Below are 141,589 nucleotides of genomic sequence, written 5' to 3' on the forward strand. Positions count from 1 at the left end.
AGCCATGACAATCCCTCCTCACCCTAGACGCTCTGGTAGACCTCTTTTCTCCTTTGTTCCGAAATAGGGCAATAAAATTAACTTGCACGAGCATTGCAGTGTCGTTTAATAGCTGTGCGTTCCTCTGCCTTAAACTCCTGCCTCTCCGTGAAGCAGCCAATTTGTATATATGGAAAACCTGGAGAAATGCCCTCTTCATCACACCAATTAAAGCTGCAGGAGCTGTACTAGAGTGACCAGATTTAAAAGAGGGCAGCTTTAACAGTTGTGATGAAGAGGGGATTTCACCAGGTTCTCCATATATACAAATGACACCTGCTGAAATTCCGATTTCAATACAACTGTTAAAGATACAGGAGCTCTGTCCTCCTTTTCATAGGGTCACCCTAACCCCAGGCATAACTTTGTACACATGAGTGCAACAGCACGCACGTACACACACACACGTTCCCCAGCGACTGGTGCATATCAGATTATTGCCTTGGATACTGGAGGTAGCACATGGCCTAGAAGTTATTTTAATTGTGAGACTAGCGCTCAAAAAAGCCTAAGTGAACGCCACTCTTTAAGGTGACCATATGAAAAGGAGGACCGGGCTCCTGCATCTTTAACAGTTGCATAGAAAAGGGAATTTCAGCAGGTGTCATTTGTGTATATGGAGAACATTGGTGAAATCCCCTCTTCATCACAACAGTTAAAGTGCAGGAGCAATACTGGAGTGACCAGATTTAAAAGAGGGCAGGGCTCCTGCAGCTTTAACTGTTGTGATGAAGGGGGAATTTCACCAAGTACCAATGACACCTGCTGAAATTCCCTTTTCAATACAACTGAACAGGAGCCCGGTCCTCCTTTTCATAGGGTCACCCTACCACTCTTGCCTACCCCAAACCATCCTGGGACAGCTGCCGGCATAGCCCAGAAATGCCAAGCCCAACGGAAAGGAAGGAGAATTGTTCTGTATGGGCTTTATTGAGGGATGGGGGAAATAGCCCCCCATTTTTAGCCCATCACCAGGGCATCAGATGACCCACAAACCAAGCCTTGACCATGGATGGAGATTTCTGGAGGGAGGTGGCATGGACCGTTGCCAGTGACAGACATGGAAGCCTTTGCGGAACTCCAGTGGTGTAACAATACTTAGGGAAGTGAGGGCACCCCATGGCCCCTGAGAAGGGCCCCAAACTGCGGTGTCGATCCATACCAGCAAACCAGTTTTAGCAGTTTTCATCTCCACCAGGAGCAGATCTGTGTTGGGCCTCTGCAAACCCTGGGGGAATCTCCCATACCTTTATTTGAAGCGTTTTTTTAATGCCGCTCCTCGGAATCTAAAAAGACATGACACGTAAGGAAAAAGGAATGGGGAGGGAAGGGGGGGGAATGGATTCTTTTAGCAGAGCTGGTGGAAGAACCCTCATCTATAAGGCGTGGTGATGGCCACCAATTTGGATGGCTTTTAAAGTTGGTTAGACCAGTTCCTGGAGGAGAAGGCTATCCATGGCTACTAGCCCTGATGGCTATGGGCTACCTCCAGTCTCAGAGGCAGTAAGCCTGTATGCACCAGTTGCTGGGGAACATGGTTAGGAGGGTGCTGTTGCACCATGTCCTGCTTGTTGGTCCCTGGCCGACAGCTGGTTGTCCATTGTGTGAACAGAATGATGGACTAGATCAGCCTTTCTCAACCTGGGGCGCTCCAGATGTGTTGGACTACAACTCCCAGAATGCCCCAGCTGGCTGGGGCATTCTGGGAGATGCAGTCCAACACATCTGGAGTGCCCCAGGTTGAGAACCACTGGACTAGATGGACCCTCGGTCTGATCCAGCAGGGCTCTGCTTATGTTCTCATCTCCTTCATCTCAGCCTGCTGGAATGGCTACTGGTGGTGAAACCTTTCTCTTAGGAATGGATAGTGTCATTTTCATAGAATCATAGAATAGTGGAGTTGGAAGGGACCTCTGAGGCCACTGAGTCCAAACCCCTGCTCAATGCAGGAATCCGCCTTAAAGCATCCCTGACAGATGGTTGTCCAGCTGCCTCTTGAAGGCGTCTAGTGTGGGAGAGCCTAGAACTGATTCCATTGTTGTACTGCTCTAACAGTCAGGAAGTTTTGGCTCCAGAAGAATCGGCACTTGGAGAATGAGTTCTCTATTAGTGTGTGATGGGATTTCTTTTAAAATGGAGGTTTAAAAGAAATCAGGGGCGCTTGGCCAGTGCCTATGCAAGCCACAACCATAGTCCGTGGACGGTCCCATGGCTACTGTCAAAAACGCAATCAACGTAACATCTTATATAGAGCTGAGCGCAAGTGGAGACTCAAAATTCTCCACCCGATTTGTGGGTGGACAAACGGGGGGAGGGCAATTTCACCAAATTTCTCCAAGGGGGAGGAGAAATTCTCCAACCATTTCTCACAGGTAGGGCGTCACCATCGGCAAAGGTTGTAGAACGGCTTCTCTTTCTTTCTTTCTTTCTTTCTTTCTTCCCCCCCCCCCCCAAAGAGTTTTTGTTTTGCTTTTTGTACGGCCTTGCAAATGGCAACTGCATCCACTGTGCTGCCATTTTGCAACCTCCACAATGCCCTCCTGTGTGTGCCCGCCATCATCCCTCCAGGGCATCGATGGGAGGGAATGCAGCAACTGCCGAAAATAACAGCGAAGAAAATGTGTCGAAAATTCTTAGAAGTGTCCTTTAATTTCTAGGAGGTCAGGAAAGAAAAACCTCAGGAGTTTCCTGAAACTTTTCTTTCCCCGTGAAAGGGGCTTCCATTTTTCTGCCTCATTCTCAGGGCAGTTGATAATTTATTTTGAATGTGTGTTGATGGCGTTTTTATTTATTTATTTACAATATTTTATTTATTTATTTATTACATTTTTATACCGTTCAATAGCCGAAGCTCTCTGGGCGGTTCACAAAAATTAAAACCATGAGGAACATAATAAAACAACCAACAATCGAAAAACCCACATACAAAATACAATATAAAAAGCACAACCACACAGCAGAAATTGATATAGGATTAAAATACAGAATTAAAACAGCAAACTTTAAATTTAAGTTAAATTAGGTGTTAAAATACTGAGAAAATAAAAAGGTCTTCAACTGGCGACGAAAAGAATACAGTGTAGGCACCAGACGGACCTCTCTGGGTAGCTTGTTCCACAGCAGGGGTGCCACAGCGGAGAAAGCCCTGCTCCTGGTAGCCACCTGCCTCACTTCCTTTGGTAGGGGCTCACGGAGAAGGACCCCTGTGGATGATCTTAAGGTCCGGGCAGGTATATTCCTATACATTCAAAATTTCGGAGCGGTGTACAAGGTAAAATAAAATAAAAACAGAATAAAACACTTTAAAATAGATTTTAAAAGAAGCAAAATGTACAGTGAACCGTGGCTGGTCATTAAGGAAAGTCTTCCTGGAATAATGACCTTTTCAGGAGGTGCCGAAAGGAATACAAAGTTGGCACCTGCCTGACCTCCAGAGGCAGGGAGTTCCACAGGACGGGGGCTACCACACTGAAGGCTCTTCCCTGGTGGACTCCAATCAGAGGATGGGTCTATGTGGAACCACCAGGAGCAGGCCCTCGGATGACCTCAGTGACAGGGCAGGTTGGTAGGGGAGAAGTCTCTCTCTCTCTCTCTCTCTCTCTCTCTCTCAGGTATCCTGGTCCCAAGTTGTTTAGGGCTCTGTACACAAGTACAAGAACCTTCAACCTGGCCCGGTAGCGAATAGGCAGCCAGTGCAGTTCCTTCAGCAGAGGAGTTACATGCTGGAAAGGGGCAGCTCCAGACAACAGCCGAGCTGCAGCATTCTGCACTAGCTCCAGCTTCCGGAGCAGCTTCAAGGGCAGCCCCACAAAGAACACATTGCAGTAATCCAGCCTTGAGGTTACCAATGCCTGTACCACCGTGGCCAAGCTATCCCTGTCCAGGAGAGGCCGTAGTTGGCGAACCAACCGAAGATGGTCAAAGGCACTCCGAGCCGTGGCAGCTACTTGAGCCTCCAACGACAGAGATGGGTCTAAGAGTACCCCCAAACGACAAACCTGTTCTTTCAGAGGCAGGGCAACCCCATCCAGAACAGGCCATGAGCCTGTCTCCCGGACTTTTTGACTTTACCTAATCCCTGTGAGGTGGCTGAGGGGACTGTCTGTGTCTTTCTTTCGATTCTACACCTCACCATTGCTCTGAGGCCTCCCAGGCTGCCTACACTACCAGATCTGAAAAGGCCCGATGGAAGGAATAAAACTATCCCCTTCCTATCAAATTGAGTGAAGAAAAAGCTGATTTTAAATTGGAGCGAAGAAAGCGGCTTGATACAACAGGCTTCATCCCACGTTCCTGTTTCCCTCGAATTCTCCCCTACAGTGTAAAGCTGTCGTCATCGTTGTTGCTAGCTGAATCACACCCCGGGCGGCAGCGCTCCTAAGATCCTTTGCATACCAGGAAAAGGGTTTAAGGGGAGAAATGTAAAAAATCAATGGATGACCCAATCTGATTCAAATTTGGTATGCTTAAAGTTCTCCTTAATATCTATTATTGTGCCAATTTTGATGTCTTTATCTTTAAAACTTACGCAGATGTAAGCATTTGTTTGATTTTTCTTTAAACATCTCAAATCCTGCTCCTTGCGCCCCCAGTGGCCGCTCGGAAAACAACAAATGGTTCGCTCCTAAACAGGTAGCAAAATAGGTCGGGTCTTTTGGCTTTATAGCACAATTAAAGCAGGATGCCTGGGAGTGCTTCACGGTCAAAGCAGATTCTAAGCTGGAAAACGTCAGAGTCCTTTGCACGCGATTCGCAGTGATTGCACAGTATAACCCTGGTGTGATGAAGTTACAAGTCCCTACCCTGACTGGTGGCAGTCCTCAAATGCTGCAAGCCTTTGCCCATGACCTGCTTTTTCAGCTGGAGATCCTGCCAGAGATTTCCACAGGTTATACATGTCCTTCACCCGCTGAGCTCCAGCCCAGGTTCGTAGCTTGGGGGTTCTCCTAGAACAGTGGTTCCCAAACTTTTTCAGGTCACCGCCCCCTTGGTTCCACAAACTCACGCCCAGTGCCCCCTACCCTTAGACTATAAAAATTATTATTCAGAACAGCGGTTTTCAACGACCCTCTAAGGAAGATAATAACAATAAAATTCAAAACAGTAACAATTTATTGAATATTCATTCAAAATCCAAAGCACCTGCTGCAGGCTTGCCGAGGGAGGGAAAAGAGAGCGAACGCCTCTGTTTTGCAGCCGGCGTGGCGGGGCACACCACGCAGGGTATGTCTCTTCATTAGCGTTTTGGTGCTTTTGAAACATTTCAATTCACCATTAAAAGGACTCTTCTTAAACGGTATTAATAAATGTGTGGATTCTTCCCCTATATGGCTTGGGACCAAACTATCTTCTCCCATGAAAATGTCCCTGGGTTTTAAGACCTTCTGGAGAGGCGCTTCTCAGAAAAGACCACCTCAAACGCTCCCCTGCCGCCCCCCTATGTAATCCCACCGCCCCCAAGGGGGCAGTATCACCCACTTTGGGAACCACTGGCCTAAAACCATCTCTGTCGCTTGAGTAGGGTGACCATATTTGGGAAACCAAAAAAGAGGACCCCTAGTGTGTGTGTGGGGAAGCAGCCTTCTGAGTCCTGCAGAAAGTACGTTATTCCCCCGCCACCTTAAAGAACCCGATTGGAGTGGAGGAGGTGAAAGGATTTCATTCTGCACCACCACCATCCACGCCAATTGGGGCCTTTTCTATAACGTCCACGAATGACCCACTTTCCCCTTTAAGACCTCAATTGGAGCTCAGGGTGGGGGAATGACGTGCCTCAAGAAAGCATGTCATTCCCTCCTGCCATGCTAATGGCAGCCTTAAAGGGGAAGGTGTGTCATTCCAGGACATTATTGAAAATTATAGAAAATCCCCCCTGACACCATGGAAAGAACAAAAACCAGGACAAATCCGGGGAAATCCTGACAGTTGGTCACCCTACACTTGAGGCTCAGGTGGCCTCGGTGGCAAAAAGTGCCTTCTACCAACTTCGGTTGGTGGCCCAGCTACGCCCCTACCTGGACAGGGATAACCTGGCTTCAGTTGTCTACGCCAGATTACTGCAGTGCACTCTACGTGGGGCTGCCTTTGAAGACGGTTCAGAAACTGCAGCTTGTGCAAAATGCAGCGGCCAGAAGGTTCGAACATATAAGTTCCACTCTGGTCCGCTTGCATTGGCTGCCTGTATGTTTCCGAGGCCAATTCAAGGTGCTGGTTTTAAGCTATAAAGCCCTACACGGCTTGGGACCACAATACCTGTCGGAACGCCTCTCCCGACATGAACCTACCTGTACACTGCGCTCATCAACATTCAAGGTCCTCTTCCGGGTGCCTACTCCGAGGGAAGCTCGGAGGACGGCAACAAGAGAGAGGGCCTTCTCTGTGGTGGCCCCCCAATTGTGGAATAATCTCCCTGACGAGGCCTGCCTGGTGCCAACATTGTTATCTTTTCGGCGCCAGGTTAAGACTTTTCTCTTCTCCCAGGCATTTAGCAATATGCAATGAGCCTGAGTTTGTTTTTGTATGTTTTTGTGATCTTAAATTTTTGTATATTGTTTTTAAGTGGTTTTATCCTATGTAAACTGCCCAGAGGGCCTTGACTATGGGGCAGTATACAGATAATAATAATAATAATAATAATAATAATAATAATAATAATAATAATTCCATGTAGTCTGGGGTGAGTACCCTGTGGCTAATTCCATCCAGATGTTGCTGGACTTCAGCTTCTATCCTCTTTGACTATCAGCCATGCTGTCCGGGGCTGATGGGAGTTGGAATCCAACCCCATGTGGAAGGCTGTGGGTCGCCACCTACCCTATTGCACTGTTACAGTCACAACTAAGGAAACCTGATTAACTACGTTAAGGAGGCAGTGACCTTTACAACGCCCCTGTCAAATGTCAGAGCGGTGGACGCAACAGGGTTATTGTAGCGTAAACCACAGCTGTCTTCCCATTAGAATCACCTGAGGTTTTCCTTGGCCTTGGAGATGTTTGTACATCAGGTACCATCGGGCCCCTCGGAAAATGCCCCGTTCCCAAGGCCTGGCCAACAAAAACTTCAGCCAGTTGCCCCTATCAGAACGGCCGGCTTCCTGTGAATTGCTCAAAAGGATCTTGAAACAATGTGTTGACTGTCGACGTGACAAACAGCTTTCTGATGGTGTTATATGTCCTGGGTTATTATTATTATTACTTTTAACAGCGCTTGATATCCCTTGTGCTTTAATCTCCTTTATCTTGATTGCCTTCAAAATGTGCTGGGCTGTGTGATAACACAGGGTGCGTGTGTTTGGCAGGAATGGGGACCTGGCAGAAGGGCCCGGGTGCTGGTTGGCACGCAGTACCAGCTCTAGGTTTCAGTGGGCCTTTGGGCAGGACACCCACGATGGGCCCTAGAATCATAAAATTATAGAATAGTAGAGCTGGAAGGGGCCTACAAGGCCATCCAGTCCAGCCCCCTGCTCAATGCAGGAATCCACCCTAAAGCATCCCTGACAGACGGTTGTCCAGCTGCCTCTTGAAGGCCTCTAGTGTGGCAGAGCCCACAACCTCCCTAGGTCATGGATTCCATACTGCTCTAACAGTCAGGAAGTTTTTCCTGATGTCCAGCTGGAATCTGGCTTCCTATAACTTGATTAGTTCATGTAGGGTGACCCTATGGAAAGGAGGACAGGGCTCCTGTATCTTTAACAGTTGCATAGAAAAGGGAATTTCAGCAGGCGTCATTTGTACATATGGGGAACCTGGTGAAATTCCCTCTTCACCACAACAGTTAAAGTGCAGGAGCTATACTAGAGTGGCCAGATTCAAAAGAAGGCAGGGCACCTGCAGCTTTAACTGTTGTGATGAAGAGGAAATTTCACCAGGTTCCCCATATATACAAATGACACCTGCTGAAATTCCCTTTTCGATACAAATGTTAAAGATACAGGAGCCCTGTCCTCCTTCCTATATGGTCACCCTAGTTCATGACCTGCACTCTGGGAGGATCGAGAAGAGATCCTGGCCCTCCTCTGTGTAACAACCTTTTAAGTCTTTGAAGAGTGCTATCATGTCTCCCCTCAATCTTCTCTTCTCTAGGCTCAACATGTCCAGTTCTTTCAGTCTCTCTTCATAGGGCTTTATTTCCAGACCCCTGATCATCCTGGTTGCCCTCCTCTGAACACGCTCCAGCTTGTCTGCGTCCTTCTTGAATTGTGGAGCCCAGAACTGGATGCAATACTCTAGATGAGGCCTAACCAGGGCCGAATAGAGAGGAACCGGTACCTCACATGAATTGGAAGCTATTAGTGCTGCCCAAAATAGCATTTGCCTTCCTTGCAGCCATATCGCACTGTTGGCTCATATTCAGCTTGTGATCTACAACAATTCCAAGATCCTTCTCATTTGTAGTATTGCTGAGCCAAGTATCCCCCATCTTGTAACTGTGCCTTTGGTTTCTATTTCCTAGATGTAGAACTTGGCATTTATCCCTTTTAAATTCCATCCTGTTGTTTTCAGCCCAGCGCTCCAGCCTATCAAGACCACTTTGAAGTTTGTTTCTGTCTTCCAGGGTATTAGCTATCCCACCCAATTTTGTGTCATCTGCAAATTTGATCAGCGTTCCCTGCATATCCTTGTCCAAATCATTAGAAAAACGTTGAAGCGCCCTGTCCTTTCTCTCACCACCACGGTCCACAGCTGCTCTTGCTCCTCCTCCTCTTCCTCATCATGGCCGCTACTTGCTTGCTTGAGAGGCAGAGAGCCAGGGATCAAGGAGGCCATGGCGTCTCCTGCTCCTTCTTCTCACCACCACCATTGTCTGGGCCAGAGCGAGCGGCAGGCGAGAAACAGGAGAACAGAAAGAGCAGGGGCTTCTTGTGTGTGGCCCCCTGTTGAACAGTGGCCCCGCGGCAGGGGCCTGGCTGTGATGCCTGCCTTGCAGACTTGGAGGAGGGCCCTGAAATGGGTGTCTGAAGTGACGGGGCAGAGGAGGCTCCAGCTGCTCCACCCACTGCCCGAATGGAGGAGAAACAGCAGATGCGGAGGCACCCCACCCCAAAAAAGAGACCTGGTGTTAATGAATTTATAGGGTTGGGGTGGGGGAAATCGTTCTTCTATTGGCATGAAGTGTTACAGCACAGGCCTGGAGAGTTACGTTGACAGAAGACTGCCCGGGCGAAGCAGGGCTTTGCTGTTATCTTCCTCCCCGTTAATTGACCATTGTTCAACCCTAGACATGCCCTGATGGACTTCCAGTGACTAACACGGAACCAACAACCAAGGTAGACTAACTCAGCAAACAGAGGGGATTAAAGATGTGGATTCAGGGTACAAGCAGGGTGATCAAAGGAGTTTCAGCTGAGAGGGAGGGGGGAAGAAGGAGGAGAGATTTTCCTACTTAAACTCTGTGTATGCTCAATAAACTCACTCAAGTGGCTCCGGTCGCTTCGAGTCACTTCAACTCTCAACCCTCAGATGTGTGCGTGAGTATTCACTACATTGGCAGCAACAAAATAGCTCACCTTTCCCCAACCCAGCACCCCACCAGATGTGTTTGACTACATGTCCCATCATCCACAGCCAGCCCTGGTGGGGATGGTGGGAGTTGTAGTCTGACACATCCAAGAGGGGGGCTCCATGTTGGGGAAACCTGCTTTAGAGCAGGGGTGGGCAGAGAGGAGAACTCCAGATGGTTGGGCACGTCCGTTGTACTGGACTACAATGCCCAGCGTCCCCCAGCCAGCATCGCTCTTATTACATGTGCGCCACGCTTGAGTCCAGGGGCTGAGCGTTGTTTTCCAAGCGAAGCCTGAACTCAGATGTACACCTTCGGCCTTCCTTGGGGGGGGGGGTTCTGGAAGGACTCGTGACCCCTGGCCGTGGTTTGGCACTCCTTGCCAGCAAGTGGGGGACCGACACCAAAGAGAGGAGCCATCCAGGGGGAATGTGAGAAACCGCAGGAACGAAAGATGTCGGAGAACCATTTAAGAGCAGGAAGGGTTGCCCAAACGTTGACCCTGAAGTGGCCAATCTCTCCTGCATGGTCAGACTTGACTGAGTGTCTCCCTCCTGATCTCGCTGCCCTGTATGCAGGTCTTGAAGGAGGTGGGATCCTTCTGGCAGGTGGGTGGAGCCACATGGGGAGGCGGGGCTTCTCCGTACCTATATCAGCAGGTGTTCCACCTCCAGATGGGCAGTCTCTGCCTTCCAGCATCTCCTTGCCATGATGATGGGATCCCGGGTGTGTTGGCAACTGCTCCTTGTGTGGGCACTGCTCCTGGGGCAGCCGGTGCGTGGGATGGAGGAGGGACAGGAGGCTTCTTCGGAAGAAGCTCCTTCGGAAGAAGCTCCTTTGGGTGAGCTTCCTTTGGACCCAAGCCCTATGGGCGATTCGGAACAACCAGTCAACGAGACGTCATCGTCAGAAGAAGACCTAGAGGCAATGGCCAGTTCAGAGCGAAGAATGTTGGAGGAGAACGGGCATCATTATTCCATGTTGGGTCACCTCAAGTCCACGGCCATGGAATATTACAATAAGCAGAGCCATGGCCCTTTCTACAAACATTTGGAAGATGCTGACATGACAATTCAGGTAAGGTGAAGCAGATACCTAGAGAGTCCTGGGGAGTGAGGACATATCACATTTGAGGCCGTGTGTCTTTCCTTTAAAACAACAACAATACCTCTGACCCATTTCCTTTACAATCAAAATATGAGCAAGCCTCTGCGGGGTGGTTTTTAAAGATTTTCTAATCTTTAAAAATCCTTCCTAATCTTTAAAAATCTCTTTTGATAACTCTTGAAAAGGGAGCAGGCAAGAGCACTTTCATAAATAATCCCTGCTGCACCAATTAAATCAAAAGAGGTCCCTTAAACGGCACCGCGCACGGGTATTGTCCCTGTCTGCTGATGTGGCCGTGTCACACCCACTGGCGTGGACAGAATTTCAAGATGGACATCAGGTTTCCTGATCCTTCCAGCCCACGCGCCCCGGCAATTTGTCACGGGGCCTAAATCCGTGGGACATCTTTATTGCAGGCAATCCCACGGCAAAAGCTTAATGGTTACACGCTTCAGAAATCATAAAATATTTATTTATTTATTTACTACATATTTATACTGCCCAACAGCCAAGGCTCTCTGCTCAGTTCACAATTAAATTTATTTATTTATTTATTTTATTTATTTATTTATTTATTTATTGCACTTATATACCGCTCCCATAGCCAGGGCTCTCTGGGCGGTTTACAGAAATTCTAAAATTAAGATAAAAACGAGTATACAAAATTTAAAATTCTAAAACACAGAACATACACACAGAAAGCATTAAAAACAGTTAAAAACAATCAAAAAACTAAACATGTGGGTGATTAAAACCTTGGTATGCCAAAAATAATAATCAAGTTTTAAACTTTAAAACTTTAAAAATGTCATGGAAAACTAAAAAAATAAATAAAAAAAAGAGAGAGTAAAAGTTATAATCCAGGGAAAGCCTGTGTGAAAAGATGTGTTTTCAGGAGGTGTTTGAAAGATGCTATATTTTCCGCCTTCCGAACTGCCCGAGGGCGGGTTTTCCAGAGGGTGGGTGCCACCACGGAGAAGGCTCTGCTTCCGAGATTCAACATGGCGGCAGTCTCTTCGTCTTGGAATGAAGAGCCTCGATGGCGGCCTTCTCTGTAGCGGCACCCACCCTCTGGAAAACCCTCCCTCTGGGACTCAAATTAAGCCCCGGCTTCATGCGTATTCCCCCACGTGCCTCCACCCCAGGCAATCAGCCCCGGGTCCGGAACAGGTAGGGAGGCACAAGCGGAGGCACAAGCGCCCCCTGCTGGAAATACCTCTTCTTCTTTGCTTCTAGAAAGCGCCTGGGAGTATATTAACCATCTCGCTGTTTGTGGCGTCCACCAACTGCACGAAACAGGAAGGCATGCCACTGTACGGTCCTATGAGGCACTTCTATGACACGGAGACTCGTACAGAATTGGAAGGGATACGCTGCCACGTGTCGCCTGACCTCAACGAAGACTTGGTGAGATGATGACCGATTTGGTTTTGTTTGTCCGCAGGTTTCATGTAGGAGTCAAGCGCCTTGGTCAGCCGTGGAAGTGGTACGGCCCTCTCACAGTCCTAATGTACTTGTAGGATTTCACAACCAGCTTCATGCAGGGCTCGTTCCTTGATGGGGATTGAACCAGAGATAGGTTGTTGTTTGGGGCAAATTTAAGAGATTAAACAAACAGAAAGTGTTCTTCAACAACCCAAGAGATGGTCTTCTCTGAAAGCTGTTTCAAGTGTCTAGTATCCAACTGTCTCTACATTAAGGGGAAATCCTAGAATCCTAGAACAGCGGAGTTGGAAGGGGCCTCTAAGGCCATTGAGTCCAACTCCCTGCTCAATGCAGGAATCCACCCTAAAGCATCCCTGACAGATGGTTGTCCAGCTGCCTCTTGAAGGCCTCTAGTGTAGGAGAGCCCACCACCTCCCTAGGTCATTGGTTCCATTGTCGTACTGCTCTAACAGTCAGGAAGTTTTTCCTGCTGTCCAGCCGGAATCTGGCTTCCTGTCACTTGAGTACATTATTCCATGTCCTGCATTCTGGGAGGATTGAGACGAGATCCTGGCCCCCCTCTGTATGGACAACGTTTCAAGGACTTGAAGAGGGCTATTATGTCTCCCCTCAGTCTTCTCTTTCCAAGGCTAAACATGCCCAGTTCTTTCAGTCTCTCTTCACAGGGCTTTGTTTTCGGACCCCTGATCATCCTGGTTGCCCTCCTCTGAACCCCCTCCAGCTTGTCTGCATCCTTCTTGAAATATGGAGCCCAGAACAGGACGCAATACTCTAGATGAGGCCTAACCAGGGCTGAATAGAGAGGAACCAGTACCTCACGTGATTTGGAAGCTATACTTCTATTCATGTAGCCCAAAATAGCATTTGCTTTTTTTTGCATCATATTGTTGGCTCATATTCAGCTTGTGATCTACAACAATTCCAAGATCCTTCTCGTTTGTAGTATTGCTGAGCCAAGTATCTCCCATCTTGTAACTGTTCATTTGGTTTCTTTTTCCTAGATGTAGAACTTGGCATTTATCCCTATTAAATTTCATTCTGTTCTTCTCAGCCCTATCAGGATCACTTTGAAGTTTGTTTCTGTCTTCCAGGGTATTAGCTATCCCACCCAATTTTGCGTCATCTGCAAATTCAATGAGCGTTCCCTGCACCTCCTTGTCCAAATCATTAATAAAAATGTTGAAGAGCATTGGGCCCAGGACTGAGCCCTCTGGTACCCCACTCATTGCCTCTCCCCAGTTTGAGAAGGTTCCATTGATAAGTACTCTTTGAGTCCGATTCTGTGAATCCACCTAATAGTTGTTCCATCTAGCCCAATTTTAGCTAGTTTGTTAATCAGAATATCATGGGACTCTTTGTCAAAAGCTTTGCTGAAGCCAAGATATATGATGTCCACAGCATTCCCACGGTCCACAAGGGAGGTTACCCGATCAAAAAATGAGATCAGATTAGTCAGGCAGGTTTTGTTCCTGACAAATCCATGTTGACTTCTAGTAATCACTGCATTATTTTCAAGGTGCTTAGAGATTGACTTTTTTATAATCTGCTCCAAAAATTTCCCAGGGATGGATGTCAGACTGACTGGTCTGTAGTTCCCAGGTTCCTCCTTTTTGCCCTTTTTGAAGGTAGAGACGTTAGCCCTCCTCCAGTCCATCCTCATTAAATAGTTGAAATGCCATTTCTTTATCTTTTACTATTCATGTATCTGAAGAAAGCCTTTTTATTGCTTTTAGCATCCCTTGCTAGTCTCAGCTCATTCTCAGCTTTAGCCTTCGTAACTCCATTTCGGCACTTCTGTGCTACCTGTCTGTAACTCTTCTTTTGTAGCCTGGCCTTCCTTCCACTTCCTATATGTATCCTTTTTTATTTTCAGTTCATCTCTAAGCTTTTTGTGGAGTCACGTTGGTTTCATAGAATCATAGAATAGCAGAGTTGGAAGGGGCCTACAAGGCCATCGAGTCCAACCCCTGCTCAGTGCAGGAATCCACCCTAAAGCATCCCTGACAGATGGTTGTCCAGCTGCCTCTTGAAGACGTCTAGTGTGGGAGAGCCCACCACCTCCCTAGGCAACTGATTCCATTGCCGTACTGCTCTAACAGTCAGGAAGTTTTTCCTGATGTCCAGCTGGAATCTGGCTTCTTTTAACTTGAGCCCGTTATTCCGTGTCCTGCACTCTGGGAGGATCGAGAAGAGACCCCGGCCCTCCTCTGTGTGACAACCTTTTAAGTATTTGAAGAGTGCTGTCATGTCTCCCCTCAATCTTCTCTTCTCCAGGCTAAACATGCCCAGTTCTTTCAGTCCCTCCTCCTAGGGCTTTGTTTCCAGACCCCTGATCATCCTGGTTGCCCTCCTCTGAACACGCTCCAGCTTGTTTGCGTCCTTCTTGAATTGTGGAGCCCAGAACGTGTTTCTTTTCATAGCAGGATTTACAGGGGACTCCACAGGAGATGTCCTGGTCATTGAAGACGTCATGTAATGGACCTAAAAACTTCATGAGCCTGCAATAAATCTCTCATTTCGAGGAGTCCTCTGTCTCTCCGCATACTTAGTGCCGTCATGAAATCCAAGACAGCCCTTTTTCGGGGTCTACTCTTCAAAGGACCCCGATAAAAATACAGGAAGTTTGATATTTGTAAAACAAGGCACCCTAAGGCTTTCTAACTTGTTTGTTTCTTTGGTCTTTCAGATAGAGAAATGTACGTTTACAATATATGAGGGACCGGGGTACGGAGACACGGCCGTGGTTGACCATTACTGCAATCCGGTGCAATTTATTGAAGCACAACCACAGCCCCTTGAGGAACAGTGAAGACGCTGCCTTATCTGTCGAAACTGATGGTCACGTGAGGGGTGGGGTTGGAGAAAGAACCCCCCTGCTTTCGGTTTGCCTTCCTTCCTTCCACAGCTGCAATATAATCATTTAGACCCAAGCTTGCAAACTTTCCCCCTAAAAGGGGTTGCCTGAACCCACGCACGGCAATCCCTTCTCATCCTAGACTCTATTTTCCTTTGTTCTGAAATAGGATAATAAAATTAACCTGCACAAGCATGGCTGTGTGGTTTAACAGCGGTGCGTCCCCCCTTTCAAACTTTGGTGTGTCCCTCCCCCCGTGGTCGATGTGAGATGGGCTGGACCTAAAGTACATCTCCTGGTACATCCCTTGTAGGACTGGACCCATTCAGGCTGAAGGTAGACAGTTAGCATATTTGAATATTTTCCACTATTTAAAAATCAAAACAGCAAGGCAAGGCGGAATGTGTGGATAAAGTCGGCTAGGATTCATCTCTCCTGGCTACCTTTATAAGAGCAAAGAGATTTTGACATGCGGGAATATTGGAAAATGCTTTCGGCCACTTGCAGACTAAAGTTAGGATGACACTATGAAAAGGAGGGCAGGGCTCCTGTGTCTTTAACAGCTGCATAACAAATGGAATTGCAGCAGGTGTGCTTGGTATGCTGGAGCGTGTTCAGAGGAGGGCAACCAGGATGATCAGGGGTCTGGAAACAAAGCCCTATGAAGAGAGACTGGAAGAACTGGGCCTGTTTAGCATGGGGAAGAGAAGATTGAGGGGAGACATGATAGCAGTCTTCAAATACTTAAAAGGTTGTCACACAGAGGAGGGCCAGGATCTCTTCTCGATCCTCCCAGAGTGCAGGACACGGAATAATGGGCTCAAGTTACAGGAAGCCAGATTCCAGCTGGACATCAGGAAAAACTTCCTGACGGTTAGAGCAGTATGACAATAGAACCCATGACCTAGGAGGTTGTGGGCTCTCCCACACTAGAGGCCTTCAAGAGGCAGCTGAACAGCCATCTATCAGGGATACTTTAAGGTGTATTCCTGCATTGAACAGGGGGTTGGACTGGATGGCCTTAGAGGCCCCCTCCAACTCTACTACTCTATTTATTTATTAAACTTATATACCGCTTCCATAGCCAGGGCTCTCTGGGCGGTTTACAGAAATGGTGTAAACCATTTCTATGGTGAAATTCTTTCATCACAATAGTTAAATCTGCAGGAGCCCTGCCCTCTTATGTATCTGGTCAAGAGGGCAGGGCTCCTGCAACTTTAACTATTGTGATGAAGAGGGAATTTCACCAGATGCTGCAAGCATACAAAGGACACCTGCTGGAATTCCCTTTTCTGTACAACTGTTAAAGATACAGGAGCCCGGTCCTCCTTTCCATAGGGTCACCCTACTAAAATGGCACAGTCCCTTGAGCAAGGCAGAGTGAGGCAGTCGCTTCAGGCAGCACAGTCTGGGGGCGGGGGCAGCAGCAAGGTCTTGAAGGAGAGAGGTGTGTACCAAGCAGCCTACTTCATGGCCCATAAACTAGCCCGGTGTGTCGGAGTTGAAGAAACAGTCCAGTTGGTTTTTGAACATGGAGAGGGCACCATTTTGTTTTTCGCCTTGGGCAGCAAAATGTCTTGGGCCGGCCATGCCCATGAGTAGAACGTCGCTATGCAGATAGGCGGTGAGGCGTTATCACCTGTATCGAATCACTTCAAGACAGCAATCCCATGTACCCTTAGCAGGGAGCAAGACTGAAAGAACTGGGCATGTTTAGCCTAGAGAAGAGAAGATTGAGGGGAGACATGAGAGCACTCTTCAAATACTTAACAGGTTGTCACACAGAGGAGGGCCAGGATCTCTTCTCGATCCTCCCAGAGTGCAGGACACGGAATAATGGGCTCGAGTTACAGGAAGCTGGATTCCGGCTGGGAAAAGCTTCCTGACGGTTCGAGCAGTACAACAAAATGTCAGGAAAAACATCCTGACTGTTAGAGCAGTATGACAATGGAACCCATGACCTACGGAGGTGGTGGGCTCTCCCACACTACAGGCCTTCAAGAGGCAGCTGGACAACCATGTGTCAGGGATGCTTTAGGGTGGATTCCTGCATTGATCAGGGGGTTGGACTTGATGGCCTTTCAGCCCCCTTCCAACTCTACTGTTCTCTGATTCTATGAATTAAATGGGACTGACTTCTGCGTACGACTGCATAGGGCCAGTATCCACCAGTGTCATTCCGGAAACTCAAACGCCAATAGCGGAACTGAATCTTTTCCTTTGCCAATGGCTGCCTGTTATATTTGTGCAACGGGTCGCCCAATGGTCGCTTAAGAATGATGCACAGGGTGCCGGACCATGGGTTGCGAAAGCATAATTTACAGCTGCTCATGAAATGGTAACTTTTATTGGGATTCTTCTCTCTCATGCATAGTTCAGAGCCCTGTTTCTGCCAGAGCAACATCATTTGCATTAACAGAACAACACAGCTAGATACTGCCCTGGGATTTTTATTATTAAGGGGCTGGGGCATCTCCCCTATGAGGGAAGGTTACGTCAACTGGGATTGTTTAGTGTGGAAAAAAGGAGGCTAAGAGGAGACATGATAGAGGTGGACAGAATTATGCATGGTATGGAGAATGTGGACAGGGAGACATTTTTCTCCCTCTGTCAAAATACTAGAACCCAAAGGGGTCATTCCGATGAAGCTGGTGGGTGGGAGATCCAGGACAAATAAAAGGAAGGACTTCTTCACACAGCACAGAGTTAAACTATGGAACTCTCTACCACATGATGTAGTGATGTCCAGCAATTTGGATGGCATTAAAAAGGGGTTGGATAAATTCCTGGAGGAGGAGAAGGTTATCCATGGCTACTAGCCCTGATGGTTGTGTGCTATCTCCAGTATTCAAGGCAATAAGCCTGTGTGCACCAGTTGCTGGGGAACATGGGTAGGAGGGTGCTATTACAACATGTCCTGAACTAGCCACTACTGCCCCCAGGACTTACCTTTGCGATGCATCCTCCTCCCTTAGAACCGTGATTTAAAGGTAAGAAGTGGGCTCACTCTTTTTTATAGATCTATGGTGCCAAACTAGGAAAACGGCCCTTTACATGAGGCAGGCAAGCAAGGAGTTCAATGACTTCTGGTCAGCCTTGCGCCCGGCTTTCCTGAGTGCCTGCCATGTGGAAACCTAGAAACCTGCAAAAGCTGCCCTGCTTCAGGGCCCCCGAATCTCGCTTCAGCTTCAGTACCGAAGTGAGGCAGCGAAGCCCCGAAGCACCCCTGAATTGAATCGGGGTTGTTTTTGAGGCTCTGAAACAGCCTCTGAGGTAGCAACAACCACATTTTGCCAATTTTGACTTAATGGCAAACCACGGTTTGCCAAATACTTGGAATTCACTCAGCACACCAAGTGTATGTGTCCAGAAAGGAGACCCATACCGCAGGGTTTATTTCTGATCTTTCAACGAGCTTTCCCCAACCTGGTGAATTTCAGAAATGTTGGACTTCAAATCCCATCAGCCAGCATAGGCGATGACCACTTGGGCTGGGAAGATGGGAGTTGTAGTCCAACGCATCTGGAGGGCATCAGGTTGGGAAAGACTGCTTCAAACCATGGTTTGGAGAGTCCGAAATGTGGTCTTCCAATCCTCACACTTATCAAACGTCAAAGAAGGATGCAGACAAGCTGGAGCGTGTTCAGAGGAGGGCAACCAGGATGATCAGGGGTCTGGAAACAAAGCCCTATGAGGAGAGACTGAAAGAAGTGGGCATCTTTAGCCTGGAGAGGAGAAGATTGAGGGGAGACATGAGAGCACTCTTCAAATACTTGAAAGGTTGTCACACAGAGGAGGGCCAGGATCTCTTCTCGATCCTCCCAGAGTGCAGGACACAGAATAATGGGCTCAAGTGACAGGAAGCCAGATTCCGGCTGGACATCAGGAAAAACTTCCTGACTGTTAGAGCAGTAAGACAATGGAACCCATGACCTAGGGAGGTGGTGGGCTCTGCCACACTAGAGGCCTTCAAGAGGCAGCTGGACAGCCATCTGTCAGGGATGCTTAAAAGTGGATTCCTGTACTGAGCAGGGGGTTGGACTTGATGGCCTTTTAGGACCCTTCCAACTCTACTGTTCTATGATTTTATGAAGGATTTCTGCAGGAATGATTTCTGCAATGGGAAGCAAGAATTCTAATTAACTCAAGTGCCCCAGGTAAAATCTTTACATTTTTGACTATTAGTATGTGGGGGGAAGGTTAAGGGAAATGAATTTGGATGTACCCATAGTGAGATGAAACAGGGAGACTGATGAAAGGTGAGGTGTAGGTTACAGGTTTGTTGTCTTCTCAGTACCGAAAAAGACCCCCTGAAAAAGAATTAAAGCTTGATGCTCAAGCAGGAAGCTCCCCAAGTTCTCACATCAAACCCACGGGCTTGTCAGCCCACGGGAGCATAAAGCAAAGCTGGCCTGTCTTTTGTGATCACCTGAACTTTTCTTGCCGGTTGGGTGGTTTGCAAATCGGGAACCTCTGGAATAACGTTCCGTGCCAGGTCACTCCCAACACAAGCCCTGGTGAATTGCCGGAGCAATCCTCGCTATGGTGACTGGGATGGGGAGACCGAGGGAATGGGGAGCACGGATCCCCAACTCCGAGGTCAGAGCGCTGTACCCAACCTCAGAGCTGGGAAATGCAAGCCATGCGACTGCTCCCCGCAACTGCAGTCTTATGAATGTTTAGACAGAAGTAAGCCCTACAGCTCCGGGCATGCTGTTTGTGTGTGGGGGGGGGGGGTTGCTGGAAATTGTTGGACTTATGTCTGCTTAAATATGAACAGGGTTGCACCCTACAAAAGACATTTTGTCAGAGTAGACACCTGATAAAAGGCGCATGATGTCCAAGCAGTGATATTTACAAGCGCTCACATCAAAGTGAAAAGTTGGCAGGGGATACCAGCCCATTGGAGCGTAAAGCAAAGCGGGCCCTCCTTGCACGACCACATGGAGTTGTACTTGGCTGTTGGGTTATTTGCAAAGCAGGTACCTCTAATGTGCTGGATAAACGCCCCGTGCTGTAGAACCCAAGCCCCGGTGAATCGCCCTTTCAAAATAATTAAAAGCAATACTGTTATCGCTTAATGTCATTGCGTCTGGATGAGCTGCATTTGAGGTCCTCCGTTGTCCTGGGTCGTTTTTTAATAGCGCTTGATTTCTTCTGTGATTTATGCTCCTTTATCTTGTTTGCCTTCAATGCACCCTCGGCGGTGGGGTCACGCAAGACCTGAGGGCATCTGTGTGCTGTCAGCAGGGATGGCGACCACGTGGGTGGGTACCACGTGGGCCAGGAAAGCCCAGATGTGGGGGACTGAAGTGAGTAAGCAGAGAGTGCCTGGATGACGGATATATAGGCCCTGTTCAGACAACCCGCTAAGCCAGCCTTCCTCAACCTGGGGCGCTCCAGATGTGTTGGACTACAACTCTCAGAATGCCCCAGCCAGCTGGCTGGGGCATTCTGGGAGATGCAGTCCAACACATCTGGAGCACCCCAGGTTGAGGAAGGCTGCGCTAAGCCATCATGGTTAAGCATTTTGAGCTCATTACATGGCTTACCGTGTAGGGCAAATGGAATTTTTCCTAACCGTGCTTGATACATTATTATTGTTATTGTTGTTTTATTATTATTATTGCATTTCTATCCTGCCTTTTTTCCTCTTAAGAAACCCAAGGTGGTGTACCTAAATCCTCCTCCTCTCCATTTTATCCTCACAACAACCCTGTGAGGTGGGTTGGGCTGAGAGCCCGTGACTGGCCCAAAGTCACCCAGTGGGTTTCCATGGCCGAGTGGGGACTCGAACCCGGATCTCCCAACTCCCAGTCCAACACTCTAACCACTACACCACACTGGCTACATAAGGACAGGTTAGTGGCCCTAACCATGGTTTAGCGTATTGTCTAAACAGGCCCAAAGAGCATTTTGGAGGTTCAGGGCATCCTCAGAAGTAGAATATTGTTCCGTTTTGAATCCAGGCACTCAGCATAACTGGGCCCCATTGCCACATCCCTAAGACAAGTCAATGAGATGTCAAGTCTGGGGGGTGTTTTTATAGCGGCAGGTTGCCACCACGATGATCCAAAACCCCGCTCTTTCGCTGCTGTGGGACGGCGGCGGCTAATCTTGACGCCACAGCGAAAGTGCGGAGTTTCCAGCGCCGGTCACAGGCAGATGGTGACCAATCCGGGGTCACCATCCTCCTGGCCACACCTCCGCTGTGACTCCGGAGTGAGACTTAGACAAAGGATGCGGCCAAAGGTAAGCCCCCAACTTTTTCCTCCCCCAGCGTCGGCAGAAAGCCCCAGGGTAGGTGCACGATTGTTGCTGCTTTGTATAATCGACGCCACACCACCACACATCCACTAAATGCTTTGCGTGCATTTAGACAGACTCTGGGACTACATCTCCCTCCGGGAGGCATTCACTACCTCCAACGAGGTAGTGCTCAAGCAGTGACATTTACAAGCGTTCACATCAAAGTGGAAGTTGGCAGCCTATCGGGGCGTAAAGCAAAGCGGGCCCTCCTTGCACGACCACGTGGAGTTGTACTTGGCCGTGGGGTTGTTTGCAAAGCAGGTACCTCTAATGTGCTGGATAAATGCCCCGTGCCGTACAACCCAAGCCCTGGTGAATCGCCCTTTCGGAACTTTAATGCCTTGTTCATTGTTTCAAAATAATTAAAAGCAATACTGTTATCGCTTAATGTCATTGCGTCTGGATGAGCTGCATTTGAGGTCCTCCGTTGTCCTGGGTCGTGTTTTAATAGCGCTTGATTTGTTCTGGGCTTTATGGTCTTTTATCTTGTTTGCCTTCAATGTATTTTGGGCTGCATTAATAGAAGTATAGCTTCCAAATCAAGTGAGGTACTGGTTCCTCTCTATTCGGCCCTGGTTAGGCCTCTTCTAGTATTGTGTCCAGTTCTGGGCTCCACAATTCAAGGACGCAGACAAGCTGGAACGTGTTCAGAGGAGGGCAACCAGGAAGATCAGGGAACTGGAAACAAAGCCCTATGAAGAGAGACTGAAAGAACTGGGCCTGTTTAGCCTGGAGAAGAGAAGATTGAGGGGAGACATGAGAGCACTCTTCAAAGACTTAAAAGGTTGTCACACAGAGGAGGGCTAGGATCTCTTCTCGATCCTCCCAGAGTGCAGGACATGGAATAACGGGCTCAAGTTGAAGGAAGCCAGACTCCGGATGGACATCAGGAAAAACTTCCTGACTGTTAGAGCAGTACGACAATGGAACCAGTGACCTAGGGAGGTTGTGGGCTCTCCCACCCTAGAGGCCTTCAAGAGGCAGCTGGACAGCCATCTGTCGGGGATGCTTTAGGGTGGATTCCTGCATTGAGCAGGGGGTTGGACTCAATGGCCTTATAGGCCCCTTCCAACTCTACTATTCTATGATTCTATGATTCTACCCTCAGCAGTAGGGCATTCGCTAGAAGAAAATCCTTAATGAGAAGATATGTAAAGACCTGGGGAAATGCCCTTCTAATAACTGTGATGGGCAGGACCCAGATAACAGGTGGTGGGCTTTGAACTTCCAAATGGTTTGTCCACGTCCTCAGCTTGTACAAGCTGACAACATGATTAGATGGTGTAGGGAAAGGTTATTCCAGATGTTTGCTCCAGGCCAGTGAACATCTGCTCCGATCACCCCTATTTACCAGGGACAGTCCTGATTTTTTAGTCCTCACCCCTGGACATTTGCTGCCTTTTGGGGGAAGAAAGAACAGAAGATTGAAGAATTGGGTACGTTTAGCTTAGAGAAGACAAGACCACGGCCTGCAAATACTTGAAGGATTGCCACAGCGAAGAAGGCGAAAACATGTTCTCTGTTGCTTGTCCAGAGGGCAAGTCGAGATCTAACAGGTTTAGGTTACAGGAGAGCAGATTTCGGTTGAACGCTAGGATAAAATTCTTAAGGAGAAGAGAAGGTATGTAAAGACCTGGGGAAATGGGAATTATTTCCACCCATTTTTTGTTAAAAAAACAAAACGGAAAATGTGGGACGCATTCCCCCCCCCCCAAGACATTTTGTTTTCCAAAAAAAAAAAAAAGTGTGGGGGAGGAACTTGAACAATTTTGGATTATGAAACATCTTTCTTTTAGAATGATTAGTAAAATGTTTCAGACAAGGCATTTTTATATTGCTACGTTCCCTTTATTCCCACAAAATGATCTCCAAAAAAATCCATAACAGTAAGACTTCTATATAAGACTAGAGATGTGAAATTATTATTTCTTATTCCTTTCTGTAAGATAGGTATTCCTTCAATTTCTTGTTCAGATTCAGTCATGTATCATTTACAAATAGACATTTAGGCATCTTTGAAGTCATGTTCAGTTTTCTAGTCACTCTATCATAATATGTGAAGAAAACGTGCATTCCTGACAGTTTGAGTTTTCTTCTATAGAGTCCTGTGTTTCTGGGTTCGTTCGGCTAAGATGCTGTCGGTGTCTAGTGTAACTCTAAAACCCACATGTGAGAGAAACTCTAGGTTATCTCTGTAGGTTAACCGGCCTATGTGGGTCATTACACTGTAGATTAGACTGTTTTTAATAAAGTTCCCAGTCAGACTTTGGCTGCATTCACAAAACACAATACCCAATGGTGGATTAATCATCAACTCCACAACATGAAGAGGACCAGGATCTCACAGAGAGGAGGGCCAGGATCTCTTCTCGATCCTCCCAGAGTGCAGGACACAGAATAACGGGCTCAAGTAACAGGAAGCCAGATTCCGGCTGGACATCAGGAAAAATATCCTGACTGTTAGAGCAGTACGACAATGGAACCAGTGACCTAGGGAGGTGGTATGCTCTCCCACCCTAGAGGCCTTCAAGAGGCAGCTGGACAACCCTCTGTCAGGGATGCTTTAGGGTGGATTCCTGCACTGAGCAGGGGGGTGGACTTGATGGCCTTAGAGGACCCTTTCAACTCTACTCTTCTATGATTATAATCAACTGTAGTGTGGATTCAGGTCAGCGTCAATTTGACTCTTAGTCAACTGTGTGTTTGATTGACACATCCCCCGCCCTCTATCCCCTCCCTCAGTCCTCCTGCTGGTATCCCATCAGCCTTTGCGACTTTAGTCACTCTTGCCAGGGGACTCTGTAGTTGCCCAAAATAACCAACTCTGTGTGATTGACAGACAGTTGTTCAAATAATCAACTCTGCACAGCGTTGCTTGTTTCCGCTACGATTTCAGCCGAATGACCAACCGTGGGGTGAAAAAGTCCCGACAGATGACACCATAACCAACCCTTGACTATTCAACTAGGGTGACCCTATGGAAAGGAGGACCGGGCTCCTGTATCTTTAACAGTTGCCTAGAAAGGGAATTTCAGCAGGTGTCATTTGTATATATGGAGAACCTGCTGAAATTCCCTCTTCATCACAACAGTTAAAGCTGCAGGAGCTATACTAGAGTGACCAGATTTAAAAGAGGGCAGCTTTAACTGTTGTGATGAAGAGGGAATTTCACCAAGTTCTCCATATACACAAATGACACCTGCTGAAATTCCCCTTTCAATACAACTGTTAAAGATACAGGAGCCCTGTCCTTTTCATAGGGTCACCCTAATTCAACCCACTGTTGGTTATGGTGTCGTCTGAACCCAGCATGTCCTCTGCACTTCCATGGAAGCCAAAACTGAGCCATGAACTACTAAACGCTTTCGCTAGGCTGCTATTCTCAAAGCATGCCTTTCCCACATACCCCATCTGGAAAATGGGGATAACTGCCCGGGCCTACCTTACAGGATTATTTTGCAAGGACTGCAGGGATTAAGGTAAATCAATCACTTGGAACACTCTTAAAGTCTTATCTAATGGCCCAGATTTAAAGTCCGCCTTTTGAGATTGTAATTCTTTCGTTGCTTTATTATCACTCTTATCCAGCTACGGGCTCCATGACGAATGCAGCGTTCTCGATAGCTTGGACAACGATCGTCAGGTGTTTGCGGACGACGTCCCACACGCCCAGCTCTTTGGCGCTTTCAAACGCATCGGCAAGGCCTGGGAAGGTAGCAACAGAGGACGTCTTGGAGGCCAGGAGGACATGGCTGCAAGAGGAGAGACACACCAAGGTGAGAAAGAGAAATAGCAACAACTGGGCCAGACGGCTCACAATTTATATACCGCAAAGACCCCTTTATTTCAGGGGAGGGGGGGGGCGGTTTGAGTGCTAGTTTAATATTTCTTTCCTGTAATTGTTATGTTTTTCTTGCATTTTGATGCATACGAACATCAGAAGAGCCCTGAGGCTGCATCAGACCAAGGGTCCATCTAGTCCAGCACTCTGTTCACACAGCGGCCAACCAGCCATTGGCCAGGGACGAACAAGCAGGACATGGTGCAACAGCACCCTCCCGCCCATGTTCCCCAGCAGCTGGTGCACACAGGCTTACTGCCACTGATACTGGAAGTAGCACAGAACCATCAGGGCTAGTAGCTATGGATAGCCTTCTCCTCCAGGAATTTTTCAAGCCATCCAAATTGGGGGCCATCACTACATCTTGGGGTAGTGAGTTCCGTAATTTAACTCTGCACTGTGTGAAGAAGTCCATCCTTTTATTTACCCTGAATCTCTTTGCATCGCTTTGTCATTTTAATCAATTTTAATCGGTTCTGTAATCTGCCTTGCGTGCCGTTTTCTTGTGGGGTGGGGCGTAGAAAGACAGGGTATAAACATAAATAAATGACTAAAATATCGTGTTTTGCCTATTTAGCAGCAGAGGCTGGTGGCTCCGATGTCTGTGGGGCAGTGAATCCGCTCCGGGTTTCAGTCAAAACCGGTCAGAATTCTAAAGGAGTGTTCCAAGGTGCTTCCCTGGCTGGGGCTGATAGGAGTTGGAGTCCAATGACACAAGGAGAGCCATCTGCTCCATCTGCCCCACCCACTTTAATCACGACCTTACCTACGCACCTTGGAGAACTCTTTTGCGTTCTGACGGGTTCTCACTGAAACCCAGAGTGGATCTTCTGCCCCACTGTCACCGGAGTCACCAGCCTCCACTGTCCCCCACATTCATCACTGGGAGTGTTTTTCTCCTGGGGCCCATCTAAACGACTCCGCTTTGCCGACTCAGTCTCCCCAAACCCAGCAGCATCACGGCTGCGAAGCAGCAGCGATAGGGTGATACAGCAGGAGTGAGCAGGGAAAATCAGGGTGCCGTTGTCAGACGGCGATAATGAGCAGCAAATATCGGGGATCAAAACTGAAAACTTGTCCCTTTTGGGGGGTTGTTTTCTGGCAACACTGCGCAACTTTGAAATCCTGCAGCAGAGCAGTTGCGCCTCTATTGTTCATTGAATTAAGGCGATATTATTCATCATAACTGCCCTTATGATGAGGGCCAGGATCTCTTCTCAATCCTCCCAGAGTGCAGGACAAGGAATAACAGGCTGAAGTTACAGGAAGCCAGATTCCAGCTGGACATCAGGAAAAACATCCTGACTGTTAGAGCAGTACGACAATGGAACCAGTTACCTAGGGAGGTTGTGGGCTCTCCCACACTAGAGGCCTTCAAGAGGCAGCTGGACAGCCATCTGTCAGGGATGCTTTAGGGTGGATTCCTGCACTGAGCAGGGGGTTGGACTCGATGGCCTTGTAGGCCCCTTCCAACTCTACTATTCTATGATTCCCCAGACTTCAATATTGCCATGGTGGCCATTCCTAGGCTTGTTGGTCCTGCCCCCAGCCCTGCATTCCCGCACCTACGCTGCACTGGGATCCGCCCTTAACTACGTTCATTCTCTTAATCTGAATTGAAACCAGCACTGACAGACAAAAAACAACCGTGGTGACGTCAGAGCAATGTAAAAAATCGCAGTAAAAGGAAACATAGAAAAAGCGCAGTTTTGCAGGGAACAGAACAATGTCGCTGCGATTTGGCGGCTGCGTCGTATAAACAAGGGGGCGCAACTGCGCAGCCGCGATGAGGTATGTACAGCATATAGACGAGTCCTTCTTTCAGAGGCAAACCGGAAGTGTCTGAAGGCGTCCGAAGCAGGAGAACGAGGCGAAGCAGCTGTCTTTGAGCAAACTCCCCTGTCGATGTTAAAATTACAGCAACACATCGGAGAAAAGCATTGCTTACCTGTAGTAATACTTCTCGGGGAAAGCCCTGGGGTTCAAGAACGCCCTTTCGAGCAGCATCAGCTGGTCGTTCACAGCCCGCACATGGAGGGGGCTTTCAAGGAGCAGGGAGAGAGAGAGAAAGAAGGTTGGTTCTGAACAACGGCAGGGAACGTTCTTCAACCCGTGGGCCGAATTCCATCTCAGCTGAGGGGGTGCCGGGTTCGAGTGGTGATGGCGGGCCGATGACAAAAGGGGTAAAAACCCCAAATACAAAAACGTAGCTTAAAAATAGTAGCTTAAAGCAATTAATGCCGCCAATTAAGCCTTAGGAGAAACATTTCAACTTTTGAGAATGGGGAAAGGAATGGGGAACAGCACGATAACTGGGAAATTGCCAATCGATGGCGGTTGGGGGGGGAAAAGAAAGTGTCACTCCTGGGAACTAAAAGGCTGGATTAAAGGAAGCCAGATTCCGGCTGGACATCTGGAAAAACTTCCTGACTGTTAGAGCAGTACGACAATGGAATCAGTTGCTTGATGAGGTTGTGGGCTCTCCCACATTAGAGGCCTTCAAGGGGCAGTTGGACAACCATCTGTCAGGGATGCTTTAGGGTGGATTCCTGCATTGAGCAGGGGGTTGGACTCGATGGCCTTGTAGGCCCCTTCCAACTCTGCTATTCTAGGATTTGGAAGCCAGGAGGGGCTGATGTTCCAGACCCCTGGTTCAGAAGACTTTTATGTAGCATTTTAGAGGGTTCAGGTCACATCTCAGAGTGCAGGACATGGAATAACAGGCTCAAGTTACAGGAAGCCAGATTCCGGCTGGAAATCAGGAAAAACGTCCTGACTGCTAGAGCAGTACGACAACGGAATCAGTTACCTAGGGAGGTTGTGGGCTCTCCCACACTAGAGGCCTTCAAGAGGCAGCTGGACAACCGTCTGTCAGGGATGCTTTAGGGTGGATTCCTGCATTGAGCAGGGGGTTGGACTCGATGGCCTTGTAGGCCCCTTCCAACTCTGCTATTCTATGATTCTATGAATCCTAGTCATGCTTACTAACAACCCTGTAAGGTAGGCCGGAATAGTCGTCCACAACTAATTACCAACGGGAGAAAAGTGTGCCAGATGGCTGACAGATAGTGGGAGATCGGTCTATCAACAGACCACAAGGCCTTACACCATGTAACATAGGGTTTCCTTCTATGGAAAGGAGGACCGGGCTCCTGTATCTTTAACAGTTGTATAGAAAAGGCAATTTCAGCAGGTTTTGTAGGCATGCAGTCCCTGTTGAAATGCCCCCTTCATCACCACAGTTAAAGCTGCAGGAGCCCTGCCCTCTTTTGTATCTGCTCAAGAGGGCAGGGCTCCTGCAGCCTTAACTGTGGTGATGAAGAGGGGATTTCACCAGGGGCTGCATGCCTACAAAGGACACCTGCTGAAGTGCCCTTTTCTGTGCAACTGTTAGAGATGCAGGAGCCCTGTCCTCCTTTCCGTAGGGCCACCCAATATAAAATAATGTTATGAAGTGTGTTGGAAGGTTCACCTGGGAGATTCTTCTTTCTGCAGGCTTTTGACGCGTTGGTTAAGACTGGCAGCAGCCAACTGGAAGTGTGCAATTGCATTCGAGAGTGGGACTGGAATTGTGGAGGAAGCAAAATAGATCAGGTTCATAAGAATATAAGAGGAGCCCTGATCCTGAATCAGACCAAGGGTCCATCTACTCCAGCACTCTGTTCACACAGTGGCCGACCAGCTGATGACCAGGGACTCACAAGCAGGACATGGCACAACAGCACCCCACCCCGCCCATGTTCCCCACCAACTGGTGCACACAGGCTTACTGCCTCTACTACTGGAGGTAGCACACAAACATTAGTTATTATTATTATTATTTATTACATTTGTATACTGCCCCATAGCCGAGGCTCTCTGGGCGGTTTACATCAGGCCTAGTAAGCCATTGATAGCCTTTGCCTCCAAGAATTTATCCAACCCCCTTCTCAAGCCATCCAAATGGGTGGCCATCACTACATCTTGTGGTAGTGAGTTCCGTAATTTAACTCTACGCTGTGTGAAGAAGTCCTTCCTTTTATTTGTCCTGGATCTCCCACCCATCAGCTTCATGGGATGACTCCTTTGGGTTCTAGTATTTTGAGAGAGGGAGAAAAATGTCTCCCTGTCCACATTCTCCACACCAGGCATGATTTTGTACACCTCTATCCTGTCCTCCCTGGGGGAAAAAAGTCCAAAGTATGCTCCTTGATTCCTTTCAGAATCCATGGTTCAAACAGCTAAGTTAGACCAGACACAATTCACAGGGTTAGGAGTTGTGTAAATGGATGTGTGCGTGTTGCGGAGTAAATAGCAGTGCGCTGGTAGGGATGTTTGAATCAACTGTTCCTGAGTCAAAGGATTGTGTGGGGCGGGGTGGGGGGACCTGTGATTTACGCTTTTTTAAAAAATCACATTCATGCGATTGCTAATGATTTGAATGGTGTCTTGTGTACTATATTCTTGACCTGTCAACTCTTGGCACAGTAAAGGTGTAAATCTGTGCATGTTTAGACAGAAAAAAAGTTCCTACAACTCCCAGCATGCGCCATGCTGTAGCTGTAGAACTTTTTTCTGTCTAAACAAGCATAGGATTGTGCCCTAAGTCTTGCCTAAGGTAAGGTGTCTATATGGAAAGGAGGACGGGGCTCCCGTAACTTTAACAGTGGTATTGAAAAGGGAATTTCAGCAGGGGTCATTTGTAGGCATGCAGCACCTGGTGAAATCCCTTCTTCGTTACCACATTTAAAATTGCAGGAGCCCTGCCCTGAGTGACCAGATACAAAATAGGGCAGGGCTCCTGCAACTTTAACGGTTGTGATGAAGAGGGAATTTCACCAAGTGCTGCATGCCTACAAATGACACCTGCTGAAATTCCCTTTTCAATACCACTGTTAAAGATACGGGAGCCCCGTCCTCGTTTCCATAGGATCACCCTCTAATGTAGTCCTTCATTACAGATGGGGAGAAGCCCGATGGTACAAAGCTAGGTCTGGAAAACCAAACCCACCTTCTTTACTTGGAAGCTGCATCTGTTTCAAAGATATTCGGGATGGGGAAAACCCCAGAAGAATTTATGAAACAAAGCATTAAGTTGTTGGAAATATTTGCCAGGTATAAGTGAAGCAATCCCACGCATAACGTAAAGAATTTGAGGTATAAGGTTCATCTTTAGTGTGTTGACTTTACCCCACAGACTCAATTTTAACTAGGAATGATGAAGAAACGGACACACCCATGAACTCAGCTCCACATCCCTTCGGATCACTTGACAACAAACTGTGTCATATGTTATTAATCATGACATTGAGAGTTAAACAACCCAGAGATTCAACCCAACAACAAACCACGGGTTCAAACTCTGGGTTGTTCAGCCCTCGACCAACCCAGAGGGCCGGGTTTGGACATCACAATGAACAACCCAGGAATGTTCCTGGGTTGTTTATCAAAGCGGATGTAAACCAGAAGGGGTGAATACATGGGAGCGGGGCAGCCACCCAAGATCCCAGCCCTGCAGAGCAGTCCAGGTCGCCCTCCCTCCAGGCCCACTGTCTCACCAAGCGAGATGCTTTGATTGGTCAGGGTTGCCTGGAACGCCTGCTCGGCAGTGCGGTACATTTCTTGCAGCAGTTCTCCGTAGTCGCTGACGTTGAGCGGGAGAATTAAGGAATCTGCCAAGCGCAGCAAGACGTTGCCAGCGGTCCGTGCCACAGCCTGGTGGCTGGTGAAACCTGGGGAGACACCTGGGAGTCAGAGGGTGGCCAGGTGCCCTCTTTTACAGAAAGGCTGGCCTCTATTTTGAAGCATCCTCTGTTGATGGGCTACCAAAGCAGTGGAGGCTGGTGGCTCCGATATCAGTGGGGTGGCGAATCTGCTCCGGGTTCCAGCCAGAACCAGTCAGAACTCAAATTCTGACTGGTTCTGGCTGAAACCCGGAGCGGATTCACCGCCCCACTGACTTTGGAGCCACCAGCCTCCACTGTATGAAAGGACCATCCTATGTTTGAAAGGCTGTTTGGTTCAAAGATAAAGAGAGAGCTCAGGGGCTTTGAAGTTGCCCGCGGGGGGCTTTGAAGTAATCCGGTCACTGTTGCATCAGAGAGAGAGAGAGAAAAGCAGTCGGGTACTCCTTCACCGTGTCTGGATACAGCTCCAGCTGAGAAAACACACACACACATACACACACACACACACACACACACACACACACACTCCTCCTGTCAACTGTCGCTGTTGAGGGTGTCCGAGGGAGGGGAAACAGCAATGAATAACTGAATTTTCCAATTAAGAATCTAGTGCCTGAATTTGCTTTTTTTCCTCCTCCCTTCCAGTACTCTTTCCTTTTGTGTCATGATTTTGTGATTTTTAAGCCGGGCGACAGGGACTGTCTCATTTCTGATTTGTGTAAGCTGCCTTGGGAACCTATTTGGCTAAAGTGCGGGATAAAAAAAATATATGCTGTCAATAAATAAATAATCCTACAGAGATATTTATTTATTTATTTATTTATTTATTTATTTATTTCACTTCTATACTGCCCAAAGCTGAAGCTCTTTGGGCAGTTCTGAAAAATGACAGGTATAAAATTTAAATATTTAGAGCTTTTCTACATTTTTTTTTTTAAAAAAAACAACCCACTGCCTTACCAGGGCTTTCTGCTTCCGCTTTCTTTCTGGGATTGCAATTGCCTTGATTACATGGGTGACCATGTGGTTTGAACTGCATACTTCTTCTCCCTGTGTGCTCCATTTACTTCCATTGAGACAATGCCATCTAGTGGCAGAATTATTGTGCAACGTCGAGTTTGCACACTGGGAGAACCCGCTTTTCCCACATATTACCACATTATCTCTGGGTCTTTTAAAAGCGGGATTTCCAGGGGATAGCGTGGAAGACATCCTGGCCATTGACAATGTCATGTAATGGACCTGCAAACTTCACGAGCACACAATAAATCGCTCCTTTAGAGGAGCCCTTAATCTGGAGATGTATTTGCAAAACCAGCAGCTAACTCTGGATGGCGTCAGCTTTCCAGCCTTACCTGGATCAATGAATTTATCCGCATAGTCGAAAGTATCAAAGGCTGTGTGGTAGGCAGGATAGATGCGTGCAGAAGTCTTGCTCTAGGTGAAGGAACGAAGGGCGGGAAAAACATATTGTTATGAGCTCAGCCATCACTGTGCAAAATGGCTACGTATAATATATCTTCAACTTCTACTCACCCAGTGGAGGCTGGTGGCTCTAATGTTAGTGGAGCAGTGTATTATTATTATTATTATTATTATTATTATTATTATTATTACTACTACTACTACTACTATTATTGTTGTTGCATTTATATCCCACCTTATTTTCCTTCAAGGAACCCAAAGGGGCGTACCTAATCCTTCTCTCTATTTTATCCTCACAACAACAACCCTGTGAGGTAGGTTGGGCTGAGAGTTTGTGACTGGCCCAAAGTCACCCTGTGGGTTTCCATGGCCGAGTGGGGACTCAAACCCGGATCTCCTGACTCCCAGTCCAACACTCTAACCACTAGGCCACACTGGCTCTGGGTTTCAGTCAGAAGTAGTTAATCTAAAGAAGCTATCCAAGGTGCTGAATACATTTTGGAGATATTTATTAAATTTATATACCGCCCCATAACCGAAGCTCTCTGGGCGGTTTACAAAAGTTAAAAACAGTGAACATTCAAAAAAAGTATACAAAATTTAAAACCATCAAAAATATAAAAACAACAGTATCCGTTTAAACAACAACAGTTCTCCCAGGTAGAGTTCAACATGTTGGATAACTCTTTCAGAGTTCTGATGGTTCTGACTGAAATGAGAGCGGATTCATCGCCCCACTGATATCAGAGCCACCAGCCTCTACTGACCATTTGATATCCTAAAATCTCTAAGCAGTTTATATCGAATACCGTATAAAAACCAGTGGAAAAACAAGATAAAATTAAAAAAAACTGCATCAAAAACATTACAACCAAAACAGTAGAACAGAGTGGTGTTGTGGTCAATGAAAAGTCAGGGAAAGCCTGCATGAACCGATATGTCTTCAACAGGTGTTAAAAGATTGCCACAGTTCCCACCTCTTGAACTATATTTGGAGGAATATTCTGGAAAGTCGGGGCCACTACTGAGAAGGCCTGCTTAACTGCCATTACATCGCAACACACGGTTGGTCTTGGGACGACCGTCAAAGCCTCCTTGGAAGATATCAGGGGTCAATTGGGTTGTGTATAGAGCGGGAGCAGGGAACTTCTTTCAGGCTGAGAACTAGTCTTCTGGGGGAATCCTGGAAGGCCAGATTTGGCACCCAGGGGTGAGATTCTGCACCCCTAAGAGCGTCTCTAAGGGGAAAAAAACCTCTCATCCTTACCATTTTTTTTCTGGGGTCATCCTATGTTGACTACGGCTCCTTTAGATGGTGACCAATGGTGACCACGTGACTTGTAATTGGAAATTTCCCCTCTGGGTAATGCTCCATAAAGTGGAATGAAACATCGCCCTCTAGTGGCCCACGATACCCCGCAATAATTTTAAATAGCGCATTATCTCCGATCTTTTTTTAAAGCGAGAAGGGGGAAAGCACAGGAGATGTCCTGGGGGTTGGCAGCGTCATGTACAGGACCCGCAAACTTCCAGGAGTGGCCAGTCGTGAGTGTGCAATAAACTGTTCACATCAAAAAGCTCTTACCCGATCGTAGGTGTAAGCAATGTCCATGGACGTGATGCCCAAGTAATGAATAAATGGGGCGAAATCGCTGCCAGCACCCAGAGCCCCTAAACTGAACGAGGGAGAAAGACAGGAAGTTGAGAAGTATCTCTCCATGATGGGACTAGAACATGCAGCCTTCAGGGCTTCTGCCCTGGCACAGGCTGGGTTGTTGCTAATCACCCCTAGGAATGGGGTATAAAAATTCTATGGAAAATGTGGATAGGGAGACATTTCTCTCTCTCTCTCTCTCTCAGAATACTAGAACTCAACGAGGTCATCCCATGAAGCTGATGGGTGGAAGATTCAGGACAGATAAAAGGAAGGACTTCTTCACACCATGCAGGGTTAAACTATGGAACTCACTGCCACAAGATGTAGTGATGGCCACCAATCTGGATGGCTTTAAAAGGCAATTGGATGAACTCCTGGAGAAGAAGGGTAGCCATGGCTACTAGTCCCCATGGCAATATGCTTCCCTCCAGGATCAGGGTCAGTAATTTTGTATACTTATTTATTTATTTATTTCATTTATATACCGCCCCATAGCTGAAGGTCTCTAGGCGGTTTACAAAAAAACTGGTATACACCAGTTGTTGGGGAACATGGGAGAGTGGGTGTTGTTGCACTCATGTCCTGCTTGTGGGTCCCTGGTTGACAGCTGCTTGGCCCCTGTGTGAACAGAGCGTTGGACTAGATGGACCCTTGGTCTGATCCAGCTTCAGGACACTTCTTGTGTTCTGATGTTCAAGGGAATTGAGAGGAGATAGGGGAAGAAGAGCCTCAATGGTTTGCCCCCAAACCTTTTACCTGGGGATGCTTCCATAGTTCGGGCTGCTTCGGTTGAAGTGGCGTTTCCAGTTTTCATAGACGGACACGGACGTATCTGCTGGCGTCTTGACCTAGGGAGGAAAAGCAGGTGGGTAATTCAAGACATCCCCTTTCAGCAAGGTTGAGGCCACACTGGAAACCCTAACCCTAGCCCTAAGGCATCATCCCATTGAGCCGGAACGTGGGGGATTCAGGGCAGAGAAAAGGAAGGGCTTCTTCACACAGCACAGAGTTAAATGATGGAACTCACTGCCACAAGATGTAGTGATGCCCCCCCCCCAATTTGGATGGCTTGAAAAGGGGGTTGGATAAATCCCTGGAGAAGGAGGCTATTAATAGCTACTAGCTCTGATGGCTATGTGCTACCTCCAGTATTCGAGGCAGTAAGCCTGTGTGCACCAGCTGCTCAAGTTATAGGAAGCCAGATTCCGGCTGGACATCAGGAAAAGCTTCCTGATTGTCAGAGCAGTACGACAATGGAACCAGTTACCTAGGGAGGTGGTGGGCTCTCCCACACTCGAAGCCTTCAAGAGGCAGCTGGAGAGCCATCTGTCAGGGATGCTTGAAGGTGGATTCCTGCACTGAGCAGGGGTTGGACTCAATGGCCTTTTAGGCCCCTTCCAACTCTGCTATTCTATGGTTCTATGAGTGCCCTGGTGTGAAAGCGGCCTGGTCCTCTTGTGTCCTTCATAGTTGCATGGAAGGGGGAATTTCAGCAGGTGTAGTTTGCCACACAGGTGACGCTACGCCGATTTTGCTAAATCCAGATGCCTCTGGAGCCCTGTCCTCTTTTGCACAGAACGCAGGGATTCCAGACCAGGGAGAGACACAGCTTTTCTCACCCTCATCATATAGGATATTTCTGTCTTTCTTTCCCCTTTTACCAGCCTGTACTACAAGATCCTTGCTCCAACTGCCACGTTGGAACGTCCTTGGGAAACCGGACCGATATTAACCTTTTCCAACATTCTATTTCCAGCAAGACCCAGTTTCTGGAAACTCAAAAGCTTCTGTTATTTCTCAGAAGCTGGGATTTAGAGATCTAGTATTTCTGGCTTAGCGTAACCACCATTTAAACATGCTCACTAACCATTTGCTGCAAAAGGGTTAATGGCCTAACCATGGCTTAGCATGTTGTCTTAGGGTGACCCTATGGAAAGGAGGACAGGGCTCCTGTATCTTTGACAGTTGTATAGGAAAAGGGGATTTCAGCGAGTGTCCTTTGTACGCATGCAGCCCCTGGTGAAATTCCCTCTTCATCACAACAGTTAAAGCTGCAGGAGCCCTGCCCTCTCTTGTATCTGGTCATGCTAGGCAGGGCTCCTACATGCATACAAAGGACACCTGCTGAAATTCCCTTTTCTATACAGCTGTTAAAGATACAGGAGCCCAGTCCTCCTTTTCATAGGGTCACCCTATGTTGCCTAAGACATAAATGTTAAGTGTTTTGAGCTAACCATGATGGCTGATAGTGTTGTGTGAATGCCGTTTTTCCTAACTGTGGTGACTACATAAGCACAGGTTAACTATGCCAGTGTGGTGTAGTGGCTAAGGTGTTGGACTGGGAGTCAGGAGATCCGGGTTCGAGTCCCCACTCAGCCGTGAAAACCCACTGGGTCACTTTGGGCCAGTCACAAATTCTCAGCCCAACCTACCTCACAGGGTTGTTGTGAGGATAGAAATGTAGAGGAGGAGGGTTATGTACACCACCTTGGGTTCCTTAAGGAAAAAAGGTGGGATATTATTAATAATAATAATAATAATAATAATAATAATAATAATAATAATATAAATAAACAAATGCTCATGGTTAGTGGCCTAACCATGGCTTAGCATGTCAAACAAAGCCCTATGAAGAGAGGCTGAAAGAACTGGGCCTGTTTAGCCTGGAGAAGAGAAGATTGAGGGGAGACATGAGAGCACTCTTCAAAGACTGGAAAGGTTGTCATGCAGAGGAGGGGCAGGATCTCTTCTCGATCCTCCCAGAGTGCAGGACACGGAATAATGGGTTCAAGTTAAAGGAAGCCAGATTCCGGCTGCACATCAGGAAAAACTTCCTGACTGTTAAAGCAGTATGACAATGGAACCAGCGACCTAGGGAGGTGTTGGGCTCTCCCACACTAGAGTCATTCAGGAGGCAGCTGGACAACCATCTGTCAGGGATGCTTTAGGGTGGATTCCTGCATTGAGCAGGGGGTTGGACCCGATGGCCTTGTAGGCCCCTTCCAGCTCTGCTATTCTATGATTCTATGATTCTATGATCTGAACAGGCCCATTATTTTGCTGGAAATAATTATTCTAGCATTGGATGTGCATTTGCACTCTGCACATCCATAGCTTTTGGTATTTTAGCCTGATTTACTGTTCTCATTGCTCTGATTATTCCTTTATTTCTGTTTTGTGTAACCCCTTCCCCCCTTCATATGTTTTAATGTGATTTTAGACTGTGAGCCTCTAGGCAGGGTATCGCTGTTTTATTTGTATATTCTGTACAGCACCAAGGACATTGTTGGTGCTAAATAAATAAATAAATAAATAATGGTCCTGAGAGCATTTAACCCCCACCCTCGTCACCTGTCCAGCGTTACCTGCTGAGTAGCTGCAAAAATAACACTTTGAGCAGGCGGTGTGGCTTGCGCCCTCAAGGTAGCATTGGCTGTCAAAGGAGAAAAAGGTGCGTTAGAAGAAACTCTCCCACCAAAAAGGGGTATTGAGCAAAGGTTGCCAGCTTCTGTTTATGGCGGCAGCTCAGTTTTGCTTTTACCCTATTTCTTCGATTCTAAGACGCACTTCCCCCCCCCCATATAAACATCTCTAAAAATGGGGTGCGTCTTAGAATCGTGGGTGTGTCTTGGGGGGGGGGTTCTGTTAGTGGTACTGAAATTAGTGTGCGTCTTACAATCGAAGAAATACGGTAATAGCTGTGCGTCAGGCACAGTTCAACAGGAGCAGTTTTCTCCCAGCATGCACTGTAGACAGGGATGGGAGGAAAGGCAGCTGAAAAAAGAGACACGGACTCCTTTCAAAAGACGAGAGCCGGGCCGTTTGAAAAATCAGCAGCAGAGATCTTGAGGACTTGGGACCTTTTTCGCCTTACTCACACTTTTTTGCGAAGGGAAAAGAAAGGCAGGAAAAAGAAGAGGAAACACTGTATCTCTGTTTACTTGTTCACAAATCTCCACCGAATTTGAAAGGCTTCACCCTGTCCTACGGGGGTCAACTTTATTTTTATTTTTAACCAGACCCTACTGTTATGCTTTGATTTGCAGATAGCGACAAACAATATTGATTTGCAGATAGCGGCTAACAAACTGGGACTCAATCCAGACAAGACGGAGGTACTGTTAGCGGGTGGTTCATCTGTCCGGCGAGGTGATGTTTGCCCTGTCCTGGATGGGGTTGCACTCTCCCTAAAGGATCGGGTCCGTAGTTTGGGGGTGCTCTTGGATCCAGAACTGTCACAGGTGAACTCAGTGGCAAAGAGCACCTTTTATCAGCTTTATACCAACTACACCCTTATCTGGACAGAGATAGCCTAGCTACAGTGATCCATGCTCTGATAACCTCTCGTTTGGATTACTGCAATGCGTTATACGTGGGGCTGCCTTTGAAAACGGTCCGGAAGCTTCAGCTGGTACAAAACAGGGCAGCCCGTTTACTAACAGGGACTGGCCGGCAAGACCACATCACGCCAGTCCTTTTACAACTTCATTGGCTGCCAGTCCAGGTCCGGGCCCGATTCAAAGTGCTGGTATTGACATTTAAAGCCCTAAATGGTTTGGGGCCAGGTTATTTGAAGGAATGCCTCCTCCCATATGTGCCTGCCCGGACCTTAAGATCATCCACAGGGGTCTTTCTCCGTGAACCCCTGCCAAAGGAAGTGAGGCAGGTGGCTACTAGGAGGAGGGCCTTCTCTGCTGTGGCACCCCGGTTGCGGAATGAGCTCCCCAGAGAGGTCCGCCTGGCGCCTACACTGCACTCCTTTCGTCGCCAGCTGAAGACCTTTTTATTCTCTCAGTATTTTAACACTTAATTTTAACTTAAATTTAAATTTTACTGTTTTAACTCTGTATTTTAATTTTATATCAATTTTGCTGCATGGTTTTTTTATCCTGGTTGTGCTTTTTATACTGTATTTTGTATTGGTGCTTTTAACCTGTTGGTTGTTTTATTATGGTTTTAATTTTTGTGAACCGCCCAGAGAGCTTCGGCTATTGGGCGGTATAACAATGAAATAAATAAATAAATAAATAAATATTGCTAATTCCAGCCTTACCAACTCGCTGTTACAGCAGAGGCGAGGCGCCTTTTTCCTATGAAGGGCTGTTGATCCGTGAGTAGAGTTCATCAGAGTTGTAGGACTTTTTTTCCTGTCTAAACCCGCTGTTGAGGAAATCAAGACGGGTGGTCTTTTTTTACCTAGGCCCACAGGTCTAAGAAAATAAACTGCTTTGGCTTTTTCATTACAAATCAGAAGATCCATGCTTTCAGCGTAACTGACATATATTAAGACTGCAACCATTTTCACAACTAACGGTCTACGTCGAAATACATGTCACAGGACGGTGTCTCAGCAGAAACAGAGGATGGAATGAGATACTTTCAAAGCAAGCTAAAGCGCAAAAAGGAAACAGACGGATATATGGTTGCTTAAATGATTGCAATACCCATCTACGTATTGTTTTTCTAGTCTTAGAATTATTTGCACTCTGCACATGCATACATGCCTTGTCTATCATTGGTTACTGTATTGCAAAACTGTATTATGATTGGCGGGAAGGTTCTGCCGTTGTTTCTAAGGGGAAACTGAGCCTATAAATACGTTAGCCTTTCCTGAAATTAGTGGGCAGTTCCTCAGGTCCTCTGAGGGCTACCGCCTTGCAGCGCTGCTTGTATTAAACTTTCTAAAGAGAGAGAAATTGTGTCTTGAGAGGCTTTGACCACCACTCATCGAACAAAGGGGACCCACCCTTTGGGGTCCCTCCACAACGTGCAGGATTACTTCTTCAATGATCATTGCAACAGTGTAGTAAGTTCATCCTTGCAGCTTAAACGTGTGCAAACAGTGTGCAAGTACTTTCTCCTCAAGGTATCATCTAGGGCTGTGCTCCGCTTCTCTTTGGGCTGGAGAAGCAATAGTGAGGCAGCCTGATTCGCCTCCGGAAAAGGTGGAGGAGAAGCGAGTCGGGGGGCTGCAGATCGAGGCGAAGAGGATCGCCTCAATCTGGAGCTCCGGATGCAGGTAAGTGGGGGGGGGGGGGTCATCTGGCGACGGTGACAGTGATGGAGCCAGGTAATGGGGCAGGGAGGAGAGAGGCTTACCTGTGTCCATCACGGGTTTCAATTGAGGCCCCGGCTTCAAGCGGAAGAGAAGGCCGCAGCCTCAATTGAAGCCCACGATGGACCACAATGGACGCATGTAAGGGGGTGGGGGATTGGCCTACCTGGCACCGCTGTCCATGAGGTGGCAGCGGAGCCAGGTAAGGGAGGAGGGAGGCTTACCTGAGTCTGTCGCGGGCTTCAATTGAGGCCCCGGTTGACACCAGAAGTGAAGGCCGAGGCCTCTTCTGGCTTCAAGCCGGAGCCTCAATTGAAGCCCATGACGGACCGTGACAGATGCAGGTAAGAAGGCAGGGGGGTTGGTCTACCTGGCGCCGCTGTCCATGCAGCAGCAGCGGAGCCAGGTAAGGGGGCAGGGAGAAGGGAGGCTTACCTGCGTCTGTCATGGGCTTCAATTGAGGCTCCAGTTGAAGCCGGAAGTGAAGGCCGAGGCCTCTTCCAGCTTCAAGCTGGGGCCTCAATTGAAGCCCGCGACGGTGGACACAGGTAAGGGGGGGTTGGCTTACCTGGCGGTGGCACCATCCATGCAGCGACGGCGGTGGAGCTGCGGCCCAAAGCAGATCAGGCCCGATCCAGAAGTTCCAGATCAGGCCACGAAGCGGATCGGGGGTGTCCATTCACAGCCCTAGTATCATCCACCCCTTGTGCGTTTCAGAATCTTTACAATCTTTTCAATACCAGGTTAAAACCTTTTTGTTCACCTGGGAATTTTCAGCAGGTTAATTTGTCCATTTATATTTTAATGCCTTTTACATTGTTTTATGGCCATTTGGGCTTTTTTAATTGCATTTTTAGGATTCTTTGACCATTTGTGAGTATTAATTTGTACAATGACCTGATATCTTTGGATACCATTTCAATAATAATAATAATAATAATAATAATAATAATAATAATAATGGTGTTGCTTACCAAAGACTGCAATGTCCACATTGATGTAAGCCACGCTGCGCTCTTGTAGTTTGCTGTAAAATTCCTGTGGGGGGGAGAGCGAGAATTCTCAAAGTTCCTTTTCTTAAGGACATTGATGCTAGAACTGGCCCGTTTATTATTCCTCTTGATTCTTATCTTCCCTTGTTCTGGTCAGCAACCAGTCAGAATCATCTCAAGTTCTGCAAATTGTGGGAAAGTCTGACTGCAGCAGGGTTGCCTTATATACAGAAAGCGTGGTAACGCCTCCTTTAGTATTAGAGGGAATAAATGCAGGCTAGAGCCAGTTTTGAAGAAGTTCAAATTAACTTACATTATGAGTGGTTTTACGCACAAGGCTATCTAATAGGGCTGTGCACGCCCTCCCCGAACGGCTTTGGATCCTGATCCGGACCTCCCCCCTCCCCCACTTACCTGGCTCTGTCGTCCAGCCAGGTAAGTGGCCTATTTCTGGCCTTAGGTGTGGGCGACAGTTGAAGCCACCGCACGGACCGCGGTGGATGATGGAGCCAGGTAAGCCCCCCTCCCCCACTTACCTGGCTCTGCCACGGTTGCCGCACGGACCATGGCGGCAGCAGGCAGGGGAGCCAGGTAAGCTCCCCTCCCCACTTACCTGGCTCCAAAGCTTTGGAACGGTCTGAATCGCTTCAGAACGATCCAAACCGCTTCAGAACGGTCCGAACCGCTTCGTGTCAATCCGGGCCTCCCCCGATCCGCTCCAGAACCAGGCTTAAGAGGTCCGGATCGGCCCGCTTTGCTTCGGATTCGGGGATCCATAACAGAGTGGAGCACACCCCCTACTATCTAACACTGTTTAACTACCAGCATCCCCTAACGCTGGATATGTGAGCGTCCGTCAGCAAAGGCCTGAGATATGGTCACTTGCTTCCTTTCTGGAAAGAACACACGGAGCTTGTTGCAGAGGCAGGAGCGGGGAAAGGAAGAGGGAGCAGGAAAAAGGAAATGATAAAGCTATAGCACAACATGGGGCACAAACAAGAAAAATGGTTGTTGCTGCAACACATTCTCTATTGCCCCCTAGTGTCCGGAAGCATGCGGAGTTATTTATTATCCAAGGGCATTAAAGCTCAGCCCTGTGGGCTAAATCCTGCCCACTTGGGATCCTAATCCAGATTTCTGAAGTTCATTTGGGAGTTTCCTAGCTGTAAGTTAAACTATGCTGGTATATCAGCCTCCCCATTTTTGTTCCGAACTCCGCCCCTTCCCTGTTGGCCCCGCCCACCCCTGGAGCGTCTCCTAAGATTGAATCCAGACCCTCAGGCTAAAAGGAGTTCAACATCCCTGATTTAGATCCCTGAGAATTGGGATAAAGAAACTCTTCTTTTTTTCCCGCACGCGCTCTCTCTCTCTCTCTCACACACACACACAAACACTTCTGGTTCTTTTACCTCTGTGTACTCGGTAGAACCGATGAGACCGAATTCCTCAGCGCCCCAGCTGCCGAAAATAATGGACCTTCGTGGGCGCCACTTCCCTGAAAGGAAAAGGAAAAACAAAAGCCAGGGTGGTTCTTAGCCCAGGATAACAACCCTGAGGAAACAACTGTTGTTTTCTCAGGGTTGTTAAGAGACAGGGCCTTCTCAGTGGTGCCCCCCCAATTATGGAATGATCTCCCCAATGAGGCTCGTCTGGTGCCAACTTTGTCACCTTTTCAGCACCAGGTTAAAACTGCCCTCTTCTTTCAGGCATTGAGTTTTAATTAGGGCCTGGGGTCGTCCTTGGCTGATAGTTCACAAATTGCTTTTAGGTATGGGCTGTCTGTCTGTGTTTCTATGATTTTATGTACATACTTTTTTGTACTTCATATAATGTGCTTTAACGGGTTTTCATTTTTGTGAACTGCCCAGAGAGTTCAGCTATGGGGCGGAATAGAAATATAATGAATGAATGGATGAAATGTTGAACTTGACTGTGAACAGAGACCCAAGACCAGCCATCCACAAGCCACTGCCTTCCAGAGATGTAGGACTACAACTCCCATCCTGAGTTGCAGTCCACCTCTGGAGAGCACCAGACTGGAGAAGGTTTCCTCGGTAGTTGAGATCCTAGATATCCCTGGTCTGATCTGAGAATACGACTTATAGCTACATTCCTGAAGCTAAGCTGGCTGGATGGGAGAGCGCCACCCCACCCACGCCTGCCCCAAATACATAAACGTGAATTCTATGATGGAAGAAAGGTGGGATGTCAATGTTGCTCGTCTGCCTCTTCCCTGCCAGAAATAAAACCTATGAGAACAGGTGTGTGAGGTTGTTGTTTTTTCCTCCTCCCTCCTCACTCCTTTTCCTTTTATGTTGTGTCTTTCAGATTTAAAACCTGAGAGCAGGCCCTCTGTTATTATTAATCTGTATAATCCACTCTGGGAGCCTTTTTTAGCAGAAGGACGGGGTAAACATGCTGTAAATAAGCAAATAAATAAACCTATCAAGGGTTTTTAGGGCCCAGAGCATAAAGAGAAATTCTACCACTCACCTTCCCTCACCATCTTGCCCAAAACCCGAGTGACCTCCAGCATGACAGCCGTCCCGCTGCTGGGATCAATAGCTCCATGGACCCAGCTGTCCCGGTGGTTACCATATAGGACGTACCGGTCTAGGGGAGGAGAGAGAAGAAACTTCACCAAAATGGAATGCAGGTGAGCGTTGGCGCTGGACTGCAGCGTGAAAAGAGATAAACTCATCAGAAGAGAAAAATGCCCAGCCTTCACGATATATTTTATTGTACTCCATTAAATTTGACACACTGCAGCCCCTTTAACCAGAGTCTTCCTCGTACCAGAGTTCATGTAAGAAATAGCTCTCCCTAAAATCCCGATGCATGGCAATACACTTCAGTGCTGTTCAGTCAATTCCAGTGCATTTTGAAGGAAACAAAGGAAAGAGAAGGGATTAGTAGTACAATTGGTTGTGCTTTCTGTTAATATCTAGCCCATCTCATCCCCTGGCCTTGGGGCAGGTAATGACAAAGGTGCTATCCAAGGTGGTGAACCCTATTGGCAAAAAATAAATAAATTAGATTCAGCACTTTGGACAGCTCCATTAGAACCACCACTGTTGAAAATAAAATAGATTACCCAAAAAGCGTATTAAAATTCCTCAAACAAAAAAGCCTTACACACATTGAGAAAATATTTAGACTTGTGATGAGTTTTTAGAGTAACGGAGCTTCTTGGGGGTGGGGGGGGAGATGTCCCAAAGATTTTCTTGCTTTGGAGGGAAGGAGATTCCTTCCCAAAATATGGGATTGTGACATCCCCAGAAATTCTGTGAGGCCATTAATCTGAGAATCACTAAATTTGTGATACCTTAAAGCAGATCTTACATTAAAAAATGATATGGTGCGTTTCAATGCACTTCGGCGCTGTTCAGTCAACGCTAGTGCAGAATGAATGGATGAAGCCTCAGAAGGAACCAACCTAGCAACATGCAAACAAGGTGTTCATAATTCTGGAAGGGGTATAAATAGATGGATAGAATCATAGAATAGTAGAGTTGGAAGGGACCTACAAGGCCATCGAGTCCAACCCCCTGCTCAATGCAGGAATCCACCCTAAAGCATACTTGGTTGTCCAGCTGCCTCTTGAAGGCCTCTAATGTGGGAGAGCCCAGCACCTCCCTAGGTAACTGGTTCCATTGTCGTACTGCTCTAACAGTCTGGAAGTTTTTTCTGATGTCCAGCTGGAATCTGGCTTCCTTTAACTTGAGCCCGTTATTCCGTGTCCTGCACTCTGGGAGGATCGAGAAGAGTTCCTGGCCCTCCTCTGTGTGGCAACCTTTCAAGTATTTGAACAGTGCTCTCATGTCTCCCCTCAATCTTCTCTTCTCCAGGCTAAACAGGCCCAGTTCTTTCAGTCTCTCTTCATAGGGCTTTGTTTCCAGACCCCTGATCATCCTGGTTGGATGATCTTTAAAGTCCTCTGATCTTTAAAAGGAGCTCAGATTGAGTGTTCAAACATGGATCTCTGGTTTGGGAAATTGTGTGCGGGTGTGAGTGAGTGTCAGATGATGTATGCTGCTGCTATTAAGACCCAAATAGCTGAAGTAACACTTAAGGCTTCTCTTTTAGGATGTTTTTAGGATGTTTCAACAATGTATATTATGTTCTTAATTCAGTTTTATGTATTTTATATTTACTGTTGTTCCCCGCCTCAATCAAAATGGAGAGGCAGGTAAGAAATTGTTGTTGTTGTTGTTGTTATTGTTGTTGTTGTTATTATTATTATTATTATTATTATTATTCCAGGCTTTTATCCCACACCTTCTGGATTCTTTGCAGGAATAAGATCAGCTCTTTTACATGGGCGTTTTTTCAGGGATTTCCTTTCTTTGCAAGTTCTATATGTTTCCTTATACAGCCACTAGATGGCACTGTGGTATAGCTGCAGTATAGTGGAACGTCAAAAATATAGGAGCCATTGAAGCACTATAAAATAATTGCCATTGAAATTAAATGCCACACTTTCCCCTTCAGAAAAAAAGCTCTGCTAAGGATCAGAAAGCACGGGAGGTTGTCGACAACGTGCAAAGGACCCACAAAATACCACGAGTGATCAATCACAAGTGCACAATAAAAACCTCATGTAAAGAAGCTGTTAGAGATTAGCAACGTCTGTAACTTTTTCATTAGGGTTTTTTGCTTTAAGATTGAAAGTTGAACTCCTACCTTGCTCCATCTGCCCAAGCTAAGCCAGTGAATGGGGCGACCCTGAAAATGGCAGAGAATTTTCTGCCTATTAATAAATGAGTTAACTCTGTGTTTCCAAGACAATCGGAGCAAAGAGATTGGGTGAGGAACCCAATCTGCAATTCCTAACAATTCCTAGGTGGCAGAAGTGAAGCCCTGGAGTGGATCCGTCCAAGGAAGACAGGACAGTAAAGATGGAGGCACCACGGAACAACTCACCAGGTTCGACGCTTCCTCGTATCAGCCCCATCACATTGGAAGACGCTTTGATCTGCCTCTGGTTATAAACGTTCACCTGGACATCGCTAGAGAGGAAAGGGAAGCAGGTGCAGTTAAACCAGGGGTGAGCAAGAGCCAAGGGTAAGGGTTAGGGTTAGGTGGGAAGAGAGGAAAAGGTAATAGAATCATATAATAGTAGAGTTGGAAGGGGCCTCTAGTGCCATCAAGTCCAACCCCCAGCTCAATGCAGGAATCCACCTTAAAGCATCCCTGACCGATGGTTGTCCAGCTGCCTCTTGAAGGCCTCTAGTGTGGGAGAGCCCACCACCTCCCTAGGTAACTGGTTCCATTGTCGTACTGCTCTTACAGTCAGGTTGTTTTTCCTGAGGTCCAGCCAGAATCTGGCTTCCTGTCACTTGAGCCCATTATTCCGTGTCCTGCACTCTGGGAGGATCAAGAAGAGATCCTGGCTCTCCTCTCTGTGACAACCTTTCTAGTATTGGAAGACTGCTATCATGTCTCCTCAATCTTCTCTTCTCCAGGCTAAACATGCCCAGTTCTTTCAGTCTCTCTTCATAGGGCTTTGTTTCCAGACCCCTGATCATCCTGGTCGCCCTCCTCTGAACACGCTCCAGCTTGTCTGCGTCCTTCTTGAATTGTGGAGCCCAGAACTCGACGCAATACTCAAGATGAGGCCTAATAGAGGGGAACCAGTACCCCGTGCGATTCGGAAGCTCTACTTCTATTAAAGCAGCCCAAAACAGCATTTGCCTTTCTTGCAGCCATATCGCACTGTTGGCTCATATTCAGCTTGCGATCTACAACAATTCCAAGATCCTTCTTGTTTGTAGTATTGCTGAGCCAAGCATCCCCCATCTTGTAACTGTGCCTTTGGTTTCTATTTCCTAAATGTAGAACTTGGCCTTTATCCCTATTAAATTTCATTCTGTTGTTTTCAGCCCAGCCCTCCAGCCTATCAAAATCACTTTGAAGTTGTATGGGAGAAGGCGATCCCGCAGGTAGCCTGGACCCAAACCATATAGGGCTTTAAAGGTGATAACCAACACTTTATATTTCAGCCTTTTAGGATGTGGGGGTGGGGGGGACGGTAGCAAAAGCTGGGCAACCAGAGTATGGCAAATAAATAATAACAAAATAAAAGCACAGTTTGGTAGACGTGCAATTGACTCTGGGTGATTCAGCCTCAGGACCATAACTTCCTGCTTCCAGTGGAGGACTCCCATTTAGATATACCTGGTATTAGAGAAGGAGCCATTTTGCTGGAATCCTGGTCCAAGGTGGTAGACACAACCCAATGACCCTTGCCAAGCGTCCGCGGCTATAGGACCATCCAGGTTACTGCAAGTACAAGACAAAGTTTAAGAGTTGTCCTTTGATACACCAGCCAGCCTAACCCCTAACTCGTATTTGTTTAGGAGAGTCAGGGGGTAGGGAGAGAAATGGGAAGTGTATTATTTTCCTAATACTTTTACAACATTCGCAGTAACAGATATTGAGGGCGCCTCTAAATGAGCGATTTATTGCACGCTCGTGATTGGCCACTCACTGAAGTTTTCGGGTCGATTTCATGACGTCGTCAACAACCAGGACGCCTCCCGCAGAACCCTCTAGAAATCCCAGGTTACAAAGAACCCCTTTTAAAAGTGATAAAAGGTAGAAAACAGCAGGATCTGCCACCACTAGATGGCGCTGTCTCAATAGAACTGAATGGAGGGGAAGTATTCAATTCAAACCCCCTGCCACCCTTCTTTTCCCATGTAATGCATCCCATAACAATCATGCCAAAGAACCAGGAAGCAGAAAAGTCCCTGGTAAACAATGCAATTTCCCTTAATGTAGCAATGCTTTAAGATTACCAACAAGTAATAAGTGAGGGAGGAAGCAGCAGCCAGGCACCTCTCTACCGTGCCTGGGTCCAGCTCCAGCTGAGAGCCCCCTCCCTCCTGCTACCAACTGTCTCTGCAGAGGCCACCAGTGAGGGAGGAAGCAGCAGCCAGGCACCTCTCCACCGTGCCTGGGTCCAGCTCCAGCTGAGAGCCCCCTCCCTCCTGCTGTCTCCTGTAACTGCTGAACTTTCCAACTAAGATTGTAGTGCCTGAATTTGCTTTCCTTTTCCCCCTCCTCCTTCTCCTCCTCCCTCCCAATCCCCTTTCCTTTTGTGTCATGTCTTTTAGATTGTAAGCCTGTGGGCAGGGACTGTCAAGAAATACTTTTGTAAGCCGCCGTGAGAGCCTTTTTCGGCTGAATGGCGGCATAAAAATCCTCAAATAAATAAAATAAATAAAAATAGTTCAGTTTTATTGGATATTAGATAGACAGGTAGGTTTTTCTACTATGCATTTATCTGCCAACATTATAGTTATTTATAAGTGCTTCTATTTTTTTTTGTTTTAAATGTGGTTATATATTTTGCTGTTTGATATCTTGTCAATTATATTTATTTTTCATTAGATATGTTGTGAGCCACTTCGGACACAGTTTATACAAATAAAAATACCATTTTTTAAAAAAAAAAGATTAGAAGTAATAACAATTAATTTGTAGGTCTCCAGCTGTTTGAGACCTTCCAGCTGTTTTTGGAGAGTTTCCGGCCTTAGGTCTGGGCCACAGCTGAAGCCACCGCCCGGACCACGACGGACCCAGGTAAGCCCCCCTCCCCCCCTTACCTGGCTCTGCTGCCATCGCCTCATGGACTCCAGCAGTGGCAGATGGGGGAGCCAGGTAAACTCCCCTCCCCACTTACCTGTCTCCAAAGCTTCGGAATGGTCCAAATCACTTCGGGCTGTTCCAAACTGCTTCGGGCCAATCCAGACCTCACCTGATCTGCTCCAGAACCGGGCTTCGGAGGTCCGAATCAGCCCGCTTCGCTTCGGATCCGGGGATCCGGAGCAGAGCACACCCCTAGTTGCAGGGTGTCCTATTTGCGGGTCCCTGATTGACAGCTAGTCGGCCACTGGGTGAACAGAGCGCTGGACTAGATGGAGCCTCGGTCCGATCCAGCAGGGCTGTTTAGATGTCCTTAAATTCTTCTTCTAGGCATCAAAGAGTGTTGCTCACCAGATTAGGTTTCTGGCATCTCCAAAGCCAATGGGTTGGGTGGGGATCGGAGGAATTCCTGTAATCTGGTCCTCTGGAATCCTATACGTGAAATCTGCAAGTGGAGAGAGGAGGAACATAAGCAGAGCCCTGCTGGATCAGATCAAGGGTCCATCTAGTCCGGCGCTCTGTGCACACAGTGGACAACCAGCCACCGGCCAGGGATGAACAAGCAGGACACGGTGCAACAGCACCCTGAAGGAAGGAAGGCTTCTTTAAGAGGGTGCTAAAATCCCACCCTACACTAGATCTTGGGCCAATGACCTGCGCCAGATCTGCACCTCTTGTCATATTGAAATAATAATAATAATAATAATAATAATAATAATAATAATAATAATAATAATAATTTGTTTCAACACAAATAAAAACACCATAAAATACATACAACTAATTCAAACGTTTAAAACCAGTGCATCATTAAAAGCAGCACACGATTAAAAAAGGCATCTTAAAATTCAACTGGGGAGGCCTGCCGGAAGAGATCAGTCTTTATGGTCTCATCCCAGTGACGGAAGCTCCTTTAGAGTTCTGACCAGCTCCAACTGAAACCCAGAGCAGATTCACCGCCCCACTGACATTGGAGCCACCAGCCTTCACTGGATTTGGAGCACGGCACCCCAGCCCGGATCTCACCTTTGGCCGGATAATAAGGTGTCAATGCGTCTCCGAAATAACCATTGTAAGAACCCCTCTCCACGGCTGAGGATGGCATGTACCACGAATTGGGGTAGGTGTCCTCTGCCGAAGATTTGCCATCGTTTATATCTGCTGGGTCGGTGTACACCACCACTCCAATTACGCCAAATTGGGCCCCGTTGATGGCCTGCCAAGAGAGGGGACAGGTGTGCAAACATTGGTGAGTCGGGCATCGAAGCTACCATTTTTCTTTAATTGATTTTTTGAAATGTTCATTAACATAAAATAGTAATTCAACATAAAAACATTGTTCTAGCTTAACTTCTAGCTTTAGCTAGGAAGTACTGAGTGAATCTTTCCAAATAGTTACATGGGACTGAGAAAGTTTCAAGCACACGCACCCTCCAAAAGTGATCCAGGGTGCCAACATGTCAACTATTCTATTGCACATGGACCTTTGCTCTTTGGTTAACTCTCCTAATCAAGCTGTGTTCCAAAGTGTCTTTTCCCAGCTTCCAATTCTTGTAGGCTTCCAGACGGGTGCAATTTCCATTCTTGCTGTTTCCTAGAAAAATGCCAGTAGGTTCTTAGGCAACAGATGTTAACTAGGCCTCATCTAGAGTATCGCGTCCAGTTCTGGGTTCCACAATTCAAGAAGGACGCAGACAATCTGGAGCGTGTTCAGAGGAGGACGATCAGGGTTCTGGAAACAAAGCCCTATGAAGAGAGACTGAAAGAACTGGGCATGTTTCGCCTGGAGAAGAGAAGATTGAGGGGAGACATGACAGCACTCTTCAAATACTTAAAAGGTTGTCACACAGAGGAGGGCCAGGATTTCTTCTCGATCATCCCAGAATGCAGGACACGGAATAACAGGCTGAAGTTACAGGAAGTCAGATACCAGCTGGACATCAGGAAAAACTTCCAGACTGTTAGAGCAGTACAACAATGGAACCAGTGACCTAGGGAGGTGGTGGGCTCTCCCACACTAGAGGCCTTCAAGAGGCAGCTGGACAACCATCTGTCAGGGATGCTTTAGGGTGGATTCCTGCACTGAGCAGGGGGTTGGACTCGATGGCCTTATAGGCCCCTTCCAACTCTACTATTCTATGATCCTAGACAGAATAGTGCAAATGCACAAGAGGAAATCATACTCTCTTTCGCTTTCACAATTAAATGGCGCGTTTTCTCGGCTCTAAAAAAAACTCGCCGAAAGAGCTGGTCAGAGTCAGAAATGGAACTGGAGGCTCATGACGTCAGGTGAAGAACCATGAGTAGGGAGTGACAGCACACAACAAATGTCTCGTGTAGAAGCCCTAAAAGCCTTAGGTATTTCAACCTTTTAGAATTGGGCGGGGGGGGGGGGAAACTGCTCAAAAACTGGAAAACAACAACCGAACAATCCATGTTTGTGGGAAAACAGGCTGGCCATTTGGGGAACGCCAGAAGAACAGGTTGGGTTGAAGGGCTGAAGTTGCCCCGCCCCCCCATGCCCCCTGCACCCTGCCTGAAGTTCTGGTCTACATGATCTAGTTAGTTAATACTTTGTTGCCTCGAAATTTGTCACAAACTCGTACAATTTAGGGTGCTGCTGGTTTTTTAAGTGCCCCACAGAATCTAATTGTGAGAGCAAAACACGAAAGTGAGCCAGGCTTACCTTGGCGGCACGGCCAGCCCCTCCATAGCGAGTTATGGCTATCGTGCCATTGAGATCAATATTCTGTTTTATCAGGTATTCGTAGTCACTCATTTTGCCTTGGTTAGCATAGACCAGTTTTCCCTGGAAGGATGACAAAGAAGAGAACTGATGTAAGAACGGAGAGTGAGCGCCATGGGGCAGGGATCCTGTGGTCATACAAGAATTAAAACCAAGTTGGTTCGCTGTGAAGACAATTCACAGAGAAAAATAAAATCTAACATTTGAGGTTTAACTTAACTAAAGGTGTACAGAGACTTTTAGATGTTATTTTCTTAAATTTAACAGCTGGAGACTTCCTTTCTGAGCAATAACTAAACTTTGACTAGGGCACTTTTAACTGTAGGTGTCTCTTAATCCCTTCATGATTTGAACTGTAGGTGTCTCTTAATCCCTTTGTGACTTGAACTGTAGGTGTCTCTTAATCCCTTCGTGATTTGTTTACAGGCTGTATGTTCCTGACATATCAGTTTGGCCTGCAGCTGTGTTTATAAAGGTGCACAGAGGCTGTTCGTGTGTGTTCATATTTCATTTCGCTCCAATTTGCAATTAATTATGTTTGTTTAATTATACTTGACTTTTTTATATTAAAAATAAAACTTTTTTGTACATTTTTATAGAAGGTAGCCTAATTTTTTTAAAAAAAACATAAACAAAACCTACATAGACATCGATAAAGTCCTGACTTTGGGGTATAATGAAAACCGTTATTTGTGGAATCTGCACATCAAGAGCTGTCCAGCGAGGTGTGTTTCCGCACCTTGGGTAGCTCCTTTCAAGTTCTGACGGAAACCCGGAGTGGAGTCGCCACCCCAGTGACATCGGAGTCACCAGCCTCTACTGAGATAGCAGCTGCACTCCGACAACATCTGGAGAGCAAAATATTCTGTATCCCGTTAAGGGACAGCTGGTGAGAGACTGATCTCTCTCTCTCTCTCTCTCTCTCTCTCTCTCTCTCACACACACACACACACACACACACACACACACACTCTTTCCACAGCTGTCAATGCAACAACGCCACAAGGGCCATAAATGCACCACCTGCGTCTTGCTGACCCTGTGCAATTGCGGGATTCCACCATGGTGCCCTGTTCCCATAAAGGGGGCAAATTCCAAGCAGAGATAAGATAAGACGACGAGAGATTAGAAACACACACACAGAGCGCACCTTCCTCGTTTTGTACCTTGGGGTTCCCAGGGGGTGCGTACGCCGCGTAGGGTTTCACCATGTCCTTGTTGGCCTGGTCCGGGGTGAGGCTTTCCTCCGTTTCCTGGGAGACAAAGGCCTCGGTGCCGTTTTGCAACACTGGCACGAGAGGCGAAGCGGGTCAGAACATCCTAGCCCCTCCCTCTGCCCATTTGCTTTTTTCCCTTCCTTCCAAACCCTTCTTCCTGGACGTCCTTATTTTACCTGACAGACTTGGTCTCACGCTGTCAAATCGCGCCTGCCGAATTTGGGGTTTCAGAAGAATCAAGATATCCGAGTTCTTTTTAAAAAGTGGAATAACCAGCAAAAGGAGCAGGAGTTGTGTACATAGTCAAAATGACCCGCAAAAATCCGTCCGTGGCCAGTTCACAAGCTTGCTATAAATCGCTCATTTAGACAAGCTCACCAGGAAGCCAGATTCCTGGACATCAGGAAAAATTTCCTGACTGTTAGAGCAATACGACAATGGAACCAGTTACCTAGGGAGGTTGTGGGCTCTCCCACACTAGAGGCCTTCAAGAGGCAGCTGGACAACCATCTGTCAGGGATGCTTTAGGGCGGATTCCTGCATTGAGCAGGGGGTTGGACTTGATGGCCTTAGAGACCCCTTCCAACTCTGCAATTCTATGATTCTATGATCTCTCTATCTTCCTTTGCTTTATTATCATAACAAAGTCAGCAACTTCAAAAACCTAGAACCCCATGGGATCATATCCTATGAAGCTGATTGGTGGGAGATTCAGGACAGGTAAAAGGAAGGACTTCTTCACAGAGGGCAGAGTTAGACTGTGGAATTCACTACCACAAGATGTGGTGATGGCCACCAATCTGGATGGCTTCAAAAGGGGGGTGGATAAATTCCTGGAGGAGAAGGCTATCCATGGCTACTAGCCCTGATGGTTGTGTGCGACCTCCAGTCTCAGAGGCAGTAACTGCTAATATACAGCAGTTGCTGGGGAACATGGGTGTTGCACTCATGTCCTGCTTGTGGGTCCCTGGTTGACAGAGCTGGTTGGCCACTGTGTGAACAGAGTACTGGACTACCTGGACCCGTGGTCTGATGCAGCATCAGGGTTCTTCTGATGTTCTTAGCTTGCCACTTTTTAAAAAGGTTGGTGGGTAAAGAACCCCCCCCCCCCAGTGCTGCAAAGGCCTCAATCCCTATACTTACCCACAGCCACGCTGTTTGGTTTTGTTGGGTCAGGGAACGAGAGGAAGACGTCATACCGGACCTCCGTGACGTTGTCCAGCCCAAAGGCAGGGTCTTGCCACCGATTCAACATCAGTTTCACCAGGTCTTCGTCCCCCTTCGTGGTAGCCATGTGGGGCTGAGAAGACAGGTTCCTAACAGGAGAGGGACAGGTTTGGGAGGGGGGTGCCATCAGGTTTTGCTGCACATTAGGGTGTAGAATTCATCCTCCCCCCAACAAAAAAAGGTACTTTCTTTTTTAAAAGCAAACACAGACTTTTGTCCACATTTAAAGGTATTTGTTTAATGCCTTATTGCACACGTTCACACATTAGAGTCCCAGTGCAGGCATAAAAAAAGATATTATAGAGCTGAGAAAAGTGCAAAAAAAGTCAATGAAAATGATCCAGGGGCTGGAAAATCTACCCTAGGAGGGAAGGTGACAACAGCTGGGATTGTTTAGCTTGGGGGAAAAGGAGGCTGAGGGGAGACAGGATAGAGGTGGACAAAATGATGCCTGGTGTGGAGAATGTGGACAGGGAGACATTTTCCTCCCTCTCTCAAAATACTAGAACCTGATGGGGTCATCCCATAAAGCTAATTCGGGGGAGATTCAGGACAGATAAAAGGAAGGACTTCTTCGCTCAGCACATAGTTAAATTATGGAACTCACTGCCACAAGATGTAGTGATGGCCACTAATTTGGATGGCTTTAAAAGGGGGTTGGATAGATTTATTTATTTATTACATTTTTATACCGCCCAATAGCCGAAGCTCTCTGGGCGGTTCACAAAAATTAAAACCATAATAAAACAACCAGCAGGTTAAAAGCGCAAATACAAAATACAGTATAAAAAGCACAACCAGGATAAAACCACGCAGCAAAATTGATATAAGATTAAAATACAGAGTTAGAACAGTAAAATTTAAATGTAAGTTAAAATTAAGTGTTAAAATACTGAGAGAATAAAAAGGTCTTCAGCTGGCGACGAAAGGAGTACAGTGTAGGCGCCAGGCAGACCTCTCTGGGGAGCTCGTTCCACAACCGGGGTGCCACAGCGGAGATTCCTGGAGGCAAAGGCTATCCATGGCTACTAGCCATGATAGTTGTGTGCTATCTCCAGTATCCGAGGCAGTAAGCCTGTGTGCACCAGTTTCTGGGGAACATGGGTGGGAGGGTGCTGTTGCACCATGTCCTGCTTTGTCAGTCCATGGTCGACAGTTGGCCACTGTGGACTAGATGGACCTGCATTTGATTCAGGTATTGTGGCTGACAGCTGTAGATTCATCTACCTTTCTGAATTTATCTCACTTTTTAAAAATAAATAAATAAATAAATAACTTAATAAATAAAGGCATCTAAGCTAGTGGCTGACATTGCATCTTGTGATTGCATCATTAATGATACGTTGTGTGAAAAACATCCTTTTGCCTGCATTGTTTGAAGCAATAGGTTTTGCTGGGTAGCTCTGAGTTCTCATATTTATGAAAGAGGGTAGATTCTCAGGGCGGATGGTGCAAGACCTTTGCTGAACAAAGGGAAGGCAGCCTGGGCTAGGGTTGGTGGAGAAATCTGTTCAGTTTGCACTTTAAAGCAAATCTATCTAATTTTGCAAACCGAAACCCAGTTATGCTTTGAAATTCGTATTTCTCCGAATTTTGCAATGGAGTTCTCCAATTGAAAAATGCAAACCAAAAATGCCTTGGTTAGACAAAATGATGTTCAAAAATGCATTGCATTAGGGAAATTGCTTTCAAAAACGTGTAGATTAGGCAAAAATGCTTTAAAAATGTGTGAACTAAGAGAAATATGCAAAAAAAAAAGCTTGCAGATTTTTATTCAAACTTTTTTTAAAAAAAATGCTCAAAGCAAAACGAATTTAAGACTGGAGCAATTTGCAAAGGTCAAGATGAACCTAAGTTATGTTTGAAACAATGAGAAACAGAGGGAAATCAAAATTGATAGATTCAACCCCTAATCTGGCCCTGGTCGGTGCCTGAATGGGAGAGTATGGGATGTGTGAGACTTGGGTTCTAGTCTCCACTCAGCCATGAAGCTCACTGGGTGGCTTTGGACCAGTCACTGACCCTCAGCCTGACCTACCTCACAGGGTTGTTGTGAGGATAAAGTAAAGAGCAGGACGAGGTTCATGTACACCACCATGAGCTCTTTGGAGGAAATAAATGTAACAAATAAGTGAATACAAATCCAAGTTTACGCTGCTTTCTTGGCCTTGATGGAAGGGAGCCAAGATACAGCCGTAATAAACCTCCACAATTCTCCCTCCACATCCCCCCTCATAGTTTTATCATTCTCTATCCACCACCCACCAAGTCCTCTTTTTCAATTAAAAGAAGCTGCAAACTCATTAGTCTTTCCCTCGTTTAAATGCAGGGTGGCCCTATGGAAAGGAGAACCCGGCTCCTGTATCTTTAACAGTTGTATTGAAAAAGGAATATCAGCAGGTGTCCTTGGAATGTGTGCAGCACCTGGTGAAATTTCCTCTTGATCACAACAGTTAAAGCTGCAGGTTCCCTGCCATCTCATGTATGGTTAGGCCTCATCTAGAGTATTGCGTCCAGTTCTGGGCTCCACAATTCAAGAAGGATGCAGACAAGCTGGAGTGTGTTCAGAGGAGGGCAACCAGGATGATCAGGGGTCTGGAAACAAAGCCCTATGAAGAGAGACTGAAAGAACTGGGCATGTTTAGCCTGGAGAAGAGAAGACTGAGGGGAGACATGAGAGCACTCTTCAAATTCTTAAAAGGTTGTCACACAGAGGAGGGCCAGGATCTCTTCTCGATCCTCCCAGAGTTCAGGACACGGAATAATGGGCTCAAGTGACAGGAAGCCAGATTCCGGCTGGACATCAGGAAAAACGTCCTGACCATTAGAGCAGTATGACAATGGAACCAGTAACCTAGGGAGGTTGTGGGCTCTCCCACCCTAGAGGCCTTCAAGAGGCAGCTGGACAGCCATCTGTCAGGGATGCTTTAGGGTGGATTCCTGCATTGAGCAGGGGGTTGGACTCGATGGCCTTGTAGGCCCCTTCCAACTCTGCTATTCTATGATTCTATCTGGTCAAGAAGGCAGGGCTCCTGCAGCTTGAACTGTTGTGATGAAGAGGAAATTTCACCAGGTGCTGCACGCCTATGCTGAAATTCCCTTTTCTATAAAACTGTTAAAGATACAGGAGCCCGGTCCTCCTTTTCATAGGGTCACCCTGTTAAATGTCTTTAACATTTGGACTGGTTCTGGTTGAAACACGGAGCAGATTCGCTGTCCCACTGATATGGGAGCCATCAGTTCCACCCGTTCGGGGTCGTCCCTTCCTCCCCCCGCCTTACTTGAGATTCTCTCGGATGCGTCCGGCGTCCACCTGGTTCATGAAATCTTCCAGCAGAGCTGGGTCCAGGTCTCTGGAGAGGCTGTGAAGCCAGCCAGGCGCTTCTTCGTTTTGTGGGATTGCATAGTGGCCGAGCAAGATCCCGATGGTCAGGATTGCAGCCGCTCCAAGGACGCCCCCGAGGACGTACTTCCAATTCACTCCGTACCCAGCCATGTTGGCCTGCGCCCGGGAAGGAAGTCGGTTGGTGGCGGCAACGGAGACGGTGCCAAACCTGTAGGCTCTCCTCCGTCTTTTCCTGCTTTGGTGGATCTTTATCCCCGTTGCCTGGCTGGTGACGGGGTGTGTGGTTGATAAGATAACTCCTCCACCCCGAGATGCCCTTTGAACAGATGAGGTGGGCTGATTAAGAGAATTGGTATCGTTCACCAAGCCCGGAAGTGAGCAGGTGGGGAGAAATGTCTTCAAAGCCACAGCACATGGGAAGCCAAGTGTGGGTGGACCCACCACCCTTCATCCATTACCCCATCTCTTCCTTCAAAGCTGATCTCCCCCTATCCCCCCCTCTGCTTTGCATACAGTGACGTTGCAGAGGGATAATGTAGGTTGACCCTATGAAAAGGAGGACAGGGCTCCTGTAGCTTCAACAATTGCATTGAGAAGGAAATTTCAGCAGGTGTCCTTTGTATATATGGGGAATCTGGGGAGATTTCCTCTTCATCACAGCAGTTAAAGCTGCATTCTTTTAAATCTGGCCACAGTATAGCTCCTGCAGGTTTAACTGTTGTGACGAAGAGGGAATTTCACCAGGTTCCCCATATATACAAAGGACACCTGCTGAAATTTCCATTTCAGTACAACTGTTAAAGATAGGTTCATAGAGTCATAGAATCATAGAATAGCAGAGTTGGAAGGGGCCTACAAGGCCATCGAGTCCAACCCCCTGCTCAATGCAGGAATCCACTCTAAAGCATCCCTGACAGATGGTTGTCCAGCTGCCTCTTGAAGGCCTCCAGGGTGGGAGAGCCCACAACCTCACCAGGCAACTGATTCCATTGTCGTACTGCTCTAACAGTCAGGAAGTTTTTCCTGATGTCCAGCTGGAATCTGGCTTCCTTTATCTTGAGCCCGTTATTCCGTGTCCTGCACTCTGAGAGGATCGAGAAGAGATCCTGGCCCTCCTCTGTGTGACCACCTTTCAAGGATTTGAAGAGTGCGATCATGTCTCCCCTCCATCTTCTCTTCTCCAGGCTAAACATGCCCAGTTCTTTCAGTCTCTCCTCATAGGGCTTTGTTTCCAGACCCCTGATCATCCTGATTGCCCTCCTCTGAACACGCTCCAGCTTGTCTGTGTCCTTCTTGATCTACGTTAGAATATAAGAACATCAGAAGAGCCCTGAGGCTAGGTCAGACCGAGGGTCCATCTAGTCCAGCACTCTGTTCACACAGTGGCCAAGCAGCTGTCAACCAGGGACCCACAAGCAGGACATGGTACAACAGCACCCTCCCACCCATGTTCCCCAGCAACTGGCCACACAAGCTTATTGCCTCAGATACTAGATGCAGCACATAGACATCAGGGCTAGTAGCCATTTATAGCCTTCTCCTATAGCAACTCATCCAGCCCCCCTTTGAAAGCCATCCAAATTGGTGGCCAACACATCTTGTGGTAGTGAGTTCCATAGTTTCACTCTGCACTGTGTGATGAAGTCCATCCTTTGATCTGTCCAGAATCTCCCACCCATCAGCTTCATGGGATGTGACCCCATGGGGTTCTAGTATTATGCATGATTTTGTACCCTTCTATCAGGTCTCTCCTTCGCCTCCTTTTTTCCAAGCTAAACAAGCTTCTTCAGTGGCCTCCCTCCAGGTGCCCTTGCCAAAGGAACTGAGGCAGGTGGCTACTAAGGAGACAGCTTGGCTACATGGGGGTGAAACACCCTTCCTAGTGAGGCTACATTATGGACGTTTCGGCACCAGGTGAAGACCTCATTCTCTCATGCATTTTAGTCCTTCTAAAATGCATGAGAGTCCAGGATCTCTTCTTGATCCTCCCAGAGTGCAGGACACGGAATAATGGGCTCAAGTGACAGGAAGCCAGATTCAGGATGGACATCAGAAAAAACATCCTGACTGTTAGAGCGGTACAACAATGGAACCAATTGCCTAGGGAGGTTGTGGGCTCTCCCACACTAGAGGCCTTCAAGAGGCAGCTGGACAAGCATCTGTCAGGGATGCTTTAGGGTGGATTCCTGCATTGAGCAGGGGGTTGGATTCGATGGCCTTGTAGGTCCCTTCCAACTCTACTATTCTATGATTCTTTTTTAATCTGTTATCGTATTCTTCAATCTCCATGCTGCTGCTGGTTTTTATTCAATTCTGTGCATGGTCTTGATGCTCTTTCATCCTTCCTGGTGCTATGAAGTCTCAACAGGGGGAGAATGATGCAAACCTTTTGGGCTACTAGCCCTGATGATTATGTGCTACCTTCAGTATCTGAGGCAGTAAGCCTGTATGCACCAGTTGTCGGGGAACATGGGTGGGAGGGTGCTGTTGCACTATGTCCAGCTTTCTTGGTCCCTGGTCAACAGCTGTTTGGACATTGTGTGAACAGAGTGCTGGACTAGATGGACCCTCAGTCTGATCCAGAATAGCTCTTCTGATGTTCTTACGTTCTAACGTAGATCAAGAAGGACACAGACAAGCTGGAGTGTGTTCAGAGGAGGGCAACCAGGATGATCAGGGGTCTGGAAACAAAGCCCTGTGAAGAGAGGCTGAAAGAACTGGGCCTGTTCAGCCTGGAGAAGAGAGGATTGAGGGGAGACATGAGAGCACTCTTCAAATACTTAAAAGGTTGTCACACAGAGGAGGGCCAGAATCTCTTCTTGATCCTCCTAGAGTGCAGGACATGGAATAACAGGCTCAAGTGACAGGAAGCCAGATTCCAGCTGGACATCAGGAAAAACTTCCTGACTGTTAGAGCAGTACGACAATGGAATCAGTTACCTAGGGAGGTGGTGGGCTCTCCCACACTAGAGGCCTTCAAGAGGCAGCTGGACAGCCAACTGTCAGGGATGCTTTAAGGTGGATTCCTGCGTTGACCTGGGGGTTGGACTCAATGGCCTTATAGGCCCCTTCCAACTCTACTATTCTATGATTCTATGATCTCCAGATTTTGGACTTCAGCTCCCAGCATTCCTGACTATTGGCTATGGTGGTAGAGGCTTCTGGGAGTTGAAGTCCAAACATCTGGAAACCTACCTTCTGTCCAGCCTGCAATGCAATTACATGAAAATCAACAAATCAATAAACTCCAGTGACCTGGAGCTTACTTCTAAGTAAATGCCTTTCGGATCACGATGTTAGATACATTTTGGTGACCCAATCGGCTAAACAATAGTGTAAGTACTGTGCTTGCTTCACATGTTTTTTTCATCTGCCTCACCATGGTTTGGACATTGCTCCTCACGCTTCTGGATTAAAAAGAGAACTCCTTCTCTACTACGATGTCGGCGTCTGTAATGGGAAGGGGAAAATGTCGTTCAACAGTCATTGCTAGGTTTGTGCGCCTTCCGTGACACCAGTACTGACTCAGCTGGCATTTCTTGCGGCAACTTTCTAGCTAGTTACTTTTGCTGGTCACTTTAGGCGTTCCAGTTCTGCTCCATCAGAGAGCAGCAGGAGACCACATTTTAATTCAGAAAGCCTTCCAAGGTTGCTTAAAATGGAAGAAAATGTGGCAACTCCCAAGCAAATCAGAACAGTGTTCGACAACAGAAATTTAAGAATGGCTGGATTATGCAACTGAGTTTACAGGCAGCTGCAAAGGATCCTCAGACAGCTTCTCTGGCTTCCAATCTGTTTCCGGGCACAATTCAAAGTGCTGGTTATGACCTATAAAGCCCTATATGGTTTGGGTCCAGGTTATTTGAAAGAAGTATTCTCCCTTATGAGCCTGCCCGTGCTTTGAGATCTTCTGGAGAAGCCCTTCTTTCAGTCCCACCTTCTTCACAGGCACACTTGGTGGGAACATGGGAGAGGGCCTTCTCGGTGGCTGCTCCAGTGCTTTGGAACTCTCTTCCTGGGGAAGCTAGACTGGCTCCCTCCTTGATGGGCTTTCGGAAGTGGGCTAAAACTTGTTTGTTCCAGCAGGCCTTTGGAGAATAATCTGGCCCTCCATCTATGTTAATGACTTATAATTTTGTCGTGTATTTTAAACGTTCCCCCCCCCCTCAATGTATGTTTTAAACTTTGTAAGGCCGCCTTGAAGCCCAGTATTGGGTAAAAGGCGGGATACGAAGAAGAAGAAGAAGAAGAAGAAGAAGAAGAAGAAGAAGAAGAAGAAGAAGAAGAAGAAGAAGAAGAAGAAGAAGAAGGACCACCCTGACAATTGCAGACAATGGCCACAGCTAGACCTAAGGTTGATCCTGGGATCATCCAGGGTTCACCCCTGCCTGAGCACTGGATCACCTCTGTGTCACCTAGATGAACAGGTTTGACCCCTGGATGATCCAGGGATAAATCTTAGGTCTAGCTATGGCCCAAGTGAGAAGTATCTGAAATGTGGTGGGAAAACCACGATATCTTGCAATGTGGAGATATTCCTGCCTCTTCCTAGTAAGAATTCCCTTCTTCTAAGCCCTTTCTCACTCCAAAAGAGAATCACCTTTTCTCTCACACACTTAGTTTTGCTGCCAACAGGACCTTTAAGGCTCAGGCCTAACCTTTTACTCCGTCCTCAAGCTGTTCTATGATCATGCACTTGTGTAGCCTCTTATGTAGCCAAGAGCAGAAGGCGTGGGCTTTTATGAACAAAGAAAGTTTTATTAATTACAGTAATAAGTTAAATAATAAGTTGTTAAATAATACGCAAGTAACTCTTAATGGCTCTATCAATATAGAGGTTTGCTCATATGCAGTGCTCCAAACGCTCTCGAACAATCACGTCACAAATCACCCCAGACCTCTCTCTCTCTCTCAGTTCTCAATCCGAAAATCCTTTCCCTATCTAAACCCTGGCCTTAGCTAGACCTCCCTCTTAGTCCGCAACGGAGGGGTGAAGATCTCGCAATGGTTTTATCGTGAGACCCCCCTCTGTTTACACATGGCGCACGACGATCTCAAACCGAGAGGCATCGTGCCCACCATCTTTTTTTTACAGTTAAAGGCCCAGCAGCGCACGAACGCTCGTGCGCAAAAGAGAAGTTATTCTTTTAAAAAAATAATTACTTCTCCAGCCCAGATGGGCGCAGTGCTCCTGAGGAGTGCTACGCCCTGCGTGCGGGTCCCGGCTCCTCGCGAGGAATCACGAGGAGCCAGGACAAACCAAGGCGCCCGGCCACACGTTCCACGGTCTCAGCCTCAGCCTGAGACTGTAGAAAAACCAGGTCTAAAGGGGAGGGTGAGATCCCAGGGCAGGGGAGGGATCATCCCTCCCTGATCCCAGGATCTCCTGTGCATCATCTGAACACACAGGGATGATCCCGGGATTTCGCCCCATCTAGCTATGGCTAGAAGGGGTGTGTGCCCCTGTCTCTGATCTTAACAGCTTCGTATCTGATCCCATCTTATTTCATCTCCCTTACAAACAGTGGGCATGTCTACACCAGGAATCGTCACTGGATCGTCCCTGTGCGTCCACATGACGCCCAGGGGATCCCAGGAGCAGGGAGGGATGATCCCTCCATTTCCCCGGGATATTGCCACACCCTTTTTTCTCGGTTTTTCCTGCAGTCTCAGCATCGTCCCGAGACCAAGGGAGATGTGGGCAGCCGTCCCGGCTCCTCGCGAGTAAATGCAAGGAGCCAGGAACCAGGCACAGGGCACGGCGCTCTTCAGGCGCTCTGTGCCCATCAGGGGTGGGGAGGAGAGCAGGCCTTTAAAAAAAAAAACCACCCACAACTTACTTTTGCGCTGGAATGCAGGTGCGTTCCAGGTCCTGTCTTTTTTTAAAAAAAAAGGCGGGCGTGAGGTTTTCCTTCCTCCCTGGACGTTGTGCGCCGCGTGTGAACACAGGGGGAGGATCTCGTGATCAGCGAGATCCTCCCTCCCGGAACGCCGGGAGGTGTAGACGTGCCCACTATCTCTATCCCTGCCTCACACAGCACATGGTTTATATAGCACCCGCGTCACACACACCCCTTCACTCACTCAGCCAACCAACACACCTATGCAAACCCACCATTCGTCCATCACTCCTCTCTCACCCGCAATAAAATACCGAGATATAAGAACAATACGTCACCATAACCTTAGACTCATTATATACAGACGTGTGACATCACACTTACTGCTTTTTAACAAAAGCAGAAACCTGGTCTTGCACCCAAGGTCAGGTCGCAGCGTCCATGGGGAAATGTAGTCCTTTCGTCACGTCAGGTCGCAGGCCTTCCTCCGCCTCACCAGGATTCACGCTGAAACCAAAGGTCCGCCACCACGTTGTCCTTCTCTGGGACGTGTCGAATGTCCGTCTGGTGCTCCTGCAGCCTCTACGACCATCTCCGCATCCTAGTCTGGGAGTTTCTCGTGGTTTGCAGCCAGGCCAGAGCGTGATGATGCATTAGCAAGGCGAATCGCCTTCCCCAAACCTATAATCACAGCTTGTCCAGTGCCCACATCTCTCCTTTTGCTCCGATGAATGGTTCTTCTCACGGTCTGACAAGTTACAACTGAGATAGGCAACAGGATGTTTTATGCCTCCTCTCTCATGCAGCACCAATGCTCCCACGCCCTCATCAGATGCATCTGCAGCCAGGGCCGGTGCTACCATAGAGGCCACTCAGGCGGCCGCCTAGAGCGCCAAGCTAAAAGGGGCGCCGGGCACAGCACAGTACTCACGCGCGTTGGCTGTGAGCCGGGCTGGCCTGAGGATTCAGCTGGGCCTGGGTGGGCGAGATGGCGCCCTGCGCCCGCCCAGCTGAAACAAAGCCAGGAACACTGGGATGGGGGTGGGGTGGCTCCACGTTCGGACTTCCAGAACATGCCCGGAAGAGAGAGAGAGGGAATGTATGGGTGCATGGGGTCTTTGAGTGAATGCATGTGTTCATGTGTGTGTTTGTTTGGAGTGAGTGATGCTGTGTGTGTGCGTGCATGCGTGTGAGTTTGGGGGGGGGATGATTTGGAGGTTATATTCCTATTAAATAATGCATTTTAGACCCATAGACATTCCTTTCCAATTTGTTTGCTATAATTGGCCTGACGTATTTCTTGCCCTTTAAAATAAATTTAGCTGTTTCAAGTTTTGTGCTTCTTATTTTTTTCCAGGAAACGTATGTTCTTAAAAATCAAAGTTGGCATATTTTGGGGGGTGTGTGTGTAAAAGTAGCTCACCTTGCCTAGGGCGCAAAATAATCCGGCACCGGCCCTGTCTGCAGCCACTAAGAAGGGCCGTTCAAAATCAGGTGCAGTCCCCACCAGCTTGCTTCAGCTGGTAAAGGGCTCTTTCACAGGCCAGGGTTCAATTAACCCAGATTGGTTGGGGGTTTTTCTTGTCAGCTCATGCAAGGTCACCAAAGTTTGGGATGAAGCCCCAGTAGTCACTGGCCACCCCAAGGGACTTTCTAACCTGCCCTTTGGTTTCGGGAGCTGGCCATGACTTAGGCCATGGCTAGACCTACCGGGTCTAGCACAACGAGGAGGGAGGATCTTGCGGTATGGTTACCGCGAGATCTCCCCTTTGTCTACATGCGGCGCCAGGGCTGGCGCTGCCATAGAGGCAGCTCAGGCAGCCTAGAGCGCCAAAGTAAGGGGGACGCCGCCCGGAAGCCGCTCTCCCACAGTAGCTCTGAGAGGGCGGCTTCCAGGCGCGCCGTTCCGAAGCTGCCCCCCAACCCCAGCGTCCTGGCTTCGAAGCCAGGAGTGGCTTCCGGCCAGGCGTTGGCTTTGAAGCCAGGACGTTGGAGTTGCGGGGGGGCGGCTTCAGAATGGTGCGCCTGGCTGAAAGCCGCTCATCTGCCTAGGGCGCAAAATAGTCTGGGACTGGCCCTGCATGGCGCGCGATGTCCTAGAAGGAATTGGACGTCACGCCCGCCATTTTTTTTAAGGAGATGGACAACAGTAAGTTTTTCTAAAAAAAAAACCGCTCACCCCAATCCACCCCCGATGGGCACTGTGGAGTTCTGTGCTCCGTGCCCAGCTCCTCACGGTTACTCACAAGGAGCCGGGACAACTCACAACACCCGCCCATGCGTTCCGCTGTCTCAGGATCATCCCGAGACTGCGGAAAAACCGCAAGAAAAGGCGAAGCCAACCCTCCGTCTAAACATGCATAGGGATTGCGACCTAAAGCTATAGTACGCTGGCATTTAATTTGTCAACTTAACAGTCTTCTGGAATTTAAGAAAGCCGTAGGGACTGATCTCTTCCGGCAGGCCTCCCCAGTGGAATTTTAAGATGCCTTTTTTTAATAATGTGCTGCTTTTAATTATGTGTTAATTTTATATGTTTTAATCATATAGGTATTTTATGGTGTTTTGCATTTGTGTTGTACCCCGCCTCATTCCAGAGGGAGAGGTGGGTAACAAATAAATAAATATATTATTATTATTATTATTAATAATAATAATAATAATAATAATAATAATAATAATAATAATAATAATAATAGTTCTATTTCTTGCCCGCCTCTCCATTTTGATCGAGGCAGGGAACAACAGTAAGTATAAATAAAATACATCAAATACTGATTAAAAACATAGTATACATTGTTAAAACATCCTAAAAGCATCCTAAAATTCCCCGGGATAGGCCTGCCGGAAGAGATCAGTCTTTATAGCTTTCTTAAATGCTGATAGACTGTCAAGTTGACGAGTCTCCTCCGACAGGCTATTTCATAGTCTGGGAGCAGCAGAAGAGAAGGAACTCTGGGTAATACCTGTCAGCCTAATTTTGGCTGGCTGGAGTAGATTCTCCCCAGAGGACCTGAGTGTGCGGGGCGGGTTGTACGGGAGAAGGCGATCCCGCAGGTAGCCTGGACCCAACCCATGTAGGGCTTTAAAGGTGATAACCAACACTTTATACTTTGCTCAGAAACTAAGAAGAGAGTTTAAAGTTGGTGTAATTAATTAATTAATTTGGCGCTCAGGATGAAAGAAGTTCCCCGCCCCTGATTTCCAGGGGAAGGAGCCTGGGGAGAGTGGGGGGGGGGGCTTGCTCCCCACGCTGAGAGTGGCCTTCCCGCCTCAGAGCGACGTAGAATCTTGCGCCACATCACTGCCATCCGGCCCCACCGCTGCCTGCTTGGCACCCCTGGGAAGAGATCCCGCCATCTGCTGAGAGCACGCGTAGCTCCTTCCACTCAGCGATTCCTCTCCAGGGCTTGGGAAGTCCTGATAATAACAGATCCTGTGCTGTTGGCTGAGAATTCGGCCTGGCCCACTCCCCTCTTTGTATCCAGGGAGGCGGTGGCCCGCCGGCCGGCCAGTCTTGCGGGACTCCTTCTGCCGGCTCTTCTCTTGCTCGGAGCCCTTGTGGAGCAGGCTGTCCAGCATCTTCTGAGCCGATTCGTAGTCCAGGCGGGACCCCGAGGTCTTCTCCACCAAGCCAGGGCTCCAGGAAACCTCCCCATCATCTGAGCTCTCTGAACTGCTCTGCTCCGGCACAAGCGCCAACGGCCCGCTGGAAGGGGAAGGAGGGCGCGCCATTTCAAAGACCGCCGGCTCCGATACGGGCAAGGAAGGAAAACTGGTAGGCCCCGATGGGGCCACCAGGGCCTCTTGCCTCAAGTATAGGAAGCGTGGCGTGGGGAGAGGGCAAACCGGAGCGGTTTCCTCTCCGCTGCACTCGCTCTCGGTCGAATTCACTTGATCGGTGGAGAATTTTGTGGACTTCTGCTTCCAAGGGGTGAAAGCCGTGGCCCGGGTGTGGCTCTTGCTGTGCCTCTTGGGTCCTTCTGAGGGTGGCATCGGGGCGTTGTACTCCAGCCGTGGGGCCTGCTCCCCGCTGGGCCCGGCGGTGTCAGACTCAGAGCTGCCGCCCAACTTGCTGGTTTCGGTGGCTGAGTCGGACTGGCTGGGGGTGGTTCGAGCATCTGAGGCGCCGTCCATGAAAGCAGGGGGTGGTGCCACATCTAGGATGTGCAGAGAGCAGAAGCTGTCAGGGGATTCAGCCTTCTCGCTACGTTGGCGTTTGATGCCAGATTTGGAGAGCAGGCTGGAAATCTGCATGATGTCAAGAAAGTGCAGAGTAGTGGTTAGAGTGTTGGACTGGAACTAGGGAGACTGGCAAACAAGGACGGAGCTCGTGCACCTTTAATAGCAAATTCCCTCTCCTGCACAACTATTAAAGGTGCACGAGCCCTGGTGACTTTTGGGTCTGACCACCCAACTTCCAAGTTCTGCCATCAGGGAGACCAGCTTATGTTTCCAACTGAGGTTCCCTACCCTATTACCTTCACAATGCCTCCCCTTTTGATTCAAGCACTCACGTTAATTTTCTCCAAGGTGCAAATAGTGTTTTGGGCACTGATGAGTCTCTCCAGGAGCTCATTGATACGCTGGTTCAAAGTTTGCCGCTCTTCAGCCATGCTCTGAGCCTGTTGGGAGGTAAAGGGCACAGGGTGTGGGGCAGGGAAGTGGGTCAGAGAAAGAGAGAGAGAGAGAGAGAGAGCAAGAGGGGATTTCTTTTACTCTACAAATATTTTTTCAATTCATTTATCCCAGATGAACTTGCAAAGTCAACCCCCTAAGGAATTCTAGGGATTGCACACTGATTTGGAAAACGGCTGCTGTTAGAACTTTCTAACATCTTTGTTCACCAAAAAGCTATTGCCAAGTATCCCTCGGGAGGGAGCATAGTACATTTAAAAGAACGGTGAAAACAACATTGTGAGGTCATTAGGGGGTTTGGGGTTGGGTGATGATGCTCAGCTCTACTTCTCCTTGTCGTAGGAGTCATCTGGGGCTGTGAAGGTGATGGACCAGTGCCTGGAGGCTGTAATGGGCTGGATGAGGGCCAACAAACTGAAGATGAATCCTGATAAGACGGAAGCTCTGTGGATTGGTGGTTCCCGAGTCCGGGAATTGGTTAAGCGACCTGTTCTGGATGAGGTGGCGCTCCCTCTGAAGGAGCAGGTGCGTAGCTTGGGAGTACTCCTAGACCCATCACTGTCACTGGAGGCCCAGGTGGACTCTGTGGCACGGAGTACTTGGGGTCAGCTTCGGCTGATCCGCCAGCTACGGCCTTTCCTGGACAGGGACAGCCTAGCCACAGTAGTGCATGCACTGGCAACTTCCCGTTTAGACTACTGCAATGCACTCTACGTGGGGCTGCCCTTGAAGACGACGCGGAAGTTGCAGCTGGTGCAAAATGCAGCAGCTAAGCTGCTGGCTGGTACATCTTATAGAGACCATATAACACCGGTTTTAAAGGAACTGCACTGGCTGCCTATACGCTTCCGGTCGGAATTCAAGCTGCTGGTAATGACGTTTAAAGCCCTAAACGGCTTGGGACCTTGATTCTTGAGAGGGCGCCTCTTCTTATATATGCCTGCCCGAGACCTCAGATCTGTTGGAGCAGCCCTTCTCCGCATCCCAGCAATGCAACATATACGCTTTGATGGGACAAGGGAGAGGGCCTTCTCTGTGGTGGCCCCCCGACTGTGGAACGCCCTCCCCTTGGAGGCCCGATTGGCACCAACATTGACTGCATTTCGACGCCAAGTAAAAACATGGCTTTTTAACAAAGCCTTTGATGGTTAAACTCACTGGCACATTGTTTTAACCGTTTTAACTGTATCTATTGCTTTTAAATTATATATTGTTTTAACTTGGATCATGGTTTAATTTGTTTTTAACTGTGTATATTTATTGTTTTATACTGTATGTTTTTATTTGAGATCTTAGTGATATAGGGCGGGATATAAATATTTTAAATAAATAAATAAATAATAAATAAACATCTCTATAAGAAATTTCCCTTACAATAATCTGAAGTTTCTCTTCTAGAAGCTGGTTCGTGATCCGAGTGTGTGAGTAGTCTTCCTGAAGCCTGCAATGGAGCAAAGGCAGAAATGAGGGCAAACTTTCTGAACCAAGAATTCTGTTCAGCCAACTTTGGGATGGAAGGTGAGGCGATGGGTTTCAGTTAACCCTTGTCTACCTGTTGACTCTGCTTCCAGAAAGGGCGAGGCCTGAAATTAAACCCCTCCCTTATGTGGGAGGGGCTGGGGAACACTCCGCCTCAAACTCTGCCGCTAACAGAACCCGCCCACCCATCCCAACAAATATACTTTGGACACCTCACCTGCTGAAGTTTCCCTTTAAATTCTCCAATTCCTCCCAAGTTTTTTGAAGATCCCGCTGCGCTGATCCGGATTTGGGATCTGCTTCTTCCTTCAGCGCCGGAGATATCATTGGCTCCTGTTCCTGAGGGGACCTGTTGTGATAGTGAGAACCAAAGCGTTGAGTTGTGAAGGTGCATGAGAAGGAAGCGGTTCTATGGACTGAAAGCAAGGATGGCATCCATTTTGAAAAAAATATTCTGGCAAGTTTTGCACCATCTTAAGGGAAATTGGCTTCTTCCATACTTCAGCCTCCCACGGCATCATTTTGTAAAGTTTGCAGCAGTAAAAATTACAGGGTCATTACGGAAACGCATGACAGAGACTGTTCTACCAGGGTTTGAACATTGGCTTGACATGGGTACACGATTTTAGAGGGCACCATGGGACTGGGCAGCTTCAATCAATCAATCTTTACTTGCAGTCAACACAGACGTTAATAAAAACACAGGAGGAGAAAAAGAAAGGATGCAAAATCTGTAAAAACGCTAATCAGTAGATTTAAAGAAATGATCAACCACCCACGAGGGGTCTAATGAGAAGAGCCAGTTTCAGAAATTTGGCCACTTGGCTCAGTAATAAGCTTATTTAAGGAAAATAATCAGAAGAGATTCGGGAGAGCGACCGGGGAAATACTGTATAATAGGACATATTAGGTCATAGAATCATAGAATAGCAGAGTTGGAAGGGACCTACAAGGCTATCAAGTCCAACCCCCCGCTCAATGCAGGAATCCACCCTAAAGCATCCCCGACAGATGGTTGTCCAGCTGCCTCTTGAAGGCCTCTAGGGTGGGAGAGCCCACAACCTCCCTAGGTCACTGGTTCCATTGTCGTACTGCTCTAACAGTCAGGAAGTTTTTGCTGATGTCCAGCTGGAATCTGGCTTCCTTTAACTTGAGCCTGTTATTCCATGTCCTGCACTCTGGGAGGATTGAGAAGAGATCCTGTCCCTCCTCTGTGTGACAACCTTTTAAGGGACATCAGGAAAAACATCCTGACTGTTAGAGCAGTACAACAATGGAATCAGTTACCTAGGGAGGTTGTGGGCTCTCCCACCCTAGAGGCCTTCAAGAGGCAGCTGGACAACCATCTGTCGGTGCCAAGGTAAATAAACTTTTGTAAATATTCCGTTTTGAAGATTGCCTGGTTCTACCTTTGCCTTTGGCTTCTTTTTACTCCCTGTCATTTACATGAACAGGGATGGCCCCGGGATGATCCCGGGATAAACCTTAGGTCTAGCTAAGGCCCAGGTCTCATGCTGGGTTGTGCAAACAGCAGGAAACCACGGTTTAGCATTACATCCACCACGTCCTTTCTCTTGTGTTTTTAGTTTGCAAGACTGATGGCTAGGCCTCTCTTTCTCTCTTTTGACTGACGTGAGCCACTTTGGGAAGTCTTGATAGTCTGAAAAACGGGATAAAAATACAGTAAATAAACGTTTTTAAATAAATAAATAAATAAACCTGCCTTGGAGATAATTTTATGGAGCTTTAACAATTCACATATACCATCAGATATTATAAGCAAAGAGCCAACAACTTTATATGGCAGATTTTTTATAACAGGGATGGGTGGAGGATTCTGATAAATTGGGATTAGGGGGTGTTGAAGTTCAGGACAGCAGGATGGAGAGGAGGTGGTGAGAGCCAACCCTGTCCAGGCTGCTTTGTGTCAGAATCAGTAATCAAAATGTAAAATCGTTATGCAACACCACAGGTACTAAGAGGTGGTTACTCACGTGGGTTGTTCCGTGTTCATCTCTGCCAGCAGTTCCTGGAGAGAAAAAGAAAAGTAATTTCAATGTGCAAATTCTCTCTTTTATAAAAGGCACATTTCTGGCTGTTAAGGCTGTGGCAACAGGTTTCAAAAGCATCCTGGAGTTGGAAATGTTCCTGGAAGGTCAACTAGTCCACCCCTGCTGATGCAGGAAATCTCGTACTATGCCTTACAAGGCAGCCTGCTCTGGTGTTGAACAACTTGTCAGGACGCTCTTCCTAATCATAGAATCATAGAACAGCAGAGTTGGAAGGGGACTACAAGGCCATTGAGTCCAACCCCCTGCTCAATGCAGGAATCCACCCTAAAGCATCCCTGACAGGTGGTTGCCCAGCTGCCTCTTGAAGGCCTCTAGTGTGGGAGAGCCCACAACCTCCCTAGGTAACTGGTTCCACCATCGTACTGCTCTAACAGTCAGGAAGTTTTTCCTGATGTCCATCCGGAGTCTGGCTTCCTTCAACTTGAGCCTGTTATTCCGTGTCCTGCACTCTGGGAGGATCGAGAAGAGATCCTGGCCCTCCTCTGTGTGACAACCTTTCAAGTCTTTGAAGAGTGCTATCAGCAGTACGACAATGTTCAGCTGAAATCCTCTTTCTTGTAATTTGAACCTTGTGCTTTGTATCTTACTCTAACCCTTGTGGAATTTGAAAATGACAATCGTATCGCTTCTTCATGGTGTTTTCTCCAGGCTAAAGATACCCAAGAAAATGGTATCCTCCCCAGATCTTCTCCCTACATTTTGTAGGGGGAATAAATTTCTGCCTTCCTTGTCCTTGGAAAGGAAAGGAACCTCTCGTGCAAGCACTGAGTCATTACTGACTCTTGGAGGGACGCCAGCTTTCGCTGACGTTTTCTTGGCAGGCCTCATAGCGGGGTGGTTTGCCGTTGCCTTCCCCGGCCGTGATTACCTTTCCCCCAGCTAGCTGGGTACTCATTTTACCGACCTCAGGAGGGTGGAAGGCTGAGTCAACCCGAGCCGGCTGCCTGAAACCAGCTTCCGCTGGGATCGAACTCAGGCCGTGGGGAGAGTTGCAGCTGCAGAAACTGCTGCTTTACCACTCTGCGCCACATGAGGCTCTTACACGCCCTTTAATCACCCAACCCGAGACCATTCACCATCATTCCTGCATTGAGCAGGGGGTTGGACTCGATGGCCTTATAAGCCCCTTCCAACTCTACGTATGATTCTATCCACATATGGCCATAATTTGAGCCACAGTGGTATAGGATTGTGACTGCAGTTTATATATTGCTTTCCATATCTAAAGATATCTCTAAGCAGTTTGCAAAACCAATAATAAATACAAAAACCCATCCGTTAAAAATATTTAAAATATTAAAAGTAAAGCTAAAGGCACAATGATTCATAAACTAACTAACTGGGCTGCACAATCGTTCAGGGAAGTTGGGTCAAGGGATGGGTCTTTCACGTATATTAGTGCGCTTAAAACAGCTCACAATCGGTGCCTCACAAATTCCAGGGTTATGTGGTCAGGAAGCTGCAGAGTTCTGGGATTAGATCTATCACAACGCTTGCCAAATGATCTTGGACCCATCCTCAGCTCTTAGCTTAACCTACCTCCTAGGGTTGTTGGGTGGATAAAAACTGGGTTGGGGGTGAACAACCCTGCATGCCGACCTGAGTTCTTTGGAGGAAAAGTGGGATAAAAATATGAGAAATAATTGTGTTCTAAGTTCAAGTCGGGCCCATATGAATAAAATCTAGCATGCCAGAACAAAATTAATGACTAACCACAGCGCTTCCAGTTTATCAATTTAGATTTTTAAAATTAGAAACAGATTTTAAAATGTGAAACGTTTCAGCATAAAACACCAGCTTCAGCCACAGGTAAGCTGGCGTTCAATGGCAAAACAGGTTAGGCCTCCTCTAGAGTATTGCGTCCAGTTCTGGGCTCCACAATTCAAGAAGGACACAGACAAGCTGGAGCGTGTTCAGAGGAAGGCAACCAGGATGATCAGGGGTCTGGAAACAAAGTCCTATGAAGAGAGACTGAAAGAACTGGGCATGTTTAGCCTGGAGAAGAGAAGATTGAGGGGAGACATGAGAGCACTCTTCAAATACTTGAAAGGTTGTCACACAGAGGAGGGCCAGGATCTCTTCTTGATCCTCCCAGAGTGCAGGACACGGAATAACGGGCTCAAGTTACAGGAAGCCAGATTCCAGCTGGACATCAGGAAAAACTTCCTGACGGTTAGAGCAGTACGACAATGGAATCAGTTATCTAGGGAGGATGTGGGCTCCCCATACTAGAGGCCTTCAAGAGGCAGCTGGACAAGCATCTGTCAGGGATGCTTTAGGGTGGATTCCTGCATTGAGCAGGGGGTTGGACTCGATGGCCTTGTAGGCCCCTTCCAGCTCTGCTATTCTATGATTCTATGTGTAGAGTTTCTTCATTTTTATTTATTTATTGCATTTATATCCCACCTTTTTTTCCTCTAAGGAACCCAAGTTGGCATACATAATCTTCCTCCTCTCCGTGTTATCCTCACAACAACAATCCTGTGAGGTGGGTCGGGCTGAGCGTCTGTGACTGGCCCGAAGTCACCCAGTGGGTTTCCATGGCCAAGTGGGGACTAGAACCCGGATCTCCCAACTCCCAGTCCAACACTTTAGCCACTACACCACGCTGGGTCTCATGTGCCCAGCAAGAGGGCATGGCATTGATCGGTCCCTAGAATCAATGTGTGAAGGGTGCTTGCATGAATACTGCTAATATTTATCTTATGTGAAAGTGTCGCTTGATGTTTGCAGGGTTCTGTGAAGGGACCAACAATAGGCCAAACTGGATGGGGCAGCTGGGCAGGCTTCTGGTGGTAGCAGCCCTATATGAGATCAATTCAAACGGAGTTGTCTAGATCATGTCATGTTTAAAATCTATACATTTATAACTGGGTGCGCTATCGTTGGCTGTTCCTTTTGGAGCACTGTGTCGTGTGCACCACATCGACTATGGATCAGTTTATTTAAAATCCGACACATGTCAGCCAGAACGCAGCATGATAAAATCGAAGAATCCAGTGTGGTGTAGCGGTTAGAGTGCTGGACTGGGAGTCGGGAGATCTGGGTTCGAGTCCCCACTCGGCCATGGAAACCCACTGGGTGGCTTTGGGCCAGTCGCAGACGCTCAGCCCAGCCCACCTCACAGGGCGGTTGTTGTGGGGATAAAATAGAGAGGAGCATTATGTAGGCCGCCTTGGGTTCCTTGCAGGAAGAAAAGGCGGGATATAAATGCAATAAATAAATAAAATAAAATAAGAATCGAGTGTGCACCTTGCATTGGAGTATATGTGCAGATACCCCGTTTCAAAAGTGACGCTCAAGCAGCCTTCGCCAACCTAGTGCCTGCCAGACGTGTTGAATTGCAACTCCCATCATCCCCAGACGGGGTGGTAAACGGTGGGAATGGCAGTCCAACACAGTGACGTTAACGGCGCTGCAGATCGGGGGAGGGGAGGAAGGCTCTCTGCAGCCCAAAGGCTTGGGTGAGAGGCACGATACCTTGATGGGGATCTCCACTTTGGGTGCCGCGCCCTCCGGCTGCTCCTTGCTGTTTGGCTTCTCCGCAAGTCCGGCGGCCTCCTTCTGCGCTTTCTTGGGTGGCTGTTCTTGGCCCTCCATGCCAGGCCGGCTTCTGCTCTCGCCGTGTTTCCTGTGCGCCTTGCCTGCCTCTCCTGACAGTTTGGGCAAACTGCCCAGGTTGGCTGGCAAATGAGCGAAGGGCCCCAGCTCCGGGCTAGTGCTGGCCTCGTCAGTGGCCCTGGCCTGGTTTTGGGGGTGGCGACCGGCGGTGGCGGCGCCTCCCTTGGCATCCAGCTGCCCCGGCCTCCTCCTCACCCCATGGGCGGCCGCCTCGTCCTTCGCTTTCCCGTCTGCAGTCTCCTGTAAAGACCCGGGAGAGCTGTCTTTGCTGCTAGAAGCTTTGGAGTCGGACCCATCCGTGCTGGGGGCCTTGCTGGACGAGGCGGCCTCCGGGGGCTTCCAGCCCAGCGAACTGAGACTGGAGGGGCTCATGACCTGCCGGGTGATTTCGTTGAGGAACTCCGAGAAGCGCAGTTTCTCTTCCATGAGCTTCATGCGCTCAGTGACGGGCGACTTCTTGGGGGTGCTCAAATCCAGGCTGTTGGGGGGCTGCCTCTCCCTCTGCAGAGGTCTCGTGGGGCCCAGCCCGGGTGCAGGCTGGGACTCCCTTCCCGTTGTCCGGACGGTGATGGTCTCTATGGACTTGGCCTTCCGCAGCCGGTCGCCCCCAGCAACCACCCCATTCTTCAGGATGCCCTTGCTGGGGGCCGGAACCCCACTTTGGTGGGGCTGCCGGGGAGCCAGGATTTCCGTCTCTTCGTTGAACACCAGGCTGCGCTCCAGGCTGGTGGCCTTGTAGAGATGACGGTCAACGCCGTCGGCTTGGCCTGGCAGCAGCGGAAGCTCCCGGCGGCCGTGGCGATGGCGAGGCAACCGGTCCACACTCTTGCTCTGGCCTCTCCTCAAGCGGGCGAAGGAGCCGGCTGGTTCTTCTGCCTCGTAGGCCCCCGCGGCCGCGGCTGCTTCTTCCCGGCTCCGGTGGAAGGCCCCGGCTTCTCCTGAGATGTCCACACAGGACTGAGAGTGTTGAGGGTGGTACCTAGGGCTGGTGAGCAGGAAGGCCTCCTTATCTAGGCTGGCTTCTGAGGACCACGAGGCTGAGGAGCTGGAAGCTGAGGTGGAGGAGGAGGAGGAGGAGGAGAGGGTGGAGAAGTGGTCACTCCGGCTCTCCGTCCACTGCGGGTGGCAGCGGTAGTCCCGCACGGCCAAATCAGAGGACCCTTTCGCCTCTTTGGCCTGCTGAACCGGTGTAAAGAACTTCTCCATGACTTGAAGTTTTCCAGCTGGCACCTCGCTGCCGCCTCCGCCTCCGCCACCACCACTGTCCCCTTCCCAATGGACCGGGGAAAATGGCCCGGCCTCCTCTTGGGCCTTCTTGTAAGACTTTCGGCGGATGGCCGAGGCACTCATCTTGGGCGGTCCGCTCAATGGGGTGACGTCCAAGCACTGCCGAACCTCTCCCCGTCTGCCCCGTTTATTTAACCACACAGGCCGGTTCAGTGGAGCAGAAGGGGAGAAATGTCAATACAATAGGCGCTGGAGCATTCTGATCGGGCAGAGAGGCTGGCCGAGTGCTTGTGACATCGGTTTCGCCCTCCCCTGTGTGGGAGACTCATCTCCCAGCCTCCCACTTGGAAATTTTGGCCAACATGACAGCTAGGAATTGAATTTGCTAAGAGGCAAGCAGACAGCGCCGGCTTCACACAACATGCTAAGCCACCCCCGCGTGGGTCGTTGCTAAACCACGGGTTATCGTGTCGTCTGAACGCAGCACTTCTTTTTCGCAGGGTGGGTTGTCACGTCTGAACACAGCCCGCTTTCCGTAGGGTGGCTTGTTAACCTTGCTGCGTGGCTTGTTCCCCACCCTGAACAACCCAGCAACAAGTCATGCGTTCTCAAGGGAGCTGGTTTGAGAAAAAGAGGCCACATTGCATGGGTTAACAAGTCACCCTGCGGAAAACGCACTGTGTTCAGACAACACGATAACCCATGGTGGGTTAGCGTGTTCTGTGAACCCAGCCAGTCTCTCTTCTTACTGTCTTTGTCAGCAGCTGTGAGCAACTACTACCTCCAGTATCCAAGGCAGTAGTTGCTGTGCACCAGTTGTTGGGGAACATGGGTGGGAGGGTGCTGCTGCATCATATCCTGCTTTGCTGGTCCACTGTACGCTGTGAACAGAGTCATGGACTAGATCAGTGGTTCTCAACCTTCCTAATGCCGCGACCCTTTAATACAGTTCCTCGTGTTGTGGTGACCCCCAACCATAAAATTATTTTCGTTGCTACTTCATAACTGTAATTTTGCTACTGTTATGAATCGTAATGTAAATATCTGATATGCAGGATGTGTTTTCATTGTTACAAATTGAAATATGTGTTTTCTGGTGGTCTTAGGCGACCCCTGTGAAAGGGTCATTCGACCCCCAAAGGGGTCGCGACCCACAGGTTGAGAACCGCTGGACTAGATGGACCCTTGGTCTGATCCAGTATCAGGGCTCTTCTGTTCTTATGCTCTGATCCTTTCCCCCATCATTGCTACCACTTTGCTATATTCCCTTTTAGTAGCAACCGTGAAGTGGGCTTAGGCTGAGAGTCAGTGAGTGGCCCAAAGTCACCCAGTGAGTTTCATGGCCAAGTGGGGATTAGAACCTGGATCTCCTAAGTCCCAGTCCAATACTCGAACCACTACACCACACCAGCATTTTGTACTGGGCCTAGCATGCTCCTGCAAACAGATGCTAAACAGATGTTGTAGTAAACAGCCATTCATACACACACACACAAAAACAACCACCAGTGATTCACACTCCCAGCACATTATCGTTTGCAAAACGAAGACTTGTTGCCATTTAAAGCTGGCCTGGAAATTACGGCGGATGTAAGAGAACCGGGCTCAGCAAAAGTCAACTCCACTCCAGGACTGTTACATAAATCCATATACCCGAGAGCACTTTTCCCGGCTTCTGTTCCAAGATATAGAATATTGATCTATTATAACACATTGGGAGGGGGGAAATATAATGCCACCATGTGATTTAACTGGTTATTATTTTTAGGCGTACTTTGCCGGCCGGGATTTGCAGAGCAAGCCTTGTGGCTTTGATTGAGCAGTGCGTTAATAGCACAATTTCCAGATCTTCTGGGGTTCCGTGCCCCTTTTCCTGACCCCCAACACGCCCATAGAGCCGGGGCAGAAGCCTTTAGGCTAAGCAGGAGGCCTCATTGCTAGAGATCCGCGCCCCAAACATCGATGGCCCATCTTCCTGCAAGTGAGGGCACAGACAAGGTCACGCATGGCCTCACCACATGGTTGCTCCCCTCTGACTGGCAGGAATTCAATCGGACCCAAAGCCCTGAGCAGATTCAATCAATGGAGAAATTACTGCAATCTCCTGCACCCAATAGCAGGAGCCCTTCCCCCTCAAACTGCCTCATGCAGGGACACAGCCCTGCCAACCGACTTTAATATCACGGTATCAGCTGTTAAATTTTCTTCCACACTTACAGACATGCAATAGCGTCAGCCTATGTTAAGAACGCAGGAAGAGCCATGCTGGATGAGGCCGAGGGTCCATCTAGTCCAGTGGTTCCCAAACTTTTTCAGGTCACCACCCCCTTGGTTCCACAAACTCATGCCCAGTGCCCCCTACCCTACCCTACCCTATAAAAATCATTATTCAGACTAGCGGTTTTCAACCACCCACTAAGGAAGATAATAACAATAAAATTCAAAACAGTAACAATTAATGGAATACTTTATTCAAAATCCAATTACATTTTTTAGTTTATTCAATTAAACATTGATCCAGTGATATCATCTTTTCAAAGTCTGATAGTCATTTAGCAAGAATATTAGGCCTCACATTTAGTAACTAGGGTAGAGTACCTCACTATTCTGCAAATCCTTAATGTGATGGATGGGCTTGATGAAGCGATACCAATTTCCCAATGTCTGGTTTAAACTCACTTAACATGAGTCTTAAATCACAGCGTTTAGTAATCTGGAGTCGGTTTCTTTGCTTGGAGAGAAGTAGGCACACCACACTAAAATCACATTCCACCAAATATAATGTTGGAAATGCAACCAGGAGCTTCTGAACCACTCTCCATAGTGCAGGATAGCGATCAGAATTTTCCTTCTGTAACCAAAACTCCTGGTACGATTTCTTAGACTTTGCCCCTTTAAATGGGGCTTGCCGAGGGAGGGAGGGAAAAGAGAGCGAACGCCTGTTTTGCAGCCGGCGTGGCGGGGCACACCAAGCAGGGTATGTCTCTTCATTAGCGTTTTGCTGCTTTTGAAACATTTCAATTCACCTTTAAAAGGACTCTTCTTAAACGGTATATAAGTATGTGTGGGTTCTTCCCCTATATAGCTTGGGACCAAACTACCTTCTCCCATAAAAATGTCCCTGGGTTTTAAGACCTTCTGGAGAAGCGCTTCTCGAAAAAGACCACCTCCAGTGCCCCTCTGCCGCCCCTTTGCCTCTTAACGCCCCCCAATGCAATCCCACCCACCCCAAGGGGGCGGTTACGCCCACTTTGGGAACCACTGATCTAGTCCAGCATTCTGTTCACACAGGGGCCAAACAGCTTTTGACTAGGAACCCACAAGCAGGACACAAGTGCAACAGCACCCTCCCACCCATGTTCCCCAGCAACTGGAAGATATAGGCTTACTGTCTCTGATACTGGAGATAACACACAGCCATCGGGACTAGTACCTCTAGTCAACTGATGTTGGTTTCTGTTCACCACTCTGCTGCTAAGATCATCTTCTTGGCTCGCCGCTCTGACCATGTTACTCCACTTCTGAAATCTCTCCATTGGCTTCCAATTCACTTCAGAATCCAATATAAACTTCTCCTGTTGACCTACAAAGCTTCTCACTGTCTAGCTCCTTCCTATCTTTCCTCTCTCATCTCACACTATTGCCCCACTCGTGCTCTTCGCTCCTCTGATGCCATGTTTCTCACCCGCCCAAGGGTCTCTCCTTCCCTTGCTCGGCTTTGTCCATTTTCTTCCGCTGCCCCTTACGCCTGGAACGCTCTTCCAGAACACTTGAGAACTACAAACTCAATCACAGCTTTTAAAGCTCAGCTAAAAACTTTTCTTTTTCCTAAAGCTTTTAAAACTTGATTTTGTTCTGACTTTTATACTGTTAGTTTTACTCTACCCTGTGCCTGGTTGGTGCATTCTCTTCCCCTCCTTATTGTTTTATTATGATTCTATTAGAATGTAAGCCTATGCGGCAGGGTCTTGCTATTTTATTGTTTTACTCTGTACAGCACCATGTACATTGATGGTGCTATATAAATAAATAAATAAATAAATAACAATAACAATACCCATTGATAGCCCCCTTTTCAAGGAATTTGTCGGACCCCCCCTTTTTTTAAAGCCATCCAAATTGGTGTCCATCTTGTGGTAGTGAATCCCATAGTTTTAACTCTGGACTGTGTGAAGAAGTCCTTCCTTTTATCTGTCCTGAATCTCCCAACAATCAGGTTCATGGGATGACCCCTTTGGGTTCTAGTATTTTGAGAGAGGGAGAAAAATGTCTCTCTATCCACATTCTCCCCACTATGCATGCTTTTGCACAGCTCTGTCAAGTCTCCCCTCAGCCTCCTTTTTCCCCAGCTGAACAATCCCAGCTGTTGTCACATCCCTCACAGGGAAGATGCTCCAGCCCCTGGATCATTTGAGTTGCCCTTTTCATTCATTGTCTCTTTAGCTGCTCAAATATAGAATTCAAAAGCTTGCTCGAGATATAACCATACTGCGGACTTAAAATATATGGAATTGGGGAACTGTCCTTTTTGTCCTGTAAAAAAGCTATTTTATCACCCCACAATTTGTCAATTGTGAGTTGCTACGAGAGCCACATGGAACACCTCTGAGCCCGGCGCAGACTAGTGACGTTTCGTTGAATGAATCCATTAGATGAATCCATTTAAACAAATGGTTTAAATTAAAAATACGCCTGCCATTAACTGGTCAGCAGATTTTAAAGGAATTGCTTGTGGTTTTTAATGCCAGAACTTGCCAAAAAACAACACACCACAGCCTCGCTCTTAGATGACCAGTTCTGAGCTCCACAATTCAAGAAGGACGCAGACAAGCAGGAGCGTGTTCAGAGGAGGGCAACCAGGATGATCAGGGGTCTGGAAACAAAGCCCTATGAGGAGAGACTGAAAGAACTGGGCATGTTTAGCCTGGAGAAGAGAAGATGGAGGGGAGACATGAGAGCACTCCTCAAATACTTGAAAGGTTGTCACACAGAGGAGGGCCGGGATCTCTTCTCGATCCTCCCAGAGTGCAGGACACGGAATAACGGGCTCAAGTTAAAGGACGCCAGATTCCAGCTGGACATCAGGAAAAACTTCCTGACTGTTAGAGCAGTACGACAATGGAACCAGTTACCTAGGGAGGTTGTGGGCTCTCCCACACTAGAGGCCTTCAAGAGGCAGCTGGACAAGCATCTGTCAGGGATGCTTTAGGGTGGGTTCCTGCATTGAGCCGGGGGTTGGACTCGATGGCCTTGTAGGCCCCTTCCAACTCTGCTATTCTATGATTCTATGACCCATTCCCCCTTCATGCATACCACTTGCAAAGGAACAGATACACAGCAACACGCCGTATAATGAGTCAGACCGTGGGTCCATTGAACGGATTGCCAGCGGCTCTGCAGGGCCTCAGACAGGGGTCTTAACCAAACCTACCTGGAGATGCCGGCCAACGGGCCTAGGACCAATCTAAGACAAAAATTAAACACAGAAATTGATAAAACTTTATATAGGAAGGTGATGGAGTGGATTTTAGTCTTGGATTCTAGTCAAATTCCTCATTAAGGTCTCGTGGGGCCCCACGAGACCTTAATGAGGAATTTGTTTCCTCTGCTGGAATTAAGGCTTTTTTCCCCTTTGGTGACACTGACGGGTTTTCCTTTGCCATTAGATCATTGCACCAAAAAATCCCAGAACGTCCCCGACTTCTTATCCTTCTGAAATCACAAGCACCTGAGTGAAGGAACACTTACACACATGTGTAGGTGTAGTGGCTACGGTGTTGGACTGGGAGCTGGGAGATCCGGGTTCTGGTCTCTACTTAGCCATGGAAACCCACTGGGTGACTTTGGGCCAGTCACAGCCCAACCTACCTCACAGGGTTGTTGTGGCGAGAATAAAATGGAGAGGAGGAAGAGGATTACGTACACCGCCTTGGGTTTCCTTCGAGGAAAAAAGGCGGGATATAAATGAAATGAATAAATAGGGTATTTAGGGCACCATCCTATCCCACTGCTCGTAACCCTCCAAACATGGAGGCTCACGGGCATCCCATGCAGAGCAGGAGGAACAACAGAGATGAACTTCACCCCTGCGCTCTTCCTGCTCTGCCTTTCTGCTAGATGGGCTTCTTTGCCCTGACTGGCCACAGAAATGCCCTTTACCTCCTCTGCAATGTTGCAGAAGTGACCTCGGAGAGGGAGCCAGCGTTGTTCTCCCTGTGCTGGCGGAGAGGGGAGCGTGGTTTTCTGGATGCAAGCTCAGATTTCTGTCTCTGAGCTCAGATCTGGAATCCTAACTATCCAATGCCCCAATCCAGATGCTTAGTCCAATAATAATAATAATAATAATAATAATAATAATAATAATAATAATAATAATACAACAACATTTATTTCTTACCTGCCTCTCCCTTTGGATCAAGGTGGGGAACAACATTAGTGCAGGAATCAACACATTTAAAAAAAGTTCTTTATTTTACATTAATCTGAGTAGGCCTGCCGGAAAAGGCTAGTCTTCAAAGCTGCCTTAAAATCACAGAGGGGGTTAATACTACGAATCTCGTCCTGCAGGCCGTTCCATAATCTAGGGGCGAACCGAAGAAAAGGTCCTCTGGGAAACTGATGTCAGCCTAGTTTTAGCTGACTGAAGTAAGTTCTCCCCAGAGGACCTGAGTGTGCGGGGCGAACTGTATGGAAGAAGGTGATCCCGCAGGTAACCTGGACCCAAACCATGTAGGGCTTTAAAGGTAATGACCAACACTTTGTACTTTGCCCGGAAACTAATCGGCAGCCAGTGGAGTGATTTTAATGTTGGGGTAATATGCTCACCCCTAGATGTACCGGTGACCAACCTGGCTGCCATATTGAAGTCAACCAATGACTTCAGTAATAACTTTACCTGCCATTTATTCAGCTGAGTTCTCAGAAGGGAATCTTAAAGCTGGCAAGTGCAGAAGCGTATGCAATTTGCATTGAAATTCTTTGCTGTTTATTATTCATTTTAAGAAATGTAATTTTGTACGTTGCCTTTTTATAGCCCCTGAAGAAGGGCCTCTCGAAAAAACATGAGGACCGAAACGTGTTGGGCTTCGTTCGAAATTCAGTTATTATATTTTCCCGGCATTTGGAGACACATTCTCTCTCTCTCTCTCTCTCTCTCTCTCTCTCTCTCTCTCTCTCTCTCTCTCTGTGTGTGTGTGTGTGTGTGTGTGTGTGTATCTAGGGCAGCTGATTCCCAGTTTGTTGACACTCATCGTGAGACAAGGGGGAAGCCTTTTAAAATTCTATGGTTATTCTTACGCACACGTTTATTTATTTTATTTAAAAGATTTGAACCCGTTTTTTAGGGCACGCTGCCCTCACAAGGTGGCTTAAAAGTATTACAAAAACATATGTGAAATACAGCCATGGAATGACAGGATTTTACCCGTTTTACTGCGGTGGGGGTGGGTGGGAGCACTTCATCACAATGAGCTACCATGGACCTCTGCTACTGACACTTCACTGTGAAAAAGATTCTGTTAAGGTCACCTCTAACTGGCCCAGAAAAATTAGGAAGCGGGCAGATCAAACAGAGGCTGGTCTCCCACCCAATTTATGCTAAGTAGATAAATATGGCGCTCTAGGGAGCCAGCACAGAAGAATTCTTTTAAAAAGCCATAGAATGCAAAGGAGTCAGCGAGGAAAAGTCTTTATACAACAGCACATAATTCCAACAAACAAGTCATTTTTACTGGCTTCCTATGCAGAAAAGGCAAAACCCCAGCTAAGAGTCCTTTGAAAGACAGAGGGAAACTGAAAACACAAGCTGGATCCTGCGTAGCTTTACAGGCAGACAAGGCGTTTCAAATGCTCACCCTTCCATTAAGCAATTAGTACGTGGGATGTAGCCAATAGCTCCCCCGCTCCCCAATGGCTTTCAGCCCCAAAGAAAATCATCTCCAAGTACGTTAGAGCTGTACAACGTTTCAGGACCATCTACAAAAAGAGCAGCCGGCAGCTTTTGCCACAAAGTCCATCTGCAAGCGAAGCGATTTACTGTTTTTCAGGTTTGGGGAACTGAGGAGTTCCCCCCTGGCAGGCCCTAGATTATGTACACAGCTCTGAGGCAACCGATACACGGCGTCCCAGTAGAGGAGGCGCCTTCATTCCACAAGGAGGTCAAATCTCTCTGCTTCTTCAAACTCGGCGTTCATTTGGGTTGCCCATTCATCCAGTTCTGATTTCTGAAAAGGCAGGGAAAGAGACATTCGCTAAAAGTATAGCCCCCGTTTCAGCGACCAATATACACACTCATGCAACATGCTAACCCACACTCAACGGCTGAGTGTGGATTGTTCTGAACCACGGGCTGCTTGTCGAAGTGTGAGTATTGTCTGAATGCAGCCAGGGGGGCTTTGTTAACTAATTTTCTCAAACGAGCCACCTTGAGAAGCCATGATTTGTTGTTGGGTTGCTCAAGGTGATTAACAAGCCATCCTGCGTGGTAAACGAGGTACCCTGGCTGCGTTCACACAACACGATAACCCACAGTTCAACTAACAAATCACGATTCAAGCCAGTGTAGGTTAGCATGATGTGTGGACCCAGTCAGTGTGTGCATGTGTGTTGGGGAGGCTATCCCCAAATCTAAGAGTGCCAACAGGATGATCAGGGGTCTGGAAACAAAGCCCTATGAAGAGAGACTGAAAGAACTGAGCATGTTTAGCCTGGAGAAGAGAAGATTGAGGGGACTCTTCAAATACTTGAAAGGTTGTCACACAGAGGAGGGCCAGGATCTCTTCTCAATCCTCCCAGAGTGCAGGACACGGAATAACGGGCTCAAGTTAAAGGAAGCCAGATTCCAGCTGGACATCAGGAAAAACTTCCTGACTGTTAGAGCAGTACAACAGTGGAACCAGTTTCCTAGGGAGGTTGTGGGCTCTCCCACACTAGAGGCCTTCAAGAGGCAGCTGGACAACCACCTGTCAGGGATGCTTTAGGGTGGATTCCTGCATTGAGCAGGGGGTTGGACTCGATGGCCTTGTAGGCCCTTTCCAACTCTACTATTCTATGATTCTCTGAACCGACGTTACCACTAGGCTCTGGCCCCTGCCCTGTAGAGATTAATGGGCGCAAGTGAGGTCCGTCTCTACAGCGCAACGCTTCCAATTGAGCAGGGAGAGGAGTGGAAGCAGGGGCCCAGAGTGCCACTCCCTTAAGATCACCTAGGAGATTTGAGGTTCAGGGGCTTCTTGATTTACATCTCACCGGCACTCAGTTGGCGTCCAGATGGCCAACATTTTGGGTACCCAGGAGAGCGGTTTCCCCACCTGCCCGACGTAATACTCACATCAAACTGTGGCATCTTTTTCTTCCTCCGTTTTTCCTTGACAAACGAAATCCCCGGGATGTCGTTGTCTGGCACACAAAGGGTGCCAGGTGCCGGAGCGATCGCTGCCAACTTCTGGGTGGTGCTGGCGTTCACGGGAGACACGTCAGCCAGCAGACCTGGGACCAGGAGCTTCTCAAAGCCAAAGAGCGTTTGCCGCTTGCCCGGGCCATGGTTGGGTGTGGAGGTGTCCGAGAGATCAGAGCTGGGAGACTCCTGGCTCACCTGGAAGCTATGGCTCAGGGAGACTTCCAAGCGGCTGTAGGACCGCCGCACCCTTTTGGCCATGGCCAGGTCCCGCTCATCGCCCAGCGGGGAGCCATGTGCGTTGGTACCGACCGGAGACAGGTCGTCTGTCACTCCCAGGGAGGCCCCCATCTCAGGATCTGAGGAGCAGCGTGGGGGAGAAAGCTTCAATTCCATCTTGGTAACACTTCTAACGGGACTTTTACCCTTCACGGCTCCCAGCGGCATGTTCTCCTTGTCTTCTTTTAAGGAGATCTGTAAGTCAGGAGACACAAACTTCTCCTTCAGCAACAAATATACAGGTGGGGAGGAGGGCTGTATATTTAAGATCAGAAGAGCCCTGCTGGATCAGACCAAGGGTCCATCCATTCCAGCACTCTGATCACACAGTGGCCCACCAGCTGTCAGCCAGGGACCAACAAGTAGGACACGGTGCCACAGCACCCTCCCACCCACGTCCCCCAGCAACTGGTATATATAAGCTAATTCCCTCAGATACTGGAGGTAGCACATAGCCATCAGGCTAGCAGCTATGGATAGCCTTCTCCTCCAGGAATTTATCCGGACCCCTTTTCAAGCCATCCAAATTGGTGGCTATTACTACACAGTGTGGTCGTGAATTCCATAATTTAACTATGCGCTGTGTGAAGAAGTCTATCTTTTTAAACTGTCCTGACTCTATTAGCTTCATGGGATGACTCCAAAGTATTATGAGCGAAGAAGAAAAATGTCTCCTCATCCACATTATCCATGTTCATTTTGTCCACCTCTATCCTGTCTCCCCTCAGCCTCCTTTCCCCCCCCCAAAGCTGAACACTCCCAGCTGTTGTCACCTTCCCTCCTAGGGAAGATGCTCCAGCCCCTGGGTCATTTGAGTTGCCCTTTTCTGCACTTTTTCCAACTCGACGATATCATTTTTTAGGTGTGCTTGCCAGAACTGTACACAGTATTCTAAGTATTTGAAATAGTTTTCCAAATTGAGCAATGCTGAATGAATCATAGAATCATGGAGTTGGAAGGGGCCTCTAAGGCCATCCAGTCCAACCCCCTGCTCAATGCAGGAATCCACCTTAAAGCATCCCTGACAGATGGCTGTCCAGTTGCCCCTTGAAGGCCTCAAGCGTTGGACAGCCCACAACCTCCCTAGGTGTACTTGGCTCACAACTGCCTCACAACTGATTAATTTGGATATCGCCAAGATCTCAATGCAAGCTGTCTTTTTGAGATGGCAAATATGTCCATATTATTAAATTGCATGCTAACCATCCGTCACATTTTAAAAGGAAAAGTTATCTTTAGCATTTCCATTTCAATGATCTTTCACAGTTACAAAACCTATCAAAAGGACCCTTCGCTGACAGCCTCACCGAACAGACACTGGCTAATTAAAGTTTGCGGCCCTCGTTAAAAGGTATGTTGTTTTTATCAAATGCTGCTTCATACTTACCCTTGGACTCCGGCGGGGAGTTCCGGCAGTCACCTTGATCTGGTTTGGAAAAAGAGAAACCACCTGAAATCTAGAGTGAATCTTGTAAGAGAAAACAGAGACAACAGAGGGGTCAAAGGGGTGATCCCCAATGATCCGATTTCGGGCCCTTTGAGGCTAGAGAACTTCTCTTGTGCTCGCCCAGAATCAGAAAGGAGACTTTAGGGAGTTTTCTTGTGGCTTTATGCCACAATTGTCAACTTGGATTCCAAGGAAAAGTTAGCCCCCAATTCAAAGCATATATTACCGCAATGCCTAACATTCTGTAATATGACAAAACAACAAAGTTGTTTGGGGGGGAAGCAACCCAGCTGTAACCCAACCCAGAATGCACAGTTCACGGGATGTTCCTGGGCTGTCTAGCTCCGCCCAGCTGTACCAGGAGTGATTAGGAAGAAGAACCAGCATCTTGCTTGCTTCTGTTTTGTTTACAATGACCCAGGTTTTTTTAAAAAAAGGGTTGTTGTTGTGACATGCAAGCCAGAGTTTCTTTGACTTTAATAGCTGTGCGAAATATATTTTTGCAGCTAGAATTTTTCCACCCCTGCATGAGAAGCTGCAGTTCCAAAGTCTGTACTAGTATTAAAAATACAAAAGTCCTGTCCCCTTCGCTATGTCTTCTCTTTAGGGTGGATAAAAACAGTTTTTTTAAAAAAAAGCAATTGGATTTTCCCTTTTAAAACCACCTATAGTAAGTTTTAAAAATTGAACCTTAACTTAATGCAAGCAAATACTCTCAAGCTGAACTTTCAACCCTTTCAGGGAAGTCTGTTTTAATTTGCAAAGTATGAACTGTAGGGAAAACATCTTCGAAGGACAGGGTGCCTGGATGTGAAAAGGATGAGGAGTCCTGTGAACACATCCGCAGGTGGCTCCCTGCACCACAGGGAAACACCGCCACGCCAGTTAAAACTCCACATACCTGCCGGTTTCGTGGCACGATCTTTTTCAGGGTTATCGGCCGCATCACAAACGGGCCTGGATGCTGCAGAAAGGAGAGGAAACACCGCGAGTGAGTTTGGAAAGAGAATCCCAGCGGGATGAGTCACACCAGGAAGAAAGTTCAGGATCTATTAGTTACGAGCAAATCGCAGCAAGGCCTCCTAATCGTTCTAACGGTAACAGCAACAAAATGTCTCCCTGACTCTGCCCAAAATTACACTACTGAAATGAAGGTGGCTTGAAGAAACCAAGAATAGATTATTATTATTTTGTCTGGAAGGTTTGAGCTCCGTTCAGTTCTGGTACTCGACAAAGAAGAAATTGTTTGTCTCGGAAGTCCTTTGTTCCAAGTACATCATTTGAACCAGGCTTCCGATGGTGGGTCTTGAGGTTCTAATAACCAAAAAAGTAGGTCCATCAAGTCTGAAGTCTGCCTACCCCTGATTTACAGCATTTGTGTGCGAAAAGAAAAGGCCAAGCTATTGCTAAATTTGCTGAGATCTCGGATTACAAGCCCTTTCGGACTAAAAAACTGTCTTTTCTCTGATACTTGGCAATACATGACATGCTTTGAAGGTCTTCTTCTTGCCTTCTCCTGTCAGAGGCTAGCTATCATTATAGCTATTTTTGTTTTTAATGCTGCTGCTCTAAATAAAAGTACAGCTATACCATTCTCTCATGTTTGCATTCTTCGCCCTCGCCCTTGTGTACTGCCCTGAAGTGGCTTCCCCAAAGCGGCAAACCCCTTTGGTGTCCCCCTTTCGGCGGCGAGCCTGCCCCCAAAGGAGCCTGCCTCTTAAGCTCCCAGTCCCCCAAAGTTATTGCAGCTGGGTTGAGATGTTTCTTTGCTGGGAGCCTGAGTCTGAGTTTCCCTCTGCCCTCCCCATCCACTTTTCCTTGTGTGTCATGTCTTTTTTTTTAGAATGTAAGCCTACGGGTAGGAACTGTCTTCTTTATTGATACATTGTAAGCCGCTCCAAGAGCCTTTTGGCTGAGGTGCGGGATAAAAATACTCTAAATAAATAAAATAAATAATAAATAAAGGGGCAGGCCCAAAATGTTTTTTTTAAAAAAAGACCAGCCTGTTTAGCTTAAAGCTCTGACTGCAAGTAACTAAGCTGTAGGAGAGACATTTTAACCTTTTAGAAGGTTTAAAAAACTGTACAAAAACTGCGAAACCCCCAAATAATTGGGGGAATATGGATGGGGGGCAAATTTGCCCCCCAGACCGGAGGCTCTGCACCCCTGGACTAGACAGTGATATGAAGGACTCGCTGGAAGATCTCACACACAAAAGCACGTGGATAAGGTTATGTTTTGCAAGTTGGTGAGCACCGTTATCTCATAAAGAAAGCAATAGTGTTATTTTCACAGCTGTTAATTTCTAAGGTATCAGAGCTCTGCCAACCAAACACATGGAAGGACAACAATACGAGAAGCTTTTTACGCACCGGGCTGCTTGCTGTTTTGCTTGCGACCAAGACTGGTTTCCCCTGGGACAGGGGCTGAGCGGTAGAAGTTGCATTCCTCTCAGACCTGCGCCTCGGGGGAGAGAGGGCGGCACCTGGGGGAAAAGGCAGAATGAAATGGGGTTTCCAGGAAGAGAAGCGTTAAGGGCAAACACAACAGGATCATATATTAGGTACGGCATAACTTTGCTGAGAAAACTTAAAAGATTCTGGCTTCCTTCAGATTAGAAAGACCTAACAAGTTAATTTTGATGGCTATTGGTGCCCCCCCAATTATGGAATGATCTCCCCGACACGGCTTGCCTGGCACCAACACTGATATCTTTTCGGCGCCAGGTTAAGGCCTTTCTCTTCTCCCAGCCATTTAACAGCATTTCACAACATATGCTGAGTACGTTTGTTTTTAATGGACCCCAGAAGAGCTGTTTTTATAAGCCTATTGTGTTTTTATGCTTTTTACGTTTTTAAATTTTGTGCATTCGTTTTAATGTTTACTGTTTTTAACTTTTGTAAACCACCCAGAGAGTTTCAGCTACGAGTTGGTATAGAAATGCAATAAATAAATAAATAAATAAATTGTCCACTTCATCAAAGGCAACTGAAGAAATCAACCAACGTTCCCCAACCTGGTGATTTTGGACTACTGCCAGCATTCCATGATGGGAGTTAATTTATTTATGTATTTCTTAAATTTATACCCTGCCTTCTTTTTTCCTCCAAGGTGTACATGATCCTCACCCTCCTCTCCAACTTATCCCCCCAACAGTCTTGTGAGGAAGGTTAGGCTGAGAGTCAGGGACTGCCCAGTGAGCGTCACAACCAAGTACGGAATTTGAACCCGGCCCTCCTGAGTTCTGAGTCCAACACTCTAACCCAGGCTTCCCCAACCTAGTGCCCTCCAGATGTGGACTACAACTACCATGCTAGCTGGGGGATGCTGGGAGTTGGTAGTCCAACACATCTGGAAGCACCAAGTTAGGAGAAGGCTGAAGTAGACAGTATTCTACGAAAGCTTATGCCGGAATAAACGTGTGAAGTCTTCAAGGAGCCCCAAGACTGTCTGCTGTTTTTGCAGTGACAGATGAACACGGCCGGCCACCCTCCCACCCCCAGAAACGGTCTTCTGGCAATTCAGTGTTGTGAAATAAATCAGAATAAAAACAGAATGAATAAATGAATAAGTAGATGAAGAAATAAATCAGAATAAAAGCAGAATGAATGAATAAATTATACAAAGCAGAATAAAAATAATCAATAAAGCAGAAAAGAATGAATAATTGAGTCCATGAAGCAGAATAAGTAAATAAATCAGAATAAATCAGTATATAAACCAGAATAAATGAATTCAAGCAGAATGAATGAATAAATGAGTCCATGAAGCAGGATAAGTAAATAAACAAATAAAGCAGAATGAAGGAATAAAACAGAATAAATGAATACAGCAGAATGAAAAGAGAATGAATGAACAAATAAATGAGTCCACGAAGCAGAATAAACAAACAAATAAAGAGGGAGGGAAGCAGAATCGAGGCGGGGAACAGCATAAAATACAAAAACGTTATGAAATACTTAAGACTGATTAAAACATATAAAACTAATACATTGTTAAAACAACAGCCAGGGTTCTTAAAATTGAACTGCGGAGGCCTGCCGGAAGAGATCAGTCTTTACAGCAGAATGAAAAGGGAACTAATGAACAAATAAATGAGTCTATGAAGCAGAATAAACCAACGCATAAAGAAGAACGAATGAATTAAAAAAAAAGTCTATAAAGCAGAATTAAAAAATCCAACAAATAAAGCAGAATAAGTGAGTATATAAAGCAAGGTAAATAAATGAATAAAGCAGAACTTTTAAAAACAATAACAATTCTCCCCCTTCATCCCGTCTGTGTGGAAATTAGAGGCTCCCCCTTCCTCCAAGCACCCTCAGCAACCCCCTTATAACGCTCCTTCTCCCTTCCCCAAATGCCTCTCGGTCCCCTCAACGCCCCTTTATAACGCCTCTGCCTAGTGAGCCACCCCTCCTATAACGCTCCCTTCTCCCCCTCCTATAATGCTCCCTTCCCCTCCTATAACGCTCCTTCTCCCCTCTCCTATAACGCTCCCTTCTCCCCCTCCTATAATGCTCCCTTCCCCTCCTATAACGCTCCCTTCTCCCCCTCCTATAATGCTCCCTTCCCCTCCTATAACGCTCCCTTCTCCCCTCTCCTATAACGCTCCCTTCTCCCCTCTCCTATAACGCTCTCTTCCCCCCTCCTATAATGCTCCCTTCCCCTCCTATAACGCTCCTTCTCCCCTCTCCTATAACGCTCCTGTCACTCCGCCGTCTTCCTCTTCCCCGCCCTCACCTGCTCGGGCCTCCCCAGCGGAGCGGGCCCGTCCCGGGCGGCAGGAGCCGCGGCGGCCTCCGCCTCCCGCCATGGCGGCCTCTGCGCTGCTGCCGCCTCCCTTCAAGCTCGGCTTCGCCGTTGGAATCGCCCGCCACCGCCTCGGCGGAAGTGACGCCCAGGAAGGGGCGGGGCGGGACAGGCCCGAGCGGAAGAGCAGGGCGGCGCCATCTTGGGAGAGGCCCCCTCCCTCGCCCCAGGCCTCGCGAGACTCCGCCCCCCCCCCCGCGCGCCGCGTGACGCCACCAGAGCGCGACCTCCCCGGAAGAGACGTGGCAGCCGAGCCAACGGGCGGAGCGAACACCCCGCCCCTTCCCTCAGGAGCTTTCAGAGGGCCGGAGACCCTCCCGCCGCCGCCGCCCCTCGGGTAGGGTAGGAGGGAAGCCCCGGTCGCGCGGAAGGCGGGCTGGAGGGCTGTGGGGGGAGAAGTTGTCACTAGGACGCCTGGGTTCCTTTCAGGGAGAGGGGGAAGAGATGTTGACACTAGGACGCCTGGGTTCCTTTCAAGGAGAGGGGGAAGAGATGTTGACACTAGGACGCCTGGGTTCCTTTCAAGGAGAGGGGGAAGAGATGTTGACACTAGGACGCCTGGGTTCCTTTCAAGGAGAGGGGGAAGAGATGGTCGCTAGGACGCCTGGGTTCCTTTCAGGGAGGGGGAAGAGATGTTGACACTAGGACGCCTGGGTTCCTTTCCTGGATGGTGGAGGGGTTGTCACTAGGACGCCTGGGTTCCTTTCAGGGAGGGGGAAAGAGATGTTGACAGTAGGACGCCTGGGTTCCTTTCAAGGAGGGGGGAAGAGATGGTCATTCTGGGTTCCTTTCAAGGAAGGGGGAAGAGATGTTGACACTAGGACGCCTGGGTTCATCTTCTAGAGAGGGGAGGTTTTGTAACTAGGACGCCTGGGTTCCTTTCTGGGGTTGGAGTTACTGTCATGGGTCCTTTTCTGGCATGGGAGGTATCACCACTGGAATGTTTGGATGACTTTTTGGGTGGGGGCAAAGGACAGAGCGGGTGATGTAAACGTTGTGATTGGGACTCCTGGATTCATTTGGGTAAGAGGTAAACAGGAGGGCCTGGAAGCCAGGACGCCTGGCGTCTCCTTTCAAAGAAGGCAGTGTTGGTATGGTTGGTTCGTTGAGGTCCAATTACTCTCTTGTAATTGTGCTGCAGTCCAATGCACAATTACAAGAGAGTAGGCGCCATTTAATCTGGTAGGGTTTGCTTCCAAATAAAGGTGTGTGGAGATCAGAATGCCTTAAATGACGAGAGTGCTGCTTCCCTCTGGAGAGCAGACGGTTGCCCTTGAAAAGAACAGTTCAGTGTTCTTAAAACAACCCAGTTCTGGCTGTATTTACTTGGAAGTAAGCCCAACTGAGTTCAGTAGGGTGGTATTACCACAGAAAAAGGCACAGGGTTGGTGTGTTTTTGGTGGAGCTCCACTGTATGCCCACAACAGCTGCATGAAAGGCAGTTCGGTTTTCACTTCCTTGGATCTCCATCATTCTAAGCATCACCTGCTGCCTTTCATCCATCCATGCAGCTGTTAAAAGCACAGGAGCTCTGCTGGGAAGGGAGGAAGGCCGGAAGGCCCTGCTGAGGAAAAAAAGAAAGCACCAAGAAAATTGTTGAGGGGAAGCTGCAGATTCTGTTAATAAAGTAGGGTAGGGCTAGAATACCCTGTGGGTATCTTTCTTTTGGAAGAAGGAAGGAGAATGTTGTGAGTGCAAGAGAAAAGTTATTAGGGGTTGGGATCTTCTGGCCTGCCTGGGATCCAGACCCTTGTGATCTGGACGTCCACGATCCCTTTCCCCAACCCCTGATTGAGAGTTCCCTGGCTTTGGGGCAGTTCCCCTCCTCCCCATTCTAAAAGGGTTGAAATGCCTTTCCTAACTTTCAGTGACTGGTAGTTTTAAGCTAAAATCTGGTGGTGGTTGTTATGTTTTGGCTCCACCCCCTCGCCTTTGACTCCGCCCACTGTGGAATGCCAACCCGAGAGTTTCTCAGAAATTGAATTTCTCTTTGGAATTGAAGAGATTCCCCACCCCTGATTTAAACAGCGGTAGTACAGGTTCTAAGGTAAAATCCGGCACAAATCCTATTTGGAGAAGAGCCATTAATCAGTTGCCAACAGAAAAGGCAGGAAACACCACCAAACCTCTGTTTGGAAAAAACAGACCTCACATTATTATTATTATTATTATTATTATTATTATTATTATTATTATTTATTTATTTATATAGCACCATCAGTGTACATGGTGCTGTACAGAGTAAAACAGTAAATAGCAAGACCCTGCCGCATAGGCTTACAATCTAATAAAATCATAGTAAAACAATAAGGAGGGGGAGAGAATGCAAACAGGTACAGGGTAGGGTAAGCAGGCACAGGGTAGGGTAAAACTAACAGTAGAAAGTAACAGTAGAAGTCTGCACAACATCAAGTTTTAAAAGCTTTAGGAAAAAGAAAAGTTTTTAGTTGAGCTTTAAAAGCTGCGGTTGAACTTGTAGTTCTCAAATGTTCTGGAAGAGCGTTCCAGGCGTAAGGGGCAGCAGAAGAGAATGGACGGAGCTGAGCAAGGGAAGTAGAGGCCCTTGGGCAGGCGAGAAACATGGCATCAGAGGAGCGAAGAGCACGAGCGGGGCAATAGTGTGAGATGAGAGAGGAGAGATGGGAAGGAGCTAGACCGTGAAAAGCTTTGAAGGTTAACAGGAGAAGTTTATATTGGATTCTGAAGTGAATTGGAAGCCAATGAAGAGATTTCAGAAGCGGAGTAACATGGTCGGAGCGGCGAGCCAAGAAGATGATCTTTGCGGCAGAGTGGTGAACAGAAACCAACGGACTGATGTCATCATTGTGGGTTGGCGGGGCATATTAGACCACAATGTCCCAGGCTGAGAGAAGAGAAAAGTACCTCAGTAAGGAGAGTGGATATAAATAAAGATGCTGAACATCCCCAAAGTTCCCAGTGTTACACATTAGTGTGGGGAGAAATGAAAGAATCAGATCAATCTTTGTGGGAAGATGTTTTAATAAATGGAAGAAAGCATAAAGCTATTCTAGGTACTAGAGCTTGTTTATCTCTGATTAGAGCAGATCTGGTGATGAGGGAGGAGATTGTTCCTCACAGAAAAATTAACATCAAACCTGTGACAGGGCCCGTAATTGAAATTCCTGTAGCCGAGATGGAAGTTCCATGGAGGGGAGTCACAGGGAAATGTATTTTAGGTGTTAATTCTTGGCAAGAAGAACCTCTAATCCTAGGTACTGATATCATGGGGTTAGTTATATCTCACGCTGTGAGTTATATCTGCTTAGGTGAATGATTGTCAGAGTGGGCGTTATATGTGTAAACTTAAGATGATAAATGCCAAACAGACACGTGGGATTTTTGTGGTAGTTTAAAAACAAAACCATCAAAATTTATTTTTAAAAGTTCACAAGCTTTGTTTCAACTAACAACATTTAAAAAAACCTTTTTGAAACCTTTCGTACAATCCGGTCACTCATTCACATTCGCGCTTTCCTTTTTCTCACACAATCACTCTTGAACTTTCTGGTTTATCAGTATTGATTGATATACATCCACTACGTGCACATCACACTCTAAAGACACTACTCTTTACACTGGCCCTCAAATTTCCCAGAACTTAAGTACCATAAACACAGAGAGCACTACAGACTCTAAGACAGCCTTCCTCAACCTGGGGCGCTCCAGATGTGTTGGACTACAACTCCCAGAATGCCCCAGCCAGCTGGCTGGGGCATTCTGGGAGATGCAGTCCAACACATCTGGAGCGCCCCAGGTTGAGGAAGGCTGCTCTAAGAGAACCTAACAAGTCCCCCCACAATCCCCTCAGTCATTCCCTTATATATGACTCCTCCCCCTCCCAAAACATTCTAACTCCGCCCACTCAGGCCAACATTCTAAAAACCACAGACTTACAAACTGCAGACATACATTTGGGAACTGACTTGTGGGGTGTAACGCCACAGTGACTAACGTAAGTCCCATTCTTTTCAAATGCTCTGCTCCAAGTAGGATTTAACCCTTAGAGTCTCCTGGTTGTAAAGGTGCAGGAACGAGAATAAACAAAGCAGACTTGTCGTGAAGGGTTCATCCTGCAGGCGTTGTTCTGGTGTGGGAGTCTCTTAAAGTCAAGCCAGGCAAGGATTGAGAAGCCTCCATCTAGGCAAGATTTTAACCCCTTTTTCTGTGACTTCTTCCTCTTTGTCCAGCCCGCTTTGGTCCTGAGCCCACACTACGTTTGAGCTGCCATGGGTCTCTGTAAATGCCCGAAGAGGAAGGTCACCAACTTGTTCTGTTTCGAGCACAGGGTGAACGTCTGCGAGAACTGTATTGTTGCTAACCATGCCAAGGTAAATGGGACCACTGGATTAAAGTGGGGGCTGGGGGGAGACCTTGGAAAGGGGAAATTGGAGGGATCAGGAGAAAATTATAGGTTAGTGTTATTTGACTCTTTAACTGTAGAGATTTAGCTCCCCTTTTCCCCAGTTAGAAACAAGAAATCATACTTCTGTAGTGCTTTTTAGGTTAGGTCTTTATCTGAATCTTGGTTCATGAGGCCCAGTATTGTCCGCAGTTCCTGGCAGCAGCCTTCCAAGGACTCAAGTAGACATCTGTCCCAGCATCACCAGTTAAAGGATCTTAGATAGGATTCTCTTTAACTGGGAGGTACCAGCATTCGGACTCTCTGGACTTCTATATGCAAAGCGTGTGCCCTATTGCAAGGAGCTGCAGCGATTTCCCAAAACTTAACACACATGTAGATGCTAAGGAGCATTTTACTGAGTCGAGACTGTTGGTCCATCTAGTCCTGTGCCATTTATTCCAGTTAAGGTGTTTTAAGACCCGAAGCAAAATTTCTTTTCCAGTTCCAAATTCCTTTTAAGTAAAGATACCAAGAATTTCGCATTGGGAGTTGGGTTGCAAAGCAGGTGCGGACTCACCTGTAGATGTGAAAGCCCGGGGGTGGGCTGGGGGCTAATAAAATTAAGGGGGAGAAGGGGTTTTTCTGAGGGATTCCCAAGACCTTTTTCGTTTTTCTTTAAAGCATTGAACAATTTGTGATTATGGATTTTTAGTTTTCCATGATGAATAAAATATTTACGGCCAGGTGTTCATATATTGCTACTGGGTCTTTACTCCCCTAAATGACTTTAGGGCAGCCACTGACTCTCAGCCTAACCTACCTCACAGGGTTGTTGTTGTGAGGATAAAATGTAGAGAAGGAGGATTTCTTGACACATTTCTTGAGCTCCTTAAAGGAAATGGCAGGTTATAAATGTAATAAATTAACTATTTAATAGGAAGACTAGAGAGAATAACATTTCTGTGAATGCTAAAGCCACATTGTAGGGAGAGGTTTAATCTTTTCTAAGATTCCCAGCACAGTTATGGTCACCGGTACACCTAGGTACACACAGTAGCTTTAAAATCACTTCACTGGCTGCCAACTAGTTTCTGGGTGAAGTATAAAGTGTTGGTTATTTACCTTTAAAGCCCTACATGGTTTGGGTCCAGGTTACCTGCGGGATCGCCTTCTCCCGTACAATCCGCCCCACACACTCAGGTCCTCTGGGAAGAATCTACTTCAGTCAGCCACAATTAGGCTGGCAACTGAGGACCTTTTCTTCTGCCGCCCCCAGACTGTGGAACGGCCTGCCGGAGGAGATTCGTCACCTTAAAGCTCTCTCTGAGTTTTAGACAGCCGTAATGACTAGTCTCTTCCGGCAGGCCTACCCAGATGAATTTTAAACCTAACAATTTTAAGATGCTGTGATTATTATTTTAATATTGTATTCGTTTTATATGGTCTTTTAACTAATTTTATGAATTATGTTTTATTTAGTGTAGTTCCCCGCCTCGATCCAGAGGGAGAGGCGGGTAATAAATAAATGAATTTATTATTATTATTAGTGATACATTTAAGGATGTTCCAAGTGATGCTGCCTTCCCAGACATGTGATTAGAACCATCATGTCATAATATGTCAAGAAATCAAGCATTCTTGATAGTTTGGATTTTGTTCTATAGAGTCCTGTGTTGGTGGCGTCTTCTGGTTTGATGGTATAGCTGTCAATACAGCTTTAAAACCCATGGTGGGGGAGAAACATTGTAGGATGGCCCACTACTGGCTCCACACGCGACAGAGTGACTGGGTTCACACAACACACTTAACCCATTGGGGTTTGTTTTCTGGAACAACCCATGGTAGGTTAGCATTTTGTCTGTGCGATGTCGGCCCTACCATGGTGAGTTCTTTCCCCCCAAATAAGCCACCCGAAGAACCCACAGTCTGCAGTAAGTGTGGTGCAGTGGCTAAGGTGTTAGACTGGGAGTCGGGAGATCCGGGTTCTAGTCCCCACTCAGCCATGGAAACCCACTGGGTGACTTTGGGCCAGTCACAGACCCTCAGCTGAACCTACTTCACATTGTTGTTGTTGTGAGGAAAACATGGAGAGGAGAATTATGTACGCTGCTTTGGATTCCTTAGAGGAAAAAAGGCGGGATATAAATGCAATTAATAATAATAATTAATAATAATAATAATAATTCACAGGAGAGCCCCACCACAGCTGCAAGGCTGCTGCTGCTGCATCGTATAACCAACGCAGCGCCGCCACGCACCCACCATGGGGCATTCAGACCACCTACGTGGCCCCATGGACTTAGTTTTTGGGGCAAGTTTATTTTTCTTTTAGTCTCACCAATTTGGCTTCCAGGAAAAAGACTAGGGCAGCCATTTTATGTCCAGGGCAGCCCCCCCTCCCCCATGACAGCCGTTTTGTGAGAGTGCACACAACACACGTTGTCACAACTCCAAATGGACCCATTGACCTAAAAAGTTGTGGACTCCTGGCACACGAGGGCAGTGCTGGTGTGTCAAGACAAGAGCCAGTGTGGTGTCGTGGCTGAAGTGCTGGACTGGGAGTCGGGAGATCCGGGTTCTAGTCCCCACTCAGCCATGGAAACCCACTGGGTAACTTTGGGCCAGTCGCAGGTTCTCAGCCCAGCCTACCTCACAGGGTTGTTGTTGTGAGGATCAAATGGAGAGGAGGAGGATTATGTACGCCAACTTGGGTTCCTTGGAGGAAAAAAAGCAGGATATAAATTTATTTATTTATTTATTACATTTTTATACCGCCCAATAGCCGAAGCCGTCTGGGCGGTTCACAAATGTACAGTCCGCCCCGCACACTCAGGTCCTCTGGGAAGAATTTACTCCAGCCAACAAAAACAAGGCTGGCAACTATTACCCAGAGGACCTTTTCTTCTGCCGCTCTCAGATTCTAGAATGACCTGCTGGGAGAGATTCGCCAACTCAACTGTCTTCCGGATTTTAAGAAAGCTATAAGGACTGATCCCTTCCAGCAGGCCTCCCCAGTTGAATTTTAAGATGCCTTTTAATAATGTGCTGCTTTTAATAATGTATTAGTTTTATATGTATTTTATGGCGTTTGCATTGTACCCCGCCTCGATCCGGAGGGAGAGGCGGGTAACATTATTATTATTATTATTATTATTATTATTATTATTATTATTTTACCTATGGTGGGTTACAGTGTTGTCTGTCGAGCAGCGTGGGTCAGTTACAAAGATCACCTACAGAGCTGATCAGCAAGAATGGCAAAAAACATGACCTCCGCTCTGGTCTCTCTCAAGCGATTCTCTATCATCCCGCATACCAAGTGTTTACCTCTCTTCCAGTGCATTGTCCAGTCTTACCTCCAGTGGCTTCAAGACAGCGATTACAATCCCAACTGCCGGCTGTGCAGTACTCTCCTCTCCACCAAAGAGACAGTCCGGCTTGTCTGTTACGGTCAGTAAATCCTCATGACCCTCTCAAGCGTGATGTATATCCAAGCATCCAGGTTTGAGGTCAGAAGTTGGTGGCCCCTGCTGTGACATCTGTCCCCAAACTCTTGAGTGACCCCTCTAATGCAAGTAACTCCCCTCCCCAGATCTTCACATGCCAAACGCTGGCTTTGTATTATTTCATCTGGCTTTGTATTATCATTATTATTATTATTATTATTATTATTGGGACCAGGATACCTGAGAGAGCGCCTTCTCCCTTACCAACCTGCCCTGTCACTGAGGTCATCCGAGGGTCTGCTCCTGGTGGTCCCACCTAGATCCATCCTCCAACTGGAGTCCACCAGGGGCAGAGCCTTCAGCGTGGTGGCCCCCCTCCTGTGGAATTCCCTGCCTCTGGAGGTCAGGCAGGCTCCAACCTTGTACTCCTTTCGGTGCCTCCTGAAAACATCTTTATTCCAAGAAGCCTTTCCTTAACATGCAGCCTTGGATTTCTGTTTCTGCTTCTTTTAAAGTTTTTGTTTTAACTGTTTTATTCTGTTTTTATTTTCATTTTACCTTGTACACCGCTCCGAAATGTTTCAATGGGGAGCGGTATATAAATATTCTAAATAAATAAATAATAAATAATTATTTATAAATTACATTTGTATACTGTCTCATAGCCGAGGCTCTCTGGGCGGTTTACACAGGATAAAACACTTAAAAACAATAAACAAAAAAATTTAAATCATGAAAACGTACAATTTAAAACCACAAAAACAAACCCACGCTAATTACGTATTGCTAAACGCCTGGGAGAAGAGAAAAGTCTTGACCTGGCGCCGAAAAGATAAGTGTTGGTGCCAGGCGAGCCTCGTTGGGGAGATCATTCCAACGTTGGCGGGGGCCACCACTGAAAAGGCCCTCTCCCTTGTTGCCATCCTCCGATCTTCCCTCTGGGTAGGCACTCAGAGGAGGACCTTGGATGTTGAGCGCAGTGTACGGGGAGGCTCATGTTGGGAGAGGCGTTCCGTCAGGTATTGTGGTCCCAAGCCGTGTAAGGCTTTATAGGTCAAAACCAGCACCTTAAATCGGACATGGATGGGGAAATCCTAATTGTGAGAGTAAGGTAGCATCCTATGGGTTGTCGCTGGAAGGGGCCCTCTCTTCTGAGCTTTGAGGGGAGCACCCAATAAACCTGCCATGAATCTTGCTTTCCCCAAACAACAGACACAGCTTTCTTTTCCTTGAGAGCTAGAAAGATTGAGAGATAGAAATGTGTCCTGTTTCACATCAAATGCTTGGGACGTGCTTCTTTCGTTATTTTATTTTTTTCATTGTTCGTTTATAAACTGTCTTTGTGGCTTTTTTCTGTATGGATTGCACCCGAGGCAGCGTATAAACTTAAGAAAAAGATATTTGCAAGCACATGGGAAGAAGAAATGAAAAAGGGGGAAGAGTTAACACTTCCGTTTCAAACATATGCGTTAATATTTATTTATGTATTTTTGTTGCATTTGTATACCGCCCCATAGCCAAAGCTCTCTGGTCGGTTCACATAATATAAGCAACAGACCCTATATCTAAATAAGCATCTATACGAAATTGGCGGCCGTGGGAGATACACTCAAACGTAGCAAGTGAAGTAAGATCTATCCGTTGTCTGATAAGTGGTGGATGTTTATCCTTCCAAGCTTGAAGTATAAGGATGCAATATTATGCACGCATGGGCAGGTAGAAGTCCTACAATTCCCAATATCCAAGTTTGCTGTCCATCTGTTAATCCTCACGTTGAAGGCAGCTTATGCTTAGAAGAAAAACCATACCAGCAATTAAAAGTAGAATAAAATATCGTTAGCATCGCATCAAAAGAGGGTGACATTAAATTTTAATGTGAGAGGAAGCAGACATGAGCTCAAAAGAAGAGAAACTGCAGAAGAGAGGGGGTGTGGGTGAAGGAACAGGGCTGCAAAGGACAGGCTAACCCAGAAGGACAATAGATGCTGTGCAAACCTGAGTTCAGTTGAGATATTCCCATCCATCTGGGCCACTGAACCAAGTATGATGATCATGGTTTCTCCCCCACATTCTCCCTTTTGGTCCTTTTTCTTGTGTCATGCCTTTTTAGATTCTGAGCCTGAGAGCAGCAGCTGTCTGATGGTTGATTGTTTTTAGCCACTCTAGAATCTTTTGAATGAAGAGTGCGATAGAAATGCTTTGCATAACGAATCTTAGCTAAGAACATGGTAGTGTAAGGCTTTTGACTTGAGATCCACTGGGCCGATTTCGCTCTTTTTGGTTTCAATCTGAATCTTGTGCAGTGTGGAGGTGCGGAAAATTTTAAGTTCGAAAAACTTCAAAGCTGGAGCTTTAATGTGCAGAAATTTTTGAAAGTTCGAAAAACTTCAAAGCTCAAGCTTTAATGTGCAGAAATTTTTGAAAGTTCGAAAAACTTAAAAGCTCAGGCTTGAATAGTAGTTAATTTCCTCTGCGCCAAAGAGGCGGGGCGGCCCTTCCGTCAGTGGGACGACAGAGAGACGACTGTGCTTGACCAATCAGTGCGGCGTGAAGGCGGGCCCCAGGTGCAGCCATGTGGTTAGGTTGTCTCTGCCAGGGGGGAGGGGATAAAGGCGGGCAGTTGGGGCATGTGAGGGAAGGGGCAGGGTCTGGAAACAAAGCCCTATGAAGAGAGACTGAAAGAACTGGGCATGTTGAGCCTGGAGGAGAGAAGATTGAGGGGAGACATGAGAGCACTCTTCAAAGACTTGAAAGCTTGTCACACAGAGGAAGGCCAGGATCTCTTCTCGATTCTCCCAGAGTGCAGGACACAGAATAACGGGCACAAGTTAAAGGAAGCCAGATTCCAGCTGGACATCAGGAAAAACTTCCTGACTGTTAGAGCAGTACGACAATGGAACCAGTGACCTCGTGGGCTCTCCCACACTCAAGGCCTTCAAGAGGCAGCTGGACAACCCTCTGTCAGGGATGCTTTAGGGTGGATTCCTGCATTGAGCAGGGGGTTGGACTCGATGGCCTTGTAGGCTCCTTCCAACTCTGCTATTCTATGATTCTACGAGCCCCTCTATAGTGGGGCTGAAGGGCAAAAAAGCAGGAAGGGAGCAGGACTGTTAGCGCCCATGGCGACAGGGGCTTTACACTAGTAAATACCTCCCCCCCCCCCATATTCCAAAGGAGTTTTAGGAGAGACCCCCCATGCTCCCTAAACACACCTGCAGATATGCAGCTCCTCCACCTTAGGACGTACTCTTAACAAGCCCTCCCTTCTCTCCTCCTGCGTAGATCTCTTCCACTGGTCTTGCCTCAATGACATGGCGAACCAGCTGCCGAAAAACACCGCCCCCGCCGGCTACCAGTGCCCCAACTGCCAGGGCCCTGTCTTCCCCCCGGCCAACCTGGTCAGTCCAGTAGCATCGGTGCTGCGGGAGAAACTGTCGTCTGTCAACTGGGCTCGGGCCGGCCTTGGGCTCCCCCTGGTAAGAGGTGGCCCTGCCGCGGGTTTCTTTTGATTGTGCTGCAGAGCAGAAATGTGCCGCGTTGAGTACTTACTGGTAGTATAAAATCTTGCAGGCTTGAGACCTTCTCTTTTAAAAACAGTTCTGATTTAGATTTTAATACACCCGAACTCGCTGGTTCTTGTGGAAAAGAAGTGTGTTTTGTTTACTGTTTTAAAATGAGGCTCAAACTATGTGTGTGTACGAGAGAAAGAGAGAGAGAGAGATTAAATCAAATCCGGGTGGTTAACAGCAAATTAATGCACAATATGCAACATACAGTGATATCTACCTGATGCATCCACCTGTATGGTCATCAGTGGCAAACTAGTTGCCTAACAAAACTGTGCCTGAAATTTACTCCTGAGAAAACATCTTTTTACAATAAATACATATACCACACTCACAGTTTTTAGACACAATACAGTGCTGGTAATGGCGTCAGTGTAGTACTGTTTCGACATATATTTATAATACGAAATGATGTTTATTATTTTCTTGTTCCTATCAGCGTTATGCACTTGACAGGCCTCCGGTTTTTCGTCCTGTTTACACGAAAGCTTCTACGGAAAAACCGCTGAACAGATCAGACGACAAATTTTGTTGGACAAGATGCACTGTCACCACATAGAAATCTATCTGCTTAAGTTATGAGCATGTAGTTCCAACCAAGTTTGTAATAACTCACGATTGCCGAGTCAGCGAAAACCCGTAAATTTTGTGGGGTAGTGTGCTTCGGGCATTCTGTAAACATTAGATTATTCATATTACTGTCTTCCTTTTGTTTGAATGTAATAGCCAATTAAGCCATGATATTAAACTTCCACTGGTCCAATCTAGCTCAGGATTGTCTACATCAGACATTTTTTCTACCCCTTGTTTCTGGAGTCTGCTGTGAGCGGACCATGAGGCCTCCAGCTCCGTATCCCTGATCGATCATTCGTTCAGCCCTGGCTTTTTGCCTTCCTTCCGCTCAGATTGACGAAATGGAGTCCATTCAGGAGACGGAGCCCCACGACGCCACAGACTACACGGACTGGTCCAGCTTCACCAGTGAGTATTGCACAGCTGGAAAAGGTCAGGAGCTGTGCGGGATTGAAGCTACTTGAAGTCTTGTCGCTCTGTACTTTCGCCAACTGCTTTGTGCGCACTTTTAAATGTAATTCTATGTCGGGTGCGAGCAGGTCACTTGATTTACCTGGGGATCCAAGATCATGTGGAAGTAACTGGGCTTAAGAATTCATGAGAACATCAGAAGAGCCCTGATGCTGGATCAGACCAAGGGTCCGTCTAGTCCAGCACCCTGATCACACAGTGGCCAGGCGGCAGCTGTCGACCAGGGACCCACAAGCAGGACATGAATGCAAAAGCACCCTCCCACCCATGTTCCCCAGCAACTGATGCACATACAGTAGGCTTACTGCCTCTGATAGTGGAGTTAGCACTCAGCTCCCCTGAAGATAGTTGGGCATGTTTAGCCTGGAGAAGAGAAGATTGAGGGGAGACATGATAGCATTCTTCAAATACTTGAAAGGTTGTCACACACAGGAGGGCCAGGATCTCTTCTCGATCCTCCCAGAGTGCAGGACATGGAATAACGGGCTCAAGTGACAGGAAACCAGATTCCGGCTGGACATCAGGAAAAATGTTTTGACTGTTAGAGCAGTACGTAGGAAAAACTTCCTGACTGTTAGAGCAGTACGACAATGGAACCAGTGACCTAAGGAGGTTGTGGGCTCTCCCACACTAGAAGTCTTCTAGAGGCAGCTGGACAGCCACCTGTCAGGTATGCTTTAAGGTGGATTCCTGCATTGGGCAGGGGGTTGGACTGGATGGCCTTTTAGGCCCCTTCCAACTCTACTATTCTATGATTCTATGACGATCTCAGGCACGGGCAGGCTCGTAAGGGAGGACACGGTCTTTCCAATTCTTCCGTGACAGTCCTCTTTCTTGCCTCCAGGCATGCAGCAGAGGGTCGTCCCTGATGTCACACTGAGTTCTGGAGGCGTGGCATAGGTTAGGGAGGAGACCTCACCCCTCATGGGTCAGGGTGTCCACAGATCTTTGGCCGCCAAGGCTGCTCTAAGCTCACGGACCCTTGCTTATGGAAGTGTCTGTGTGTGAGCAACCCCAATCGGATGTTTACGCTTGCCTGCTTCTCTCTCCGTATCCAGACCTCAACTCCGAGGAGGCCTCCCAGCAGAGCCTCAGCTACAGCCCAAACTCTGGCTTCCCCTCCCCACCGCAGCAGCAGCAAAGCCTGAACAACGGAGGCATGCAGGAACAGCACACCGTCATCAGCATGAATGCCGTGGGCAGCGACCCCATGACCATCAATGCAGGTATCGTGCAAGTGAGGGGCGGTGTTTAGTGGGAGAGGGGGGCGACCGGGTTTGTCTTTGGGTGGAACGGAGATCTGCTGTCCAGTTTGCGGCCACCTCAAAGGCTGTTTTGGGTAAGGAGGAATGCATTGTGGGTTGCCTGGTGGAGGCAAAGCTTAGAACATCAGAAGAGCCGTTCTGGATCAGACCCAGGGTCCATCTAGTCCAGCACTCTGTTCACACAGGGGCCGACCAGCTGTCAACCAGAGACCCACTGTGCGACAGTGTCCCCCACTCAGTTTCTTGTGTTAGAGCTCCCAAGGAAGCCAAAGTGGCTTTAAAACTCAGACTCTTTTGAAAGACCGTCTTCTCCATTGTGAGCCTGCCCGTGCTTTGAGATCTTCTGGAGAAGCCCTTCTTTCAGTCCCGCCATCTTCACAGGTGCGCTTGGTGGGAACGCGGGACAGGGCCTTCTCGGTGGCTGCTCCGGTGCTCTGGAATTCCCTTCCCAGGGAAGCTAGGCCGGCTCCCTCTTTGATGGGCTTTCGGAAGCAGGCTAAAACTTGTTTGTTCCGGCAGGCCTTTTGAGAGTAATTTGGTCCTCCATCTATGTTAAGGACTTAAAATTTTGTTGTGTATTTTAAACTTTTTTTTTTTTACATTTCTTTTCCTATGTTTTACAATGTGTGTTTTAAACTTTGTAATACTGCCTTGAGGCCCAGTATTGGGCAAAAGGCGGGATAATTATTTATTATTATTATTATTATTATTATTATTATTATTATTATTATTACTACTCTGAATTTACTCAATTTTGCCAGTAAGCTGTGTGTGGGGAGACATTTTATTTATTTTGTGGTTCACAAAAGTTAAAACCACAAAATACAGTGTAAAATATAAAAGCTTAAAACTGCGGTAGAACTGGCATGAAAGGGAGTTGTCTTTGCTTCCCTGTGATGCAGCCATGGAATCACAGGGTTAGAAGGGGCCCATAAGGCCATCAAGTCCAACCCCCTGCTCAATGCAGGAATCCACCTTAAAGCATCTCTTACAGGTGGCTGTCCAAATCAGAGATGATGTTGTTTAACTATACTAAGATGGAAGAAAAGGATTGGGAATTTAAGGGAATGGAATTGAAAGTTAAGAACGAGATTAAATATTTGGGAATTAAAATTACAAAAAATCTAGAGAATTTAGAAAGGGAAAATTTAACGAGGTTAAAGAAGGAGGTACTAGAGAAATTGGAAAAATATAAAAGATTAAATTTATCTTGGTTTGGGAGAATAGCTTTGATAAAAATGAAGATATTAGCTAAAATTAATTTTGTATTTAGGATGCTACCTATAAAAATATCAGAAACCGAGATAAAAAGTTGGCAAAATATTATTAATAAATACTGTAATGGAGAAAAGAGAGCAAGAGTGAATAAAAATAATTGGTACCTAAGCCAAAAAAAGGGGGGAATGGGTCTCCCAAACATAAAATTATACTACGTAGCAAATAGATTAAGACATGTTGTAGAAGCAATTATGGGAGTAGGAGATTTATATTGGATGGAAGAAAAAATCATAAGTAAGGTAGAGATGAATCTGGAGAATGTTTTTTTTAAAGATGGAGGAAGAAAGTGGGTTGGAAGTATAGATAATCCACTCCTGAGGATTCAATGGGAAATTTGGAGTAAATTTAAAGGGAAGCTGCTTCCGAGCAACTCTCCCTTAGCACCGATAATAATGTTAAAGAATTTCCCAGAGGATCTAAAGGGCAGATTATGTAAAATATTAAAAGAGAAAAATAAAATAAAATTAAAGGATTGGGTAAGAGATATTAAAACAAGAGAAGATATGGAAAATTTGTTAAAGGAGAAGAAGCTATCTTGGCTAGAATATGGTCAATTAGAACAATGGAATAAAAAGTGGATTAAAGATAATAGAATGTGCAGAAAGATGACGAGGTTTGAAGAATTAGTAGTAAGTAAGGAGAAAGGAAAAGGAGGTAGTATAGTTTCAAAAGGATTAATGAGTGAAATATATAAAATATTGTTAGAGAAGGAGTTTAGAGAGAATACAGAGAAAATGATTTGGGAATCAGATTTGAAGATACAAATAGGGCGACAGAGCTGGGAGGGACTATGGAAACAAAGAGTGTTGAGAAGTTTATCAGTAAGAATAAAGGAGAATTATTTTAAAATTTTATGGAGGTGGTACCTAACCCCGGTTAGATTGAATAAGATAAGTGATCAACATTCAGCAAATTGTTGGAGAGGATGTGGGGAAAAAGGAACGTATTTACATATGTGGTGGCAATGCAAATATGTACAAAGATTATGGAAGATGGTGTTTTCAGAAATTGAAGAAATAGTGGGAATGAAAATAGAACAAACACCAAAAATAGCATTGCTGTCACTATTTGAAGATATAAAGTGTGGAAAAGGAACTATAGAGCTGATATCGAGTTTGTTGGTTGCAGCACGATTGATGATAGCTAGGAACTGGAAGATCCAAGGGGAATATTCTATTGAGGAATGGTATAAAGTAGTATGGGACATAGCCATTAATGATAAACTGACATGCAATATTAAGTGGAGAAAAGGCGTAACTAAAATAAATGAGTTCGAAGGAATCTGGAAACAGTTCCTAGTGTTCGTGTTTACTAAGGGAAGTGGGAAACCACCAGCAGAAGAAATGATTAGATTTTGGACTCAAGAATGATCCCGAGGTGGGGGGTGCACTTTTATGTTAAGAATGAAGATGTTGTAGTGTGATAAGGCATATGTAATAGTTTTTGATATTTGTACTCAACAATTATTCAATATGTATGCAGCAGATATTTGATGTATTTTTTTTCTTATTGTGTTTGTTTCAGTTATATTTTGGAAATGTTTATCTATGTTTATATAGTGTTGAAAATGAATAAAAATTATTATAAAAAAAAAAAAAAAAAAAACAGGTGGCTGTCCAGCTGCTTCTTGAAGGCCTCTAGTGTGGGAGTTCCTGACTGTTAGAGCAGTACAGCATGGGCTCCACTGCTGTACTGCTCTAACAGTCAGGAAGTTTTTCCAGATGTTTTGTCGTACCGCTCTAACCATCAGGAAGGTTTTCCTGATGTCCAGAAGGAATCCGGCTTCCTGTAATTTCAGCCCATGATTCCGTGTCCTGCACTTTGGGATGCCGGAGAAGAGATCCTGGCCCTCCTCTATGTGACAACCTTTCAAGGACTTGAAGGTCTCCCCTCAGGTCTCCCCTCAGCCTTCTCTTCTCAAGGCTAAACATGCCAGCTGATAAAACAGCAGATTCAAGATCAATAAAAGAACGTTCTTCACAGAATGCATAATACTTGAGAGCCGGTGTAGCAGTAAAAGGACTGGGGGACACCTGCACTGGCCACTATGTGAACAGGATGCTGGATTCACGTAGAGGTAGCAGCTAGCCAGAGGGCGGAGAAACTCCAGCCCTTGCTCGCTCGCTCAGCCCTGCCCTGCCTGAGACACTCCTGGGCTAGATGGACAAATGGTAGAACTTGTATAAGGTTCGGAAGCTGCAGCTCGTGCAGAATGCAGCAGCCAGATTGATTTCGGGAACCAGAAGGTTCGACCATATAACACCTGCTCTGGTCCGCTTGCACTGGCTGCCTGTATGTTTCCGAGCCCGATTCAAGGTGCTGGTTTTGACCTATAAAGCCTTACACGGCTTGGGACCACAATACCTGTCGGAACGCCTCTCCTGACGTGAATATACCCGGTCATTACGTTCAACATCTAAGGTCCTCCTCCGGGTGCCTACTCTGAGAGAGGCTCGGAGCGTGGCAACAAGGGACGGGCCTTTTCAGTGGTGGCCCCCAGACTGTGGAACGATCTCCCTGACGAGGCTCGCCTGGCGCCAACGCTGCCATCTTTCCGGCGCCAGGTTAAGACTTTCCTCTTTGCCCAGGCATATGGCGGCACATCTTAATCACCCACATGTTTAGTGTTTTTTTAAACGGTTTTTAATGCTTTATGTGTGTATGTGCTGCGTTTTAGAATTTTAAATTTTGTATACTCGTTTTTATCTCAATTTTAGAATTTCTGTAAACCGCCCAGAGAGCCCTGGCTATGGGAGCGGTATAGAAGTGCAATAAATAAATAAATATAAGAATTTCCTGTTTGCCAGCTGGACCATAATCTTTCAAATCACATTCATTGAAATGCATTGAAATGTTGCCCGAGCTTTTTCCAGCCCCTCTCCTTGACGTCGGGATCCGTTCCTTTTTCCTGCAGCCTCCTCGCCGCGGAAAGTTTACGACACCCGGGAGGGCGGAGGCAGCAATCGAGCTACTGACGCTCACATAGACTTCGACGAAGACAAGTACCGGCGGCGGCCGGCACTCGGCTGGCTTGCCCGGCTGCTCAAGTACGTTCCGGGAAACGGGGCCGGTTTGGAGTCCACATGCGGGGGGAATCTGGGGTCCTTTAGCGGAGGATGGCAAGAGAACGGGTGCAGGGAGGGTTGTGGGGTTGTACAGAAAGAAGGCCAGGAAGTCTAACCCACTGGGGCGGGACAGGAAACTGCCCCAAAGTGGGTAGAATCATAGAATAGTAGAGTTCCAAGGGGCCTATAAGGCCATTGAGTCCAACCCCCTGCTCAGTGCAGGAATCCATCCTAAAGGTAGGCGAGGGAGCTCACCCACACCTCTTTGGTTTAGCCTTTAGTCAACATTGGGGCTGCTCACACAATGCGCTAACCCACACTCAGCGGTTGAGTTGTGGCTTGTTTTGAACCGTGGCTTGCCTGTTGAGCTGTGGGTTAACGTCCGAATGCAGCACTTTGGCCGCGGGGTGGGTTATCGTGTCGTCCGAATGCAGCCAGGGTGGCTTGTGGACCAGTGTGAACAACCCAACGACAGACCGTGGGTTCTCAAGGTGGCTTGTTCGAAAATGATTATTTATTACATTTTTTATACCGCCTCATAGCCGGAGCTCTGTGGGCGGTTTACATACAATTAAAACAACTAAAATAATATGCGAAATTTAACATCACAGAAAGATACAACACACAGAGAAACATATATCTAAAAAGAATTATAAACAACTATAAAAACAGATCCAGGATCAATGAAACTCGTCACATATTGCTAAATGCCTGGGAGAAAAGTTTTAACCTGGTGCCAAAAAGCAAGCGATGTTGGTGCCAGGCGGGCCTCGCTGGGGAGATTATTCAGTAATTGGGGGCCACCACTGAGAAGACCTCCCTTACTGCCATCCTCCCAGCTTCCCTCGGAGTTGGCACTCGGAGGAGGACCTTAGACGTTGAACGTAGTGTTCGGGTAGGTTCATGTCGAGAGAGTTGTTCCGTCAGGTGTTGTGGTCCCAAGCTGTATAAAGCTTTAGAGGTTAAAACCAGCACCTTGAATTGGGCTCGGCAACGTTCAGGCAGCCAGTGCAACCGGGCCAGAGTGGGTCTTGTATGTTCAAACCTTCTGGTCCCTGTTATCAATCTGGCCACCACATTTCGCACAAGCTGCAGCTTCCAAACTGTCTTCAAAGGCTGCCCCATGTAGAGTGCATTGCAGTAATCTAAGTTACTGTACATTGATGGTGCTATATAAATAATAATAATAATAATAATAACTGCAGCCACGTTATCCCTGTCCAGGTAGAGGCGTAGCTGGGCCACCAACCAGAGTTAGTAGAAAGCACTCCGTGCCACCGAGGCCACCTGAGCCTCAAGTACAGGGATGGTTCTAGGAGAACCTCCCAAGCCACGAACCTGCTCCTTCAGAGGGAATGCAACCCCATCCAGAACAGTTTGAGCACCCTCCATGCGGTCAGGAGAGCCACCCACTAACAGCGTCTCAGCCTTGTCTGGATTGAGTTTCAGTTTATTAGCCCTCATCCAGTCCATTGTCGCAGCCAGGCACCGGTTCAGCACATCCACAGCCTCACTCGATGAAGATGAAAAGGAGAAGTAGAGCTGTGTGTCATCTGCGTACTGATGACAACACGCTCCAAAACTTCCAACGGTTTCATGCACAGGTTAAACAGCCTGGGGGACAAGACTGACCCCTGCGGAACCCCATACTGGAGAATCTATGGGGCTGAGCAGCATCCCCCAAGCACCACCTTCTGGAACCTACCAGCCAAGTAGGAGCGGAACCACTGCAGTGCAGTACCTAGAGCTAGTCGTTCTGGAAGGATACCATGTTCAATGGTATAAAAAGCCGCTGAGAGATCAAGGAGAACCAACAGAGTCACACTCCTCCTGTCCTTCTCCCAACGTAGGTCATCATGCAGGGCAACCAAGGCTGTTTCCGTACCAAAGCCAGGCCTGGGTTAACAAGCCACCCTGGGTGTATTCATACAACACATGCTAACCCACGGTTCAAAACAACCTGCACTCAACCCTGGGTGTGGGTTAGCAGGTTCTGTGGACAGCCCCACCGTCTTCTTGCTTTCAAACACTTCATGAGAGCTAGGAGCTGGCCGCCTCGTTTACACAGGGCATTCCATACGAAAGGGGCCACCACGCTGAAGGCTCTGCTGTTGGACGCACTTTCTGTGACCTCTTGACAGCTCAGCCAACAATGAGAAAGCGTCCACCAGCCGATAGCGCGGGGGGTTGGTAGGCGCTCGTGTCAAGAGAGTCCCCTAACGCTAACTCCTCCTCTTCCCCTGCCTGGCAGGAACCGCTTCAGCTCCAGGAAGCAGCCACGCTCCTTGATGCAACGGTTCATCATTCTCCTGCTCATCGGTGGGATTGGCTTCTTGACCCTCGTCATTGTCATGATGAAGCTGGGCCGGGCCTCAGCCGAGAACGACCCCAATCTGGACCCCAAGTTCAACCCGCACATCCGGGTCGGGCAGGAGTGAACGGGGGGGTGTCGGCCTTCCCCACACGGCACGCCCTTCCCCGCTCCCACCTCTTCTCCCCCACCCCAGCTCCTGGGGCAGGTTGGACCAGGGGGAAGGTCCAAGAGCAGCTCTTTGGTTACAGGGGCTGATGGACCCACCTTCCTCGGAAGAACAACGCTAACAGGGCGGCCCTGAAAGTTGGACAAAGGCGCTCCAGGAGGGAAAGGGCGGGCCTCTCCCTTCTCCCCCGTTCTGCATACTGGATCCGGCGCCGACAAACTCTGTGTCTAGGGTGCCCGAGAAGGGAGCCGTCTCTGCTTCCGTCCCAGGGCTGGGTGGGCAGCTGAGGTGGACCAGCTCTTCCTGCAGGGGAGAGCCCTCCCTTGACCGCTCACCCAGAAAGACCTGGGGGGGTCCCCTCGCCGCCATCGAGCCCCTTTCGGCCCGATCCACCGGGCTCTCTGTTCACCCGGCCGCCAGGTAAGGTGAAGGACTCCCGTTCTCCTCTCGGCTTTCATCTCCCGAGGGAAACGGCCGTGGCACTTGGCGACGCTTCACCTGGGACGGAGAGGCTGTCTGTTTGGTTTGGTTTGAGTTTGGTGTTCAAGACTCATCACGGCAGGGCGGAAACCAGGCGCCTGCCTTGCCGGCCTCCTTCCCTTAAACTCGGAGTCTGGGAAAGCGTGGGACCAGTCTGAGGACTTCTGGCTCTATATTTGGGGCTGGGCTGGGCTTCAGTAATAGGGCTTGTCAGGCCACCCAAGAACGCGGGGGACGTCCTCCTTAGATCAGGGGGTCTTTCTAGGGATTTATATATGGATCCTTTATCCAAAGCCAGAAGCTTCGCCCAAGCGGTGCTTACATCATCCTGCCCGATAACCCTTCCCCAACACACCTGCGTTCTCTCCGTTCAACTCTTTGCTGCCTCAAGTTTGCACACTTTCCAGGGCGTCGTGCAAGAACAGGATTCCACCCTCCCCACCCGCCCAATATTGTAAGATTCTGGAGGAGGTCGAGGAAGGGGGAGCCTTGCTCAGAGATTCATAATCAAGGGCTGTTTTTGCTCCCCGCAAGGAAACGTTTCTCCTGTCGGGGTGGTCCCTTCCGTCGGAGGCTCTTTTGGGGGAAGCCGCCCAGGACGGAAAGCTGCCATCTGTTTAAAGCCTAGCAGCGGATCTGCTTGGGCTGCGGTCCCTGCGCACTTAGGACAGAAACATCCACATCTGTAACTTTATTTTAGCAAAGTGGGTACCTGAGCGCCAAGACATGAAGGCTCAGGAAGGCCACGTCTCTCACCCCCTTCCCAAACTCCCTGCCTGCTTGGCTCCCGTTGGGTTCCAGGGCTCACACATTGGTCCCATCCCCCCCCAGAGGGCTGGTGATAACCGGGTTACCCCGCGAGCCCAGGGGCTCTGGCTCCAACTTGGATGGCGTTGGGGTGGAGGCCCACCTTCCCATGATCCCTTGCAGCAAGCGCCTCTATTTCAGGGGTGGTTCTTTGGAGACGGTCGTGCGGTGGATGACCCCGTGGCAAAGCAGCGTATCGCACGGGCGGGCGGTCCGCGTGGTTTAGTTACCGCCTTCGTCTTCTTGCGGCCCAGAGCGGCTGCTGCAAATGCAAAACCTTTAATAACTCGAGCAATAGACTGGTTTGCTGCTGTTCTATTAAAATCTCTTGGCTAACCGGGAGCCGCCTTCGCTCTTTCCTTTCTTCCTCCAAGGTAAATGGGAACGACTTCGTCGTCTTCTCCTCCCATTCTCGCGGGACGTTACTCAGAATTCCTCCTCTCTGTAATCAATGGTGAAGAAGTCCGTGCAGAAACGGGCCAGGAAGATGCTAAAGTTCAGAGCTGGGCGGAAAGAAGAGCGTTCAATCAGTCTTGCTAATTCAAACGGTTCCTTTCCCCTAATTAATGAGGTGGGGTTCCTAAAGTCTTCCACGCAAGCTGAGCCCATCAAAGCTCAGTTTTTATTAGCTATACGTCTCATCCTGAGCCTTTTCTTCTGGCACGAAGCGATCAAAAGCATCCATTTGGACCTCAAGTTGGAGAAGCCTCACTTGTAACTACTCTTGAGGATCAGCTAGACAAGGTATTTACAGCAGGGTCTATTGCTAGCTGTAGACTGGCATGGGTTTCTTACTCCCGAAACGGATCACTGCTTAAATGAAGTTGCTTCATTTCATGAAAGGAAGAAAAACAAGGGTTGGTTTTGAGTGGGAAAGGACTGAGCCTAGTTCTGTCACTGAAAACCAGTTCCTGGCCTGAGCATAGGCTCAGAGGCAATCCTGTTCCTTAATTCTAAGCATACATCAAGCCTGTCCTTTTGCGTCTGGCTCCGGTCGTTGATCATTGGGGGGGGGGGTTTGGGGGGGGAGGGAACCAAATTGGATGTTACAAGCCTAAGGTTTGCCATCCCTCGTTTGAAAAATGTGGTCTGTGTCGAACCTCTGTTAAACAGGTATCCTAGCTTGGCTACAAGGCTGAGCTATGAATCAGGAAGCACGTGTTTCAAGTCTCGCGTTGGGGCCAAAGGAGAAAGGACATCTCAGGGAGGTATTAAAGCCCAGCGTATTTTGAGTTTGAAAGACTTGTGCAGGCAACAGACACGGACAAGAAGCCAGATTACAGCTGAACATCAGGAAAAACTTCCTGACTGTTAGAGCAGTACGACAGTGGAACCAGTGACTGATGGAGGTGGTGGTCTCTCCCACACTAGAGGCCTTCAAGGTGCAGCCATCTGTCAGGGATGCTTTAGGGTGGATTCCTGCATTGAGCAGGGGGTTGGACTCGATGGCCTTATGGGCCCCTTCCAACTCTACTATTCTATGATTCTATTTCTGCTTTCAAACTAACACGAGTCCAGCAGAGGTTGGTGGCTCCGTTGCCAGTGGGGCAGCGGATCCGCTCCGGGTTTCAGTCAGAACTCTAAAGGAGCTCTCCAAGTTACAGCATCCATGTCAGTGGGGTAGTGAATCCTGCATCTTGGAGAACTGCTTTAAAGTTCTGACTGAAACCCGGAGTGGATTCACCGACCCACTGACAATGGAACCACCAGCGTCTGCTCCTAGAATCCCTCATTGCAACTTGCTTCAGAACATGGGGGAATGCTATTCCGTTTAAACTATGGTTTGTTACCAAGCCAGGATCGTAGACCATGGTTTGAGTTCCCCCGGGGTTTAGTAAATTCAAAAGTGCCAGTGTGGTGTAGTGTGGCTAGAGTGGGAGTCAGGAGGTCCGGGTTCGAGTCCCCACTCAGCCATGGAAACCCATTGGGTGACTTTGGGCCGGTCACAGACTCTCAGGCCATCCTACCTCACAGGGAGGTTGTTGTGAGGATAAAATGGAGAGGAGGACGAGGATTATGTACCTCGCCTTGGGTTCCTTGGAGGGAAAAAGGGCAGGATATAAATGCAATAATAAAATAAAAGTGGACGTCAAAAGCTTCCAATCTCCTTGCAACCAGGCCAGAAGAGGAAAAGGGTTGCAGGAAAATCTCTTCCTCATTCCTACACTAAAACCATGGTTTAGCATCGTATTCACACACACACACAGCCCACTTTTTGTGTGTGTTGTAGGTGTGTGAAAAGGGGCAGGAAGGAGACCATATTTAGCTTCAGGGAATGCACACCTGGGCCAAGATCGTGCATTTGTTTTTTTTAAATAAAAACAGTTGGGAACCCTTGCGGCCCATTTTGCCTATTTAAAAAACAAGCTAAAAACAAATATGCAAGATCTCTCTCTTTTTTTTTAGAGGTATTGGTCCATATTTCTGTTTCCGAAAATACAAATCTAAGGGAACCAATTTTGAGAAACAGCTGTATATGTTACAATCCCCGGTGTGTGTGTTTTTGGTTTTAACAAGGGAAAAATGCATTGTGAGGTTTTCATGACCACCCAGTACTTCCTCCTCCAAATCGCTCGAGTTGGAAAAATTTCAAGCCTGAAGGAAAAAACAAGGTTGTTAGTCTCTGGGAATGAACAATGTGAAATTGGCCCTAAGCTGGGAGAAGCAGCCTAGGGCCAACATTTCTAACAGGGGATGTTAGAAAGTTGTGTACCTGCTGTGAAGGGAGAGGTAAAAGCTGGTTTTTATGTTTCCCGTAGGAATGTAGAGAGGGAGGCATTTTTCTCCCTCTCTCAAAATATAGAACCCAGCAGGGTCGTCCCATGAAGCTGATGGGTGGGAGATCCAGGACAAATTAGAGGAAGGACTTCTTCATACAGTACGGAATTAAACTATGGAACTCACTACCAGAAGATGTAGTGATGGCCACCAATCTGGATGGCTTCAAAAGGGGGTTGGATAAATTCCTGGAGGCAAAGGCTGTCCATGGCTACCAGCTCTGATGGTTGTGTGCTATCTCCAGTATTCGAGGCAATAAGCCTGTGTGCACCAGTTGCTGGGGAACATGGGCGGGAGGGTGCTGTTGCACCATGTCCTGCTTGTTCATCCCTGGCCGATGGCTGGTTGGCCACTGTGTGAACCGAGTGCTGGACTAGATGGACCCTTGGTCTGATCCAGCATCAGGGCACTTCTGATGTTCTAAGGCTGAGGTAGAGAACTTTCAACTCACGAGGACGGGAAGTGTAAGAGATGGACGAAGAAAAAGAACTTCCTACCTGGTGCATATGAGCTGGTTTCCAGGGGCGAGATCTCACAAAACAAAACAAAAATCTATGTAGAATATGTAAGTGCACAGTGAATCCCTGGGCAAGTAAACTGCTTTAGATCACGCAGCCATTAAGGGTGAAATCCAATGCATGTTTAGACTGGTGTGTGTGTGTGTGTGAGGGAGTCCTACCGCTCCCAGTATGCCCAGCTAGACTTTCTGTCTCAGCGTGCATTGGGTTATGCCCTAACTCTCTCAAGGGAATGCAGCGGTCGAAGGATTTTGAGCCCATCCTAAGGCCCTATATTTTGCCTCCCTTATGTGAGAGGAGCCGGCCAGCCGGCCTCTCTTCACCGCCGACCTTCACAGCTCACCGAGAGACGTCAGAGCGATGCACATCAGGATGTTGTCCTCCGCTTGCAAGGTGTAGATGGTTGCCAGCAGGGCCCAGTAAAAACTGATCACGTGCGAGAACTGTGGAAACCCAACAGAAGAAGAGCGGAAGTGATTTGCCTCTAATGACAACGAGAGAAACAGATCGGGAGTGGGGAAGGTCTCATCAAGTGTCTGGTGAGGTTTTTCTTCTGCCCAGAATCCGGTCCTAAACCGGAGCTGGGATTTTTGCCCACGTGGGTTCTTTCACCTGGGACTAACTCGAAATCAGCCTCCAATAACAGTTCGTTGGAACTGGCAGAACTTCTCTTGTGGCACAGTCTGGTTTCATGATGACTGAACCCCAAAAGAGAGACTTGTTGGGGGACATTTAACAAAGCACACAGAACCCATAGCTTGTTTTGGGGCAGTTTGCTAACAACCCTACAACAAGTCACCCTCGCCGGTTTGGATGACAAGCTGCAGGCACCACAACCCGACGTAGCTTAAATAAAACCAGCTGCGTCAATTGTGCGAACCAGGTCTCTGTGTCTATATAACTTGGGCTAAACGCCACTCTGCCGAGTTTGGATTTGCAATGATGAACGCAGACACAAATCCCTGTTTCACCAGTTTGGATCCTTCCGCCCCCTTAACCCACCCTGGTATCTTCCGGACGTGTTGGATTGCAGCTCCCATCATCTGGGGGATTCTGGGAGTTGTAGTCCAACCCCTCTGGAGGACCCCAAGCTGGAGAAGCCTCACTTGTAACTACTCTTGAAGATCAGCTAGACAAGATATTTACAGCAGGGTCTATTGCTAGCTGTAGATTGGCATGGGTTTCTTACTCCCGAAATGGAGCACTGCTTAAATGAAGTTGCTTCATTTCATGAAGGGAAGAAAAACAAGGGTTGATTTTTAGTGGGAAAGGATTGAGCCTAGTTCTGTCACTGAAAACCAGTTCCTGGCCTGAGCATAGGCTCAGAGGCAATCCTGTTCCTTAATTCTAAGCATGCATCAATCCTGTCCTTCTTTTGCATCTGGCTCTGGTCGTTGATCATTGGGATTTGGGGGGGAAAAACCAAATTGGATGTTACAAGCTAGGGTGACCATATTTGGGAAACCAAAAAAGAGGACACCTAGTGTGTGTGTGGGGAAGCAGCTTTCTGAGTCCTGCAGAAAGTACGTTATTCCCCCACCACCTTAAAGAACTCGATTGGAGTGGAGGAGGGGAAAGGATTTCATTCTGCACCATCACCATCCACTCCAATTGGGGCCTTTTCTATAATGTCCACGAATGACCCACTTTCCCCTTTAAGACCTCAATTGGAGCTCGGGGTGGGGGAATGATGTGCCTCAAGAAAGCATGTCATTCCCTCCTGCCATGCTAATGGCAGCCTTAAAGAGGAAGGTGTGTCATTCCAGGACATTATTGAAAATTATAGAAAATCCCCCCTGACACCATGGAAAGAACAAAAACCAGGACAAATCCGGGGAAATCCTGACAGTTGGTCACCCTATTACAAGCCTAAGGTTTGCCATCCCTCGTTTGAAAAATGTGGTCTGTGTCTAACCTCTGTTAAACAGGTATCTTAGCTTGGCTACAAGACTGAGCTATGAATCAGGAAGCACGTGTTTCAAGTCTCACGTCTGGGCCGAAGGAGAGATGACATCCCAGGGAGGTGTGCTAAGAACAACATATTAAAGCCCAGCGTGTTTTGAGTTTGAAAGACTTGTGCGTGCAACAGGCATGAGATAATGGGCTCCAGTTACAGAAAGCCAGATTCCAGCTGGACATCAGGAAAAACTTCCTGACTGTTAGAGCAGTACGATAAAACAACAGGAAAAACTTCCTGATTATTAGAGCGGTATGACAGTGGAACCAATGACCTAGGGAGGTTGTGGGCTCTCCCACACTGGAGGCCTTTAAGAGGCAGCTGGACAACCATCTGTCAGGTGTACTGTAAGGTGGATTCCTGCATTGAGCAGGGGGTTGGACTCGATGGCCTTAGAGGCTCCTTCCAACTCTACCATTCTATGATCTCTCCATGGGCCAGCTCAAACAATGTTTCCTGCCTCCTGATGGGAATGGAATCTGAAGAGTCTTGAAATTTAAAATGCATCGGGCCTTTTGAGTTTTCTTTTGCTCGTCTGCTCCACTCCTTTCTCCAAATTCCAATGGCTTGATAGCTTCCCACGTTTTGTGCAGGTTTTCCCTTCCATTCGAAGCTCTTTCTAAACCTTCAGAGAAACATTTCAACCTTTTTGAATGGAAGGGTGGAAACTCTGCACAAATACAAGGGTAAAATAAAATCGTCCTACCCTTCTGACTTGGGCCCTGCTCTAACTCTTTGGCTTTCGACCTGCCCAACGCTGGAATGCTTTTCTGAGTGCTTTTCCGAAATGGAATTCTGCCCTCCAGCTGAAAGAGATTCCTCACCCTTGTCCTATGGCCACAATCCCCAGGGGAGCTTCTCCCGCACAAGCTGTTTTGGCATGAATGGCTTGCAAGGTATGGGAAGGGGGATTGAGCCCTTTACCAATAGCGTTACGGTAAAATGGAAGCTCATGAGATCTCCCCTTTGGGAGACGAGGAAGTGGTACAGGTCACCAACGAGAACGCCCGTGTGAATGATGAACAGAAGCAAGGAGCCGATGGTGAAGATAACTTTGTTTGGGAAGGTGATCGTAACAAAGGGATCCTTCCAGCTCATCCTCTGTGCGGCTGGTGGCTTCGTGGGTTTGGGAGAGGTTTGAGGGAGGAGGCACCCGCTTCTGGAGGAGACCGATCTTGCAAAACGGCTGTCAACCAACCCAACCTCTGGCATGAAGAGAGATGGTTCCTGAGCCAATGAAGTCACAAGCATCCAAAGGTTCTAGAAGACTGGGAGATTTGCTGTCCCCGCTCAAAGCAACAGGGCGTTCTTGTGAACTGCCCTGGGGAAATTGAAGCATGGTATGGAAGGGCTTAACGATAAATGAGCTAGCCCTGGAAAAGCCAGTGGTGTCTTTTTGGGAAAAGCCACTTCCAGGATGAGGAGAGATGGACAACTGACAGAGAAACCTGAAAATGCCCCTGTTGAAGCCCCTCAATTTAATGTGAATAAATTGCTCAAACACACACTCCTGACACTTTCCCTCTAGCCCTCACCGTCATGCCTCTAAAAACAGAGAGGCACAGAAAGCCTGCAGACTTTGATCTCTTGGCTCCTTATCTGCCAGGGTTACGCATTACTTTTTCAAAAGACACGTCTGCTGGTGTTTAGAATCATAGAATAGCAGAGTTGGAAGGGGCCCACAAGGCCATCGAGTCCAACCCCCTGCTCAATGCAGGAATCCACCCTAAAGCATCCCTGACAGATGGTTGTCCAGCTGCCTCTTGAAGGCCTTTTGTGTGGGACAGCCCGTAACCTCCCAGGTTCCATTGTGATACCGCTCTAACAGTGAGGATGTTTTTCCTGATGTCCAGCCAGAATCTTGCTTCCTTTAACTTGAGCCCGTTATTCCGTGTCCTGCACTCTGGGAGGATCGAGAAGAGATCCTGGCCCTCCTCTGTTTGACAACTTTTCAAGTATTTGAAGAGTGCTCTCATGTCTCCCCTCAATCTTCTCTTCTCCAGGCTAAACATGCTCAGTTCTTTCAGTCTCTCTTCATAGGGCTTTGTTTCCAGACCCCTGATCATCCTGTTGGCACTCTTAGATTTTGGGATAGCCTCCCCAACACACATGCACACACTGATCCTAGCAACCAGGCTGAGCAACATAGACTTCGAGGCGCATCGTGTCATCTATTTACCATCGAAAGCCCTCTGACCAGGGATTTCTGAAGGGTCAGAGCATCCTCTGGAATTCCTGTCTCTCCTTGAGGTGCTTATCAAAGAACAGAATGCAACGTTTTGTACCGGCCATAGGCTGCCAAAATATGGCATTGTTTATGCAAGAATGGGTTTCTGTTTATGGAACATGTATGGGACTTGTGATCAGTCACGGGAGGGAGGAGGGAAAAGTATGACTTCATCAGAGCAACTTTGATGCGTATAAAAGAAGGCTGGTGTGGATGATGGGGAGGGAGTTTTCGCCATCGGTTTGTACGGGGTGAGAGCTTTCTCCTATGCGCATAGTTAATAAAGAGTCTCTGTGTCTGGACCGGTTGTGAAGTCGTTCCTTCCCTATCAGGTTAGAGGAATTTCCCTAACACACCCTTACAAAGTACAAAGATGGAATGATTACTGACGTCAGAGACTGACAAATTCCCAACCCTCCAGGTGGCTGGTCTTAAGCCTTATTTCCCAGCAAATCAAGCCTCATATTCAAAAGCACACAATGCAGAGAAAACTGCCATCTTGTCACTGGTCTATTTACAACCGTATTTTTTTTTCTTAATAAAGGACACGTTCCGCCCGTGTTGATCCATGCATCTCAATGCAATTGAAACTGATTTGTGTTTACAGTCATCTGAGAAACTGGCATGTTATCCCATATTGTTATTTTGCCATCCAGTATTTTTAGTCACCGCGCCTGTGTCTTCAAGGCAACCCTGTGCATTCACAAGGTTTGCAGGATGAGCCTTGTAGTCACATAAGAAAGGGTCCCAATTTGGTTTACCTTTGCCATTGACTCTGTAAGGTTCCATCTCCCCAGATAAAACGAAGACATTTCCCTATACTATGCATACTGGACATTGCCAAAACATGTTTAAAAGAAGCATCAATTGTATTGTGCCGCCAGCAGTTAGACAAATTAGACAATTCCTTATTAAAGAGATGTTGTGGTTTCCAATAGACATGAAACAAAAGTTTTTGGTTTCCAATAGACATGAAACAAAAGTTTTTGCTGAATAAGATGTAGCCTAAGATCCAAAGCGACACTCCACCAATTGAGCATTTTGGGGTGGTTCCCACAGGATGGTTTCAAGTTCCTAAATGTGCCCAACAGTCCAAAAAGGTCAGCAGCCTTTGTAATACACCAAAGTGTGTTAGGTCTATAGCTGTGTGGTGCAGTGGTTATGGACTCGGTCTCCATGAAGTTCATTGGGTGACCTTGGGCCAATCATTGACTCTCAGCCTAATCTACTTCACAGGGTTGTTGTGAGGATAAGATGGCGAATAGGATAATTTAAGCTGCTTGGGTTCCTCCCAAGAGGGGAAAAGGCAAGAAATAATAACAACTTGGCAAAGCCTGTCACGTCCGTCTAGAATAGGGTGACCACATGAAAAAGAGGACAGGGCTCCTGTATCTTTAACAGTTGTATTGAAAAGGGAATTTCAACAGGTGTCATTTGTATATATGGAGAACCTGGTGCAATTCCCTCTTCATCACAACAGTTAAAGCTGCAGGAGCTATACTAGAGTGATGAGATTTAAAAGAGGGCAGGGCTCCTGCAGCTTTAACTGTTGTGATGTTGCACCAGGTTCTCCATATACACAAATGACAGCTGCTGAAATTCCCTTTTCAATACAACTGTTAAAGATACAGGAGCCCTGTCCTCCTTTTCATAGGGTCACCCTACAGAGTCTAGAAAATGACCATCACCATGAGTGAAAAAATTAATAATAATGATGATGATGATGATGATGATGATAATAATAATAATACGGTGCTTTTAACCTGTTGGTTGTTTTATTATGGTTTTAATTTTTGTGAACCGCCCAGAGAGCTTCGGCTATTGAGCGGTATAAAAATGTAATTAATTAATTAAAATAATAATAATAATAATAATAATAATAATAATAATAATAATAATAATAATAATACAGTGCTTTTAACCTGTTGGTTGTTTTATTATGGTTTTAATTTTTGTGAACCACCCAGAGATCTTCGGCTATTGGGCGGTATAAAAATGTAATTAATTAATTAAAATAATAATAATAATAATAATAATAATAATAATAATAATAATAATAATAATAATAATAATAATATAGACCACTGGGAGAAAGCCCCACTGAACTCAATGGGGCATACTTAAGAGTATTTCACTGTAAGGCTGCAACCCTACTCCCACTTACTGCAGAGTAAGCCCCGTTAAATCCAGGGGGGCTTACTTCTGAGTAACAAGCCTAGGGTTGCTTTAGGAAAAGTCCTGCATTTCTACAGCCACTCCAAGGAGGGCGCTCTAGGACGTCCTGCAAACCCAAGGAACGGCCGCTCTAGGACGTCGCCGGCGACCAGGAATGCCTTCAACAAAACTTTATTGTTCCCGGAAGTGGCTCGGGCCAGCAGGGGGCGGAGTGGTTTCCATAGAGACAGGCCGTCCGTGCTGGACCCGGTTTCAACAAAACTTTATTGTTCCCGGAAGTGATTGTTTCCCGTTCCTCTCCGTTCTCTCGCTGCGCCCGTTTCCTTCTCCCGGCGGCGGCGGCGGCGGCGGCGGCAGGGCGGCCTCATGTCTGCGCCTCAGGCCGAGCGGGGCCCGGAGCCGCCGGGCGGGAAGCGCAGGCCGCACGGGATGCTGAAGCTCTACTACGGGCTGCCGGACCCGACGGCGGAGGCCTCGGCGGGCCCGGCCCGGGGGGAGCAGGGCGGCCCCACCGACATCAACGGGGCCCACTTCGACCCGGAGGTCTTCCTCAACAAGGTGAGGGGGGCGGGGGCACGCCCCCTAGCAACGCCCCGCCCTTTGAGGGGTCTCCATGGCAACCTGTCACCAGGGGCCCCTCCCCACATCTTCCCCCCCCCGGGGGGGGCTGTATAGCAGCTGCCCCACTCCCCCTCTCCCCATTGGCGGCATTGCCCGATTTTTATTTTCCAAAGATTTTGCAGCATGGAAAGAGTGTCTCTGAGCATGAGCAGAGTGCCCTTCTGGTTTTCTTGTGTGTGTGTGTGTGTGGGTTCTTTGGCTTCTTTTGTACCTAAGGGGGTAGGCTGATGCTGTGTATGTATGTTATACTTACTGTTGTTCCCTGCCTCAATCAGGATGGAGAGGCGGGTAAGAAATAAGTTTATTATTATTATTATTGATTTTAAGTGGAGTGTCTCTGAGCATGAGCAGAACGCTCGGCCCTAGAAAGCAGCTCACATGCACAAAACAGACCGAATGAAAGGTCTGTTTTGTAAAATGATACGTTTCTGTTCTCTCTGACCAAACTATTTACTATTCCCTCCCCCTTCCTTTGCCCACCTTTGTATCTGTTTCAGGATCATAGAATCATAGAATAGCAGAGTTGGAAGGGGCCTCTAAGGCCATCTAGTCCAACCCCCTGCTCAATGCAGGAATCCACCCTAAAGCATCCCTGACAGATGGTTGTCCAGCTGCCTCTTGAATGACTCTAGTGTGGGAGAGCCCACAACCTCCCTAGGTAACTGGTTCCATTGTCGCACTGCTCTAACAGTCAGGAAGTTTTTCCTGATGTTTTGTCGTACTGCTCTTACAGTCAGGAAGTTTTTCCTGATGTCCAGCTGGAATCTGGCTTCTTGTAACTTGAGCCCATTATTCCGTGTCCTGCACTCTGGGATGATCGAGAAGATCATCAAACTTCATGCATCCGATGCCTTTTGAACTGAAGACCAAAGGGGAACGGGGAGCATGGGTTCTGCCGCCAGCCAGGGCCTGCCTCTCACCGCCTCTCTCTCTCTCTCTCTCTCTCCTGGGTGCCAGCTGCGGAAGGAATGCCCCCTGGCTCAGCTGATGGACTGCGAGACCGACATGGTGAAGCAGATCCGAGCCCTGGACAGCGATATGCAAACGCTGGTCTACGAAAACTACAACAAATTCATCTCTGCCACAGGTAATAATCGTAGGCGCGGTGGGTGGGTGGCTTCGGTCTGTTGCGCCGTTGAGTGTGGGACGCTGCTAGGAATTCACTTCTAAAAGACTTGGGAGGTTTATTTTTGAGTGCTGTGCCCCCCCCCCCCCATCATTTATATAGAAGAGTCCTGCTGGATCAGACCTAAGTCCACCTTTTCTAAGGCTTCCTCAGTTCTTGTTTTACTCAGCATCTTGTTTTCACTGGTAGATGCTTTTTGGAAGCTAAGGAGCAGGCCACAAAAGTAAGAGAGATCTCTGGTTGTTCGTCTCTCCCTCCCTGCCAGGCATATAGATCATTTAAATCAGTGGTTCTCAACCTGTGGGTCGGGACCCCTTTGGGGGTCGAATGACCCTTTCACAGGGGTCGCCTAAGACCATCGGAAAACACATATTTCCGATGGTCTTAGGAAACTGTATTGACTGAACTATGTCATGTATCATCTTTTGCATTATTAAAGCTATTGTTATGTATTATTTTCATTAGCAAACCATCCCATGACAATGGATCGTGTAGAGAAGAACGAAAATAATTTTATGGTTGGGGGTCACCACAACATGAGGAACTGTATTAAAGGGTCGCGGCATTAGGAAGGTTGAGAACCACTGATTTAAATGAATTATTGTGGTTGCTAAAGGCAAGGGGGGGTGAGGCTTGCCTGAGGTCATTCATGAGAAGCTCAGGGCGGCCCTCCTGACTTCGCCGTGGCTCCCTTTCCCCTCCCGCTCCCCAGACACAATCCGCAAGATGAAGAACGACTTCAAGAAGATGGAGGATGAGATGGACTGCCTGGCAGCCAACATGGCCGTGATTACGGAGTTCAGCGCCAGCATCAGCAGCACCTTGCAGGATCAGCACGAGCAGATCACCAAGCTGTCGGGTAGGTGTGTGCTCGTGGGACCTGATGCCAAGGTGGCCGGCGAAGGGGAAGGTGGCCGTAGTTCGGCGACAGGACGTCAGCTACTTGTGCTGGAAACTCCCGGTCCAATTTCGTTTTCATTTGTTTCGCGTCTGTGCTGCCCGAGAGCCAAAGCTCACAAAAATTACAACCCAACATAAAGCATAATAACAGCATACTAAAAGCTACTTCTTCACACAGCGCAGAGTTAAACTATGGAACTCCCTGCCACTAGATGTAGTGATGGCCACCAATCTGGATGGCTTTAAAAGGGGGTTGGATAAATTCCTGGAGGCGAAGGCTATCAAAGGCTACCAGCCCTGATGGTTGTGTGCTATCTGCAGTATTCAAGGCAGTAAGCCTGTGTGCACCAGTTGCTGAGGAACATGGGTGGGAAGGTGCTGTTGCACCATGTCCTGCTTGTTGGTCCCTGGCCGATGGCTGGTTGGCCACTGTGTGAATGTAGTGCTGGACTAGACGGACCCTTGGTCTGATCCAGCATCAGGGCTCTTCTGATGTTCTTTTGTTCTTATGATATGAAATCTTTAACGAAATTCAAAAACAGCTAAAAAAAAATCCACCCATTTCCAATAAGGTACTAGGACCCGATAAAAACAGCTGTCATGAAAAGCCCCCCTCAAACGTCTGGGTGTAGAGGAAAGTCTCGGCCCGGCTCAGAAAGGATGAGAATGTTGGCGCCTGGCGGACCTCGCTGGGAAGAGCGTTCTACAACAGGGTGGGGCCACCACTGAGAAGGCCTTCTCTCTTGTCCTCAGAGGGAGCACTTGAACGAGGGCTTCAGGTCTTGATGGGGAGCAGCTCCAGGGGTGGGGTGAGGGGAATCTTCAAGCGCCAGAACCTCCCGCCTGCCCTGCTCTGACCGCGCTCGTCTGCCCATGCCAGGTGTCCACGCGCTCCTACGCAAGCTGCAGTTCCTTTTCGAACTCCCGGCCCGCCTGACCAAGTGCGTGGAGCTGGCGGCCTACGGGCAGGCCGTCCGCTACTACAGCAAAGCCCGCTCCATCCTTCACCAGTACCAGCACATGCCTTCCTTCCGGGGCATCCAGGACGACTGCCAGAAGATCATGGCTGACCTCGCTCAAAGGCTGCGCGAGAAGTTCAGGTAAAGGCAACAGGAGCGCCGGTTGGTTGGTTTATTTATTTATTGCATTTACATACCGCCCCATAGCCGAAGCTCTCTGGGCGGTTTACAAAAGTTAAAAGCAGTAAACATTAAAAACAAATATACAAAGTTTAAAAACATAAAAAGCATGAAAACAACAGTATCCTTCTAAAAACAGCTGTTTTGGGGTCCGTTTAAAAGCAAACAAATGTTGTTAAGGGCTGTTAAAATGTCTAGGAGAAGAGAAAGATCTTGACCTGGCGCCGAAAAGATAACCACGTTGGCGCCAGGCGAGCCTCGTTGGGGAGCACGTTCCAGAATTGGGGGGCCACCGCTGAAAAGGCCCTCTCCCTTAATTCACAACGCTGTTTGCCTCAGCGTTATAAATTAAGTTGCGCTTTAGGGTTATTGTGAGTTGAAGCAACGGGGGCTGTGAACCAGAAGAGAGCAAATAATAATAATAATAAATTTCTTACACGTTTCTCTGTTTGGATCGAGGCATGGAACAACAGTAGGTATAAAATACATGAAATACCGATTAAAAATATAGTATACATTGTTAAAACATCCTAAAAACATACTGAATAAGCATGGCCAGCCTGCGGTTCTCTTCCACGTATTTATATTGGACGCCTAGAAACGTAACCCTCATGGCTTCCTCTCAAAGAAGCCTGTAGTTCAATGACCCCCCTCAAAGGCAAGAGGGAATGATTCCTGAGAGCCGCTCTGCAATTTCCATCAATAGTCAGGAAAGATGGGTGTTGTAGTCCAACAGGATCCAGGAGCCCAAGTTTTGGAAAAGCTGGGTCAGGGGGTCAGGCTGGGACCACGAGTGCTGGGTTTAAATCAGCCATGAAGCTCTCTGGGTGACCTTGCAGCAGTCGCTATGGCTGGATTCACACATCACGCTAACCCACGGTAGGTGGCAAGCTACCTAGATAGGTGGTTATGCTCTAACAGCCTCCTGTCGGATGATCAGGCAAACAAGCTACATGGAGTAGTTCATTTCCCCCCTCCTCCTGTCATTCTCCTGCTCAAACAAGCAAGTATCCCAGCCTCCTTTGTGGCAGGAGAGTGTTCAGAGGAAGGCAACCAGGATGATCAGGGGTCTGGAAACAATGAAGAGAGGCTGAAAGAACTGGGCATGTTTAGCCTGGAGAAGAGAAGACTGAGGGAAATCATAATAGCACTCTTCAAATACTTACAAGGTTGTCACACAGAGGAGGGCCAGGATCTCTTCTCGATCCTCCCAGAGTGCAGGACACGGAATAACGGGCTCAAGTTAAAGGAAGCCAGATTCCGGCTGGACATCAGGAAAAACTTCCTGACTGTTAGAGCGGTACGACAATGGAACCAGTGACCTAGGGAGATTGTGGGCTCTCCCACACTAGAGGCCTTCAAGAGGCAGCTGGATAGCCCTCTGTCAGGGATGCTTTGAGGTGGATTCCTGCATTGAGCAGGGGGTTGGACTTGATGGCCTTAGAGGACCCCTCCAACTCTACTATTCTGATTCTAGGAATACAGATTGCTTGGGAGGAGCGGAGTGGCGGCTGTTTTTTTTGGCCACTCTTGCCGAGCAGCTCTGTAAGCGATCTCCGTAACCCACGCTGTGCAGCAGATCAAGACGCTAACCCACCATAGGGTAAAATCACCCTTCCTGCAGATTGTGGATTCCCGGGATGGGATATTTGGGAGAAGTAACCCACCATGGCGGGGAGAGGGGAACGTCCCACAGACAACACGCTAACCCATTGTGGGCTGTTCCGGAAAATCCTGACTTAGTGTGCTGTGCGAACGCGGTCTATTTATCAGCCTGGCCTAGCTCACAGGCTTGTATTGAGGACAAAATTGTATCTGTTGTTCAGGCGTGGTTTCTTTGGTGGAAGAGCTGGGTCAAAATGGGAGAGGCGGTAGCAATGAAGCCCATTTTACGTATGAGGTTAAAGCCTTAAGACGACCTCCTCCTCCTCCTGTCTCCCCAGGGATGGGGGCTCCGGTGCCAAAGACTTGGCCGAGTGCGTGGAGCTGCTGTTGCAGCTGGGCGAGCCGGCCGAGGAGCTGTGTGACGAGTTCCTCTCCCACGCCCGCTGCCGCCTGGAGGCCGAGCTGCAAGGCCTGGAAGCCGAGCTGGGCGAGGGGCAGCAGCTGAGCCCGGCCGGCGACATCCTGGAGTTCACCGACCGCGGCTGCAACAGCTTCGTCAGCAACATGTGCCTGGTCATCGCCTCGTACCACGAGCTCTTCATCAACCGGGAAGGCGCCCAGGGGATCGGCCGCATGGCCCACGACAAGCTGGTGGCCTTCGTGGACGGCCTGATGGGGCGCTACTTCGGCCTGGTGGAGCGGCGCATCCAGCTGGAAAAGGGCGTGGGAGACAACTCCCTGCTGGTGCGGGCCCTGGACCGCTTCCACCGGCGGCTCCAGGCCTTGGCCAAGCTCCTGCCGGCCTCGCGAGCGGCCGCCGAGGGCACGGAGATCGTGGTGCGGGCGGCCAAGGAGCGCATCCGCCAGTACCTCCAGGCCCTGCAGAGCTTCTACGTGGACTGCCTGACGGACGTGCGCCAGTCGCTGGCCGCCCCCCGCCTCGTGGGCAAGGACAGCCCCAACCTGGCGGAACTGCTGGGCACCATCTCGGCCTCCATCCTCAACCAGATCAAGTCGGTGCTCACCTACGTCCACCTGTTCACGGCCAAGGACATCACTTTCTCGAACAAGCCTTATTTCAAGGTAGAGAGCGGGCCCGTTCGGACGGCGCGCTTAAGCCACGGTTAGACCGCTCACCCTTTTGCAGCAAGTGGTTAGTGAGTGTGTTTAAACCGCGGTTATATTGCCACCGTGGTTAGGAACGGTTCACAGGACACGCTAAGCCATAATGGGCCTGTTCAGACGACACGTCAGGCTCTGGTTAGCGAAACTGGGGTTCTCTGGGGTTAGCACTAACCACAGGCCGTGTAGTCACACACAACACTTTAAGCCACGGTTAGAGCCGCTGACCCTCTAAAAACCCCACCGTGGAGTTCTGAAACCAGCATTGAGAAACGTGTTGTCTGAACTGAGCCAATATGTCTCCAGGCTTCCGCTATGACGTGGCTGATGTGCCTTTGCTTCCCCCCCAGGGCGAGTTCTGCAGCCAGGGCGTCCGCGAAGGCCTCATCGTCAGCTTCATCAAATCGATCTGCCAGACGGCGCGGCAGTTCTGCGAGAGCACGGGCGACAAGGGCGGGTCCACGCCCCCAGCGCTGCTGCTGCTCCTTTCTCGCCTTTGCCTGGATTACGAGACCTCCACCATCAGCTACATCCTCACACTGACCGATGAGCAGTTCCTGGTGCAGGTATAAGTTGTCCTCCCTACATGTCAGACCCCGTGAGGGCGCATGTCAGCGGAGCAGCGACGTTGCGCACCGCTCCTTAGTCTCCTTTGCTGCGCATGCGGGCGGCTCCTCTGCTTTCTAGTTGTGGCACAACGGGAGCTGGGTGGTTCACGTGCGAACGTGCGCGATGACTTTTGGCTTTTTCCGGCCCTAGGATCCTCCAGCTTCGTGTGCTAAGTGTAGATGCTGTAATTCCATGAAGTTATGACATCTGGCCCTTGCCTCTGAAGTTAGGGAAAGCGCTGTGGGAGGGGATGGGTCCCAATTAGTAGGGATGTGCCCCGCTTCTCTTCGGTTCAGAGAAGCAGGAGCGAGGCGGCCTAATTCGCCTCCGGAAAAGGCGGAGGCGAAGAGAGTCGGGGGGGCTGCGGATCGAGGCGAAGAGGATCGCCTCAATCCAGAGCTTCGCCTGCAGGTAAGTGGGGGGGAGGGGGACTCATCTGGTGCTGCCGGTGGTGCCAGGTAAGGGAGCAGGGAGGAGGGACACTTACCTTCCTCCGTCGCGGGCTTCAATTGAGGCCCCGGTTGAAGCCGGAAGTGAAGGCCAAGGCCTCTTCCGGCTTCAACTGAGGCCTCAATTGAAGCCCGCGACGGAGGAAGGTAAGGGGGGCGGGGTGGGGGGGTAGCTTATCTTGCGCCACCCCCGTCCGTATAGTGACGGCGGCGAAGCCGGATCTCGCTCCGCAGAGCGGAGTGGGAGACGAGAGGGGCGGCGCGTAAAGAGGAGCGGGCCCGATCCGGATTTTCCAGATCGGGCCACGAAGCGGATTGGGGGGGTCCGTGCACACCCCTACCAATTAGGATGTGAGCCAGGAATGGATCCCGAGTTCGAATCACCTTCCTGTAGAGAACCCAAGTCATCCTTTTGCGTCTCTCCGCCCCCCCCGCCCCCCCCCCGCCCCCGGTTTCTATATTCCAGCAACTCCAACAGCCACGAGGGATTCAACGGTATCGTTTGGGTTGGGATTCTTGCGCCTGCCCGATTCCTGAGCCGTCAAAGCCAATCAGAATCAGAAATGCAGAATCAGAAACGCAACACAAAAGCCGTTTCCCCCCCCCCCCCCTTGTTCATTTCAGACATCCGTTGTTATTCACCCAAAAATCAAAAAAAGGGGGGGGAACCCTAAGCATTACGCAATCTCCATAAAGAGCTTAATTTTTTTTTTTTAAAGCCAATAATATGGCAGAAGCAAGAATTGTACACGTTGTACCGTTTGTGCAATCTCCGTGCCGGACAAAGAGCTTCTTGGGTTTCCTCATTGCAGTATTCATGCGTTATGAAAAGGGACGTTGCGTGACATCGAGCGATGCTCATTTCCTTCTCCTCAGCTTGGGGGGAAACCCAGGGAAATGCCCCAAACGGCTCGCCCCAGTCTCCTGAAGGGCTGCTTCTCGGTGGTGAAGCACCCTGGAAGGGTCCAAGATGAAGATGGGGCTCCTTTCCTCCTGCCCCCCCCCCCCCAAGTCTGAATTCTTCAAAGCTGGGTGTTGTTGTGTCTGGAGGAACCCTGAAGTATTATTATTATTCATTTATTTATTCATTTATTACATTTATATACCACCTGATAGCCGAAGCTTTCTGGGTGGTTTCCAAAGGTTAAAAACAGTGAACGTTAAAAACGAACGTACAAAATATGAAAGCATAAAAACACAAACAAAACAGACAATATCCATTTAAAACTGGAGAATTAACATTGTGCACTTAAACATGTCCTGGCTTAATTTAGCCAGCTCTATCCAGAGGCTAAGAATGCCATCTTTAGGCATGTTCAAACATGCATAAGATTGTGCCCTGAATGCATTAACTCTGCGTATGAAGCTAGTCCTTAACGCTATCGACTGCATCAATCTATTATTATTATTATTATTATTTATATAGCACCATCAATGTACATGGTGCTGTACAGAGTAAAACAGTAAATAGCAAGACTCTGCCGCTTCCAGTAAAACCTCACTGTTTTGAACTTTCCCCGCTGCCTCTCCACCAACCCGTCTTTTAAAAAAACAAATAAGCTAATTTTGTTGCTGTTGTGGTTATTTTTGCACTTCTCCAAATGTGGTTCAAAGAGGCATGCAAATCTCAGACCATCCCAAAACCAGCGAAACAGCTTTGATACAATTGAATCCGAACTGTTGTAGCAGAGTAGTTGATTCTCAGGAAGCCGCTAAGAATTCTTTGGATGACACAGCCTCTCTCTCTCTGCCTTCCCTGCTTCCCCCTATTTTGAGAAATAGTGATAGGGCTGGCCTACCTTAAAGGATCGTTGTAAAGATGACTAATGCATGTGAAGCCCTCTGAAGTGCATTGTAACATTGGCTCAGTTCAGACAACACGTTAGTCAACTCAGTGCGAAAACTCCACTCAATGGTTGAGTTTTTAGGGGGTGCGCCCCACACAACATGTTCTAACTCCACCGTTGTGTGACTGTGGGCGACCGTGGAGTTGAGTTTGATTGACAGTTCCTCCGTCCTCTCTCCTCCCCCAGTCCTTCCAATGGTATCCCATCAGCCATTGCTGCAAAAAACCAATCCCGGCAGCTCTCCTAGAGCAGCACTTGCTCCTTTCGCCGCTCTTGCCAGAAGACTCTGTAGAAGGTGGGAAAAGTGAGCTCCACATGACACGCAACACAACGGTTGTGCAGGAACTCTCCTCTGCATAGTGTGGATATTCTGCATGGAGTGTTTTCCCAAAAAAACTCCACTGTTGCATGGCGTTTTCCCGCCAGACAACACATTTCTCAACGGTGGCGTAAAAAAATCCACTGCGCAGTCCTGAAACCACTGTTGAGAAACGCGTTGTCCGAACTGGGCCGTTGCCAGGTGTCGCCCCCGTCATCCGGGCCCTCTTGCTGGTTCCTCATCCTGACTTGGCTTTCCGCCAGGACCACTCTCCTGTGACCCCCGTCACCGGGCTGTGCGGCGAGGCCCGTGAGGCCGCCCAGAAGCTGCTGAATCACTACGTGAAGGTGCAGGGCTTGATCATCTCGCAGATGTTGCGCAAGAGCGTGGAGACGCGGGACTGGATCGCCACCATCGAGCCGCGCAATGTCCGTGCCGTCATGAAGCGCGTGGTGGAGGACGCCACGTCTATTGACGTGCAGGTGAGCACGGAAGGGGGCCGGGATGCCAAGCCCCGAGGCCGCAACGGAGTCTTTTCACCTTTCCTGTAACTGAAGGTGTCCGCTAGGGGGCAGGGGGCACCCCGTGCAGGAGAGCACTTGAGGTTCTGCGTCCCTGAAGGTGTCGGGGCTTGGCTTGGCTTGGAAACCTCCCCCCCCCCCCCCCGGCTCCAAACCCAGGTATGCTCAGTGGTGAAATGAGGCGCCTCTTTCAAGCTCTCTTGGAAAGGACTTCTAATGTCAGATCTTTCTCTCTGCTAAAAAGCGTCTGAGCTGGAAACAGGTTTTGTTGTGCATCTATTTCATACACTTTGAATCATAGCATAGTAGAGTTGGAAGGATCCTATAAGGCCATCGACTCCAACCCCCTGCTCAGTGCAGGAATCCACCTTAAAGCATCCCTGACAGCCTTAGAATGCCTCTAGTGGGAGAGTGAGTGTGCTGCCTCTGAGCTTGTACAGAGTCCCATCCTCTAGCCCCTGAGGGATCACAGCCAAGCCATGTTTCCGGGGTCAGGGAGTGATGCTTCCAGGAAGCTCCGAGCTGTAGCAGCTGCCTTTTTAGAACTGGGTGTGGGCCCAGTTTCCTCTCCAACCAGACGGAGCTGCACCTCCCTTGTCGTGCGAATAACCCCGCTTCCTCCCCAACATCGTCTCCTCGTGCAGGTCGGGCTTCTGTACGAGGAAGGGGTGCGGAAAGCCCAGAGCAGTGACTCCAGCAAAAGAACTTTCTCGGTGTACAGCAGCTCCCGGCAGCACAGCCGCTACGCGCCCAGCTACACGCCCAGGTGAGCTGGGCTGGATTCCCATTTCGGAGAAGCTCTTGGGGGCCGCATTCCAGGGGTGGGTGGGGCGGAAGGCCAAAGGGGGCGGGACCAAATGTACCGGCACATCTAAAGATCTTGCTTTGCCAGAACCTAAGGCGTTTCAACCTTCGAGAACACGTGAAAAACTGCACAAAGGCCAGGAAAACCTGAAACCATTGGTGGTTGGGAAGAAGGTTGGTGAAAGTGAGGCGCCAACTTTAGTTTGCATACTTTTGCCTTGGGGAAAGTTCCTAGAGATTAGACTCTTCAGGTGGGAAGAGATGTGTATTGCTTAAATAAAGCTTTGTGGATTACTAGCAGGCCTCGTCATTCTCTCCCAAGAAGGCAGGAGGCTTTTGAGAAACACGACACTTCTGCCTTTTGGGACTTAGACAATTGTCCTTTCATGGAGAATGGAAAGCCTTTTCCCAAGACGAGGCGGCTTCTGATGGGACGCCAGCCGGGCTGACTTTCTCTCGCCTTCCTTTAGCTCCGCCCGTTTTAGTCTGCGGCGTACTCTAGGATCAGCTAACCTCTCCGTGCTCTCTCCTTCAGAAGAATATTGTCTTCCCACTGACTGTGTATTGTTTGGCCTTGAGGAGATAAGCTCTGGAGAAGATTCACCCCCAGCTGGTGAAGAGCTTGGAAGAGCTTTCTTCCCCCGTGGTATAGTCTAGCATGTTTCTGACGCCGTCTCCTCTACTTCAGAGTCTGATTCTGATGTATCCTCTGAAACACCTTCTTCCAAACTACGCGGAGCAGGGCTAGACGTGACAAAAAGGGAGGGTCCCGACTTATAAGAGCTTTTTTACCTGGGTCTCGAGGATTTGATCCTGAGTTGCGCAGGCAGCCGAGCGAGAGGCTCTGTTCCATCCTAACCCTAATCTGTTCTCCCTTGCACCCCAGTGCCCCCATGGATACCAACTTGCTGAGCAATATCCAAAAGCTGTTCTCAGAGCGCATCGATATCTTCAGTCCTGTGGAGTTCAACAAGGTGAGGATGACAAAAAAGGACCCTTAAAGTTCACCTCCGTTACGCTTCCCAAGACCGGGCGGGGACTCAAGAGTTCATGTGTTGGGGAGGGGGCGTTCTCTGACAGGGTCTGAATCTTGGCGAGACAGGAGCTATTAGGAAGAGAGGTTCATAGAATCATAGAATAGTAGAGTTGGAAGGGGCCTACAAGGCCATCGAGTCCAACCCCCTGCTCAGTGCAGGAATCCAACTTCAAGCATCCCTGACAGATGGCTCTCCAGCTGCCTCTTGAAGGCCTCTAGTGTGGGAGAGCCCAGCACCTCCCTAGGTAACTGGTTCCATTGTCGTACTGCTCTGACAGTCAGGAATCTTTTCCTGATGTCCAGCTGGAATCTGGCTTCCTGTAACTTGAGCCCATTATTCTGTGTCCTGCACTCTGGGAGTGCACACTTATGATTGGTCACTCAGAGAGGTTTGCGCGTCCTTTACATGACGTCATCAACTTCCAGGACATCTCCCGCACTTTCCCCCTTTATCCCACTTTCAAAAAGATCGGAAATGAGTTGAAATAAAAATCAAGGCATAGCAGCAGCATGTAGTGCCAGCGTAGCACTATAATACAGCCACTAGATGGCAGTGTTTCATTGAACATATAGATCATTGCGAAGAAGGGAAGTTTTCCATTCCAAATCATGTGTTCACTTGTAAACCCAGAAAGACTCCGGAAGAAGAAAGCCCGTTAAAGGCCTGGAGGGGTGTGTGTTGCTTAATGTAGAGAAGCTCTTAGCTTTGCTGCCTTTTGGAATCTTCATTTTCCTCCTCCTCCACCACGCAGGTCTCCGTGCTGACCGGCATCATCAAAATCAGCCTGAAGACTTTCTTGGAGTGCGTCCGCCTGCGCACCTTCGGCCGCTTCGGCCTCCAGCAGATCCAGGTGGACTGCTACTACCTGCAGCTCTACCTGTGGCGCTTCGTCTCTGACGAGAACCTGGTGCATTTCTTGCTGGACGAGATCGTGGGCAGCACAGCCCACCGGTGCCTTGACCCCGTGCCCATGGAGCAGAGCGTCATCGAGGTCATCTGCGAGCGCGGATAGTACAAGGAGAGTGGTGCGGTCCGGGGACACATACATGGACACTGTCTCACTCCCGCATGTACGCCACGCCGGGCGGGCAGAGGGGACGGAGGAGGCCCTGCAGAAACCCTCCGCAGCCAAGACCTCAAAACTTGGCAGTCGGCTTGAGATGAATAAAGAATAACTTAATCCCACGGTGTCTTTAATATTCTGCATGAATTATTGCAAAGCGCCCTTGTTCCGCTGCAATTTGGAAAGCCCCTGCCCTCTTTGAAATCTGGTCACTCTAGCATAGCTCCTGCAGCTTTAACTGTTGTGATGAAGAGGGGATTTCACCAGGTGCTGCAGGCATACCCAGGACACCTGCTGAAATCCCCTTTTCTAGGCACCTATTAAAGATGCAGGAGCCCTGCCCTCTTTTGCAGCTGGTCACTCTAGTATAGCTCCTGCAGCTTTAACTGTTGTGATGAAGAGGGGATTTCACCAGGTGCTGCAGGCATACCCATGACACCTGCTGAAATTCCCTTTTCAATGCAACTGTTAAAGATACAGGAGCCCTGTCCTCCTTTCCATAGGGTCACCCCAGTTTTACCATACCCTCGGGTTGTTCAAGCGGTGGCACGCGGCTTGAGGAGGGTTTGTGTGCATCAAGGCCTAGTGTCATGACAAATACCCTGTCCCAGATTTTGAAATCAAATGTTTGACTGGGTGAGTGGGTTGTGTGTATGTGTAGGGACAGACACACACACAAAATTTTGCAACGTCTTTCCTTTTCTTCATGACAACGCTTGTTTTTAATCTCTCTCTTCTCTAGAAATGGCATCCCAAATACCTGAATGGCACATTTGGCCACACTAGAGGCCTTCAAAAAGCAGCTGGTTGGCCACCTGTCAGGGATGCTGTAGGGTGGATTCCTGCATTGAGCAGGGGGTTGGACTGGATGGCCTTGTAGGCCCCTTCCCACTCTGCTATTCTATGATTCTATGATCTCCCCTATGAGGGAAGGTTACAACAGCTGGGATTGTTTAGGAAGCTGAGGGGAGACATGGTAGAGGTGTACAAAATTAGGGCTGGTGTGGAGAATGTGGACAGGGAGACATTTTTCTCACTCTCCCATAATACTAGAACCCAATGGGGTCATCCCATGAAGTTGGTTGGTGGGAGATTCCGGATAAATACAAGGAAGGACTTCTTCACACAGCGCAGAGTTAAACTCTGGAACTCACTACCACAAGATGCATTGATGGCCGCCCATTTGGATGGCTTTAAAAGGGGATTGGATAAATTCCTGGAGGAGAAAGCTATCAACGGCTACTAGCCTTGATGGCCATGTGTTACCTCCAGTATCAGAGGCAGTAAGCCTGTGTGCACCAGTTGCTGGGGAACATGGGCGGGAGGGTGCTATTGCACCATGTCCTGCCTTGTTCATCCCTGGTGGGCCCCTGTGTGAACAGAGTGCTGGACTAGATGGACCCTTGGTCTGATCCAGCATCAGGGTTCTTCTGATGTTCTTAACTCTGGGTAAAATGAAACCAAATCAGTGGCTTATTTTTGCATGATTCCTTCTCTTGCAATGATTCAGCTTTTCAAATGAGGCGCAGAAGAGAGGGATCAAGTAATTCTTTAACTTAATGCCTTGTCCTAGGCCAGGCAAATTGTCTACCAAGCCCTGTGTTTTTTATTCTGCTCTCCAGGGTCTCGGACGGAGAAAACAATTTCCTATCCCCTGCCCCACAACTAAACCTGGGACGTTCATGCAACGTCTATTCTCCACCATGCTGCAGTTGTGGATCACAAGCTGAATATGAGCCAACAGCATGATGCAGCTGCAAAAAAAGCAAATGCTATTTTGAGCTGAATTAATAGAAGTATAGCTACCAAATTGCACGAGGTCCTGGTTTCCCTCCATTCAGCATGAGTTAGGCCATATCTTGAATATTGCGTCCAGTTCTGGGCACCACACTTCAAGAAGGACGCAGACAAGCTGGAGCGTGTTCAGAGGAGGGCAACCAGGATGTCTGGAAACAAAGCCCTATGAGGTGAGGCTGAAAGAACTGGGCATGTTTAGCCTAGAGAAGAGAAGATTGAGGGGAGACACGATAGCACTCTTCAAATACTTGAAAGGTTGTCACACAGAGGAGGGCCAGGATCTCTTCTCGGTCCTCCCAGAGTGCAGGACACAGAATAACGGGCTCAAGTTAAAGGAAGCCTGATTCCGGCTGGACATCAGGAAAAGCTTCCTGACTGTTAGAGCAGTACAACAATGGAACCCAAGAACTAGGGAGGTTGTGGGCTCTCCCACACTAAAGATGCAACTGGACAGCCATCAGGGATGCTTGAAGGTGGATTCCTGCACTGAGCAGGGGTTGGGCTCGATGGCCTTAGAGGCCCCTTCCAACTCTACTATTCTAGAAGCCCAAATAATATTTTCCTCTGGGGCCCGCTCTGCTTGGATTGGGCCCTCCTTGGGCACAAAGCCAAAGTTGAGAGGCCTTTGCACCTGGTCATGTTATTGTCACTTTCCTTTCGTTCATAGCTGGCTGGCCCGACCAGGATCATCTGCCCTCCCCTCCCACAGTGGTGTTGAAATTCTGCCGTGTGCCTTGTGCCATTGCAGCGGCTGGTTGGGTAATGCCGTGAGCAGGAATTCCTGCTGTGTCACAGGTGCTGGGGACATTCTGTCTCTTCGGCCTCTTCTATCCCCGAGAAGAATCCATCTCAGGCCATGATGCACGCAGGGGTGATGGGTAGCAGGGTTATGTCTGGAAGCAGACACTATGGGACCAGGTATGAGATGGTACTGACATTTTCAGGACTAGTAGAGCACATGATTTGTGTGCATGAATTCCCCCGTTCAGGCTGCAGCATATCCAGCTAAGGGTGCAATCCTATGCAGATTTAGACCGAAAAAAGGCCTACAGCTCCCAGCATGCCTTTTTGTAGGCCTTTTTCCTGTCTAAACCTGCATAGGATTGTGCCTTAAAATCCTGTAATTACTATACTTCCATTAAAGCTTTTAATGTAATTTAGGTTGACCCTATGTTGGAAAGGAGGACCGGGCTCCTGTATCTTCAACAGTTGCATAGAAAAGGGAATTTCAGCAGGTGTCTTTTGTATGCAGGCAGCACCTGGTGAAATCCCCTCTTCTCCACCATACTTAAAGCTGCAGGAGCCCTGCCCACTTGACCAGATACAAAAGAGGTGCAGGGCTCCTGCAGCTTTAACTGTGGTGATGAAGAGGGGATTCCATGCATACAAAGGACACCTGCTACCCTTTTCTATGCAACTGTTAAAGTTAAGGAGCCCGGTCGTCCTTTTCATAGGGTCATCCTATGTAATTGTCACAGCCTGTACTTTTTGAATTTCATTTCTTCCTATGACGCTTTTTACAATTTACCCACAACTATCTCTCTCTCTCTCTCTCTCTCTCTCTCTCTCTCTCTCTCTCTCTCTCTCTGTGTGTGTGTGTGTGTGTGTGTGTGTGTGTACCCACACACATCCTAGTGTTCATTCAATTTATTACATTTCTATACCTCCCAATAACTGATCCGCTCTGGGTGGTTGACAAATATGTAAAACAATTAAAACGCATTATACAAAATCCAAAAAGAAAAACATTTGCATAAAGCCATACAAACAGCTAACACACATGCAGACAACCTATATCTAAGTACAATTTATTAAACAATCACAGACGACACAAGACCTAATTTAAAACTCATCCTATGCTGCTGAATACCTGGGCAAAGAGGGCAGTTTTAGCCTGGCGTGACCACCTCTCAAGGGTGGCTGGGTGCTCAGGTCCTACTTTATTGGTCTCTGGCCGACGGCTGGTTGGCCCCTGTGCGAACGGAGTGCTGGTCTAGATGGACCCTTGGCCTGATCCAGCATCAGGGCTCTTCTCGTGTTCTTATGATTTTAGGATATGGGCAGGTGTAGGTGAGATGTTGTCCAACATTTGAAAGGCTACACACACGCACACACACACACACACACACACACACTTGCTAATTTACTATAGCATTTCATCTGACAAAGTGAACTAAAAGGTTTCTCCCATAGTGAATGTCTTGCCACAAGATTTTGGTTGTTTCTGAGCCGTTCAAAAAATTGCTGCACTCTGCTCTTCACGCTTCTGAGACTGTTCCCTTACAGCTGGACATCAGGAAAAACTTCCTGACTGTTAGAGCAGTGCGACAATGGAATCAGTTACCTATGGAGGTGGTGGGCTCTCCCACACTAGAGGCCTTCAAGAGGCAGCTGGACAAGCATCTGTCGGGGATGCTTTAGGGTGGATTCCTGCCTTGAGCAGGGGGTTGGACTCGATGGCCTTGTAGGCCCCTTCCAACTCTGCTATTCTATGATTCTATGATTCTATGAAATGCCTGCATGTACATAATCCGAAAGAGGAATGCAACAGAAAGTGTAGCACAATCTGTGTGGTTTTTTTCCCCTTCTAGAAAAACATTTGTTCTTGGGAGGCAGGAGTTTTTACAACGCATCATTGCATAAACCCTGTTTTTCCCAAATGTCGCTTGGTGACATTTGGGCAGGATACCTGGTAGCCAAGGGAAATTGCTTTGGAGGCTGAAAATGCAACGTTTAGTAGGGCTTGTTTACCATGTAGGATGACAAAATGCATCAGGAAACGACCGGATACATTTAATAGCTGCTCTAGAGAGGACATTCCAGCAGCTATGTCCTGTGCATTATGCTGTGACAAGGTACATTGCCTGAAATGTCCTCTTTGACCCAATGGTGCAAAAAAAAAAGGGAGCCCTGTTGGCAGTCGAATCCAGTTAGATATTTCGTTTGAGCCATATATCTAAAGTTCTGTTGACCTGGGGAGGCTGGCATGGGCTGGAATGGGAGGAACAAAACAGCTAGAGTTGCTGAAGGGCCCCCGGGCAAGATTTCCCCAGCATTTCCCCATTATGCAATTGTCCACATCACGTTTTTGAGTCAACACTAGCTGTTGACGTGGGCCAGGGAGGGCAAGTTGGCTGCCTGGCAGGCCTTTATAAGGGGCAACAACCGTGCCAACGTGCAAGCAGAAGGGAGGCTCTCGCCTTGCATCATCAGCTGACACCATGCAGTTCCACCAAAGAGGCCCGTTTTGTGGACATCGGATAGGTGAGTGATAGACGACATTGTGTCTTCCGCTAGGGT

The 141,589-nt window shown here is 48.0% G+C and overlaps 6 protein-coding genes across 6 annotated transcripts in view; 3 read left to right on the forward strand and 3 right to left on the reverse strand.

Moving 5' to 3' along the window:
* Nucleotides 1–24,833: 24,833 nt before the first annotated feature.
* NAALADL1 (N-acetylated alpha-linked acidic dipeptidase like 1) lies at nt 24,834–57,225 on the reverse strand. The gene is made up of 19 exons (XM_063146242.1): nt 57,011–57,225; nt 53,646–53,818; nt 52,452–52,573; nt 51,226–51,348; nt 49,566–49,755; nt 48,891–48,984; nt 47,067–47,171; nt 45,813–45,898; nt 43,383–43,502; nt 42,299–42,384; nt 40,872–40,935; nt 37,208–37,275; nt 34,599–34,690; nt 33,771–33,861; nt 32,116–32,197; nt 30,632–30,805; nt 28,567–28,657; nt 27,043–27,135; nt 24,834–25,005 (listed from the first exon to the last, which is right to left on the reverse strand). The coding sequence occupies exons 1-19, from the start codon at nt 57,223–57,225 to the stop codon at nt 24,834–24,836; spliced, it is 2,241 nt and encodes a 746-aa protein (XP_063002312.1).
* Nucleotides 57,226–83,623: 26,398 nt separating this feature from the next.
* Nucleotides 83,624–91,888, reverse strand: CDCA5 (cell division cycle associated 5). The gene is made up of 6 exons (XM_063145745.1): nt 91,813–91,888; nt 89,445–89,557; nt 87,974–88,036; nt 87,013–87,051; nt 85,281–85,820; nt 83,624–84,174 (listed from the first exon to the last, which is right to left on the reverse strand). The coding sequence occupies exons 1-6, from the start codon at nt 91,883–91,885 to the stop codon at nt 84,094–84,096; spliced, it is 909 nt and encodes a 302-aa protein (XP_063001815.1). The 5' UTR covers nt 91,886–91,888; the 3' UTR covers nt 83,624–84,093.
* A 207-nt stretch (nt 91,889–92,095) lies between these two features.
* On the forward strand, nt 92,096–114,017 carry ZFPL1 (zinc finger protein like 1). The gene is made up of 8 exons (XM_063145744.1): nt 92,096–92,218; nt 96,090–96,230; nt 99,583–99,694; nt 102,973–103,166; nt 104,162–104,237; nt 105,359–105,526; nt 109,758–109,890; nt 112,160–114,017. Exons 2-8 carry the CDS (start codon nt 96,129–96,131, stop codon nt 112,344–112,346), a joined length of 972 nt encoding a protein of 323 aa, XP_063001814.1. The 5' UTR covers nt 92,096–92,218; nt 96,090–96,128; the 3' UTR covers nt 112,347–114,017.
* An 84-nt stretch (nt 114,018–114,101) lies between these two features.
* On the reverse strand, nt 114,102–120,026 carry TMEM262 (transmembrane protein 262). Its single transcript, XM_063145750.1, has 3 exons — nt 119,853–120,026; nt 117,315–117,414; nt 114,102–114,178 (listed from the first exon to the last, which is right to left on the reverse strand). The coding sequence occupies exons 1-3, from the start codon at nt 120,024–120,026 to the stop codon at nt 114,102–114,104; spliced, it is 351 nt and encodes a 116-aa protein (XP_063001820.1).
* A 3,622-nt stretch (nt 120,027–123,648) lies between these two features.
* VPS51 (VPS51 subunit of GARP complex) lies at nt 123,649–136,614 on the forward strand. The gene is made up of 10 exons (XM_063145783.1): nt 123,649–123,888; nt 124,909–125,038; nt 125,790–125,936; nt 126,858–127,077; nt 129,060–129,804; nt 130,194–130,409; nt 133,331–133,549; nt 134,233–134,354; nt 135,279–135,366; nt 136,181–136,614. Exons 1-10 carry the CDS (start codon nt 123,697–123,699, stop codon nt 136,439–136,441), a joined length of 2,340 nt encoding a protein of 779 aa, XP_063001853.1. The 5' UTR covers nt 123,649–123,696; the 3' UTR covers nt 136,442–136,614.
* A 4,870-nt stretch (nt 136,615–141,484) lies between these two features.
* The window catches only part of LOC134411983 (toll-like receptor 5), a 7,498-nt gene continuing 7,393 nt past the window's right edge, over nt 141,485–141,589 (forward strand). The window contains exon 1 of the mRNA XM_063145721.1: nt 141,485–141,553. Within this exon, the coding sequence (XP_063001791.1) occupies nt 141,511–141,553 (43 nt within the window). The 5' untranslated portion in view covers nt 141,485–141,510. The remainder of the gene's footprint in view (nt 141,554–141,589) is intronic.

The sequence above is a fragment of the Elgaria multicarinata genome, chromosome 21 (assembly GCF_023053635.1).
Source record: "Elgaria multicarinata webbii isolate HBS135686 ecotype San Diego chromosome 21, rElgMul1.1.pri, whole genome shotgun sequence".
Classification (NCBI taxonomy): domain Eukaryota; kingdom Metazoa; phylum Chordata; class Lepidosauria; order Squamata; family Anguidae; genus Elgaria; species Elgaria multicarinata.

Coding starts and splice junctions, on each gene's coding strand:
- NAALADL1 (XM_063146242.1), bottom strand. CDS start 57,225: ATGGCTGGGTACGGAGTGAATTGGAAGTACGTCCTCGGGGGCGTCCTT. Junction 42,385..43,382: donor GGGCAAGATGGTGAGGGAAG/GTGAGTGGTAGA, acceptor TTTTCCTTTCAG/GGAAGTGGCGCCCACGAAGG. Junction 37,276..40,871: donor TGTGGACATTGCAGTCTTTG/GTAAGCAACACC, acceptor CTCCTTTGACAG/CCAATGCTACCTTGAGGGCG.
- CDCA5 (XM_063145745.1), bottom strand. CDS start 91,885: ATGGCGGGAGGCGGAGGCCGCCGCGGCTCCTGCCGCCCGGGACGGGCC. Junction 87,052..87,973: donor TCGTGCCACGAAACCGGCAG/GTATGTGGAGTT, acceptor TTTCCAAACCAG/ATCAAGGTGACTGCCGGAAC. Junction 84,175..85,280: donor AAAAGATGCCACAGTTTGAT/GTGAGTATTACG, acceptor CTGCCTTTTCAG/AAATCAGAACTGGATGAATG.
- ZFPL1 (XM_063145744.1), top strand. CDS start 96,129: ATGGGTCTCTGTAAATGCCCGAAGAGGAAGGTCACCAACTTGTTCTGT. Junction 99,695..102,972: donor AGTCCGGCTTGTCTGTTACG/GTCAGTAAATCC, acceptor CCTCCTGCGTAG/ATCTCTTCCACTGGTCTTGC. Junction 109,891..112,159: donor TGGCTTGCCCGGCTGCTCAA/GTACGTTCCGGG, acceptor CCTGCCTGGCAG/GAACCGCTTCAGCTCCAGGA.
- TMEM262 (XM_063145750.1), bottom strand. CDS start 120,026: ATGAGCTGGAAGGATCCCTTTGTTACGATCACCTTCCCAAACAAAGTT. Junction 117,415..119,852: donor ATTTTACCGTAACGCTATTG/GTAAAGGGCTCA, acceptor GGGTTTCCACAG/TTCTCGCACGTGATCAGTTT. Junction 114,179..117,314: donor CATCGCTCTGACGTCTCTCG/GTGAGCTGTGAA, acceptor CTTTCCGCCCAG/CTCTGAACTTTAGCATCTTC.
- VPS51 (XM_063145783.1), top strand. CDS start 123,697: ATGTCTGCGCCTCAGGCCGAGCGGGGCCCGGAGCCGCCGGGCGGGAAG. Junction 123,889..124,908: donor CGGAGGTCTTCCTCAACAAG/GTGAGGGGGGCG, acceptor CCTGGGTGCCAG/CTGCGGAAGGAATGCCCCCT. Junction 134,355..135,278: donor GCGCCCAGCTACACGCCCAG/GTGAGCTGGGCT, acceptor CTTGCACCCCAG/TGCCCCCATGGATACCAACT.